Genomic DNA, 140481 nt, shown 5'->3' with positions numbered 1-140481 from the left:
CGGTGGCTTATGCCTGTAATCCCAGCACTTTGGGAGGCCGAGGTGGGCAGATCATGAGGTCAGGAGTTTGAGACCAGCCTGACCAACATGGTGAAACCCCATCTCTACTAAAAACACAAAAATTAGCCAGGCTTGGTGGCATGTACCTGTAATCCCAGCTACTTGGGAGGCTGAGACAGGAGAATTGCTTGAACCCGGGAGGCGGAGGTTGCAGTGAGCCGAGATCACACCACTGCACTCCAGCCTGGGTGACAGAGCGAGACTCCGTCTCAAAAAAAAGAGGCCAGGCATGGTGGCTCACGCCTGTAATCCCAGCACTTTGGGAGGCCAAGGTGGGTGGATCACGAGGTCAGGAGATCGAGACCATCCTGGCTAACACGGTGAAACCCCGTCTCTAATAAAAATACAAAAAATTCGCCTGTGTGGTGGGGCACACCTGTAGTCCCAACTACTCAGGAGGCTGAAGCAGGAGAATCTCTTGAACCCAGGAGGCAGAGGCTGCAGTGAGCCAGATCGCACCACTGCACTCCAGCCTGGGCGACAGAGCGAGACTTTGTCTCGTCTCAAAAGAAAAAAAAGATATTTACCAAGTTGAATGATCATCTCCACTATCTAATTCCAGAACATTTTTCATCACCCCAGAAAGAAACTCCATAGCCCTTAGTCACTCTCCACCCTCCTCCCCTCCTAGCCCTGTTAACTATTAACTACTTTCTCTATCAATGGGTTTGTCTATTCTGGGTATCTCATACAATGGAATTATACGATATGTGGCATTTCATACCAGCCTTATTTTCTTTAGCATGTTTTTAAAGTTTATCCAGTTTGCAGCATATATCAGTATTTCATTGCTTTTTATGGCTGAATAATATTTCATTGTTTAGACATTCATCAGGTGATGGACATTTACATTGTTTCTACTTGTTGGCTGTTCTGAATAATGCTCCCATGAACATCTGTGTACAAGTTTTTGTGTGGACATATGTTTCTAATTCTCTTGGGTATATGTTTAGGAGTGGAATTGCTGGGTCATGTGGTAACTCTGTTTAGTTTCTACAGAATTGCTAAACTGTTTTCCATAGCAGCTGTACCATTTTACAATCTGACCAGCAATATGAGGGTTCCAGTTTCTCCACATCCTTTTTACCACTTGTCTGTCTGTCTTTTTTTTTTTTTTTTTTTTTTTTTTTTTTTTTTTGGAGACAGAGTCTCACTCTGCCACCAGGTTGCGGTGGCACTATCTCGGCTCACTGCAACCTCCACCTCCCAGATTCAAGCAATTCTGTCTCAGCCTCCCAAGTAGCTGGGATTATAGGTGCCCACCACCACACCCAGCTGATTTTTGTATTTTTAGTAGAGACAAGATTTCACTATGTTGGTCAGGCTGATCTCGAACTCCTGACCTCAGGTGATCCTCCTGCCTCGGGCTCCCAGAATGCTGGGATTACAGGCATGAGCCACTGCGCCCAGCCTGTCTTTCTTTATTCATAGTGGATATGAAGTGGTATCTCATCATGGGCTTCTTTTGGTTTTATTTTGTTTTTAGAAACAGGGTCTTGCTCTGTCGCCCAGGCTACGATGCAGTGGCGCAATCATAGCTGACAGTAGCCTCACCTTCCTGGGTTCAAGTTGTCCTCCCACCTCAGCATCCTGAATAGCTGAGACTACAGGCAAATGCCACCCTAGAGACAGGGTCTCATTTATGTTGCCCAGGCTGGTCCCGAACTCCTGGGCTCAAGTGATCCTCCTGCCTTGGCTTCCCAAAGTGCTGGGATTTTTGTGCTACCTCCTGGGACTCACTGTGGTTTTGATTTGCATTTCCCTAATGACTAATGATGTTAATCTTTTCTTAGGTTTATTGGCCATTTGTCTGTCTTCTTTGGAGAAGTGTCAATTTAAATCCTTTGTCTTTCTTTTTTTTTCCCCCCAGACGGAGTTTCGCTCTTATTGCCCAGACTGGAGTGCAGTGGCGTGATCGTGGCTCACTGCAACCTCCACCTCTCGGATTCAAGCAGTTCTCAGCCTCAGGCTCCTGAGTAGCTGGGATTACAGGCGCCTGCCAACATGCCCGGCTAACTTTTTGTATTTTTAGTAGAGATGGGGTTTCACCATCTTGGCCAAGCTGGTCTTGAACTCCTGACCTTGTGATCCGCCCACCTCAGCCTCCCAAACCAACAACATTTTATGTAAAGAAATATAGGATACTTGTAGTAGCTGTTTAAAGGAAAGAATTTATCTCCTGGTAACTTAACAAAATTAGATTTTTGCCCCTTGTTTTTGGAGTAAAAATGCATTGGCCAGGCATGGTGGTTCATGCCTGTAATCCCAGCCGTTTGGAAGGCCGAGGTGGGTGGATCACCTGAGGTTGGGAGTTTGAGACCAGCCTGACCAACATGGAGAAACCCCATCTCTACTAAAAATACAAAATTAGCTGGGTGTGGTGGCGCATGCTTGTAATCCCAGCTACTTGGGAGGCGGAGGTTGCGGTGAGCTGAGATCGCGCCATTGCACTCCAGCCTAGGCAACAAGAGCGAAACTCTGTCTCAAAAAACAAAACAAAACAAAAAAGTGCATTGCAATGCTTGTATTTTTTTTTCCCAAAATAGCATTTTGATAAATAACATTGAATCCTTGAATTTAGGGATATGTTGAAAATATGTCAGTGTAAAATTGTGTTGCAAATATTCAAGTCAAATTTAAGCAACCTTTCAACAATAAGCAAAGAGGGATGTGATTTGTTGGTGTTTAATCATTTTCCTTTTGACCTAATTTCCTTAGAGAAATATTTTGTACTTGTGCTCTCAGGCCAGATTTTCCTGTCACACTGCCTGAACTAGATCATCGGCTTCTCTGCCCTTTAATCCTTGCCCTGTTTACCATCAGTAACAATTGTAAACTAGTGCCTCATCATTATAAAGGCAGTAACTATCTTTCCCATTGATGGGAAGTGGTGATTATTTACTTAGGCTTGTGTTAGTCACAGATGCTTCAAATAGCTTGATCTTTTTCTTTAAGCATTTATACGTGATCAGCAAATAGGAAACATGGATGAAACCGCTTATTCCTTAAAATTTGCTAATAGAATTTATCCGAAATGTTTTTTTTTTTTTGAGACTGAGTCTCGCTCTATTGCCCAGGCTGAAGTGCAGTGGTGTGATCCCAGCTCACTACAACCTCTGCTTTCCAGGTTCAAGCAATTCTCGTGCCGCAGCCTCCCCAGTTGCTAGGATTACAGGCACAAGACAACACGCCCGGATAATTTGTATATTTTTAGTAATGACAGGGTTTCACTATGTTGGCTAGGCTGGTCTTGAACTCCTGACCTTAAGTGATCCACCTGCCTCAGCCTCCCAGAGTGCTAGGATTACAGGCGTTAGCCACCTTGGCCGGCCCAGAATGTGTTTTTAACTAGTCTTGTGTTTAAGAACAGAAACATGGCCGGGCGCAGTGGCTCATGCCTGTAATCCCAGCACTTTGGGAGGCTGAGGTGGGTGTTTCATGAGGTCAGAAGATCGAGACCATCCTGGCCAACATGGTGAAACCCCATCTCTACTAAAAGTACAAAAATGAGCTGGGTGTGGTGGCATGCACCTGTAGTCCCAGCTACTCCAGAGGCTGAGGCAGGAGAATTGCTTGGACCCAGGAGGCGGAGGTTGCAGTGAGCCCAGATCGTGCCACTGCACTCCAGTCTGGGTGACAGAATGAGACTCTGTCTCAAAAAAAAAAAAAGAAGAACAGAAACACAAGAATTGATTGAATTGATAATGAAGTGGTTTTGTTTGTTTTTGAGACAGAGTTCTGTTGCCTAGGCTGGAGTATAGTGATGTGGTCTCGGCTCACTGCAACCTCCGCCTCCCAGGTAACCATCAAGGGATTCTCCTGCCTCAGCCTCTCAGGTAGCTGGGATTACAGGCACCCGCCACCACACCTGGCTAATTTTTGTATTTTTAGTAAAGACAGGGTTTCGCCATGTTGGCCAGGGTGGTCTCGAACTCCTGACCTCAGGTGATCCACCCGCCTCGGCCTCCCAAAGTGCTGGGATTACAGGCCTGAGCCACCACGCCCAGCCTAAAGTTGTTTTTTTAATATGGAATTGTCTACTTTTTTCATTTAGATTAGTTTGTAAAGACGTAGGTGTGCTTGTTAGTGCAGTGTTCCCTATAATCTGTGGATAGATATTTATATTTAAAATTTTCCCAAAGGAAAAAAAATTCCATGAAATTTTTTTTTTCTCTGCAGTTCTCTCTTTCTAGTTGGGTTACACAAAAATGTATTACTTAGACATACTAGCTTTGTATTTGCCACCTGTACCTATAAGAGATTCTCTACCAAATTGCTTTCTGAGGGTCCCCGGTTACCATTAGTAGGGTTAGGCTGAGTTAAGCATGTATGTCCAAACCCAGCTACTTGGGAGGTGGGAGGATCCCTTGAGAACAGAAATTTGAGGCTAGCCTGGACAACATAGCAAGACACCAGCTCTTAAAAAAAAAGTCGCTGGGTGCGGTGGCTCATGCCTGTAACCCCAGCACTTTGGGAGGCTGAGGCAGGCGGATCACCTGAGGTCAGGAATTTGAGACCAGCCTGACCAACATGGTCAAACCCCATCTCTACTAAAAAATACAAAATTAGCCGGGCGTGGTGACACATGCCTGTAATCCCAGCTACTTCGGAGGCTGAGGCAAGAGAATTGCTTGAACCCTGGAGGCGAGGCGAAGGTTGCAGTAAGCCGAGATTGCACCATTGCACACTAGTCTGGGCAACAAGAGCGAAACTCTGTCTCAAAAAAAAAAAAAGTAAATATATCCATATATCTACATCTTATAACCATGTGTTGTTTTATGTTTATTTGTTTTGTTTATAATAAGAGGGCATGATGGGCACCACCTCGGCTCACTGCAACCTCTGCCTCCCAGGTTCAAGCAGTTCTCCTGCCTCAGCCTGCTGAGTAGCTGGGTTTACAGGTAGTTACCATGCCCGGCTAGTTTTTGTATTTTTAGTAGAGACAGGGTTTCACCATGTTGGCCAGGCTGGTCTTGAACTCCTAAGCTCAAGTGATCCACCCGTCTTGGCCTTCCAAAGTGCTGGGTTTACAGGTGTGAGCCACTGTGCCCCGCCAACATCCTATAACCATGTTTTGAAAAGAAAGAGTAGGCTGGCCTCAGTGGGTCACGCCTGTAATCCCAAGCACTTTGGGAGGCCAAGGTGGGAGGGTTACTCGAGTCCAGGAGTTTGAGACCCGCCTGGGCAACATCATGAGACCCTGTCTCTACAGAAGATTTTTAAAAGTAGGCAGGCATCGGCCGGGCGCAGTGGCTCATGCCTGTAATCCCAGCACTTTGGGAGGCCGAGGCGGGCAGATCACGAGGTCAGGAGATCGAGAGGCGCCTGTAGTCCCAGCTACTCGGGAGGCTAAGGCAGGAGAATGGCGTGAACCTGGGAGGTGGAGCTTGCAGTGAGGCGAGATTGTACCACTGCACTCCAGCCTGGGCGACAGAGCAAGACTCCATCTCAAAAAAAAAAAAAAAAAAAGTAGGCAGGCGTGGTGGCGTGTGCCTGTAGTCCTGGATACTCAGGGAGGCTGAGGTGGGAGGATTGCTTGAGCTTAGGAGGTCAAGACTGCAGTGAGTAGTGATCACACCACTGCACTTCAGCCTGGGCAACAGAGCGATACCCTGTCTCAAAAAAAAAAAAAGAGAAAAGAAAAATAAATCACCTTTAACATAGGATATACTGTAGCTGATCCATTGGAATTGAGAAATCCTTATAAATGTATTCATCCACTGTGTATCCGCAAAGTTTTTTTTTTTATTATACTTTAAGTTCTAGGGTACACATGTACAACGTGCAGGTTTGTTACATAGGTATACATGTGCCATGTTGGTGTGCTGCACCCGTTAACTCATCATTTACATTAGGTATATCTCCTAATGCTATCCCTCCCCCCTCCCCCCACCCCGTGACAGGCCCCGGTGTGTGATGTTCCCCACCCTGTGTCCAAGTGTTCTCATTGTTCAGTTCCCATCTATGAGTGAGAACATGCGGTGTTTGGTTTTCTGTCCTTGCGATAGTTTGCTCAGAATGATGGTTTCTAGCTTCATCCATGTCCCTACAAAGGACATGAACTCATCACTGTGTATCCACAAATTTTTTTTTTTTTTTTTTTTTTTTTTTTTTTGAGACAGAGTCTCACTTTGTCGCCCAGGCTGGAGTGCAGTGGTGCAATCTCATCTCACTGCAAGCTCCACCTCCCGGGTTCATACCATTCTCCTGCCTCAGCCTCCCGAGCAGCTGGGACTACAGGCGCCCACCACCACACCCAGCTAATTTTTCTATTTTTAGTAGAGACAGGGTTTTACCGTGTTAGCCAGGTCTCGATCTCCTGACCTCGTGATCCGTCCCCCTCGGCCTCCCAAAGTGCTGGGATTACAGGCGTGAGCCACCGTGCCTGGCCAAAAATTTTTAAAAGAAAAAAGAGACTCTTTTTATCCTCACTTTAAACTACCTTTGTATTGCTTTCAAAGTCTGCATGATTATCTTTAAATCCAATCAGTATGACTGAGAAAGCAGCATTTTGTTAGTTTCTTAGTGGTTTTTTGATCAGAGAAATAGGAACTAGTGGAGTAAAGATAAAATAAGAAAGATATGAAATAATTATATATATTTTTTTTCTGAGATGGAGTCTTGCTCTATCTCCCAGGCTGGAGTGCAATGGCGCAATCTCAGCTCACTACAACCTCCACCTCCTGGGTTCAAGCGATTCTCCTGCCTCAGCCTCCCGAGTAGCTGGGATTACAGGTGTCTGCCACCACGCCCAGCTAATTTTTGTATTTTTTTTTTTTAGTAGAGACGGGGTTTCATCATGTTGGCCAGGCTAGTTTCTAACTCCTGACCTCAGGTGATCCACCTGCCTCAGTCTCCCAAAGTGCTGGGATTACAGGCATGAGCCAACACGCCCGAAAAATGCTCATGGGTTTAAGAGAATGTAAAGAATATACATTTTTTACATTTTTAGGAATTAAAATAGATTTATCTCTTTCAACTTTTGTATATGTTTGACATTTTTTATAATATTGGAAAAATATATGAATCTTGTATTTTACTTTTTTAGTTTGTTCATTCAAGTATTTCAATAAAATAGATGATTACTCCATATTCTCAAAGAGGTTTTAAATCTTTTTTAGTGGGCCGGGTGCGGTGGCTCACGCCTGTAAATCCCAGCACTTTGGGAGGCGGAGACGGGTAGATAACAAGGTGAAGAGATCAAGACCATCCTGCCCCATATAGTGAAATCCTGTCTCTTCTAAAAATACAAAAATTAGCTGGGCATGGTGGTGCACCCCTGTAATCCTAGCTACTCAGGAGGCTGAGGCAGGAGAATTGCTTGAACCCAGGAGGCAGAGGTTGCAGTGAGCCGAGATCACACCACTGCACTCCAGCCTGGCAACAGAGCGAGACTCCGTCTCCCAAAGAAAAAAAAAATCTTTTTTAGTGAATGGAAAGTTGGAAAAATTTCACCCAATCTTTTCTTTTAAAGAAGTATATCACAAAATGAAAGGACCTAATAGAAATGAGCAAAAGGTAGTTGACTGATCTATCTTTGTAGTATACTTGGTATATAAATTAGGCTGTTTGTGTGGCAAGTAGATTGAACAGCAAGTCTACTTTTTGTCAGGTGCGTAGCTTTCATTTACAGTGGAGTCTTTAAGGTTAAACACTATTGGTATTTTTTATTTCCCTCTACTTATGTCTGTTTTCTTTTACAGCATCCACCCGTTTTGTCAAGTGTGAAAAGTGTCATCATTTTTTTGTTGTGCTATCTGAAGCAGACTCAAAGAAAAGCATAATTAAAGAACCTGAATCAGCAGCAGAAGCTGTAAAATTGGCATTCCAACAGAAACCACCACCTCCCCCTAAGAAGGTATAAGTCTTAAGCTCAGTCTTACAAGTATTTTATCTTGAAAACATTCCATTGCTTCCCTCTCCCAAGTTTACACTGAATCCTAATACTAGTATATAAACAAGTATTATAGGTTCATAATATGGACCATATGTGGCTAAATTGTTATTGCCTTTTGGAATTTAAATATGGGGTCTGTTGCTTTTTCCCATGTTATGATTACTGTATTCAGTAGCAGTGAAATATAGCTAGATAATTATTAAAATGTTAACTTGTTAATACCAAGTTAATCTGAAATAATATCTACAATAGAGCAAGCAACTTTTGATTTATTTTTGTTCATATGGACCCTTAAATAACACCAGCCTAGGCTGGTCCACTTGACTAGCCTTAAAAAAAAAAAGCCTGCAATTATCTCCCTTAAATTGGTCTATTTTATGGTAAAACAGCCTTCAGTCTAATAATGTAAGTGAGTAGTTTTTTCATAGCCAGTGTGCCGGGCTGCTCCGTATAGCACTGTGGCTTTGGTAGTGTGGACTCTTTAGAAGTCTCAGGCAGAGTATGATTTGGTCCTGTGAGATGTAACAGAATGTACCGCCAGCTCCATTGGGTATTTGGTGTGTGCTTTTTGAGAACTGGGAACCCTTGTACCCTGGCTATGTGCCTTCTGTTCTGGCTGTGTCTCAGATGTTTGCACACTTAGATTATTTCTCACTGCCTCAGTGTATCTTTCTTCTACTGTGTTTAGATATCAGTGCATTTGTCTCTACTTCCAAATGTGCTGTGACAGATTTAATGTCATTGGTATAATTTGTAAGGAATAAAGATGTTTAAAACTATAATAAAATGTATATGGTCAACAACTAAACAATTTGTCATTAAAAATGGAAAATATATTGGGCTTTATATTCTATACGAATTTGTGTAGACTTTAGACATGTGAGTTAAAATTCCAGGCAGTTTGGCCGGGTGCGGTGGTTCACGCCTGTAATCCCAGCACTTTGGGAGGCCGAGGCGGGCGGATCATGAGGTCAGGAGATCGAGACCATCCTGGCTAACATGGTGAAACCCCATCTCTACTAAAAAAATACAAAAAATTAGCCTGGCGTGGTGGCGGGTGCCTTTAGTCCCGGCTACTCGGGAGGCTGAGGCAGGAGAATGGCGTGAACCTGGGAGGTGGAGCTTGCAGTGAGCCAAGATCACGCCACTGCACTCCAGCCTGGGTGAAAGAGCGAGACTCTGTCTCAAAAAAAAAAAAAAAATCCAGGCAGTTTAACTATTTTCAGGAGTTTTTGAAGTATTTATTTTTTAATCAGGGTTTCACTCTGTTGCCCAGGCTGGAGTGCAGTGGCACACTCATGGTTCACTGCAGCCTTAACCTCCCTGGGCTCAAGTGATCCTCCCACTTCAGCCTCCACAGTAGCTGGGACTGCAGGTGTCTACCACTATGCCCAGCTAATTTCTGTAGAGACAGGGTTTTGCCATGTTGTCCAGGCTGGTCTGCACCTCCTGGGCTCAAGTGATCCATCCGCCTCAGCCTCCCAAAGTGCAGGGATTACAGCCGTGAGCCACCATGCCCGGCAGGAGTTGGTGAATATTAATTCACCAACCATTTCATTTCTATTCACTAAAAACTTAAAAAATTTACCCCAGGTTCCAAGCTGTTGGCAATAACCAACTGTAGAATAGAGCTTTAGCTACTATTAAGAATAAAGTTTTTAGGGCTGAGCTTGGTGGCTCATGCCTGTAATCCCAGCACTTTGGGAAGCCCAGGCAGGAAGATTGCTTGAGCCCCAGGAGTTCAAGACCAGCCTTGGCGACACAGTGAGACCCTGTATCAAAAAAAGAAAAAAATATATTTTTAGAAAATAAAAAAAAATAAGAATACAGTTTTTAGAGTCTCAGATAAATGAGTAGCTTTAAAGTTAATGTCTGAGAAAAAATTAAATGTATTAAAACACATAGATACTGATAGTATAATGGCTTTTGATTATGTAATGCCTGTTTCTGAAAAAAGTAGTTTTATAATGTTATCTTTGTGAAGAATATTATTCATTTGATTGACAGGTATGGATTTATTTTAATGATTTACATTAATGTTGATACTTTTAGACCATGGTGGCATGTGTATGTATTCTAAGTTACTTTAAATTTAATTTGTTATCAAAAAATAAAGATTGATAGCATTGTTTATAGAATAGAAATTAGCACAACACTAGTAGAGTACAGTGATACTTTGTTAAGCTAGAGAACAAATGAATTGTGTTTTCATTTAGTGTTCAGGGCCTCTGAATCATTGCTATATAATGTATTGTCATTTTGTTTTTAATGAGAGTCTTTGTTCAGATTTAAAACTGTAACCAAATATGCTTAGTATATAACTTTTTAATGTGTGTGCTCTTATAATAGCTCATATTAAATTATTCATACCTAATCATTTTTCAGATTTATAACTACCTCGACAAGTATGTTGTTGGCCAGTCATTTGCTAAGAAGGTGCTTTCAGTTGCTGTGTACAATCATTATAAGAGAATATATAATAATATCCCAGCTAATCTGAGACAGCAAGCAGAGGTTGAGAAGCAGACATCATTAACACCAAGAGGTAGCGTTTTTGATAATTGACCTAAATAGAGATTGCTATGCTTAAAAGTAATCTTTATTTGTAACTCCTCACTTTCTTCTTAAAATGTTTTTTATATAGTGTGGCATTTTTCAAAGTGCAGGTTATTCCCCATTAGTGTGTTATGAAATCATTTGCCAACAGCATTTTTAAAAAATTTGATAGATATGAATAGAAAATAACAGAATACATTAACTTACAGTTAAGGTAAATATTATTTCTTAGGCCTGGCATGGTGGCTTATGCCGGTAATCCCAGCACGTTTGGAGGTCGAGGCGGGGGGATCACTTGAGGTCAGGAGTTCGAGACCTGCCTGGCCAGCATGGGAAACTCCGTCTCTACTAAAAATACAAAAATTAGCCAGGTGGGGTGGCACATGGCTGTAGTCCCGGCTACTTGGGAGGCTGAGGCAGGAGAATCGCTTGAACCTGGGAGGCAGAGGTTGCAGTGAGCCGATATCATGTCACCACACTCCAGCCTGGGCAGCAAGACTCCATCTCCAAAAAAAAAAAACAAAACAAAACCAACTTAATGTTTTCAGTTATATGTGCATGGGTTCTGAGTCACAAAGAAAAATATACTACTTATTGAGGGTCTTAGTAAAAAATGTTTGAAAGCCACTGGGGTAGAGATTGAGACATCATTTTTGAATTATAGATTTCACCACAACTAGTTCCCCATGAATGGATCTTGGCAATGCTCTGTACGACTCAGTTCTCTTGGGTTCAGGATACAGAATTTCATTTGCCTGTGTCAGAGATATGTGGAGATAATAACTTAATATATCCAGCACTCGGCTTTCTTTGGGCCCTAGTTACAGAGTGTGAGGGCAAATTTGTAAGTGATTCAAAGTACAATTTCTATTAAGGATAGATTCTAATATACCAGTATACTGTATAATCTCAATTTACTATGGACAATAATGTATATTATATTAATAGAATGATTTATTAAAAACAATTATGAATAGAGTAAATATGAATATTTAATTTTTTGTTTTGTTGGCCAGACAGCCCCAATTTCTGATTTAGGCCTATATTCCATCATTTTAGATTCTTTTAGTTATCACTGTACAGTGTGAAGGAGTTCTGCTAAGTACTTAAATTTATAAGTCTACATTATCTTTGATTGCCTTTAGTAGCAACTAAATGTATAATTTATTTCAATGAAGACACTTGTTCACTTGCTGAACTTACATCACATAACTGCAAAATAGGTATGTGATGGTATCAGTTATTTTTAGAAAGTATTAACGGATGACTTGGAACCTTTTTCTTTTTTTCAAGACAAGGTCTCTCTCTGTCACCCAGGCTGGATTGCGACTCACTGCAGCCTCAACTTCCCAGGCTCCAGTGATCCTCCCACCTCAGTCTCCCAAGCAATCCATCTGCCTCAGCCTCCCAAAGTGCTGGGATTAATGGGCGTGAACTCTTGCGCCTGGCCTGAAATCTTCATTTTTATAAGGTCCAAATAGCACTGATAGTTATGGAGCAAAATTTTTTTGTTTTCTTCGGTAATAAATAAATATTTAAGCTATTGTAAGTGCTGGAGGAGCAAATGGTTATAATATTTATAGCATGAGGGGCTTAAACTCTTATTAAAGACTTATGTTATTATACCCTTACAATAGATATCAATTATATATTTGACAAATGTGAATATTAGCAACTGGACAGCCGTCTTTATGCATGGTTTTGTTTTAATATAGAAAAGATATAGCATATATGAAAAGCTGAAAAATGTTAGTGAACAAATCCTTTAAATATATTTGAAAGAGGACAGGAGGTGGGATACTCATTGTTTGTTCCCCCAAGGTAAACAAATATGTAATATTTTCATCCTCTTTCTTAGAGTTAGAAATAAGAAGACGGGAGGATGAGTACAGATTTACAAGTAAGTGACTTCAGGTCCTCCTCTGTAATCATTCTTCCTTTTGACATTTATTTCAGTGAAGTGTTTCAGCAGTAACAGTGATAGACATGTATGTATTTGCTTGTGTATTACCAAGAAAGATACGTATTATCTAAATGTGTTTATCCTACATGGTATATATAACTTTGGAATAGTTTTTCATAGCTAATTTGTGTCGTTTCCATATGTTGGGTTATTTTTTATTTTTTCTATCAAACTACAATTAGAGTTGGCCTGCTTCTTGTGGGTCACAGGAATTTGGGGGAGGCAGATTATTTTCTAGCTACTCTTTGCCAGAAAGCACACTGTTTTTTGTTTTTTTTTTTGTATTTATGAAACTTACAGTCTTACAAATTATGAGTAAGTCTTAATTCACTGTTTCCAGCCCCAGATTGCCCCTACAAGCATCAGATGGTCCGATGGAGGGTGTGGAAGGACTTGATAGACCAAGGAGAGTGGCCTTTCTGTTGTGTTCCACCTGTTCCTTTGGAGGTGGATATAGTTAGTTGCTGCATTGAGGGTGGAGGTTCCAGGGGTGTCATAGAAAGATTCACATGGCCTTTTGTTTTAGTAATTGAAATAAAGAAAATTAGCTAAGTTTGATGTTTTTACATTTGCCTTTGAACCAAGTAGTATTATATATCCACTATTTGAAGTGTACTATATATAGGATGAGCCATGAGAATATAACTTGTGTACCAACTTGGGCATGACATTTATCACATGTAATAAAATTACATTATCCCCAGTTATTTTTAAATTTATAGAAATACTGATTATACCATGCGTGGTAAAATTAAGAAATACAGTAAGTGCAATAGAATTAGATTGTATATAAGAATGTAAGATCTAAATAATAACCTTTAGGTATATATGTAATTTATTTCATAATGAAAAAAATATATTCAGATATGCAGTCAATACCATACTCATAAATTGTGTTGACAGCTAGTTAAACTATACTAAATTAGTAAAGAAAGTCTGTAGTGCATATTTTGAAAGACATGTCATGTAATATATGTAGTGATTTAATGTTATTTAAATGTTAACAAGTAACAGTATTTAAGAACTTATGTAAAAGATTGACTTAGAAACAAATATTTCAAAAGCTTAAATTTATTGTCATGTGCAGTTTTGTTGTGTTTTACATGGGATTTTAAGTTCTAAAGTTAGGTTGTTAACTAACACTGGCTGGGGGTGTTAGACCCTAACACTGGTCTAGGGTTTTAGACCAAAATCATGTACAATAAGATTAATTCTTGTAAGTCCCTTTGGAAGTCAAATTTTAGAGACCAACATACAGCTTTTAGGAGGACTGACACAATTGGCTTTTTTTCTCCATCTTTGGAATATAATGTTGTTTTTTAAGTTGAGCACCAGATGAAATACTTTGTTTGCGTTTAAGGGCTGTGTTGTGTGAATAATTAAACACTAGGGAAATGGTAATAATAATACCAGATTCTTCTGTAACACTTATAAAACTATCTGCCAGGTATTGTTCTAAGTGTTTTGCATATATTCATTTAATCTCCCCTAAACCCATGAGACAGAAATTATTATTTTTATCTCCATTTTAGAAGTAAGAAAACTGAAACACAGAAATTTTAAGTAATTTGTCCGTGGCCACACAGCTGGTGAGCTCTGTGCAGCTAACTACTACACTAGCCTGCTTGCTCATGGTCCTCATTTTAGAGAGCTGTGCTTACACAGTGAGAGATGCACAAACAGGGACTAACTGAAAGAATCGGAGAGTTGTCTCAAGTTTGTTCTAAGGCATATACTCATAAAATGGGATGATAGATATCATCTGTATCATTTAAATTATTTCTTTTTTAAACTTAAATCATTAAATAAGTTAAATACATAGATTATGTGGTTCCACTGTAATTAATATGCCCCTTGCAATTTTGTTCATTTATTCATCTAAATCGTGTGTGTGTGTGTGTGTGTGTGTGTGAGAGAGAGAGAGAATGAGTGAATGACAAGCACCTGCTGGCCTTGCTGATCTGAAGCTACATCTAAATCATTTTTTCCCTTTGGGCAGAGCTAAACTTAACCCAAGCCCCTTCCTATGTTATCACAATCCCTAACCAGATTTTGCTGAAATTTTAAAAAGTACTTTGCTAGTGACAATTTAACTAACCTCATACAGCAGACTGAGTTTTCGTGGCTGATGTGGATTATAATGAGGCACAACATTGTGAATTATTCACTAATTATTAACCCTCAAAGGTAGCACAATTTAATCCAGATGTTTATGGAATGCTTATTGTTTTTGATGAATAGAATAACCCTTTACCTTAAGTATGAAGATAGTTTGAAAGTGACAGCCAGATGGAATAGGACCATGATAATAGATATGTCTGCTGAACTATTATTCTATCAGTTTAATTAAAATAATCATTGGAAAGTCTGATTTTCTGAATCAATTTCTTAGAAAATAAAATTTAGGCCAGGCGCGGTGTCTCATGCCTGTAATCCCAGTACTTGGGGAGGCTGAGGCGGGTGGATCACCTGAAGTCAGCAGTTCAAGACCAGCCTGGGCAACATGGCAAAACCCTGTCTCTACTAATAATACAAAAATTAGCCAGGTGTGGTGGCGTGTGCATGTAATCCCAACTACTCGGGAGGCTGAGGCAGGAGAATCACTTGAACCCAGGAGGCGGAGGTTGTTTTATTTTATTTTAATTTTATTTTTTTGAGACAGAGTCTTACTCTGTTGCCCAGGCTGGAGTGCAGTGGCGTGATCTTGGCTCACTGCAACCCCCGCCTCCCGGGTTCAAGCAATTCTCCTGCCTCGGCCTCCCAAGTAGCTGGGACTATAGGCGCGTGCCACCACATCTGGCTAATTTTTTATTTTTAGTAGAGATGGGGTTTCACCGTGTTGGCCAGGCTGTTCTCAAACTCCTGACCTCAGGTGATCCACCGGCCTTGGCCTCCCAAAGTGCTGGGATTATAGGCGTGAGCCACCATGCCTAGCCTAAAGATTTATTTTTGTAGGAATCTGGCTGATAAACTGATAACCTCACTAGCAATGTCAGTCCCATCTAGTCATTAGCAATGTCAGTCACATCTAGTTAAGTGTTATGTCTCTAATAAAGGAACTAGAAAGATCCAGTACAGGTCCAATAAAATTAGAGATTTAGATAGGGCCAGAGATAGTAAGGTGTATCATATTTGGTTTCTCTAGTAGATTTTATTGATTAGGAAACAGGAACATAAAGTTTATATGACTTGCCCTAGATCATGTAGCTTCTACTTAGAGACAAAGGAAGGTCCAGAGCTAAAGCTTTCTAACTCCTGGCTCTGCTCTTCTGTTGTATTGCCTTCCCTTGGGTAAAGGAGTATTCTTACATATTTATATAAATAAGGACAGTGAAAAAAATCAATTTCCTTTGCTTGAGGTTCTTTATATAATCATTGTGTGCTATATGTTTGTCACTAGATAATTTGAGATTTTTCTCCTTTGTAGGTAAGACAGAATGTCAAAATACTTAAATTTTTCTATGTCGATATTTAGTTTTAGATAAAAGTTTTTATGGGACATTTTCTTCAAGTAAATTCAAATGAAGCTCAAGTAATTCCTTTGGCATTTTTTTCAGAATTGCTTCAGATTGCTGGAATTAACCCACATGGTAATGCTTTAGGAGCATCAATGCAGCAACAGGTAAATCAACAAATACCTCAGGAAAAACGAGGAGGTGAAGTATTGGATTCTTCTCATGATGACATAAAACTTGAAAAAAGTAATATTTTGCTGCTTGGACCAACTGGGTCAGGTAAATAACTTGCTGAGAAAATTTACTACTCATTTTAAAAATCAGAATATAAATGATTCTATAACCTGTATCTTGCGATTGAAGTATTACGGCTCTTGAGAAGAAAATCTAAGGCCAGTCATCTAGATACACTATCAGTATTCCTGCATAGAATACAAACTGAATTTGAGGCATTGGTGTTGCCCTTCAGGCCAATCCCTAACATCTTCACAGGAATAATAAAATAAAAAACAGCTATATCTAAATAATAATAGATCGGATGTAGTGGCTCACACCTGTAATCCCAGCATTTTGGGAGACAAAGGTGGGAGGATCACTTGAGGCCAAGAGTTTGAGACCAGCCTAGGCAACAGAGCAAGACTCTATCTCTATAAAAAATAAAGTATTAGTTGGGCGTGGTAGCACGTGCCTATAGTCCTGAGGCTGAGGCAGGAGGATCACTTAAGCCCAGGAGATTGAGGCTGGAGTGAGCCATGATCACAGGCTGCACTCCAGCCTGGGTGACAGAGCAAGAACCTGTCTCTAAAAAAAATAATAGCAGAGGAAGGATGTAGCAATTGACAACTTTTTATTATATACTACTAAAATTTATTTTGCATTTTTATTGAAAAATTGTGTGCCAATATATTTTCAGTAAACTTTTAGTGACTGTTTCTATTTGTAGGTAAAACTCTGCTGGCACAAACCCTAGCTAAATGCCTTGATGTCCCTTTTGCTATCTGTGACTGTACAACTTTGACTCAGGCTGGATATGTAGGCGAAGATATTGAATCTGTGATTGCAAAACTACTCCAAGATGCCAATTATAATGTGGAAAAAGCACAACAAGGTATGTTTTCAGCATAGTCTGTCCCCAGATTTAGAATATTGGGGCATCAGTCTAATATTAAGAGACAATATAATTCTTGTTTTGAGTCAAGGACTAAAATTCTGTAATTATATAAAAGTACCTTTGTTACATAATTTCTAGCATACTGATTAAGGGCCACATAGTTTGCTTTGCCTTATTGTCACTAAGCTGGCTGGTAGGATTCAAAACAAGCCAAATTACTGTCCTATTAGATCCTTAATACCATCATTGCTTTTCTTGTTTTAACTCCCCTCAAGACTTCTAATGCTTAGATTAAGACAGGACAGGGCAGGGGCAAGGGAGGAGGGTACCAGATGACTCTAGAAACAGTTTAGCCTGTTGACCTACAGGATGTCATGGATGCTGCGTTGCTCCTTCATTTATCATCTGTTCTTGTTCACGTGAAGAGCATGACAGCTTCCTGTTCAAATTTCTTTTAAGACAAGAATGTAGGCGGGAAAGAGTAAGCTAAAGTTTTGTTAATACTAGCACTGCAGATACCTCCTGCTTCCATACTATAAAGAATTCATATACATTAGTGGGGCAAATCACTGTTGTCAAGGAGATTTTGTTACCATACGTAAATGTTACTCCGTAGAGCAGATTACAAAGCAGTTGTACAAAATGATGGATGGAAGAAATAAAAGTGCATTTTTATAATGTCAAGCTATTGGATATGTTAAGTATGAAAGATCAAATAACTTTGTTCTCTAGCTACCTAAGTATTTTAAAGCTGAGGCTATCTTGTGTATATCTTTTTCGTATTATAAATAGAATCCTCCTTAAATTATAGGAATTGTCTTTCTGGATGAAGTAGATAAGATTGGCAGTGTGCCAGGCATTCATCAATTACGGGATGTAGGTGGAGAAGGCGTTCAGCAAGTAAGCAGTTGAATATTTTGTTCAAGCCCACTAAAAGGAAGGGAATACATCAACCTCCCAAATATTGTACGTTTGGTTTCACATTCAATTAGATTCTGTTTTATTTCTTCCGCCCCCAAACTCCACATATCATTTTGAAGTAGTTTAGATCCTAAAAGAAAGTTGTTGACAATTTGAAATAACAAATTACCTTGTTAGGAAATTTAAAATATTTTGAAGAACAGAAAAAATGAAATTTAATCTTTTTTTTTTATTCCTCAAAGGCCCAGTTAAACATTTCTAGAAGACTTTTGAAGAAAGTTATGATTCTAACTAGACATGAATGAACTATGTACATGCTTCTTATTCCTTCCACTTATTTAGAAGATAGGTATAAAATAATGTTTAATTCCTTGCAGAGCCATAATTGAAGTCACAATGATCTATTGGCCAACTTGACCTTTTAATGATAACTAATTATGACATAAACTATTAAAGGGTGAGGAAAATTGTTTCACTTTTTGACAGAGACATAGGTATAATCACACGTGCTGGAAATTTTTTTTTATAAAAGCATCTCCAAATATAGGTAGTCTCAAAGTTTAATACTGTAAGTGGAATAGAATTTTAATTTATGTGAAAGACATATCTTCAACTATTTTCTAATTTTGAATGTTCCCACCGTGCTTGAACACCATTTTATACAGTCATAATTCTGTGTTTATGTCAGAATTATGTCTTTACTATCAAAAACAACCTCTCAGGTTGACTGTTTTCCTGAATTACAATGCATCAAGTTCTGTAACCATTTCAAATAAATGTATTAATTATTAATGTGATAAATGCATTAGATTTTCTTGTTAGTTATAGGAATGTAGGAGTTTCATTAGGTATTTGCATTGACCATAATCACATATTGTTTTCCCCATTTAATCCTATTGTCTAAATATAATAAATAATGTGCTTATATGGTGATGCTATAAATCATTTGTTCTTTATTTAGGGCTTATTAAAACTACTAGAAGGCACAATAGTCAATGTTCCAGAAAAGAATTCCCGAAAGCTCCGTGGAGAAACAGTTCAAGTTGATACAACAAACATCCTGTTTGTGGCATCTGGTGCTTTCAATGGTTTAGACAGAATCATCAGCAGGAGGAAAAATGAAAAGGTAAGTTTTTCTGAGGGGTTACTAGAAGGATAGAGAGCATTTAAAGGATGTACACTCAGTTTCCATTCTCATATCTGCGGGCTACCAGTCATAGTTTTAATTATAAGAGTTGGGTTTTCTTAGAGCATATCAGAAATATACAGGGAAGGGTGTGGTGACTCAATGCCTGTAATCCCAGTTCTTTGGGAGGCCAAGGCGGGCAGATTGCCTGAGCTCAGGAGTTCAAGACCAGCCTGGCCAACATGAAACCCTGTCTCTACTAAAAATACAAAAAATTAGCCAGGAGTAGTGGTGGGTGCCTGTAATCCCAGCTACTCGGGAGGCTGAGGCAGGAGAATCCCTTGAACCCAGGAGGCGGAGGTTGCAGTGAGCCAAGATCGCGCCACTGCACTCCAGCCTGGGTGATAGAGTGAGACTCTGTCTCAAAAAATAAAAAAACAAAGAAATATACAGTAAGTCCTCACTTAACGTCATCCCATAGATTCTTGGAAACTGCAACTTTAAGCGAAATGACATGTAACAAACTAATTTTCCTCATCAATTTCATAAGGAAATTATGTTGAATAAAATGACATTATTGGAGGACATGTTGTATGTTGTTTCGTTTAAAGTTGCAGTTTCCAAGAACCCATCAACAATGTTAAGTGAGGACTTGGCGTATTTCTATTTTTTTTTAAACTTCAGAGTAGGCTGGGCGCGGTGGCTCACGCTTGTAATCCTAGCACTTTGTGAGGTCGAGGTGGGCAGATCATGAGATCTGGAGATCCAGACCATCTTGGCTAATATGGTGAAACTCTGTCTCCACTAATTAGCCGGGCATGGTGGCAGGCGCCTGTAATCCCAGCTACTCGGGAGGCTGAGGCAGGGGAGTCCGTTGAACCCAGGAGGTGGAGGTTGCAGTGAGCCGAGATTGTGCCACTGAGCCACTGCACTCCAGCCTGGGCAACAGAGCAAGACTCTGTTTTTTAAAAAAAAAAAAAAAAAAAAAGCCAACTTCAGAGTAGTAAATTGAAAGATTTCTAAATATCATCCATATATGGGCTTTTATTTTATTTTATTTTTTTGGAGATGGAGTCTCGCTCTGTCACCAGGTTGGAGTGCAGTGGCACGATCTGGGCTTACTGCAACCTCCGTCTCCTGGGTTCAAGCGATTCTTGTGCCTCCGCTTCATGAGTAGCTGGGATTACAGGCATGCGCCACCACACCCAGCTAATTTTTGTATTTTCAGTAGAGACGAGGTTTCACCATGTTGGCCAGGATGGTCTTGATCTCCTGACCTCGTGATCCGCCCACCTCGGCCTCTCAAAATTCTGGGATTACAGGCATGAGCCACCGCGCCCAGCCTGTATGGGCATTTTAAAAGTGTAACTTGATGAGTTCAACTTAATATTTTATCTAGGGAGTTCATTATTGGAGGTAGTTGCTGCATCAGTACAATTTCTATTCATTCCCCCTGCGCAATTCACTGGTGCCCAATAAAGTTTATCTCCATTGCCCTTGCTCATAGAGTCTGCCATAGATCACTGCTGACATTCACCAATGGAGGGGAGCATTTTGGCAGATACGGGAAGGGTTGTGATACCACCTAGTTTTATAAGTGTTTCTTCTTATAACCCCTGCTTTTAATTGGGACTGGGACTTGTTTCTTCATATCCTTATAGTACATGCCCAGTACTTATTTTTTGATTGAGTACAACAAAAAGCATAGTGTCAGGAAGCCCAGAAAACACCTGTATTTTCCATGGTTTTGTAGTTTGCATAATAGCCACGAGTGATCACTTTTATATTATATAACATTCTATTTGAAATCTTTATGTCATAGATCAGCTGTGTGCTATATTGCTTGCTGTAAGTCTTCTTGGTCTTGAATGTACTAGTTTAAGTAATAGTTTAGTAGTAGTAAAAAATAATAATCATAATCATAATGCTGCTAATGGTGTGGTTGTCCATGGTAGTTCCTTTGCCTAACCCAGGTGAGGAAACACTTTTAAAAATACTAACCGTGCCACGTAATTATTGTTATTCCTCAGTACCAGGCTTTATTCAGCATGGATATGGTTAGATTTTTATTTTTCTGCTAATTTATGCAAAATTTCAATAGCAGCCAAAACATAACTTAATATGAAAATTTGTTTTTTGTGTCATTGAAATACTGCATAAATTAGCCTAACAAATTAGAAAGAAGAAATTATTTCTTTGGGGGTGTGTGTGTGAGAGAGAGAACCTTGTATTTGAAACTCTGTAACTAAAAGCAAAGACCATGTTCTGATATTTATTTATAATTAATACTTCATGTTTCCAAAAAGGATTTGAAGCTAGAAACATGTAGGACAGAAGATTTGAAAGTAATGTCAGAAAAGGAATCAGAAGTACACAGAAGGAAGGTTTCAGTTATTATTCTGATTTATTGAGAATTAGGTCACTCCATTTAGCTGTGAACTTTATTAATGAAAATTAGGGAAGCAATCATGGGCTCTAGTTCTTATTACCTTGACTGAAGCAAGCTCTATATGCCTTCCATATGCTCTAGTTCTTATTACCTGGCCCCACCTCCTAATAATACAGGGTTAGGATGTCAACATACAAATTTGGGGACACTTAAATATTCAGTCCATTGCAGACAGATTTTTTGAGACAGAGTCTTGATTTGTCACCCAGGCCGGAGTGCAGTGGCATGATCTCAGCTCCCTGCATCCTCCGCGACTCTGAGGTTCAAGCAGTCCTCCTGCCTCGGCCTCCCAAGCAGCTGGGATTATAGATGCACACCACCACGCCCAGCTACTTTTTGTATTTTTAGTAGAGACAGGGTTTCACCATGTTGGCCAGGCTGATCTCAAACTCCTGACCTCAACTGATTCACCCGCCTCAGCCTCCCAAAGTGCTGAGATTACAGGCATGAGCCACCAGGTCCAGCCTGCAAACAGATTTTTAGCTTAGGCTATGTTTGCACATTATCATGTACTTCTCTTGTTCTTTTGACAAAAGCTATACGACATGTCAAAATTAAACTTTTTGAGAATTGCCTGGAGTACAGTTCATTTATGTTGACTGAAGCAAGATCCATATGCCTTTATACACCCAACCTTGTTCAGCAAAGTTAGCGTGTTTGTTTTTTTATGTTTTTGAGGACTGTAGCTTTGCAAGAGTTAGCATTCTTGTTTGATGTCATTCTTACATGTTTTTTATAAAATCTAAATTATTCTAATTGTGTGCAGACCAAAATCATGATTTTAGAAGAATCATGATTTAGCAGTGACTTAAGACACTAACAGATAATTTTCTCGTTAGGCTGCTTGTAGCTCCATATTTATAGTTTTTATACCTTTTGGAAACCACACTCATCTAGAAGTTTTGAATAAACCCTGCAACCTTAGTATCTGAGTTCCAAGGGACTCCCTTTGTAGTTCTTACCTACTTTTATTAGAATTCATTCTTTGTGGTTGGTTATTACATAGTGGTTAGGTTCTCAATTCTGAAGGCAGACAGACCTGAGTTCAAATTCTGGCTTTGCCACTTACAGCAATAAGATTTTGGTCAAGATATTAAACTCTCTAAGCCTGTTTTTTTCCTTTGTAAAATGTAAATGATAATAAAACCTTCTTCATAGAGTTGTTACAAAGATCATATGAAATATGTATGAAAAGTACTTAATACACTATCATTTGATTCTACTAATTATAAATATGCATCATTTCTTTGGCAGTATCTTGGATTTGGAACACCATCTAATCTGGGAAAAGGCAGAAGGGCTGCAGCTGCTGCAGACCTTGCTAATCGAAGTGGGGAATCAAATACTCACCAAGACATTGAAGAAAAAGATCGGTTATTGCGTCATGTGGAAGCCAGAGATCTGATTGAGTTTGGCATGATTCCTGAGTTTGTGGGACGGTTGCCTGTGGTGGTTCCATTGCATAGCCTAGATGAGAAAACACTTGTACAAATATTAACTGAGCCACGAAATGCTGTTATTCCTCAGTACCAGGCCTTATTCAGCATGGATAAGGTTAGATTTTTATTTTTTGTACTTAGTTATTTTTTATTTTCTTGCTATTGAAATTCTACATAAATTAACCTAACAACAAAAACAAATTCTGCTCATCTAGAATACCAGCGTATTCCTTACTAAATATGGATCTAGGAATTAAGGAAGGCATATTGTATTATGTTAGAATTTAGGAGTTGTCTTTATTTTTTCTGAATTAAAACCATCATTATAGCCTAAAGCCCAAGAAAAATAATGCCATTAGCTTACCTCAACACCTCCAAGCCAGACATACAGGATTGTCCTTTCAGTCTTGGTATTCTAAATGCTTTTGTTGTGACATACTGTGTATATTTTTATATTATTTTGCCAAAATAGAGTTTTATTAATCCCACATATACTTCTCTGTAGCCAAACACCTAGCCCACATACCCAATTGGATAACAAATGGTTTGGGTTTTGTGAACTTTGTGTCTCTAAATATCAGTCTCTTCTTCTCCGTTGCCACTGCCTCAAGTCAAGCCCCTTTGATATTCACCTTGACCCATGCATTTAGTTCTTAATTGGTCTGCCTGTCTCATGTCTGTCTGTGACTATCACCAAAATATCATTATCTTCCTCTTTACTTCTGGAATGGATCATTGAGAACAGTGCCCAACAAATAGATATTAAGTTCTTAAATATTTATTGAATGATTAAAGATAAGGCTAATGTTTTTACTCCCTTGCTTAAAATCCTCCGGTGGTTCCCTAGTCTTATTTAGATGTCTCCCCCTTTGCTGCTCCCTTAGCTCCATGTACATACACTGGACTATAAATGCTAGTTTGCTAATCTGTCATCTGTCATCACACAATAGACTGTAAGTTGCTTGGCAAAGATGATGTCTATTCATCATTAAATCCCTAGTATGTAACACACAGAGGTTTAGTAAATGTTGAAAAAAATCCTAGGGAGTCCGTGTTAATCTAGAAAACATCTTCAAGCTTCAGAACAAACTTGCAATTCATAATACTGATACTGTCATGGATTGATAGAAACAAGTGCTTCTTGAACGCAGGGTTCCAAAACACCATGAGAAATTGTGCCCTCAATGGTACATTTTCTGGAGGTACAAATTAACAATAAAAGTTATAATTTATTTTTAATGTATTTGTAGTGTGAACTGAATGTTACTGAGGATGCTTTGAAAGCTATAGCCAGATTGGCACTAGAACGAAAAACAGGTGCACGAGGCCTTCGGTCCATAATGGTGAGTTGGCATTATTCTATAAAAACAATTATTTCTTGGTCTGAGTTTTGAGTATATTAAGCTTCCCTGTTTTTCTTTTGGAAAATATGTATATATATTTTGAGACAGAGTCTCAAATAAAGGAGTGCAGTGGTGTGATCTTGGCTCACTGCAATCTCCACTTCCCAGGCTGAGGCTCAAGCGGTCTTCCCACCTTAGCCTCCCAAGTAGCTGGAACTATAGGCAAGAACCACCTCACCTGGCCAATTTTTGTATTTTTAGTGGAGATGGGGTTTCACCATGTTGGCCAGTCTGGTCTCAAACTCCTAACCTCAGGTGATCTGCCTGCCTCAGCCTCCCAAAGTGCTGGGATTACAGGCGTGAGCCACCACGCCTGGCCTGAATTTTTTTTTTTTTTAGTCACAGTAGATTATATTTTGCTTTTTCTCAAAAAGGAACTTCAAGGTGTTTGCAACAAAGGACATAGACATAATATGATTAATGACACAGAAAATTGGGATCGGGCCTGGTAACTCACACCTATAAATCCCAACACTTTGGAAGGCCAAGGCAGGAGGATTGCTTGAGCCCAGGAGTTTGAGACCAGCCTGGGCAACATACACCCTCATCTCTCAAAACAAACAAACAAAAAAAAGAGGCCGGGCATGGTGGCTCATGCCCATAATCCTAGCACTTTGGGAGGCTGAGGCAGGCGGATTGCCTGAGCTCAGGAGTTCAAGACCAGCCTGGACAACATGGCGAAACCCCATCTCTACTAAAAATACAAAAAATTGGCCAGATTTGGTGGCTTACGCCTGTAATCACAGCTATAATCCCAAATATATATATATGTTTATATATATAATCCCATATATATGTTTATATATATATATATATATATTTGTTTTGTTTGTTTCTTTTTCCTTGAGTGAATGGATTCCAATTTGTGATTTATAGAATAAAAGCACTTGTATGTAATCTGTTTTCAATGTGATTCATTACTTTTTATTTCTTTAGGAAAAGCTGTTACTAGAACCAATGTTTGAAGTCCCTAATTCTGATATCGTATGTGTGGAGGTTGACAAAGAAGTAGTAGAAGGAAAAAAGGAACCAGGATACATCCGGTAAAGTGTATTTTCAAGCCAGAACAGATACAAAATTTAAGATGAGCTCCTCATTGCTATGTTTATTGGTTTGTCATTTTAAAATTACATAAAAATTATTATATTTCTAAGGGAAGCAATAATCTCAAGTTTTCTGTAGAAAAATCTAATTTGGGTATTATAAAATAATAGTATTTTGTGAGTCTTTGAAAGTTGATCATCAGGCCGGGTGTGGTGGCTCACACCTGTAATCCCAGCACTTCAGGAGGCCGAGGTGGGCGGATCACGAGGTCAAGAGATAGAGACCATCCTGGCCAACATGGTGAAACTCTGTCTCTACTAAAAATACAAAAATTAGCTGGGCGTGGTGGTGTGTGTCTGTAGTCCCAGCTACTCGGGAGGCTGAGGCAGGAGAATCACTTGAACCTAGGAGGCGGAGGTTGCAATGAGCCAAGATCGCACCACTGCACTCCAGCCTGGGCGACAAAGTGAGACTCAGTCTCAAAAAATATATAAAAAAAGGCAATGGGCTGGATTTGGCTAGCAAGCTACAGTTTCCTAACCCCTGATTTATTCAATAAATGTTTACTATGCAATGCTTGACATTAATGTTACTTACACAAAAGCTAGGTTTCTGTTTAACTCAATCATAAGGTATGTTATGTTTTATGTTTGCTTGTGTTCCAAGATAACTTTAGAGGCAGTTGATGTGTTTTGAACAACCTTAGTTATCCAGAGAGATATAATCTTTTATTTTTATTGTTTAATGACATTGACGTATGGCTTTTAAAGGAATTGTGGTGACCTGAATTATCATTTTTACTAGTTCGAGACAAGACGGATGTGATCAGAAATAGCTTCTTTACCATATACATATGCTAAGTTCCAGCATTTGAGTTGAAATAACAGATGATACTTTCTTCGAGAAGAGGATTTTTTAAGCCTTCACAATTGAAGCCATATTGTCCCTTTTTTTTTTTTTTTTTTTTCAGTAATAAATTTGTCAGGGAAAATGCTGGGAAGTTTATTTGCAACTCTTGGTTGCATAGTCTGTTTCCCATATTACTAAGCAATCTTTTTTTTTTTTTTTTTTGAGACTCAGTCTTGCTCTGTCGCCCAGGCTGGAGTGCAGTGGTATGATTTCGGCTTACTGCAACCTCCACCTCCTGGGTTCAAGCGATTCCCTTGCCTCAGCCTCCTGAGTAGCTGGGACTACAGGTGTGTGCCACCACACCTGGCTAATTTTTGTATTTTTAGTAGAGATGGGGTTTCAACATGTTGGCCAGGCAGGTCTCGAACTCCTGACCTCAAGTGATCAGCCCTCCTCGGCCTTCCAAAGTGCTGGGATTACAGATGTGAGCCACTGTGTCCGGCCTAAGCCGTCTTAATATTAAAAGTGCTCCTAATATTTTCTATTCTCGTGGCTTTCTTAGCTAGGAGAGGTTACTTTGCTGTTTTGATTTTAAAGATCATGTTTACCTCCATTTTTTATTTTAAAAAAACAAACATGGCTTTTCATTGTAGGGCTCCAACAAAAGAATCCTCTGAAGAGGAGTATGACTCTGGAGTTGAAGAAGAAGGATGGCCCCGCCAAGCAGATGCTGCAAACAGCTAAACTGTCATATTGCTGTCTTGTATATACAGCTTTTCCTTCTTTTGTTTAGGATCATAATTGTCTCTACAGTCTGATATTAAAGGCATTGGATCTATCTTGGATATCATACATGGTCAGAGAAGCCTTTAGGAGAAGAATCAGATCATGTATATAATTGTAACATCACATTGATTTTACGGAGGATGTTATATGGACTTTAATGACACAATGTTTAGAGATAAAATGTACATTATTTTGGTTCAGTTTTTTAAAAAAATGCTTTAACAAAATTCTTAGGAATTCTTTTAAGCAATGCAGGTATTGCGATAACTGTAGATTTTACAATAATGTTACTCTACAAATGGGAAAATAAATTCTTTAAAATTGAATATTGAGATACCATTCTTTAGTGTTACCTTTTTTACCCACATGTGTTTCTGAAAATATTGGAATTTTATTCATCTTAAAAATTGGACCAGGTAGGCCGGGCGTGGTGGCTCACGCCTGTAATCCCAGCACTTTGGGAGGCCGAGGCGGGTGGATCACGAGGTCAGGAGTTCAAGACCAGCCTGGCCAAGATGGTGAAACCCCATCTCTACTAAAAATATGAAAAATTAGCTGGGTGCCGTGGCAGGCGCCTGTAATCCCAGCTACTTGGGAGGCTGAGGCAGGAGAATCGCTTGAACTCGGAGGGCAGAGGTTACAGTGAGCTGAGATCGTGCCACTGCACTCCAGCCTGGGCGACAAAGTGAGACTCCGTCTCAGGGCGAAAACAAAAAATTGGACCAGGTAGTTTTGAAGTAGTTAAACATTTCATTGAAAAATACCCTGAAGAACTATATTTTGATAATTGGTTTAGCTGTATTCCTAGTCTTATCTGCTAATGCATGACACTAACTTCCCAATTGGTTCTGTAAAAAAGGCCATTTTCTTACCAAGTTGTCTGATTTATTTACCATCTTTTTTTTTTTTTTTTTAATTGAGCGGAGTCTCATGCTGTCCCAAGCTGAAGTGCAGTGGTGCGATCTTGGCTCACTGCAACCTCCGCCTCCCAGGTTCAAGCAATTTTCCTGCCTCAGCCTTCCGAGTAGCTGGGATTATAGGCACGCACCACCACACCTGGCTAATTTTTGTATTTTTAGTAGAGACAGGGTTTCACCCTGTTGGTCAGGCTAGTCTGTAACTCCTGACCTTGTGATCTGCTGGCCTCAGCCTCCCAAAGTGCTGGGATTGCAGGCGTAAGCCACCACACCCGGCCTTATTTACCATCTTTAATCCATTTTAGTACTATGGGTGAGTACATGGAATTGAAGTCTGGCTTAAATCTTCAGAAAGTTATATATCTATTTTATTTTATTTTTTTGAGACAGAGTCTCGCTGTGTCACCCAGGCTGGAGTGCAGTGGCACAATCTTGGCTCACTGCAACCTCTGAGTCCCAGGTTCAAGCGATACTCATGCCTCAGCCTCCGGAGTAGCTGGGACTACAGGCGTGCACCACCACACCTGGCTAATTTTTTGTATTTTTAGTAGAGACGGGGTTTCGCCATGTTGCCCAGGCTGGTCTCTCCTGAGCTCAGGCAATCGGCCACCTTGGCCTCTGAAAGTGCTAGAATTACAGGCATGAGCCACCGCATCCAGCCAGAAAGATACATATCTAATTCTAGAAATAGCATGCAGTATCAGTCATAGTAACAGCCATGTGCTGACCTAAATAAAATTTCTTGATATTGTGTATTTAACCTGAAGTATTGAGGTAGTTTTTTTGTTTTGTTTTTTGGTGCTGAACATTTCGGTCTAATTCTTTGGCTTCTTAGAACATTAAAAAAAATATATGTTTTGCTATCAGCCAAAGTAAATGTGTTCACACTAACATATAAGTTACTAACCTTCATTATACAGCAAAGCTAAAAAGTGGTGGGATATTTGGGGTCTTAATGAAAATTGTATCATTTAATTCCATAAATATTAAAATATTTGGGTACCTTTTAAGCTTTTTTTCTTCTATAATGGTGGTACAAGTTCTATATTCATTCAGTTTAATCTCATTTGAAATTGTTTAAATCAGAGTACATGTAAATATTTGTGGTTTTTTTTTTTTTTTTTTTTGGTTTATAGACTCGAGCTTTCCTTTTACACAGTTTTTTTTAGGGAAAAACTGAAGCTATTAGGAAATTCTAAATCTTGTTGATGAAGAGCTGGGCTTTCTATGATATAATTAATAAAAGGGATGTATGGTATTTATGGCTGGGTAGGACCAGAAATGCACTTTGTATTACAGAGTGTTAAGGCTGGTTGCTATAGTATGGAACAGAAACACCTCTCCTTGGTCTCCCTAGTAATGGTTCAAGTTCTTCCCAGGAAGTCTTACATATTATAACTTTGTTCATTATCTTTCCCTTATAGCATCATTTTCCTTTTTGTAGAGTGGAAATCAGACTAGCTGCTAAACATATTAAGGGTAATCCTCCAGAAATGGACTGGTGAGGCATTTTAGTCACAACAACTTACATTTGGCTTTGGAAGTTGTTAACAAAGCATAGTCGATGTTTTTAAATCAAACATAATTTGTATCTTGGAACTTACATTTTGACATTTGAATAAAACAAAAAGACTAAATGAAAGCCAACGTGGTGGTGTGTCCATACAGCAATGGTGCAGGAGCACTCTGCATTGACAACAACAAGCACAGCCAAACAGTGCCATTTTTAAAAGGGCACAGATGTCATATGAGCTGCTTCATTCTAGGGATTGGTTAATCCTTGGCACTTCCATATCAGATAAATTCTAGCTGTAGATTCCACAGACAATGTCTGTTAAACATTTATCAAAAATCCTTACTTAAATGTCCCGCTTGACACTAGGGACACAGACCAAGTTTTTCAGGAATCTTACTAGTCATGTAGGGGAAACAAATACAAACTAAAGTGTATTTTAATAGTGGAAGTGAGATAGGTACCAGGTGTGGTGACATAGAAAGTGATGGCCTAGATAAGTCTGGAAGAACAAGTAGAAATTTGCCAGAAAAGAATAATGAGAACTAAATCAAAATCTCAGAAGTGTAAAACAACAACTAGGAAGCTGTAGGAGGTAAGAAATAAGCAACAACTGTAACTTCTTGTTAATACTCTGAAATGACCATTTAATATTCTCCTCTCCATCTAGCTAAGGACCTTGCTTCACATTTCATTGAAAAACCATTGATGGAATTCATCATCCCACCATCTATAAATCTATCTACTCCATCACTCAACCTTTCTCTCTAGTTACAACTGAAGTATCCCTCCTACAAAACTCAGTCACTCCACACATGCTCTGGGTCTCATCATCCCCTCTCATTTCTCAAGGCCTTTAATTCTTTTGATCATGTCTCTACTATAGTATCTGTGTCCTTCCTTCTGAATTATTCCCAGTGGCATCCAAACACTGCTTAGTATTTCCTGTCCTATAGCAAATCTCCCAAGCTTATTTACGTATCTTTCCAACTACACCATAAGTTCCACAAAGATGGTGACCCAGCCTGTTTTGTTAACTATAACCAGCACCTACCATAGTGCTACATACATCTGGTACCCCATACATTTTTAAAGAAATAATGGAATGGCCAGGCATGGTGGCTCATGCCTGTAATCCCAGCACTTTGGGAGGACGAGGTGGGTGGATCACCTGAGGTCAGGAGTTTGAGACCAGCCTGGCCAAACGTGATGAAACCCCATCTCTACTAAAAGTACAAAAATTAGCCGGGCGTGGTGGGGGGCACCTGTAATCCTAGCTACTCAGGAGGCTGAGGACAGAGGATCACTTGAGTCTGGGAGGTGGAGGTTGCAGTGAGTTGAGATCACGCCACTGCACTCCAGCCTGGGTGACAAGAGCAAGACTCTGTTTCAAAAAAACAAAAAAGAATGGAATGTCTTGTATGCCAGGTTAAATTGTAAGTTTTTACAGAAGGTAGTGAGGGGTTATTGAAAGTTTTAGCAGGGGAGTTGAACATGATCAGATGTCCGTTTTAAATTGTTGGGGGCAGGCTCAGGAAAATGAATGGAAGGAAACATGACTGGAGGCCTACTTAAAAACATTTCTTCAGCACTTGCCCTTCTATCTCCTAGTTCAACAATTTCCTCCACTTTTTCAGGTTAGTTCTCATCAGCATACAAACAAAACAACTTCCTTGAACCCACATCCTCTCCACCTGTTGCCCAGCTGCTTCTCTTCTGCAGCACAACTAAAAGTTGGTCTTGCATTTTTCCAATTCCCTTCCGGGATTTGACTCTTCTTTTTAAGAGATGGGAGCGGGGAGGGTGCGGTCTCACTCGCCCAGGCTGGAGTGCAGTTGGCACTATCATGGATCACAACATCCTTGAACTCCTGGGCTCAAGCCATCCTCCCACATTGGCCTCCCAAAGTGTTGGGATTACAGGCATGAGCCACCGTACCTGGCTCCAGGCTTTGACTCATAAATGAGAAGCTGTCAGAAGGTTTTGCACAAAGAAGTGATACTTGGTTACAGTGTGAGAGAACAAGAAGAGGACAAGGAAAAGATAATGGCTTGGGCTAAAGTAGTGGAAGTGGAAGAAGTGAATGGGTAGGTATTTTTGCAAAACTGATTAAAAGTGTTATCCTGTGTTCAGTGGGGAAACTCGTTATTATAAAAATGTCTATTATCCTTAAATTTATAAATTTAATAGTCCAATAAAATGCCAATATTTTATGATATATATATATATATTTGAGACGGAGTCTTGCTCTGTTGCCCAGGCTGGAGTGCAGTGGCACGATCTCAGCTCACTGCAAGCTCCACCTCCCAGGTTCACGCCATTCTCCTGCCTCAGCCTCCTGAGTAGCTGGGACTACAGACGCCCGCCACCACGCCCGTATAATTTTTTTTTTTTTTTTTTTTTTTTTGTATTTTTAGTAGAGACTGGGTTTCACCGTGTTAGCCAGGATGGTCTCAATCTCCTGACCTTGTGATCCACCCGCCTCAGCCTCCCAAAGTGTTGGGATTACAGGCGTGAGCCACCATGCCCGGCAAGTAATATATACTTTTTATAAATTACAAATAATAAAATTATAAATTATTTTATAAATAATATATATAAGACGCCAAAATTTTACATTGAAGTCAGGCAAGCTGATTCTCAAGTTCATATGGAAGAATGGTGAACAAGCAAAGTGAAAAAGTACACTTACATAGTGCTTAATGTAACAACTCCGAGGTGGATACTACAATCAAGTCTTCTCATAAAGAAACTGAAGCCCAGAGGGGTTAAGTAGCTTCCCCAAGCTCACACAAAGTAACAGAGCCAGGATTTAACCCCAGGTAGACCGGTTCCAGAATCCTACATGTAACAAGAAAGAGGAGGGACTGCCTCTACTACCTTTTTTTTTAAATTTAATTTATTTTATTTAATTTATACCGGGATACATATGCAGAACGTGGAGGTTACATAGGTATACATGTGCCATGGTGGTTTGCTGCACCCATCATCTAGGTTTTAAGCCCTGCATGCATTAGGTATTTGTCCTAATGCTATCCCTCTCGTTGCCTCCTCTACTAGCTATATTTAAAATACAAAGCTTTATAACTAGGTGTGGTGACTCACGCCTGTAATCCCAGCAATTTGGGAGGCCGAGGCAGGAGGACTGCTTGAGCCCAAGAGTTTGAGACCAGCCTGGGCAACATGGTGAGATCCTGTCTCTACAAAAAATTTAAAAAATTAGCCGGGCATGGTGGCATGCACCTGTAGTCCCAGCTACTTGGGAGGCTGAGGTGGGAGGACCCCTTGAGCCCAGAAGGCCACAGTGAGCTGGATCATACCACTGCACTCCAGCTTGGGCAACAGGGCTGGACCCTGTCTCAAAATGTGTGTGTGTTTTTGTTTTTGTTGTTGTTGTTGTTGTTGTTTGAGACGGAATTTAGCTCTTGTTGCCCAGGCTGGAGTGCAATGACCCGATCTCAGCTCACTGCAACCTCCGCCTCCCGGGTTCAAGTGATTCTCCTGCCTCAGCCTTCCGAGTAGCTGGGATTACAGGCGTGGGCACACCCAGCTAATTTTGTTTAGTAGAGACGGGGTTTCTCCATATTGGTCAGACTGGTTTCGAACTCCTGACCTCAGGTGATCCACCCGCCTCAGCCTCCCAAAGGGCTGGGATTACAGGCATGAGCCATCGCGTCCGGCCGTGTGTGTGTATTTTTAGAGCTTTAAAAATTTAAGTTTGTACCAGTGCATGAATGGACAAATAGAAAAGAATGGGCCAGGTGCAGTGGCTCATGCCTGTAACCCCAGCACTTTGGGAGGCTGAGGCAGGTGGATTGATTGAGCCCACGAGTTCCAGTTCAGCCTGGGCAACATGGCAAAACACCATCTCTATAGAAAATAAAAATTAGCCAGGTGTGGTGGCTCACTCACACCTGTATTCCCAGCTACACGGAAAGCTGAGGTGACAGAATCACCTGAGCGCAGGGAGGTCGTGATCGTGACACTGCACTCCAGCCTGGGTGACAGAGTGAGACCCTATATATTCTCCTGAGGCAGGAGAATTGCTTGAACCCGGGAGGTGAAGGTTGCAGTGAGCCTAGATCACAGCACTGCACTCCAGCCTGGGCGATAAGCCAAGACTCTGTCTTAAAAAAAAAATTTTTTTTTAAGATAAAAATTAAAGCCTTTGGCTGGGCACGGTGGCTCACGCCTGTAATCCCAGCACTTTGGGAGGCCAAGGCGGGTGGATCACAAGGTCAGGAGATCGAGACCATCCTGGCCAGCATAGTGAAACCCCATCTCTACTAAAAATACAAAAAAAATTAGCCGGGCGTGGCGGCGCGGAGGCAGAAGAATGGCTGGAACCCGGGAGGCGGAGGTTGCAGTGAGCCGAGATTGCACCATTACACTCCAGCCTGGGCAACAGAGCGAGACTCCGTCTCAACAAAACACAAACAAACAAAAAGCCTTTAAATATTATGTAGAGCCAGGCGTGGCGGCTCACGCCTGTAATCCCAGCACTTTGGGAGGCCTAGGTGGGCGCATCACTTGAGGTCGGGAATTCCAGACCAGCCTGACCAACATGGAGAAACCCCGTCTCTACTAAAAATACAAAATTAGCCAGGCATGGTGGTGCATGCCTGTAATCCCAGCTACTCAGGAGGCTGAGGCAGGAGAATCGCTTGAACCCAGGAGGCAGAGGCTGTGGTAAGCCGAGATTGTGCCATTGCATTCCAGCCTGGGCAACAAGAGTGAAACTCTGTCTCAAAAAAATAAATAAGTAAGTAAATAAATAAATATTATGTAGAATCACAGTAAGTTTCTGAGAAGTTTGATCGGTCCCTTGGGGAGTGGGGCCAGGCTCTCTGGTTCTTCTTGGTATGACCCAAGAGGTCATCCTCCTTGAAGATAAGGAAACAACTCACCTTGCCATCTTCAGCTCCTTGTCATAGAAAGTGCTTAATAAATGACGAAAATATGAAATGGGGCATGTCCATCATCTAATTACTTTGCTCAGAGTAACAGTGCTCAGAAAAGTGAAGATCTAAGTGTGATGTTGCAGCAATTAGACATCCGTAAGAAAAAAGAGCCTAACTGAAGATGGATCGTAAGCCAGGCATGGTGTCAAATGCCTGTAGTCCTGCCTACTTCAGAGGCTGAGGCAAGAAGGTCCCTTGAGCCCAGGAATTCAAGTCCAGCCTGGGCAACATAGTGAGACCTGGCCTCTTATTTAAAAAAAAAAAAAAAAAAAAAAAAAAAAAAAAAAAAAAAGGATGACAGACTTCAATGTAAACCTACAAATGGCCTCGTGCGGTGGCATGTGCCTGTAATCCTAGCACATTGGGAGGCCGAGGCAGGTGGATCACTTGAGGCCAGGAGTTCGAGACCTGCCTGACCAACATGGGGAAACCCCGTCTCTACTAAAAAATACAAAAATTAGCCAGGTGTGATGGTGCATGCCTGTAATCCCAGTTACTCTACTCGGGAGGTTGAGGCCTGAGAATCTCTTGAGTCAGGGAGGCAGAGGCTGCAGTAAGCCAAGATGGCGCCTGGGCGACAGAGCCAGACCCAGTCTTAAAAAGTCCGGGCATGGTGGTTCATGCCTGTAATCCCAGCACTTTGGGAGGCCGAGGCAGGCGGATCACCTGAGGTCGGGAGCTCGAGACCAGCCTGACCAATATGATGAAACCCCATCTCTACTAAAAATACAAAAATTAGCCGGGCATGGTGGCATGTGCCTGTAATCCCAGCTACTCGGGAGGCTGAGACAGGAGAATCGCTTGAACCCGGGAGGCAGAGGTTGCAGTGAGCAGAGATCGCTCCATTGCACTCCAGCCTGGACAACAAGAGCGAAACTGTCTCAAAACAAAAGTGGCCGGGCGCGGTGGCTCATACGTGTAATCCCAGCACTTTGGGAGGCCGAGGTGGGTGGGTCATTTGAGGTCAGGAGTTGCAGACCAGCCTGGCCAACATGGTGAAACCCCACCTCTACTAAAAATACAAAAATTAGAGGCCAGGTGTGGTGGCTCACACCTAATCCCAGCACTTTGGGAGGCCAAGGCGGGCGGATCACCTGTGGTCAGGAGTTCGAGACCAGCCTGACCGATATGGTGAAACCCCGTCTCTACTAAAAATACAAAAATTAGCCGGGTGTGGTGGAGGGCGCCTGTAGTCCCAGCTACTCAGGAGGCTGAGACAGGAGAATTGCTTGAACCCAGGAGGCAGAGGTTGCAGTGAGCCAAGATTGTGCCACTGCACTCCAGCCTGGGAGACAGAGCAAGACTCTGTCTCAAAAAAAAAAAAAAAAAAAATTAGGCAGGCGTGGTGGCAGGTGCCTGCAGTCCCAGCTACTCAGGAGGCTGAGGCAGGAGAATCGCTTGAACCTGGGAGGTGAAGGTTGCAGTGAGTCAAGATCGCACCACTGCACTCCAGCCTGGGAGACACAGCAAGACTGTCTCAAAAAAGAAAAAAAAAGTAAACCTACAAAACTTAGAAAAAAACACAGGAGAAAATCTTCAGGATCTAAGGATAAGCATCGAGTTCTTGGACTTGACACCAAAAGCACAATCCAGAAAGGGAAAACTGATAAATTGGACTTCATCAAAATTAAGAACTTTTGCTATGCCAAAAGAAAAACCCTGGCCAGGTGCAGTAGCTCATGCCTGTATTCCTGGCCTTTGGGAGGGAAAGGTGGGAGAATAGCTTGAGGCCAGGAGTTTGAGATCAGCCTGGGCAAGACCCCCATCTCTACCAAAATTTTTAAAAATTAGCAGGGTATGGTGGTGTCTGCCTGCAGTCCTACCTACCCTAGAAGCTAAGGCGGGGGCCGGGCGCAGTGGCTCACACCTGTAATCCCAGCATTTTGTGAGGCCAAGGCAGGGGGATCACCTGAGGTCAGTAGTTGGAGACCAGCCTGATCAACACGGTAAAACCCCATCTCTACTAAAAATACAAAATTAGCCTGGCATGGTGGCGCATGCCTGTAATCCCAGCTACTCAGGAGGCTGAGACAGGAGAATCGCTTGAACCCAGGAGGCAGAGTTTGCAGTGAGCCAAGATCACACCACTGTACTCCAACCTGGGTGACAAAGCAAGGCTCCGTCTCCAAAAATAAAATAAAATAAAATAATAAAAATTATAAAAGTAGAGGATAGATTCATGGCTAAGGAGAAGATGGGTTAAGGAAGAGAACTGAATGTGGCTATAAAAGGGCAAATAAGGAATACTGGTAGTGATGGACATGTTTTGTATCAATGTCAATATCCTGACTTTGATAATGTAATAGGACTGCCAGGTTTGTATGCCAGCTACACAGCAATAGACATCTGACATACACTGACAACTGGGTTTGTACTGGAGAGTTTAATTTTTTTCCTTTTTTAAAAATTAAAAATAATTTGCAACACACAACTTTGCTCATGTAGTGAAGAGTTTAATAATCTCAAGATGCCAAACAAGGAAGCAGGAGGAATTCTCAAGCTTGAAATCTGTTTCCTCATAGGGTTCTGGGCAAGGATTTTTAAGGGGATTGTGGAGGGTGAGGGACTAGAAAATTTGGGGTCATCGATTGGTTGGGTAAAGTGGATGATATGGTTTTGCTCTGTCTCCATCCAAATCTCATCTTGAATTATAATAGACCCCATATGTCAAGAGAGGAACCTGGTAAGAGGTGATTGGATCATGGGGGCAGTTTCCTGCATGCTGTTCTGATAGTGAATTCTCACGAGATTTGATGGTTTAAAAGTGTTTGGCAGTTCCCCTCCTTGCCCACCCTCTCTCCTGCCACCTTGTGAAGAAGGTGCTTGCTTCTCTTTTGCCTTCTGCCATGATTATAAGTTTCCTGAGGCCTCCCCAGTCATGCAGAACTGTGAGTCAATTAAACCTCTTTATAAGTTACCCAGTCTCCAGTAGTTCTTTATAGCAGTGTGAAAATGAACTAATAGGCCAGGGGCAGTGGTTCGTGCCTGTAATCCCAGCACTTTGGGAGGCCGAGGTGGGTGATCACCTGAGGTCAGGAGTTTGCAACCAGCCTGGCCAACATGGTGAAACCCCATCTTTACTAAAAATACAAAAATTAGTCACACATGGTTGGCGGGCACATGTAATCCCAGCTACTTGGGAGGCTGAGGCAGGAGAATTGCTTGAACCTGGGAGGCAGAGGTTGCAGTGAGCCAAGACTACACCATTGCACTCCAGCCTGGGCAACGAGAGTGAAATTCCATCTCAAAAAAAAAAAAAAAAGAAAAAAGAAAATGAACTAATACAGGGGTTAAAATCAGGATGTGGAAATTATTCTTTCATTAGTCAGCTTTTTGCTGGGTCCTTCGGACTAGCTGGCATGGTAATTTTGTTGGTATATAGAATCTAAAGGAGATGCTTAATGGAAAAATGTATCTAACAATGTCTTAGATTTTATCTATAGAACAGGAAAAGAAAAAAGACTTTTGTGACAAGAGCTAGTTATCCTTGGGTAGTAAGAGTAGTGACCAACTACAAGGAACTGGGACAGAAGGCAAGCCGACTTAATGATTGTTGTTGATTGTGCTATAAGCCTACTTAGATTTTATTTTGCCTCCTATTGATTTTATAAACCATTGCAGGTGAGCAGTGACTATCTGAGGCCAGTATCAGTGTGGGCAGTAAGAAGAATTTACCAAGACAGTTGTAGGTAAAGAAAGGCAGATTTATGAAAGAAAGTATGAAAATACATTGCAAGAGTGCAAGGGGCTGGTTAGCAAGAGAGGAGCTAACTGTGAGGAGACAAAGGCTTGCTGGGGATTTTATAGAATGGTGCTTGTGCTGTGTGCTGAAGAGGGCTTTGTGCAGTACTGATTACTGCAACCAAGGTTGCAGTTAGCTAACTTGCATTTTTCTATAAGCCAAGGGTCTGGTGATAGCTGGGCACGGGAAGATTGTGAGATATGAGTGCAGGAGGGCTATGTGTCCTGAACCATGAAGAAAGGCAGACTTGTAGCTTATCTGCCTTTCCTTTTTGCTCTCCCTCAGTCCTGCCAGCCCCACTCCTTTTCCCTAAACTCCACATAAAGTTTTTTTAGGGATGGTTTTATGACAGGAAAATATCTTGGGCCCCTAAGATCACTAAGGAAAACTCCGGCTGGAAACTGCTTAGGGCAAACCTGCCTCCATTCTATTCAAAGTCAATTATCTGCTCACTGAGATAGATGCACATCTGATTTGCCTCCTTTGGAAAGGCTAATCAGAAATTCAACAGAATGTAACCATTTGTGTATCACCTGTGACCTGGAAGCGCCCTCCCCGCTTCAAGTCTTCCTGCCTTTGCTTCAAGTTGTCCCACCTTTCCAGACTGAACCAATGTACTTACAAATACTAACTGATGTCTCATGTCTCCCTAAATGTATAAAACCAAGCTGTGCCCTGACCGCCTTGGACACGTCATCAGGACTTCCTGAGGCTGTGTCACAGGTGCGTCCTCAACCTTTTTTTTTTTTTTTCCCTCCCTGAGAGGAGTCTTGCTCTGTTGCCCAGGCTGGCGTGCAGTGGTGTGATCTTGGCTCACTACAACATCCACCTCCCGGGTTCAAGCAATTTTCCTGCCTCAGCCTCCTGAGTAGCTGGGATTGCAGGTGTATGCAACCACAGCTGGCTAATTTTTGTATTTTTTTTTTTTTTTTTTAGTAGAGATGAGGTTTCACCATGTTGGCCAGGGTGGTCTCAAACTCCTGACCTCATGATCCACCTGCTTCAGCCTCCCAAAGTGCTGGGATTACAGCCACCACACCTGGCCAGCAAAATAAACTTTCTAAATTAACTGAGCCCTGTCTCAAATTTGGGGGGTTTACAGTTTCAATATTGTTACTGGAAAGGGGTCCCAATCCAGATCCCAAGAGAGGGTGATATGATTTGGCTCTGTGTCCCCACCCAAATCTCATCTTGAATTGTACTCCTGTAATTCCCATGTGTTGTGGGAGGGACCCAATGGGAAATAACTGAATCATGGGGGTGGTTGCCCCCATACTGTTCTCATGGTAGTGAATAAGCCTTATGAGATATGATAGTTTTATAAAGAGGAGTTTCCCTCCACAAGCTCTCTTTCTGCCTGCTGCCATCCATGTAAGATGTGACTTGCTCCTCCTTGCCTTCCGCCATGATTGTGAGGCCTCCTCAGCCATGTGGAACTGTAAGTCCATTAAACCACTTTCTTTTGTAAATTGCCCAGTCTTGAATATGTCTTTATCAGCAGCGTGGAAACAGACTAATACAGTAAATTGGTACCCGTAGAGTGGGGTACTGTTTAAAAGATACCCAAAAATGTGGAAGCAACTTTGAAACTGGGTAACAGGCAGAGGTTAACAGTTTAGAGGGCTCAGAAGACAGGAAAATGTGGGAAAGTTTGGAACTCCCTAGAGACTTGTTGAACGGCTTTGACCAAAATGCTGATAATGATATGGACAATGAAATCCAGGCTGAGGTGGTCTCAGATGGAGATGAGAAACTCATTAGGAACTGGTGCAAGGGGGACTCTTGTTATGTTTTAGCAAAGAGACTGGCAGCATTTTGCTTCTGCCTTAGAGATTTGTGGAACTTTGAACTTAGGAGAGATGACTTAGGGTATCTGGCAGAAGAAATTTTTAAGCAGCAAAGCATTCAATAAGTGACTTGGGTGCTGTTAAAGGCATCAAGTTTTAAAAGGGAAATAGAAGATAAAAGTTCAAAAAATGTGCAGCCTGACAATGCAATAGAAAAGAAAATCCCATTTTCGGAGGAGAAATTCAAGCCAGCTGCAGAAATTTGCATAAGTAACGAGGAGTTGAATGTTAATCTCCAAGACAATAGGGAAAATGTCTCCAGGGCATGTCAGAGATCTTTGCGGCAGCCCCTCCCAACACAGGCCCAGAGGCCTAGGAGGAAAAAATGGTTTCATGAGCCAGGCCCAGGGTCCCGCTGCTGTGTGCAGTCTAGGGACTTGGTGCCCTGTGTCCCAGCCACTCCAGTCGTGACTAAAAGGGGCCAAGGCACAGCTTGGGCTGTGGCTTCAGAGGGTGCAAGCCCCAAGCCTTCTCAGCTTCCACATGGTGTTGAGCCTGCGGGTGCGCAAAAGTCAAGAATTGAGGTCTGGGGCTGGGTGCACTGGCTCACGCCTGTAATCCCAGCATTCCAAATGATTGTGAGGTCTCCCTAGCCATGTGGAACTGTAAATCCATTAAACCTTTTTCCTGTATAAATTACCCAGTCTCAGATATGTCTTTATTAGCAGCATGAAAACAGACTAATACAGAGGGTCCTTGGATCTTGTGCAAGAAAGATTTCAGGGCAAGTCCACAGTGCAAAGCAAAAGCAAGTTTATTAAGAAAGTAAAGTGGTGAAAGAATATCTACTCCATAGACAGTAGGGCGTTCCTGAAAGTAAGAGGAGGAACGTGTCCACCCTAGGTAGAATGCTTGCTTATATATAGGATAAAAAAAGATCATGGGGAGATGTGCTCTGCCACAAGGGTTTGTGATAAAGGATTAATTTTTTAAATTACTATATTTTACAAAAATCAACATTATTATCTTTAAAGCAAAATTAGGAATGCTTCTATTCTCAAAATATCGGGATCTCAGGACACTCCTAAGTACGGGTCTGTTTAGTAAATGTTATTAGTCTGTTCCCTTAACCATAAACATCTAGAGGCTAGGAATACCTAACTTCCTGGGAATGCAGCCAAGCAAGTCCCAGCTTCACTTTTCCTAGCCCTCACTCAAGATGGAGTCACTCTGGTTCAAATGCCTCTGACAATACTGTACTACAGTTTTACAAGATGTTACCCTTAGGGGAAACTGGGTAAAGGGTACACAGAATCTCCCTGTATTACTACTTCTCATATTCCATATGAATCTACAATTGTCTCAAAATTGTTTAATTTTAAAAATCTAATCAGGTGGCACAGGCTTCTCTTTACCTCTTGTTTAAAACCAATAGTTTCCCACCGGTCACAGTGGCTCACACCTGTAATCCCAGCACTTTGGGAGGCTGAGGCAGGCAGATCACCTGAGATCAGGAGTTCGAGACCAACCTCAACAGGGAGAAACCACGTCTCTATTAAAAATACAAAATTAGTCGGGCATGGTGGTGTGTGCCTGTAATCCCAGCTACTCAGGAGTCTGAGGCAGGAGAATTGCTTGAACCTGGGAGGTGGCGGTTGTGGTTAGCCGAGATTGCACCATTGCACTCCAGCCTGGGCAACAAGAGTGAGACTTGGTCTCAAAACAACAACAACAACAACAACAAAATAGTTTCCCATTGTTCATAAGATATGAGACCCCAGACATTAGGACTTCACTTCACCAGGATCACCAGACTCCTCTCAGAGCTCCATCCATAACAGGCATTCTTTTTTTTTTTTTGGAGACAAGGTCTCACTCTGTCTCCCAGACTGGAGTTCAGTGGTGTGATCTCGGCTCACTGCAACCTCCACGTCCTGGGTTAAAGCAATTCTCCTGCCTCAGCCTCCCCAGTAGCTGGGATTACGGGCACGCACCACCACACCTGGCTAATTTTTGTGTTTTAGTAGAGACAGGAATTCACCATATTGCCCAGGCTGGCCTTGAACTCCTGAGCTCAGGCAATCCACCCGCCTCGGCCTCCCAAAGTGCTGGGATTACAGGCCAAAATAGGCATTCTATCAGGCTTCCCACTAGACATAGTCCTGTAACCTAAGGCAGGTCCAGTTCCCTGCAGCTTGCAAATTCAAATAACAAGTAAGAGAATGGTAAAAAGAAAGTGACTGCCATGGGCACGGTGGCTCACGCCTGTAATCCCAACATGATCCGAGGCAGGCGGATCATGAGGTCAGGAGATCGAGACCATCCTGGCTAACATGGTGAAACCCCATCTCTACTAAAAATACAAAAAAATTAGCCAGGCATGGTGGTGGGCACCTGTAATCCCAGCTACTCGGGAGGCTGAGGCAGAAGAATGGCATGAACCCAGGAGGCAGAGCTTACAATGAGCCAAGATCACGCCACTGCACTCCAGCCTGGGCGACACAGGGAGACTCTGTCTCAAAAAAAAAAAAAAAAGAAAGAAAGTGGCCAGGTGTGGTGGTTCACACCTGTAACCCCAGCACTTTGGGAGGCCAAGGTGGATGGATCACCTGATGTAAGGAGTTTACGACCAGCCTAGCCAGCATTGTGAAACCCCCTCTCTACTAAAAACACAAAAATTAGCCAGGCGTGGCAGCAGGGGCCTGTAATCCCAGCAACTGACTAGGGACGCTGAGGCACCAAGAATAACTTGAACCTGGAATGCAGCGGTTGCAGTGAGTGGAGAGCACGTCACTGCACTCCAGCCTGGGTGACAGAGGGACTCTGTCTCAAAAAAAGTGGGGGGGCGCGGGACTTGGTTGACCTGGATGGCATGCAAGGGGTGGGGAGGGACCCAGGAGGTGCTGGGTCTATGGGACTTGCTCCTATGTATCCATCAGTGATCTGGTTGGCGCCATGGAGGCTGGGGCGAAGGCGGAGGGGGGGTGGGGGGTAGGGGGGAGCTAGGTTGTAAATTGACAGTTGTCCCCAGGCAATCCCCTGGTATGGGAAAGTTCCAGAGGTCCCTGGTTTAAGCTTCGGTCCTTGGAACTAATAAGTGAACACATAATTAGATAAGCTTACAGTGTAGAGAGTGTCTGGTGGAGAGAAGGTAAAGGTTAATTGGATTTTTTTTTTTTTGACAGGTGTCATTCTGTCGCCCAGGGTGGAGTGCAGTGGCGTTATCGTGGCTCATTGCAGTCTTTACCTCCCAGGGCTCAGGTGATCCTCCCACCTCAGCCTCCCCAATGGCTGGGACTACAGGCCGATCTCGCCTGCCTCGGCCTCCCAAAGTGCTGGGATTACAGACGTGAGCCACAGCGCCCACCCTATAATTGCATTCCTAAAGAGCTAAATAGGAGGTGGGGTGAAAGGAGAAAAGTAAAAATAATTCATTTTTCTAAGAAAATGGGTAGTTGGTCACACTCCTATTTACTAGGGCCTTTGCACATGTTCTCATCTGCACTGTGCTTCCCTCTCTTTTTCTATTTAACTATTTATCTTCCAGATCTCAGCTGCAGCCGCAGTTTCTTAGGATAACATTCTCCAACTTCTCGAAGATACTCACCATGATTAATTGATTAGTGTGTTATACTAGGCAGGTAGTTCCACGAAGAGAAGCTCTGTATCTCTCAGTCTCACTGTATGCGGAGTGGGTAGCTCTGCACCTAGGATGCTCAATAAGAACGGTATTTATGAACTGAACGACAGAAGGTTGAACGACTGTCCACTTATGCACTGAGCCTTCCGGAGGGACGAGTCTACAGGGGTCGCGCGTCGTAACGACGTCACTTCCGTCGGAAGGTTCTCATGAGGAGCCACTCAGATTCCTGTCACTTCTCAAAGCATCTCCGTCGTGAACATGGCCCTGCCACCATTCTTCGGCCAGGGTCGCCCAGGCCCACCGCCCCCGCAGCCGCCGCCTCCTGCTCCTTTCGGCTGTCCGCCACCGCCGCTGCCCTCCCCGGCTTTCCCGCCGCCTCTCCCCCAGCGGCCCGGCCCTTTTCCGGGGGCCTCCGCCCCCTTCCTTCAGCCTCCGCTGGCTCTGCAGCCCCGAGCCTCCGCGGAGGCCTCCCGCGGCGGAGGCGGCGCTGGCGCCTTCTACCCGGTGCCACCACCGCCGCTGCCTCCTCCGCCGCCCCAGTGTCGGCCCTTCCCGGGGACCGACGCCGGCGAGCGGCCGCGGCCACCGCCTCCCGGCCCGGGGCCGCCCTGGAGCCCGCGGTGGCCTGAGGCGCCGCCGCCGCCGGCCGACGTGCTCGGGGATGCGGCCCTCCAACGCCTGCGCGACCGGCAGTGGCTGGAGGCGGTGTTCGGGACCCCGCGGCGGGCAGGCTGTCCGGTGCCTCAGCGCACGCATGCCGGGCCCAGCCTTGGCGAAGTGCGCGCGCGATTGCTCCGGGCTCTACGCCTGGTGCGGCGGCTGCGCGGCCTGAGCCAGGCCCTGCGCGAGGCCGAAGCCGACGGCGCGGCCTGGGTCCTGCTGTACTCCCAGACCGCGCCGCTGCGCGCGGAACTGGCCGAGCGGCTACAGCCGTTGACCCAGGCTGCCTATGTGGGCGAGGCGCGGAGGAGGCTGGAGAGGGTCCGGCGCCGCCGGCTGCGGCTTCGCGAGAGGGCCCGGGAACGCGAGGCCGAGCGGGAGGCAGAGGCCGCGCGGGCAGTGGAACGCGAGCAGGAGATTGACCGCTGGAGGGTGAAGTGTGTGCAGGAGGTGGAGGAGAAGAAGCGGGTGAGAGCAGCGGCCGCGCATGGGGGTAGGAGTGGTGGTGGTTGGAACCTGGAGCAGCAGGAGGCTTTAAACTTCCATTTCCCAGGGCTAAGCCTCTGTTTTACGCGCAAAATGAAGCGATAGCTAACCTTCCCAGCTCATACCACCATGTTAATTTTGTGTTAATGATGTGTGGTACACAAAAGTTCCAGGTGCACTGTAAAATCCTGTAAACAAAGTATAGGATTACACGGTGGCACTGCACGAATGACAGGTCTCCCCTATCCTGCTCCAACATTGTCCACTTACTCTCAAAACCAGTAAGTGTCTAGTTCCTTGTGTCTTGTACTGCCCTAGGTGGTTTTAAGAATACAAAATACAGGCCGGGCGCGGTGGCCCACGCCTGTAATCCCAGCACTTTGGGAGGCGGAGGCGGGTGGATCACGAGGTCAGGAGTTCAAGACCAGCCTGGCCAAGATGGTGAAACCCCGTCTCTACTAAAAATACAAAAATTAGCCATGCGTGGTGGCGGGCGCCTGTAATCCCAGCTACTCTGGAGGCGGAGGTTGCAGTGAGCCGAGATCGCACCACTGCACTCCAGCCTGGGCGACAGAGCAAGACTCCGTCTCAAAAAAAAAAAAAATAGAGAACTTGGGGACCCTACCTCAAGGAATATATATACTCTAATTAGCTGATGGGGCAATAGTGATTTCCCTAGGATTCTTTTGTTTACAAGTTTTAAACCATGTATCCCCAGGTTCAGCAATGGTGTTTCGGAGCATTTACTATATATATATATACACACATATATGTATGTGTATATATATGTATGTATGTGTATGTATATGTATATATGTATGTGTGTATATATATGTATGTATCTGTGTATATATAGAGAGAGGTGTGCTAAGGTCATTACATATACCAGATTTTGAATCTTTATAACAGCCTTGAGAAGTAGGAAGTATTATGCTAATTTTACAGGTTAGGAAGTCGCATAGAGAGGTTAACTTGCCAACAGTCACACAACGAGTTTGTGGCAGTTTCCCATATTTGATCCCAAGTTGTCCAATTCCAAAGCGTATTGATCTCAGACTCTTTAAGCAGGGCCAGGGTAAAACTGGAAATTGTTCAGATGGTTTTCTAAGGCATTTTCTTTCTTTCTTTTTTTGAGATGGAGTTTCGCTCTTGTTGCCCAGGCTGGAGTGCAATGGCATGATCTTGGTTCACCACAACCTCCACCTCCCGGGTTCAAGCGATTTTCCTGCCTCAGCCTCCCGAGTAGCAGGGATTACAGGCATGCACCACTACACCCCAGCTAATTTTGTATTTTTAGTAGAGACAGGGTTTCTCCATGTTGGTCAAACTGGTCTCGAACTCCTGACCTCAGGTGATCCACCCGCCTCAGCCTGCCAAAGTGCTGGGATTACAGGCGTGAGCCACTGCACCTGGCCGTCTAAGGCATTTTCATTACCTTTGATTGCCTCTGGGGTTCCCTTTCCTCCTCCTCATTATTTCTATTATTATTACATTGTAATACATAATGAAATAATTATACAACTCACCATAATGTGGAAACAGTGGGAGCCCTGAGCTTGTTTTCCTGCAACTAGACAGTCCCATCTGGGGGTGATAGGAGACAGTGACAAATCATCAGGCTTTAGATTCTCATAAGGAGCCCACAACCTAGATCCCTTCCATGCGCAGTTCACTTCTTTGTGCTCCTATGAGAATGTAATGCTGCTGTTGCTGATCTGACAGGAGGCGGAGCTCAGGTGGTAATGCAAGCAATGGGGGAGTGGCTGTAAATGGAGATGAAGCTTCACTTGCTCGCCTGCCTCATCTTTTGCTGTGTGATCTGGTTCCTAACAGGCCATGGACTGGTTACCATCCGTGGCCTGGGGTTTGTTGACCCCTGGCTTAGAGATCTGTGGGAGATCATGTCAGTATAGCGTGGTGTGTGTTAGGAATTCAACTATAGGTGCTGTAAAAGCCCAAAGAAGGAACATCTAATTTACTGAGGGAATGCTTCCCAAATGATACAATGACACGTAAGCTGAGTCTTTTTTTTTTTTTCTGAGACAGAGTCTCGCACTGTTGCCCGGACTGAAGTGCAGTGGTGCCGTCTTGGCTCGCTGCAACCTCTGCCTCCCAGGTTCAAGCGATTCTCCTGCCTTAGCCTCCAGAGTAGCTGGGATTACAGGTGCACACCACCACTCCTGGCTATAAGCTGAGTCTTAAAGGAAAAGTCAACCAGGTGAAGGTAATAGGTGCAGTTCCAGGGAAACAGAGTAATCCAGATGGAGAAGTGAAACAGCTTGGTGTTGGCTGTAGCTGTAGTGGTGGAATTACAGGCACTTATTTGACAGATGGGGGAGAGCACTTTAGGCAAGAGGATTCTCTCCACCACCCATGGTGAATTTTTTATTTTATTTATTTTATTGTTTTAAGGAGACAGGGTTGGGGTTGGGCGCCGTGGTCATGCCTGTAATCCCAACACTTTGGGAGGCCAAGGCGGGCGGATCACCTGAGGTCAGGAGTTCGGGACCAGCCTGGCCAACGTGGTGAAACCCTGTCCCTACTAAAAATACAAAAAATTAGCTGGGCATGGTGGCGGGAGCCTGTAAACCCAGCTAATTGGGAGGCTGAAGCAGGGAATCGCTTGAACCCAGGAGGCGGAGGTTGCAGTGAGCCGAGATCGCGCCATTGCCCTCCAGCCTGGACAACAGCGAGACTCCATCACAAAAAAAAAAAAAAAAAAAAAAAAAAAGAGGGTTGGGGGCGGGCGCGAAGTGGCTCACTCCTGTAATCCCAGCATTTTGGGAGGCTGAGGCAGGCAGATTACTTGAGCCCAGGAGTTCAAGACCAGCCTGGGCAACATGGAGAAACCTCGTCTCTACAAAAAACACAACAATTAACTGGGCATGGTGATGCTGTGATCACACCACTACACTCCAGCCTGGGCAACAGAATGAGACCCTGTCTCAAAAAAAAAAAAAAAAGACAAAGTTTCACTGTGTTGCCCAGGCTGGAGTGCAGCGGGTTTGTCGTAGCCTGTAGGTTTGAACTCCTGGTCTCAAAGTGATCCTCTCGCCTTAGCCTCCTGAATAGGAATAGCTAGGGACACATGCCATTATGCCCAGCTTCCATGGTGAGGATATTGGTGACAGAGTCTTATGAGGAGTGGCTTGAGGAACTGGGGTTATTTAGTCTATATGTGAACTAAGTCAAGAGTAGGACAGCAATCTTTGGTATTTGAAAGGCTGTCATGTGGAAGAGATCCTTGGGACTTTAGAGCAGTGGAACACAAACATAGGTTGTCACTAAGAGACCTTTGTAGAGGTCTCAGCCTTTCCAGCCACATTCCTTATCCTTCCTGGGAATCTGAATCTTCAGGTCTAGGGAATCTGCATTTTTAACAAGTCTCAGCTTAACAAGGTAAGTTGGACACCTGATCTCTGCACTACACTTTGAGAAACACTGAGGAAGAAACAAAACCAGTGCTATGTGGAAGATACAGAGAGGAGAGGTTCTCCTTTAAGATGAAGGTTGTACCATCAGTGGAGGGGGATAACCTCTTAGCTAGAGGGGAGTTGTGCAAGGCCTAGGAAATTGGGATGGAGATTCAATAGAGTCTCTCTTAACCTGGAGACTGTCTGATCCTTTAAAATCTAACCACTGGGCAGCTATTCTCTGCTGTAAGTTTGTTCCTAATACGAGGTCTCATGGGCTTTGTTTCTCTTCCAGGAGCAGGAACTCAAAGCAGCCGCTGATGGCGTACTATCTGAAGTGAGGAAAAAACAAGCAGATACCAAAAGAATGGTGGACATTCTACGGGCTTTGGAGAAATTGAGGAAACTGAGGAAAGAGGCTGCAGCGAGGAAAGGTAACTGTGGCTTTGCATTTCTTTCCTTGTTCCCTTCCCCTTCTTTACTCTAGCTCCTCCCACCCCAAATATTATTGAGGGAAAAATACTTGAAACTTCATGATGATTTTCACCTTGTAGGGTAACTGGGCTTGTCAGCAAGTAGGTCAGAACTTCTGAAGCAGGAAGCCTCAGAAGATGTTTAGCTTGTGGTAGCCCAGATTGAAAAGAGAGGCAAGTGTGGGAACCCACTGCACTGTCTTCCCCTTGACTTGTCATTCCTACCCTGGGCATTTCTGGCCACACTCTTCTGAGTGGGCTTGTCATGGCTAGTCACCTTTGCCTTGTGCCAGAGTGAAAGCTTTTCACCCTTACTTGTTGCTCCAGAAAGTGTTGAAAACTTGGCATGCTTCTTCAGATACATTTCAAACCTGAATTATTTCTATTTGAAGAGGTATGAATGGTTGGACAGGGCAGGGATTGCAGACTGTGTGGATTTCCCCACCTTCCCTTCATGTCACTGGTCTCTTCTTGCCTCTGGAGGAAGCACCAGACACTATAGCCAGGCAGTTCAAGCTTCTCCACAGAAGTTTGTTTCAACCATGCTGGCTTTCTAGAAGTTACCCAATTGTGCTTTCCATTTGCCTGTCTGGATCTTAGCTGTTGCCATTCTGTTCATCTGGAGGGCCCTCAGTCCCATCTTTGCCATTTTAAGATCTCACTATTCAAAACCAAATACACATGCAGCATCCTTCATCCTTCCCTGATCTGGGCTGAGGTAACCTCCTGTTGCTTCTCACTTGCACCTGCTTTGGACCACATGCTGATTTATTTAGTAGATTGTAGGCCTTTGGTATTCACCAGAGATATTTGAGAGTGTACAGATTAGCAAATGCCACTCTAACAAATGATTTCCCATGTGTTGTTTAAAATGTAAATGAAAACTGGGATTCTTTTAGACCCTTAAGAAAGTTGTGTTGGAATATGACCATTTTGTATTCACCCAGGCTCGTTTGCTAGCTAAGTGATTGGCTTTTGCATACTAGCCTTCAGAGCGGCTAATTCACATCCAGACCTCAGAAACAGATGTCTCCATTGTGGTACTCTCAGGGCATTTGTAAATCAGAGGGAAGTTAGCATCTGCTTTGTCTACCCATCTCTTTTTCACTAGAAGGCAAAACCTGAGAGCTATTTAATATTCCCACACCTCACATCCTCTATGAGGTGAGTGCTCAGTAAACTTCTGCCAAGTGAATTTACCAGCATTTCCCAATATTAATCTTCCTCACTTTGGTCCAAAAGGAGGAGGAAATTTTAGGAAAATCATGATCTATAGAAATAAACAGACTTTGTGGCATTAAGTGACTTGAATGTAAAATGATTTGGTAAGTAGCAGCTGGTTGCATGCATATTTAAAATGAGCAGCTAACTTCTCTCTTCAAGATGTGTGCACCTCCAACTAAGTGCTGAATGATGAGGCTGGATGTTTAAGCAGGACCACGTTGCAAATTGTCTTATGGGCTATGCTAGAGTTCTCACTTATACTTAAAGCTTTGGGGAACCGCTGAAAGTTTTTAAGTGAAATGATGGCAAAGATCAGTGCCAGTAGAGCAGAGAAAGTTCTGGAGCATCCAGGAGAGAGAGAGAAGGGCAGAGAGATGGGTAAGGCTATTGAGCACGGGTAGTATGGAAGCATAAGCTGAGTGACGTCAGTGTGTAGGAGAATTGAGAGGTAATGAGTAATTCAAGTGATAGTGAATAATTGAGTAATTCAGAATTATTAGTGAATAATTCTCAAGTCAAAGAATTGAGAGATAATGAATAAAGGTATACGTGTATATACCCATGTACATATAAATAAATAATTTAGGGAACTCAGAGTACAGGAACTAAAGGGAAAAAACAATGAAATGTCTTCCAGATTCTAGCCTCATCTACTGAATAAGTGAAGATAGCTTTTTTTTTCTTTTTTTTTTTTTAAAGACAGGGTCTTGCACTGTCGCCCAAGCCGAAGTGCAGTGGTGCAATCATAATTCACTGCAGCCTTATACTCCCAGGCAGGAACGATCCTCCCACCTCAGCCTCCTGAGTAGTAGAGACTACAGGTGCACACCACCACACCTGGCTAATTTTTAAATTTTTTTTAGAGATAGAGTTTCGCCATGTTGCCCAAGCTGGTCTCGAACTCCTGGGCTCAAGCGATTCTCCCATCTTGGCCTCCCAAAGTTCTAGGATTAAGGGTGTGAGCCACTGTGCCTGGCCGATACCATTCTAATTAAGAAGGAAAACAAGGGAGGAGGAACAGGTTTAGGGTTGACAAGTTCAGTTGGGGACCTGTTGAGTTTGAGGTGTGTGTGGTACATCCTGGATAAGAGTTCATTAGCATGTAGCCATGAGTCAGAATGACCTTAAGGAGATTGTACAGCATGAGATGAGGGCCAAAAAGACAAAATCATAGGGAATGTCAAAATCAAGGTAGAAGATGAAGAGAGCAAAAAAGAGACCAAGAGAGGTCAGAGAGATGGGAGGAAAAGATAGACTCCCTGCTTCCTTCTGGAAAGTGGCAAGTGCTTAGAGAGAGATTGTGTAGTCTTGGTGATATGGTTTGGCTGTGTCCCCACCCAAATCTCATCTTGAATTGTAGCTCCCATAATTCCCACATGTTGTCGGAGGGACTTGGTGGGAGGTAATTGAATCATGGGGACAGGTCTTTCACATGCTGTTCTTGTGATCATAAGTCTCATGAGATCTGATGGATTTATAAAGGAGAATTTCCTTGCACACGCCCTCTTTACCTGTCACCATGTAAGATACAACTTTGCTCCTCCTTCACCTTCCGCCATGATTGTGAAGCCTCCCCAGCCATGTGGAACTGTGAGTCAATTAAACCTCTTTTATAAATTACCCAGTTTCAGGTATATCTTTATTGGCAGCGTGAGAATAGATTAATACACTTGGACAGGTTACTTAAGCTTCTCTGAACCTTTGTTTCCTCATCTGCAAAAAGGGAGTAATGATAGTACCTACCCATGGGGTGTCGTGAGGATTAAATTAATAAATATGTGTAAAGTACTTAAAACAGTCCTGGCACATAGTAAATGCTATATACATGTTTCATATTATTATTCTTTTTATTATCAAGAAATAAGGAACATCCATGGGAATTAGTATCCAACCGGTCATTAGTGACCTATGCTAGGGGCATTTCAGTGGAGTGGTGGGGGTAGAAGCCAGACTACAGTTGGTTAGAGAATGAATATGATACAAGAAAAGCAAACAGATAATTCAACTTACTAAAAGATTGCCTGTGAAGAAAAGGAAAGAGCAACATCAGTATCTGGCAAGGTGTGTGGTAGTGATGATGGTGAGGGGTGTTGTGTGTCTTTGGGTCATGGGGAAAACTTAAGCATGGTTAAAATTGCTGAGAGGAGTGAGTAGAAGGGGAAGGGTCAAAGAGAAGCAGGAAGAATAGTTGATGGCTCAAGGTCCCATGGAAGGTAGGATGATTCAGATCCCAGGTGGAGGGATTAACTTAAGTGAAGAAGGACCCATCTTACACAAGCATGAAAATGAAGGAGATGAAGATGGGTAGTGATGCACATGAGTGTGTAAATGGGGACAGATATTTGAGGGATTTCCTGTCTGCTGGCCTGTTTTCTCTGGGAAACAGGGTAAATGGTTTGCTGAGCGCCAGTAGACAAGTGGGGCTTTAGGAGAGCAGTGAAGGTTTGATTTAACTGCTGTGAAGAATGGGTGAGAGCCAACAGAGACTTGTGGAAGATGGTTGCAGGGGGTGCTATGGGTCCAGCTGACATATATTGGCAATGGATCACACAATCAAATGACCTCTTCCAGTAGTACTGTAGCTGGCAGGTGAGCACAGAGCATGGGGCTGTTGGGGTTTTGCTTTGTGGGGTGACCATTAGTTTTGTGGCGAAGGAGTAGCAGAAGGATAGAATCTGATACATCAGGTCCGGAGGTTTTGATGAAGCTGCCAAATGGGTCTCTGGGGAGAAGGAAGTAAAAGTACTATAAGGGAGGAAGTTGTAGTTGGATAAGAGAATAATCAAGTTTAAGATTTAAGAGGCAGAAAGTTTTTTCTGATAATGCCAAGGTCCACAGACTGAACAGGACTGCAGGCATGTGGCTAAAGGTGAATAGAGGCAAAGGCATTGGTGTCTAGGAGCTGCAGGACTAGGTGGACAGTGAGTGGTAGAAGTGGAGGGAACCTAGATGGTGCCAGGAGGAAGACTGTGTGAGAAGTGCTGTTTCTTTTTCTTTTTCTTTCTTTCTTTTTTTTTTTTTGAGACGGAGTTTCACTCTTGTTGCCCCTGTTGGAGTGCAGTGGTGCAATCTCGGCTCACTGCAACCTCCGCCTCCCAGGTTCAAGCGATTCTTCTGCCTCAGCCTCCAGAGTAGCTGAGATTACAGGCATGCACCACCACACCCAGCTAATTTTTGTATTTTTTTTAGTAGAGATGGGGTTTCACCACGTTGGTCAGGCTGGTCTCAAACTCCTGACCTCAGGTAATCTACCCGCCTCAGCCTCCCAAAGTGTTGGGATTACAGGTGTGAGCCACCACTCCCGGCCCAGGAGTGCCATTTCTGAGGGAATATGTTACATTGACCAGGGAGTGATCAGTGAGGGGCCGAGAGAGATGTGGGTTGGTGGCCCAGGCTCAGCAGCCTACATCTCTTCATGGGGTCTTTAGGCTAACATAGAATGATGGAGTATCTGTGTATTTCGCCATACACAGATTTTAGTAGTTGCAACAGAGACTGTATGGCTTACAAAATCTAAAATATTTACCTGTAAAGGTAAAGAAATGAAACAAAACCGTTAGATTATTATAAAACAGAGTGACAGCTTAAATTTGTCAGTGTATAAGAATTTTGTGTATACTTGAAAAACACTGGCCTGGCAACTTAGTAGAAGATAAATTTGAGTTGTAGTGTTTCTGTAGTTGAGAATGAGTGAATAGAAACCTGTAGAAGCAAAGCAGTTAGGAGAAAATCATCTAGAGAAATGTTAGCCTTGAGAGTGAGTTCCACAACCACTTAGCTGTAGTGGTTGAAGGAGGAAAGAATCCTACCTCCAAATTACAACTTTACAAGAAACAGAACTACTAACCTTGAGAAACCATTATTTATGCCATTTATCAGCCCAAACTGAAAATTTAGTGCTCAAAGCTGGCACTATTGTATAACACAAGTTGCAGCATAAATTGTTAAAACCCTGTTGAAGGGCCGGGCATGGTGGCTCATGCCTGTAATCCCAGCACTTTGGGAGGCCGAGGTGGGAGGATCATGAGGTCAGGAGATCAAGATTATCCTGGCCAACGTGGTGAAACCCTGTCTCTACTAAAAATACAGAAATTAGCTGGGAATGGTGGCACATGCCTGTAATCCCAGCTACTCGGGAGGCTGAGGCAGGAGAATTGCTTGAACCCAGGAATCAGAGGTTACAGTGAGGTGAGATTGCACCACTGTACTGCAGCCTGGTGACAGAGCGAGACTCTGTCTCAAAACAAAACAAACAAAAAAACCTTGTTGAAAATCATTCATTCATTGAAGAAGTATCTGTTAATTACCTTCTCTGTGTCAAGTGTTTGGTAACTGAGCAAATATATAGCTTTTTTAGGAAGCAGTTTAGAACACATTTTGTTAGTCTTGAAAGTATTCACAAACATTTCCATTTTTGAGAATTTTTCTTTCTTTTTTTTTTTTTGAGACGGAGTTTCACTCTTGTTGCCCAGGCTGGAGTGCCGTGGTGCGATCTCGGCTCACTGCAAGCCCCGCTTTCTGGTTTCAAGCGATTCTCCTGCCTCAGCCTCCTGAGTAGCTGGGATTACAGGCACCTGCCACCACGCCCGGCTACTTTTTGTATTTTTAGTAGAGACAGGGTTTCACCATGTTGGCCAGGCTGGTCTCAAACTCCTGACCTCGTGATCCACCCGTCTCAGCCTCCCAAAGTGTTGGAATTACAGGAGCCACCCTGCCCGGCCAAGAATTTTTCTGATAGAAATCCCTAGGAAGGAAAAAAGTAACATGCCCAAGAATATTCATTGTATCACAATATAATAACAGGACATTTGGAATAGCTTAGGTGTCCAGGAGTAGGGAACTTGATAAGTATATTCTAGTGCATTGATTTGATGAAATAGGATACAGCCATTAAATAATTATGAAGATTGGAGAAGAACGTACAGAATCAACAGGGAGAAGTGGAAATTACATACATGTAACGTTGAACTATATGAAGTTGCTAATACATGGACAAAAAGACCTGAAGAGAATGTGAGAAAGTATAAAATGGTTGATTATGGTAATGGGATTAGGATTTTTTTTTTCTTTCTTGTATCTGGTATTCTTTTTTTTTTAATTAATTTTTTTGAAGATAAGAGTCTTGCTCTGTCACCCAGGCCAGAGTGCAGTGGCATGATCTTGGCTCACTGCAGCCTCCACCTCCTGGGTTCGAGCGATTCTCCTGGCTTAGCCTCCTGAGTAGTTGGAACTACAGGCGCACGCCACCATGCTCGGCTAATTTTTTGTATTTTTAGTGGATATGGGGTTTCACCATGTTGGCCAGGCTGGTCTTGAACTCCTGAGCTCAGGCAATCTGCCTGCCTCAGTCTCCCAAAGTGCTAGGTTTACAGGTGTGAGCCACCACGCTTGGCCCTGTATCTGGTATTGCTAAAATGCTTGGGTAACATATTTTCCTTTAAAATCTTCAAGGACTGACAGGATAGATCACATCCACATCACTCTACATTGATTCACCTGGAAGCTTTTGTATTGCAGGGCCATTATGGTAGTGAGTGCACAATTGCAGTCCACTCAGATATTCATTAAGTTAAAATCTTTTTTTCTTATGAAACTTTATGAAACATTTCACACATGCACAAAAATAGAATACATAAATACTCATCATCAACTATGATACCATTGTCACACCAAAAAAATTAGCAGTAATTCTTTGATATCACCTAATAACCTGACTATTTTCTCCACTGTGGCTTTAGATATGTTGGCTATACTGTTAGCTGACCTCATAGTTAAATCAGGATAATAACCATCCCAGTTTTACTGGGACATGGGGCTTTCAGTGCTACATGCGGGCAAACCAAAACAGTTGGTCAGCCTACTGTCAGCAGCAGACTGCAAGGTCAGTGTGGTTGTTTTAAGTGTATCTTCCTCACCATCCAAGTGTGCACTCCCAAAATTCACACTCAGTCAGAGGAAGAATTGTTTATTAATTAGATCTGGGAGTTGATGCTAAGGGAATTTCACAAACAATGAAGTTAAGACAAGTTCCTCCCTTTAGTGAGCTCACTGTTTCAAGTGGAGGATCAAGACCATTAGAAATAAACAAAGTCGAAGCCAGGTGTGGTGGCTCACGCCTGTAATCCCAGCACTTTGGGAGGCCAAGGCGGGTGGATCACCTGAGGTCAGGAGTTCGAGACCAGCCTGACCAACATGGAGAAACATCTACTAAAAATACAAAAATTAGCTGTGTGTGTTGGTGCATGCCTGTAATCCCAGCTACTCAGGAGGCTGAGTCAGGAGAATCGCTTGAACCCGGGATGCGTGGAGTTTGCAGTGAGCCAAGATCGCACCATTGCCCTCCAGCCTGGGCAACAAGAATGAAACTCCATCTCAAAAAAAAAAAAAAAAAAGAAAGAAAGAAAGTCAGAGGTTAAGTGGTGTGATCCAGAGGGAGGAGTTGAGAAAGTCAGGGTAGGGTCAGAGTAATTGAATACTCAGAAACATCAAATTGAGCCTTAAAAGATTGGGTAAAATTTCTAAATTTTAACCGATACATACTATAGCTAGGACTTTTAAACTTCCTCATTATAACACAAATTTTGGGATAAGAAAACGTGTGTAAAAGGCCATTTGGGCTGGATGCAGTGGCTCACTTTGGGAAGCCAAGCTGGTAGGATTGCTTGAGGCCATGAGTTAGAGATTAGCCTGGGCAACATAGCAAGACCTCATACAAAAAAGTTTTGGTCTTTTTTTTTGGAGACGGAGTCTCACTCTGTTGCCCAGGCTGGAGTGCAGTGGTGTGATCTCCACTCACTGCAAGCTCCACCTCCCAGGTTCACGCCATTCTCCTGTCTCAGCCTCCCGAGTAGCTGGGACTACAGGCACCCGCCACCATGCCTGGCTAATTTTTTGTATTTTTAGTAGAGACGGGGTTTCACTGTGTTAGCCAGGATGGTCTCAATCTCCTGACATCGTGAGACCTCATACAAAAAATTTACAAATTAGTAGGTAGGGCCAGGCACAGTGGCTCATGCCTGTAATCCCAGCACTTAGGGAGGCCAAGGCAGGGGGATTGCTTGACCAGGAGTTTAAGACCAGCTTGAGAAACACAGGGATACCCTGTCTCTACAAAAATAAAAAAAAAATTGGCTAGATGTGGTGGCACGTGCCTGTGGTCCCAGCTACTTGGGAGGCTGAGGTGGGAGGATCTCGGGCCCAGGAGGTCGAGGCTGCAGTGAGTCGTGATCATGCTGCCGCACTCCAGCCTGCACAACAGAGTGAGACCCTATCTGAAAATAAAAAATAAAAAATAAAAAAAAGCCAGGCATGGTGGTGCACACTTGTACTTGTAGCTACTTGGGAAGCCAAGGTGGGAGGATGGGTTGAGCCCAGGAGTTTGAAGTTGCAGTGAGCTGTGATCACACCACTGTACTCCAGCCTGGGTGATAGAGTGAGGCCTTCTCTCAAAAAAAAAATAAATAAAATGCCATTTTGTCCTGTCTGCCCAGGGGTCTGTCCTCCAGCCTCAGCAGATGAGACTTTTACGCATCATCTTCAGCGACTAAGAAAACTCATTAAAAAGCGCTCTGAACTGTATGAAGCTGAAGAGAGAGCCCTCAGAGTTATGCTGGAAGGAGAACAAGAGGAAGAGAGGAAAAGAGAATTAGAAAAGAAACAAAGAAAAGAAAAAGAGAAAATTTTACTTCAGAAACGTGAAATTGAGTCCAAGTTGTTTGGGGATCCAGGTATGTTGCTCTATAACCAGTGGAGAAAATGAAAATACTAGATTGACAGCTCTTCTCATCACGGGTGATCTCAAGCTAAGAGGTGGTAGGCAACAAATGACACTTTCCAGATGCAATTTTGTGTCATAGAACTCATGGATACAGATAGAACACATTTTCTCATTCTGTCGTAATCATAGGCTCAGTCACCTTGCCTTGAGAAATACACTGTGGATATCAAGCATGATAACGTGGTATTGTGCTTTTCTCTTTCAGATGAGTTCCCACTTGCTCACCTCTTGGAGCCTTTCCGACAGTATTATCTCCAAGCCGAGCACTCCCTGCCAGCGCTCATCCAGATCAGGTCAGAGGGGCTGGCTTTCTATGTTGTCTTTCTCTTAGGTAGCAGGAAGCACTTGAAGAAGTGCTTACATTGTTTAGGTCTATTACTGTCTTTTTTTTTTTAAGTTCCGTAAGGAACTTAAAAAAAACTATGGGTTTATAATGTTTCCATGTTTCAAGGATGCTGCATACATCTTGTTTAGTCCTCATTAGTCCTTGAGAAGTTGATGTCCCTATTTTTATAGGTGAAGAAACAAACTCAGGTTGTGACTTGCCCTGTGTTAGTAGGCACATATGCAAATACAGAATCTGTAAATAATGAGGATTGACTTTATTTGTTATTTGGTTATCCATAAGGTTTAAGTTCTTCAGAGTTTTTCCTCTTTTTATATGTACATTTAAGAAATATAGTCATTTTCTTGATTCCTAGAAATCAAGTTCTGTAATAGATTAGTATATCAGTCATTTGAAAGCTAAGTCTTAGAATATGTAGTTGCTGAACATCTTATTTGGAATAAAACAGAAATAAATAGTTGTTCTATAATGTTCTTATTAAGGCATGATTGGGATCAGTACCTGGTGCCATCCGATCATCCCAAAGGCAACTTCGTTCCCCAAGGATGGGTCCTTCCCCCGCTCCCCAGCAACGACATCTGGGCAACTGCTGTTAAGCTGCATTAGTAAAGATGCTCCAGGAGTGTGGTCCAGCCAGCGCTCTTTCCAGCTGTAAATATTAGCGATGGTGCCATCTTTTGCTGTAGACTAAACTGCAACTTCTAAATTCCATGTGGCATTCCCCTACCCTGAAGTTATGCTTTCCTTCTGTGCTCTGTGCTGGCCAGAGGTGCCTCTTGAATCAGATTAATGTGGTTTTTCAGGAAAGGACTTAAGTGAACTGAGGTTTTTACCACAGGCAGTGAATGACCTTGGTTCACCAAATTTGCCTCTGTTTTGAGGGGCTTGGTCCAGAGTGACTTGTTAATTTACTCTAACTTCCTTGTGTGTTGATGGGTAAGTACACTCAAACACTGAATACAGGTGTGTGATGGGTAGATTTCACAGCCCTTCTACTAATAGTGAGTGTGAAGGCAAGCTTGATGCAAAACCTCCTGACCTTTCCTACCTGAAGAGCCCTTTGACTTCTAGGAAGAAAGGTCAAAAACATTATCTTCAGTTGTGTTAATCCCAGTTTTAGTGCAGCTTAGGAGGCTGCTAGTTAGGAAGATGGCAGTGGCTGTAGGCTGGGTTGCCAGAAAAGATGGTGGCCTAGTCTTATTATTCAGATGGAGAACTTAGAAAACCTGAAGAGTACCCAAATTGGATTGTGTTTTAATGGACAATGGCTGTATTTTTTCCATGTTAGAAGGATCCTAATGAAAGCACCTGTTATTTTTAAGTTTCTAAGGGTCTAGTTGTTCAGAATCCCCAAGGATATTTCCCTAACCTCACTCAGTCACATTGTAGGAGCCAGTGTAGCTATGGAATTATCTTAGGAACTCAAGCTTCTAAAACTATCCATGTAGTCAAATCTAGGGGAAAAAGCAAATAAAAATAGTAAAATTTGGCCGGGCACAGTGGCTCACGACTGTAATCCCAGCACTTTGGGAGGCCAAGGCGGGCAGATCACGAGGTCAGGAGATCAAGGCCATCCTGGCTAACACGGTGAAACCCTGTCTCTACTAAAAATACAAAAAAAATTAGCTGGGCGTAGGTGGTGCACACCTGTAGTCCCAGCTACTGGGGAGGCTGAGGCAGGAGAATGGTGTAAAACCCAGGAGGCAGAGCTTGCAGTGAGCCGAGATCGCGCCACGGCACTCCAGCCTGGGAGACAGAGCAAGACTCCGTCTCAAAAAAAAAAAAAAGTAAAATTTATTTTTTATATTCATTAATAAATGCTGTTGTGCTTGGAGATGATCACTCATATAACATGTCATTTTTTTGTTCTGTTTTGGTTTGGTTTTTGCCAATTATTTTGTTATATTTCCAAAAAACTAAATAAAAATCATTTTTATTTTTTAGTTTGTGCCTTTGCTGCCAATTTGTTGCCTTCCAAATCACTTAACACACACTTTCACATTGATGAAACATATTTTCATTCAAAAATTCAAATTTATTAAGCAGGCATTTGTTACAGGAATTTGAATCTTAAATGCTAAACTTTATCTGCAAAATCCAAGTCTGGATTGGTAAGGATACCATCAATTTTGGAAATAATGTTATGTACTGTAGTTGGAAGCTTTTGGGTGCAAGATACTAATGGCTTTGTCCCTTTTCTGTTGTTTAATTTGCATTAATTTATACATTATATAGAGTCAACAGATAGGGAATGAGGGCCACATGTCTCCAAAATGTATGTCTACGCTTATAAATCTTAAAATCTGATATGATTACCTTCATAGAGTTCCACAATCCTGTGTGCCTTTTTGTTGGATATCTCCACCATTTGCTCTCTGATGAGATGCAGGAAGAGTAGAAATAAGGTGAATTGTACGATGTGTGTTTGGTGTCTGGACAGCCTTGCCACTAAGATATCTGCTGTGAGGGCAGGGAATGTGCTGCAGGGACTCAGGAAAACTCAGACAGCAGAACCCAAGAAGGTGGCATTTAGCCACAGATGGAGAAAAAAAAAATCCCTTTTTCCTTTGGCCCTTGCAAGGTTTTAATAAAGTGATCAGGCTGGGTGTGGTGGCTCACGCCTGTAATCCCAGCACTTTGGGAGACCAAGGTAGATGGATCACTTGAGGTCAGGAGTTCGAGACCTGCCTGGCCAACATGGTGAAACCCCATCTATACTAAAAATACAAAAATTAGCCAGGCATGGTGGCAGGCGCCTGTAATCCCAGCTACTTGGGAGGCTGAGGCAGGAGAATCACTTGAAGCCAGGAGGCGGAGGTTGCAGTGAGCTGAGATCACACCATTGCACTCCAGCCTGGGCAATAGAGCGAGACTCTGTCTCAAAACAAAGAAAATTAAAAAACAAAACAAAACATGAGCATTACTCTTGTTCGGTTTTTATTTGTAAGATTTTCCTGGTTTATTACCTGTGTGTAGCGGTGGTGGCAGTAGCCACTGGTTCTTTCAGGTTTAGAGAGACTCATGGTAGTATCTTTAATGAATTGTACTTTCAAGAATATGAGCAGTGTTATTGTAATGTTATCCCACAGTCTTTTTTTTCTTTTTTTAACTTGGGGAAAATTTCAAATACATTCAAAAGTAAAGAGAATAGTACAATGATTTTTTTCCATGTACCCATCATCCAGCTTCAAATCATTATCAGCTTATGGCCAATCTTGTTTCATCTATACATCCTCCACTCACCCTGGATTATTTTGAAGCAAATCTCAGGCATCAAATTACTTCATCTGTAAATATTTCATTATGTAGCTTTAAGTGATTAAAAAAAAAATCTAACTACAGGGCCATTATCACATCTAAATAAAGGAGTAACAACTCCTGAATATCACAAATATCCAATCATTGTTCAAATTGCCCTCTCATAAATGTTTTACGTTTTGTTCAAATTAGGATCTGAATAGACTCCATACACTGTTGTTTGCATCCTTGTGATGCCATGTCCCTCTGTTCTCGTATGTCCTATAATTTAGTAGTTAAACAGAGCTGTACTGTCCAATATAGTAGCCACATTCAGCTGTTGAGCACTTGAAATGTGATCTGAGTTGAGATGTGCAATTACATATGTGGGTCATGTTTCAGTTGGATAGTGCTGATCTAGAGGCTTGATCACATTCAGATTGGAATTTTCTGGCAGGAATACTTCACAGACATAATGTGTACTTCCAGTCAGGAGGCACTGATGTCTTGGCTTTTTTTGTGATGTTAGCGGCCACTGATAAGACCCAGATTCATTCATTGATGGGGAGGGGACTCAAAAATAGTGATAGTTTAATTCTGTCATTCTTCAATTATTAACTGGAATACTTTTAAAAAGAAAAACTGTACAAAAGCATTTGTTTTTAATAAATTCGGTAAATACAGAGAAGATTAGAAAGCTATGAGAGAAAGAGATTAGTTCTTAAATACTAAGGGTATTTAGCCCAAGTGGCTGAGTTTATGATGTCAAAGAATTTGCTGCTACAAACCAACCAACTTAATCACTCTATAAAACCATTCATGCTCCTATGCCCATGTGACATTTGTAACAAGAAGCTTAGGCTTATGCCATCTGTTGTAGCTATTCATTTATACACGCTTTGTCTGCAGGGAAGTTCTCCTGGTAATTACAAGGTAAGTACAAAGTATATCTTATTCCATTTAAATAAGTATAATATGCAATATATGAAAGGAATGTGAACATTCTGAAATAGTAGTGATTTATGGAATAGTGATTAAATGAGACATTATCAACTAAATTTGTTTTTTGCCACCTGTTTGTCCCAGATTTTTTGTAATGCTTAGAACCTATAAGCTATTTCCATATGATGAGCTCTTTACCTTTTTGTGAATCCACATAGTAGTTCCTGGCTTCCTGTATCTGGCCACACATGAAGAGTATGTTTCCATTGCAGAGTTCATTTGCCTTTTGGAGTAAATTTGGTTTTTCATAGCCTCCAAAGCAAAGATTAAGGTCTCTGAGGCAAGTGGTGTTAGAGTGCATAACTGTGTAGAACAGTGGACACTTTCCTCAGCTTTGTTAATTCATGCTGGCCACAGTCTGGATACCAGAATTTGAATTATGTTCTATGGGAAATGATTTTTTATTTACCATTTTCCAGGTACTGTGGTTAGGTGCTAGGGATGTAAGAAGGGGTGAACAGACAGGATTCCTGACCTGGAGTTTAGAGTGAAGAAGCTTAATGATTATAACAGAGTCATTAGAGACAATTGTGATAAGTGCTACAAGGAAAAGTACTTACAGCCAATTTATATATTTCATTCCAAATGTTTAAGTGCCTATTAAAGCTAAGCAAAATGCCAAATACTCCCTAACCTCATACAGAATACAGGCAATGAGGAAGGTAGATATTAACCCAATAATCATAAAAAATATGCTGAGTGCTTTGAAAGAAAGACATGGTTCTGAGATTATGAATTAGGATTTTTCTTCAAAAGCGTTCTGTGACACATTTAGTTGAAATAATAGGAAATATGTATCATATAGTAAGGGTAAGAATCATTATTCAGTTTACATATGTGTATGCTAGGAAATAAAAGTATACTATGGGTCATAGTTAAAAAAAAAAAAAAAAGGCTGGGCGCGGTGGCTCATGCCTGTAATCCCAGCACTTTGCGAGCCCAAGGCAGGTGGATCACAAGGTCAGGAGTTCAAGACCAGCCTGGCCAAGATGGTGAAACCCTATCTCTATTAAAAATACAAAAATTAGCAGGCGTGGTGGCAGGTGCTTGTAATCCCAGCTACTCGGGAGGCTGAGGCAGGAGAATCTATTGAACCTGGGAGGCAGAGATTGCAGTGAGCTGAGATCGAGCCACTGCACTCTAGCCTGGGCAACAGAGCAAGACTTCATCTCAAAAAAGTAAAAAATAAAAAACTTCGTAAAGGCTACTGTGCTAGGTAGACCTGACCAAGTTTGAGAGTCAGGGCAAGCTTTTTTGAGGAAGTGATGTTTCAGCTGAGCTCTGAAAAATGAACAGCTTTTTCTTTTCTTTTTTTTTTATTCTTGAGACAGACTCTCGCTTTGTCGCCCAGGCTGGAGTGCAGTGGCGTGATCTTGGTTCACTGCAACCTTCGCCTCCCAGGTTCAAGCAGTTCTCTCGTCTCAGTCTCCTGAGTAGCTGGGAGTACAGGCGTGTGCCACTACACCAGGCTAATTTTTGTATTTTTAGTAAAGAGGGGGTTTTGCCATGTTGGCCAGGCAGGTCTCGAACTCCTGACCTCAAGTGATTTGCCCACCTTGGCCTCCCAAAGTGCTGGGATTACAGGTGTGAGCCACTGTGCCCGGCATTTGAGCAGCTTTTAATTAATTGTGGGGAAGCAACAGGGAAGAACTTAGCCAGTATCCAGAACAGGATATGCAAAGCTTCTGTGGGGACTGAGAGACCATGGCAGTTGAAGGCTAGCATGACTGGAGTAAGATGGGAGGAGAGGAAACGGGCCAGACACTGCAAGCCTTCAGAAGTTTAATTTTTATTTTGAAAACAGCCAGGAACCATTGAAGAGTTTTAAGTAGGAGAGTGCCTTAGTTTTGTTTCGTTTTGTTTTCTAAAGAAGGGGTCTTGCTATGTTACCCAGGCTGGTCTTTAACTCCCGGGCTCCAGCAATCCTCCCACCTCTGCCTCCCAAATTGTTGGGATTACAGGCATGAGCCACCGTGCCCAGCCAGGAGTGGCTTAGTTTTGGTTTTGAAATGGTCATTCTTGCCTCAGTGTGTGGAACAGAATTATAATAATAAAGCATGTGAGGATACATGGAGATGAGTGGTCCAGGTGAGAGATAATGGGGGCTTGGATTCCCATGGAAGCAGTGGAGGTAGCCTGAAATGGCTGGATTCCAGAGATTTAGGAGATAAAAATTCACAGGAAATTTGAGATGGTGGTGGTAAAGGAGAGGAAAGTATCAGAGATGAGTACTCGTGCACCTGGATCAATGTTACCATTCCTTGAGACAAGGAACCCTGGGGGCGAGGAGCAGTTTGGGGAAGGGAAAAATCAGTCCACTTTGATACGTTGAGTTTGAGAAGTCTTGAGACACTGTGTAGGCAGTTGTGTTTATGAGTTTGATCTCAGAAGAGAACTGGAGAATTTAATTTGTGAATCATTGGCAGGTAATTGAAGCTCTGGGCAAGAATAAAGTCATTTAGAGAGTATAGTGAAGACCTTTGGAAACAATACTAATGTCATTGCCTGGGCCCCACTTAAATCAATCAGTGCCACCTTCACCCATCCCACTCCCCATCCCCATGCCCAGATCCAAGCACATGGGCACCACCTCATGGGCTAGTGTTTGAGAGGTCCTGGCTTACAGTTTGTCCAAGCATGCACAGCCTGGCTTTCCTAACATTCCCACATCCCTACTCCATTCCACCACCTCAGGCCTCTTCCACACTTTGCCCATTACCTGCTGAATGGAGTCAGCACTCAGCCTGAAGTTCATAGTTCTCCCCAGCTCTACCCCAGTCTACCCTTTCAATTTTACTTTGTACTGCTTCCCAGCACAGACCATCTGCTTAAGTCCAGCAACTTGTCACTTCTCTCCACCCTGCAGATTCCTCTGCTCTCTTGCTCACAGGCTGTTCTTTCACCTTCCAGGGTCAAGGTCAAGTCCCATCTACTTCCTGAAGCTTCTCCAATGCCCATAAGGACTAGACCACTCCCCTTCCTTTGGAGAATATTATTACATAATGATCTGTACCTCTCATGTTGTACCTAGTGAGGTGACCCTCGTTTTAGAATATTTTCTAACTAGGCAATATCGATATCTTTACTGTAGCCCTTGCCATTCTTAAGAGATACAGGGCCGGGCATGGTGGCAGGCGCCTGTAGTCCCAGCTACTCAGGAGGCTGAGGCAGGAGAATCGCTTGAACCCGGGGGATGGAGCTTGCAGTGAGCCCAGATCACGCCACTGCACTCCAACCTGGGTGACAGAGCAAGACTCTGCCTAAAAAAGAAAAAAAAAGAGATATAGGCTGGGCATGGTGGCTCACACCTGCAATCTCAGCACTTTGGGAAGTCAAGTCGGGTGGATCACCTGAGGTCAGGAGTTCGAGACCAGCCTGACCAGTATGGCGAAACCCCACCTCTACTACAGATACAAAAATTAGCCAGGCGTGGTGGTGGGTGCCTGTAATCCCAGCTACTCAGGAGGCTGAGACAGGAGAATCGCTTGAACCTGGGAGGCAGACGTTGCCGTGAGCCTAGAAGATTGCACTACTGCACTCCAGCCTGGGAGACAGAGCGAGAGTCCATCTCAAAAAAGAAAAAAAAAGATATGTTCCCCAAATCCTCAGTATCCTAGAAGCAAGTGTAGGACTGAGTAGAAAATACCTATTAGGATGCAGATGCTGGGCGGAAGATGGAGAGAAGGGTGCCCTATACCTGCTAAGTGGACAGATAGTCTCAATAGAACTGTGTCCCTTCCCTGGAGATAGCTCAAAATTCAGATGATACCTGAAAATGTGAATAATAAATCTGAGAATGCCAAAACTTGCTGACCTTTCCTGTGTCTCCTATAACACCCTTGTACCTCAAAGGTCCCCTGTAAGAACTGGCTGATGGGGCAGATAATTTACTGGTTACAGTGGGACCTTCCTGATTCTGTATGGAAGGTAGCACAGAGAGCTACCTCCTGCTGTGCAGGGAGACCAGCTCTAGGCATGGAGTGGAGAAACCTTTTGAGTCTTATATACAGCAAGACACTAACAAGAGTTGACAAATGGGGCAGGAGATGAGGGAATTAAGGGATTTGCCTACCTGCCTTCATCTGACCTCTCTGCACTCAGATTATCCACCCTACCTCTCCACATGATGCTCTCATGGGAAGGGGATGACTGTAGTGACCCCTAGCAGGGCAGGGATGACAGATTGTGTTGAGCCAGAGGCACTTCCTGCTGCAGACTCCCTGATAATCCCTGATTGTTTGCAAAAAGGCAGACTGCAGTCAAGGAGTCTAGATTCAAGTGTATTATTATAGGCAGTCGTGAGCTTAAATTCTGTGTGAATGAGTTTGTTCTTTTTCTTTTCTTTTTTTTTCTTTTTTTTTTTTTTTTTTGAGACAGAGTCTCACTCTGTCGCCCAGGCTGGAGTGCAGTGGTGCCATCTCGGCTCACCTCAACCTCCGCCTCCTGGGTTCAAGCAATTCTCCTGCCTCAGCCTCCCACGTACCTGGGACTACAGGCACGTGCCACCATGCCCAGCTATGTTTTTTTTTGTATTTTTAGTTGAGACGGGGTTTCACCATGTTGGCCAGGCTGGTCTTGAACTCCTGACCTCAGGTGATCCACCCGCCTCGGCCTCCCAAAGTGCTGGGATTAGAGGTATTAGCCACCACGCCCGGCCAAGTTTTTTTTGTTTGTTTTGTTTTGTTTTTTGGAGACAGAGTCTCACTCTGTCACCAGGCTGGAGTGCAGTGGCACGATTTCAGCTCACTGCAATTTCCGCCTCCCTGGTTCAAGCGATTCTCCTGCCTCAGCTTCCTGAGTAGCTGGGACTACAGGCACGCACCACCACGCCCAGCTAATTTTTGTGTTTTTAGTAGAGACGGGGTTTCACCGTGTTGGCCAGGATGGTCTCAATCTCTTGACCTTGTGATCTGCCCGCCTCAGCCTCCCAAAGTGCTGGGATTACAGGCGTGAGCCACCGCGCCCGGCCGATTTTGTTCTTTTTTAAAGGCAACAGACTCAATGTAGTTTAAAATACATCAAAAATTAAATTCCTGGCTGTTGTATTGCTAAACGAAGGACAGATACTAGTCTTGATCTAACCCAAAAAGCCAAGAAGTGATGTGTGAATGAGTTCTTAATTCTTGGCTTTTAGGTTTAGTAGATACTGTTGACTAAGTGACTTTCTGACCAACAGTGAATGAGAGTTATAGATGTTCCACATCCTCATCATCGCTTGATATTGTGAAGCTTTTTAATTTTAACCTTAAATTAATGGTTGTATGTTTGTGTAGTGATATCTCATTGTTTTATTTTGCATTCCCCTGATGACTAATGAAGTTAAACAACTTATCATATTGGCTATTTGGATATCCTCTTTTGTAAAGTGCATATTAAAAATCTCTTGCCCATTTCTTATTGTTTATAGAAGTTCTTTGTATATACTGGATATGAGTGCTTTGTCATATAGATTTGTTGCAAATATCTTCTCCCACTCTGTGATTTGTTTTTGTTTTTGTTTTAACTCTCTTCATGGTATATTCTGATGAATGGAAGTTTTTTTGTTTTTTGTTTTTTTTGAGACAGATTCTCGCTCTGTCACCCAGGCTGGAGTGCAGTGGCGTGATCTCGGCTCACTGCAAGCTCCACCTCCTGGGTTCATGCCATTCTCCTGCCTCAGCCTCCTGAGTAGCTGGGACTACAGGCGCCCACCACTATGCCCAGCTAATTTTTTGTATTTTTAGTAGAGACGGGGTTTCACAATGTTAGCCAGGATGGTCTCGATCTCCTGACCTTGTGATCCGCCCGCCTCGGCCTCCAAAGTGCTGGGATTACAGGTGTGAGCCACCACGCCCGGCCAAATGGAAGTTCTTAACTTTTTTTTCTTTCTTTTTTTTTTTTTTTGAGACAGAGTCTCGCTCTGTCACCTAGGCTGGAGTACAGTGGTGTGATCTTGGCTCACTGCAACCTCTGTCTCCCAGGTTCAAGCGATTCTCCTGCCTCAGCCTCCCTAGTAGCTGAGATTACAGACGTGTGCCACCACGCCTGGCTAATTTTTGTATGTTTAGTAGAAACAGGGTTTCACCATGTTGGCCAGGATGGTCTCGATCTCCCAACCTCAAGCGATCTGCCTGCCTTAGCCTCCCAAAGTGCTGGGATTACAGGTGTGAGCCACTGCACCTGGCGGAAGTTCTTAACTTTAATGTAATCCAGTTTATCAGAATTTTCCTTCATGGTTAGTCTCTTTTGGAGTTGTTGTTGTTGTGTTTTTTTAAATTTAATTTAATTAATTAATTTATTTATTTGAGACAGTGTCTCATTTTGTTGCCCAGGCTGGAGTGCAACCTGGGCTCACAGCTCACTCATCTTACTGCAGCCTCATCCTCCCAGGCTTAAGCAATCCTCCTACTTCAGCCTCCCGAGTAGCTGGGGCTACAGGTGTATGCCACCATACCTGGCTAGTTTTGTATTTTTTGTAGAGATAGGGGTCTTGCTTTGTTGCCCATGCTCATCTCAATCTCCTGGCCTCAACTGATCCTCCTGCCTGGGCCTCTCAAAGTGCTGGGATTATAGGCATGAGCCAACGTGCCTGGCCCGTTAGCCCTTTTGTAACTTAAGAAATGTTTTGACTATTGCAAGGCCATGAATATAGTCTTTCATTTTTATCTTTGAGTTTTATTATTTTACCTTTTACATTTAAATCTACAGTCCACCTGGAATTGATTTTTAGGTATGACATGAGGTAGAGGTCAATATTGTTTTTGTTTTTTTTTTCCCCAGATGGATATCAAATTAATCCAGAACAATTTATTTAAAAGACTTTCCCTTTCCAGCTGTTCTACAGAGCCAATTTTGTCATAAGTCAAAGATTCATGTGTGGATATGTTTCTGGACTTTCTTTTTTGTCCTGTTGGTCTCTTTGTAAGTCTTTAAGTCACTCTCTTCATTCTCATAACTTGAAGGTCTTGCTATCTGATAGTGAAAGTCTTCCACTGTGTTGCTTCTCCAAGAGTCTCTTGGCTTTTCCTGGTCCTTTGCATTTCATTTAATTTTAGAATTAGCTTGCCAATTTCTACCAAAAAAAAAAGTGATGGAATTTTGATACATGGGATGAATAAATTAATTGGAGGAGAACTGCTATCTTTACAAGATTCAGTTTTACAATCCTTGAACGTGGTATGTTCCTCCATTTAACCAAATGTTTTATAGTTTTCCGTGTAGCGGTCTCATACATCTTGTGTTAGATTTAGTCCTAGAGAACTATACTAATATAAATGATAACTTTTTAAATTTTCCTTTTTTTTTTTTTTTTTTTTTTTTGAGACAGCATTTCCTTCTTGTTGCCCAGGCTGGAGTGCAATTGTGTGATCTTGGCTCACTGCAACCTCTGCCTCCCGGATTCAAGCGATTCTCCTGCCTCAGTCTCCCAAGTAGCTGGGATTACAGGCACCCACCACCATGCCCAGCTAATTTTTGTATTTTTAGTAGAGACGGGGTTTCACCATGTTGGCCAGACTGGTCTCCAACTCCTGACCTCAAGATAATCCTCCCACCTCGACTTCCCCAAGTGCTGGGATTTGGGATTACAGGTGTGAGCCACTGCACCTGGCCTAAAATGTTCCATTTCTAATAAAATTTTTAGAAGAGTCCATTTACATGATTTACTATTTATATAGAGAGATGTAATTCCTTTTTTTTTCCTTTTTCTTTTTTCTTTTTTTTTTTTTGAGACAGCATCTTGCTCCGTTGTCAGGCTGGAGTGCAGCAGCATGATCTCGGCCACTGTGTGATGTGTTAGAGATACTCTTTATTAGTTAAGAAAATTCCCTTCTCTTCCTAAGTTGCTGAAAGGGTATGGGTATTGATTTTGTCATGTTTTTTTCTGCATCTATGAAGCTATATAATTATATAATTTTTCATCTTTATTGATATTTATCTTTATTCCCATTTATTGATTTGGGGATGTTAAGTCAATCTGTCTTTCCTGAAATAAACTTAACTTGACAGTGTTATTCTACCCATAATTATTTTTAAGATTCTTTTTGCATCTGTGTTCATGTGAGATTGGTTTCTAATTTTCTTATCAAGTTTGGTATCAAGGTTATGCTAAAAATCAGCTGGGTGCAGTGGCTCACGCCTGTAATCCCAGCATTTTGGGAGGCTGAGGTGGCCAGATCACCTAAGGCCGGGAGTTTGAGACCAGCCTGGCCAACGTGGTGAAACCCCGTCTCTACTAAAAATACAAAAATTAGCTGGGTGTGGTGGCACAAGCCTGTAATTCCAGCTACTTGGGAGGCTGAGGTAGGAGAATCACTTGAACCCAGGAGCTGGAGGTTGCAGTGAGGCAAGATCAGGCTACTGCACTCCAGCCTGGGTGACAGAGCGAGACTTCGTCCCAGAAAAAGAAAAAAAAAAAAGGTTATGCTAAAATCAAAATGAGTTAGAAAGTATTTCTTATTTTCTTCTTCCCTGGAAGAGTTTATGTAAATTAATGCTGTTTGTTTCTTAAACATTTGGGTGACAATTATTTTGATGAAATGCATTAGAACTAGTTTTGTGGACCATGTTTTGGAAAACAATGGTCTAGAGCATGACTGAAATATGAAATAGTGAATTCCTGTCCGTGTGAATGCTCTTGTTTTTATTCATTTCCTTCCTTTATGCAGCACTGGCCCCCTCACCTTTTCCTTTCCAGCTGTTTGGGGCTCAGCTAAGTGACCACACAGGAGAGCAGTGAGGCCATTTGAGGCCTGAGCCTGGTCCTCAGGACTCGACTCTCTCACCCTGCCCTCAAGCAGCCTGCCCCAGCCCTGCCAGCCATCTCCACACTCCTGACAGAATGAATGCCCTCGATGGTGTTCCCTTCAAGTTGCCCAAGGGCTTTGTGATAGGCACAGAGCCTCTCCCTGGGCCAGAACTCAGCGTCCCGGCCTGCGGGGAGGTTCTGCTGGGTTCTATGGTAAGTGTGTCTCTGTGTTTCTGTCTTCTGGGTCTGTGGGTCTGGGGCTGAGTCCGCGGGGCCTTGTTCCTTGAATTTAAAGGACAGCTAGCCCTGGCCAACATGGTGAAACCCCGTATCTACTAACAATACAAAAAATTAGCTGGGTGTGGTGACGCGTGCCTGTAATCCCAGCTACTCGGAAGGTGGAGGCATGAGAATCGTTTGAATCCAGGAGGTGGAGGTTGCAGTGAACCGAGATTGTGCCACTGCATTTCAGCCTGGCGACAGAGTGAGACTTCGTCTCAAAAACAAATTCAGCACTCTTTTTGGGCCACCGACCTTCTATCCAGCCCCACTGCTTGACCTGGGCACAACTACCAACTCCACCATTGTAACGTCAGAATGGTACACACTATTTCTGTAAAGTGACATCTTTCAGATACTTAATGGCTTTTCGTATATGCATACCCTTGATGGCCTGGACAGTTTCACGAGTGTTCTTAAAGTGAACACGAAAATTTGAACCTCTTGATTTGCATGATTTTATGGGGTTCTCCAGGTCAAATGAATGGTGAACCATTTTCACAGATTACCTCAGGCCACTTAGGGAAAGAGCTGTTTTTGTTTTTTTCAGACAGAGTCTCACTCTGTCACCCAGACTAGATGGAGTGCAGTGGTACAATGTCAGCTCATTGCAACCTCCTCTTCTAGGGCTCAAGCGATCCTCCCACCTCAGCCTCCCAAGTAGCTAGGACTATAGGCACATGCCACTATGCTTGGCTAATTTTTTATATTTCTTTGTAGAGATGAGATTTCACACCATGTTGCCCGGGCTGGTCTTGAACTCCTGGGCTCTAGTGATCCTCCCACCTTGGCCACCCTAAGTGCTGCAATTACAAGCATGAGCCACTGTGCTCGACCTGCTTTTGTTTTTTGAGACGGGGCCTCACTCTGTCGCCCAGGCTGGAGTGCAGCGGCATGAACATGGCTCACTGCAGCCTCAACCTCCTGGGCTCAAGGAACCCTCCCACCTCAGCATCCCAAGTAGCTCAGACTGCAGAAAAGTGCCACCATGACTAATTTTCTTTTTTCTTTTTTTTTTTATTTGAGACAGAGTCTCGCTCTGTCACCAGGCTGGAGTGCAGTGCCGCAATCTCGGCTCACTGCAACCTCTGACTCCTCGGTTCAAGTGATTCTCGTGCCATAGTCTCCCGAGTAGCTGGGATTACAGGCATGCACCACCAAACCCAGCTAATTTTTTGTATTTTTAGTAGAGATGGGGTTTCACTATGTTGGCCAGGATGGTCTTGATTTCCTGACCTCGTGATCCACCCGCCTCAGCCTCCCAAAATGCTGGGATTACAGGTGTGAGCCACCGCACCTGGCCATTTTCAAAATTTTTTGTAGAGACAGTCTCACTATGTTGCCCAGGTGGACTTGAATTCCTGGGCTCAAGCAATCCTCCGGCCTCGGCCTCCCAGTGCTGGCATTACAGATGAGCCACTGTGCCCAGCCTAACACTATTTATTGACCAGAACTTTATCGTTCTCCTATTGCTTGAGATGCCACCCATATTAGTTACTAAATCCCTATAATATATTAAGGCCTATTTCTGGATTTTCTATTATGTACCTTTAATCTGTCTGTGCCAGTACCATAGTTTTAATTATTGAACTTTTATATTTTAATAGATGGTAGGGCCAGTTCTCCTTATTTATGTTTTTGTCTCCAGAGTTTCTGGCTTTTCTTTTTCTTTTTCTTTTCTTTTCTTTTCTTTTCTTCTCTTCTCTTCTCTTTCTCTCTCTCTCTCTGTCTCTCTCTCTCTCTCTCTCTTTTCTTTTCTTTTTTCCCTTCCCCTTCCCCTTCCCTTCCTTTCGACAGAGTCTCGCTTTGTCGCCCAGGCTGGAGTGTGCAGTGGTGCAATCTTGGCACATTGCAACCTCCACCTCCCAGGTTCAAGCGATTCTCCTGCCTCAGCCTTCCAAGTAGCTGGGATTACAGTCATGTGCCACCATGCCCAGTTAATTTTTATAGTTTCAGTAGAGGTAGGGTTTCGCCATGTTGGCCAGGCTGGTCTTGAACTGACCTCAGGTGATCCACCTGCCTCAGCCTCCCAAAGTGCTGGGATCACAGGCATGAGCCACCGAGCCCAGCCCTTATTTGTTTTTATATGAAGTTTAGAATCATCTTGCATAGTTCCAAAATCAAGTGTTGGCATTTTATTGGGTCTTGGTATTTTTTTAATCCCTCTGAGTGCTGCTGGCTATTTCTTAGCTTCTTTCTCTCCAAGTATGCCTCATTAGTTCTGAAGTCTTTTTGCCTTCTCTGTCCTTCACAACCCATCTATTTTGTTCCAATCTCTTTCTCTAACCATTTATTCTGCACATACTTACAAATGTCCACTCTGGGCCAGGCCTGCCCTGGGCCCTGAAGATACAGAGAGGAACTCAGGGAGTCACACTGGAGCAGCTAACTTATGCTCCTCTCCCCAAGGTAGGGTCATGGGTGAGAGGGAGCAGTGCCTGTGATCTAAGTGTCTGAGTGTCTGTGCCTGTCTTTCTGCCTCACTCCCCCACCCCTAGCCTCTTTCTTCCTTAACTGGCCACGGTAGAACAAATTGCCTTTAAAACTTTTACATATTTTTGATGGAGTCTTATGTTTGCTGTTCTTAATTTTAAAGGTAGGGAACAGGAATATGTCATTTTTGCCTCATTTTATAAACTCTAGAGTTAGATTATTTATGTGGACTCCAGATTGCTTTTTTAGGTGGTCTGATACGAAGTGGAGAAAGCACTACAATCAGGTCCACCGACAGGAAAACCAGCTCAGCCACTCACTGCCAATCTAACTTCTAGCAGACTCAATGTTCTGAGCTCCATTTTCATAATATGGAAATAGGAATGACACTAGACCATACTAAGTAGAGTTCCACAAAGATTAGTGGTTATGACATTTCCAGGACCCCAAAGTAACCTTGGTGGCAGCAAAGGGGCTGGGGACAGGAATCACTCCATAGGGAGGTTTGTCTGCCTGGGCGGGCCTCCAAGGCAGACTACTCATTGGCAAACTGCTGGGCGCAGGTGAAAGCTTCTTTGCTAAGAATAAGCTTTATTGGAGAAAATTTTTAAGTAGTTTTTGCTCAACTACATACTGAATGGCAAAGGGATTTAGATGTTGGGTTTCATTACATTCCATTTGACTGACGAATTCATCACTTTGTCATTTATGCCAGTTTGCCATTAAACTGTTATTGGTATCCATCGACCACAGTGTTAGCTAAAACCCAGGGTAGAGTGGGCTGTGATGGAAGCCCGGGGCTCAGAATCTGACGCTGTCCAGGCTTAGAGAGTCTCTGGCTGAACAGGGTCCCCCAGGCCAGGGGTTAGTGTTGTGCCCCCGGGGTCCTGGTTTGCCCTGGGCTTTACGTCGCCTTCTTTCCGCAGCACGACTTCAGCCTGGAGAGGACGGCACTCTTCTGGGTGGAGGCCGCCGGCCAGGGACCCAGCCCGTACCAGTGCGGTGACCCGGGGACAGCGTCAGCCCCTCCAGCCTGGCTCTTGCTAGTCAGCACCGAACATGGGCTGGCGCCTGCGCCCACCACAATCAGAGACCCGGAGGCCGGACACCAGGAGAGGCCGGAGGAGGAGGGTGAGGACGAGGCAGAAGCCTCCTCTGGCAGCGAGGAAGAGCCGGCCCCCAGCAGCCTCCAACCGGGCTCCCCGGCGAGCCCCGGCCCCGGCCGTCGCCTGTGCTCGCTGGACGTGCTACGCGGCATGCGGTTGGAGCTGGCAGGGGCGCGGCGGCGGCTCTCCGAGGGGAAGCTGGTCTCCCGGCCCCGCGCCCTCCTGCATGGCCTCCGCGGCCACCGCGCGCTGAGCCTGTGCCCGAGCCCTGCGCAGTCCCCCAGATCTGCATCACCCCCGGGGCCCGCGCCCCAGCACCCCGCCGCCCCCGCGTCGCCCCCGCGGCCCTCCACGGCAGGCGCCATCCCCCCGCTGCGGAGCCACAAGCCCACGGTAGCGGTAAGGATTCTGCCCGCCCCTCCAAGGCCGCCAATCAGCAGCCCAGGCCCCATAATCTGGGTGTCCAGCCCGGCCCGCAGCCTCGGTCCCCTACTCCACGCGCTTCTGCATCCTCCCTTGACCTGCTCCCACCTGGGCCTGTACCGTGTTGTCCTCCTGCGGCCCTTTGACTAGAGTAGAGTAATCCCTGCTCAGAAGCCCCCATTCCCCGCGTTTCCCACTGTGCCTGCCTTGCTTTTTTTTAGGGAGCAGGTCACAGTGGTTTTAATTATCCAGGACCTGTCTCTTCTAAACGAGGTTGAGCTCTTTTAGGGCAGGGACTGGATCGCACTGATTTTTGTTTCCAGAGCACCCAGCTGCCGACTTGACCCATAGGGGGCGCTCAGTGGATGTCTGTTGAATTGATGAACGCAACGCAAATCTAGGGCTTCCCACTGGGTGAGGTTTGCTATAAGCTGGGGGAGCTGGAGGCTCAATCAAGGAATATTCAATGCACAGTTACTTCCTGCCAGACACTGGGTTTGGGAGTGTCAAAACCACAGGACATGAAGAGTTGGCCAAGAGGGTTGTGGGACCAGGCCCTGAACTGTACAGCGGGATCAGGTGTTGAGGGAGCGTCAGGGCTGCAATAGGCTGAGAAGGCTTCAGGACGGAGGAAGTGAACCCTGAAGAGCAGGGAGAAGTGACCCTACAGTGAAACCACAGAAGCTTAAGCCTCAGGCTCCTCCCTTTGTCTCTTCCAAGGCCTTGTGCCCAATTTTGTATTCATAATTGTGTGTTCTTTTTCTGTGAGGTGCCTTCCAAATTATATAAGTATCAGACTCCACAAAACATGGGGTGGGTCAGGATTGGCAGCAGAAGGTGGCAGCGGGGCACAGCTTTCTGCCCCCCAGCAGCCCCACAGTCAGGCCAGGAGATGCTGCAGAATAAGGCCAAGGTAGAATTCAATCTGCAAGACAGAGACCTGAGGTCTGGTTTCTAACATGCACCGGCTTGTGACCTTAGGCAAGTCACTGAACCACCCCTTCTCTACCTGCACAGTGAGCCAACAACCCTTCACACGGTTGTTTAGAGCATACATAGTAGAGAAGAGGCTCTGTAAGCGTGATGTGCCATGCCCACATCCAAGACCAGATGTTGATGCCAGGATGGCTCTTCCCTGGCCAAGATGAATTTAACTCTCATAACAACCCTGTGGGGGTGGGACAGTATTCTGTAGATGATGGAAATGAGGCACAGAGTGGCAAAGAATCTTTTTCAAGGACACAAGAGTAGACTCAGCTCCTAAACTTTGATGTTCTCCACCCTGGAGGTAATAAAGGGTAGACCCTAGGGTGAGGTCGTGGCAGGGAGAGCCCTGAGAAGATGCGTATGGGTGGGGATTCATGTGTGTTACATATACACTCCACCCCAAGAGCCAGGCGGCAGCTGTGTTTTCCTTGGGAGGAGGGGACAGGATGAAACGTTCAGGGCTGGCAGAGAGGTACTTCCTCATGGGAGAAGGTTCGGGGCGATGCCGGCCAAACCAATGGAAATGCCTTCAAGTCACCCTCCTTAATCCAGGGTATGTTTCAACTGGTGTGCCCAGTTCCTCCCCTGCTCCATGCCCTGCCAAACCCCAGCCCAACCAAATTCAAGAAGGAGGGCCTGGTTGGGAAGACCTACCCCTGCTCATCTGTCACCAAGGTGTGGGGCATAAAACCTAAGTAGGGTTGAGGTACCAAGCGTGTGTTGCTTAATCAGGTCATTAACGTTTCTGAACCTTGATTTCAATGTCTGTAAAATGGGATATTAGAATGGACCTCATATTTCTTTCACTAGTCACTTTCCTGACATTGTTTTTTTTTTTTTTTTTTTTTTTTTTGAGACAGAGTTTGGCTGTTACTGCCCAGGCTGGAGTGCAATGGTGCGATCTCTGCTCACTGCAACCTCTGCCTCCCGGGTTCAAGCGATTCTCCTGCCTCAGCCTCCCAAATAGCTGGGATTACAGGCATGTGCCACCATGTCCGGCTAATTTTGTATTTTTTAATAGAGGCAGGGTTTCACCATGTTGGTTGGGCTGGTCTCGAACTCCTTACCTCAGGTGATCCACCTGCCTTGGCCTCCCAAAGTGTTGGGATTACAGCCATGAGCCACTGCGCCCAGTCCCTCACATTGTCTTAGTTAAGTCTCCTGATAGTCCCGTGAAGTAGCTTAGGGATTGCCCTCATTTTTCATATGAGTATACTGAGTAAGCATTAGAGAGCTGGGGTCTGCAGGACTCTAAGCCCTCCATAATATTAGCCCCTACACTCTGTACAGAAGGTGGTACATAAAGGCATTTTTAAAAATGTCCAGCCCAACTGAGTGTCACTTTCTGTGGTAACTGACATGTCCAGTCTGTCTGTATTTCAGTCTCTCAGCCCGTACACCTGTCTGCCACCTCTTGGGGGGGCACCCCAACCTCTCAACCCCCACAAGTCACACCCTGATACTGCGGCTGACCTGCTGTCCGCCCTGAGCCAGGAGGAGCAAGACCTCATTGGGCCAGTGGTCGCCCTGGGATATCCCCTGCGAAGGGCCATCATAGCTCTGCAGAAGACAGGGAGGCAGAGCCTGAGTCAGGTGAGTTGGGGGACCCAGAGCTGATGAGCTGTGATGCTGGAGCCAGGTGAGTGGCCACATGATTTTCACCTTTTGAGCTGTGACATAGGCCCAACAACAGCATCAGCCAACCCCACAGCTCTGGAGCATCTATGGCCCCTCAGGGTTGTCCTAAGTGGGGCTGAGATGGTCAGGCCTTTATACCCCTGCCTCAATCAGTCATTGCATGTGGGAAGGGGGTGACCTGAGGTAAGTGGATCTCTGCAGTTAAGGTAATCCCTGAAGGGGCAGACAACTGAAGAGTGTCTCCCAGCTCTCCCAGCATCTGGGGCAGTAAGTCCTGCAGTGAAAGGGTGTGTGGATGGAACATCACAGAGTCTACCACACGCAGGTTCTACTCACCCACATTCTATTCTTCTAATAGAGTTCACTCTATTGGAAGTATGGCGGAGACTCATGATGACACTCCAAGGACAGCACTCTGAGCCACGCTACTATTTGGAAGCAGGTCTTGACCCCTGATACAAGCCAAGAATGTAAGAGCACCTACAGAGGAGTGAGGGCCCCCAAAGTGCCTAAAAAGAGGTGCTAGTGGCAAGATACCTGGGAGAAGAAGTGGTATGAGTGTTATAGGGGTGTTTCTGTCATCTCTTTCTGTGTAACAAACTACCCCGAAACTTAGTGGCATGAGACAACCATTTATTTGCTTATGATTCTCTGGATTGGCAGTTTTAAGGTGGACTCAGCTAGGGGGTTCTTCTGCTCATCTCACCTGCAGTCTCATGTGGCTACAGTTTGGTGACTTACTTGGGGCTGAATGATCTAAGATGGCCTCATTCACTGTACAGTGGGTGGTGATACTTGTCAGCTGGGCCACATATCTCCAGCAAGCCACCCTACTTGGTTCCAAGAGTAAGGCCTCTTGAGGCCTCTTGAGGCCTTGGCTGAAATTGTACATAGTCACTTCCACCTCATTCTATTGGTCAAAGCATGTTGTTGACCCCTCCAGGCTTACACAGGGGAAAAACAGATTCCACCTCTTGGTGGGAGAGGGTGCAAAAAATTTTATGATCATTCTCAGTCTACCATAAGAAGGTTCCAGTGATCAAGAAAGGCTTCATGGAGATACCAAGCATTGAGCGGGACTTCAAGGATGGATAAGATCTGATGCTGAAGGAAGGAGAAGGGGTGATATTCCAGGAGGGAAGGACAGTGTGACTAAAGGAGTGGAGGTGGGAAGGAAGTGTTTGGGAGGCCCTGATCTGACCAGTCTTGTTGAGGAGAGGGTGCATGAGGCAGGCTGGTAGGAGATGAGAAAAAGAGAATTGGGGGTAGATTTAGGGGTCTTGAAGGCTGGCCTGAGAATTTGATAAATGACCCAATAGGCAAAAGGAGGCACGGAAGGATTGTAAGTAGGGTCAGGAGGTAACATTGAATGCCATTGCTTACACCCCATGTCCCCACCTGAAAGTAACATCCTTCGTTGTGTGGTTTTCTAAACATCGGGACTCTTCATGGTTTGATGGCTGGTCCCAGGGTAGTTGGTACTTTTCATTTTTCTCCTGTTCCTGCCCCACCACCATCAGAAGGCTTGGACACCTCCATCATCACTGATGAGTACTGAATGTTGGGTCCCTGCGGTCCAGAGCTGCCTGCTTCTGCCAGAGGGAATGGCAGAAGGGAAGTGACTTTCAAACAGGAGCCGGGGTGGGGCTGGGCAAATGCACCTGGTCCCCTTGCCCACCCACTCCTGCTTCTACTCTACTCTGGGTTCATCAGTTCATGCCCTGTCCTGGAGAAGAATTTCCAACATAGTGACCCCCATGTGGCTAAAATGGCAGGGAGGGGTGCTAACATTTATTGAACATTTTCTTGCATGAATCTCTCTCTCTGAGGGTATTCAGTTAGGTCTCAATTCTGCAAGGTTGCTATTACATTATGACCACTTTGCAGATGAGGAAACTGAGGCCAGGGAAGTTCATACAGCCAGTCAATGGCAGCACTGGGGTTGAGGCCAGCTGGTCTGACTCTGCATCTTGGTTGCACGATGTCTTTTATCTCATTTTCTGTGTGAGAACCTCCCAGGACAGCACCACAGGCTGATCTGAGATTTAAGAGCAGATCTAAAGTCACGCCTACCTTCGGATAATACTGAAAAGCCAGAGTCCTGGCCAAAAAGCTGGTCAGGAGGGCTGTGAGGGGCCAGGTGCACAGTGGGGCTCTGACATGCCTCCCCAGTGCCTTCAGGCCCTGTGGTAAGGCTGAGGTCTCAGGCCATCACTCTGGGGGTCTGAAGATGAGTCAGAGCCAGCCTGGGGCCCTGGCCTCCCAGTGGGTGAGCTGGAAGGATTTCACTGCATTGGGAACATTGTGTTTCCAGATATAGACTGGCCACCTGCCTGGCCCCCTGGATCTCTGGGTGGCCTTCCCTGGTGGGCAGTCAGGAGCCAGGCCCCACGGGGTGGGTCTGAGGGGCCTTTGGATGACTTCATCTATCCTCCCCCACCAAGTTAGTATTTCTGTCTGTTCTGTGAAGTCCTGGTAACTGAACAAGCCCTTTGGGTTCAGATTCCTTCTCCCACTGAAAGCCGCATATTGCAGTAAATCCTTTTTGGCCAAGATAAATGACAGATGGCCCAGGAGGAAGGGCATCAGGTGATAGAGACAGAACAGCTAGAAGAGTCAGGGAGAGAAGAAGATACAAAAGAAATTGTGCAGCACTCCTTTCCTTCCACAAGGCTTGATGTGCCCACACTGCCTCCCTGCAGGACAGGCATGGGTGCCATGTGTGAGGGTCCACAGGCCAGGCCCCCTCTTTTAGCCTCAGTTTCCCAGTTCACAGGGTGGAGGAGGAATACGTGTTTGGAACCAGTGACTTCCGGGGGCCCCCTCCGGTGGCCTTAAGGTGACATCCTCACCCACCTGGGGGCCTGAGGCAAGCCTGATAGCTTCTACAGTCCTGCAGGCCCAAAAGCTAACCAAGCAGCAGAACCTTTGCAAATGCAGACTCTCAGGGCTTATCCTGCAGGGCCCCAGTCAGTGGATCTGGGGTGGACCCAGGGGCCTTTAATTTTAGAAAATTTGCAGATGGGTCTGATATTCACTGTGGCATAGTATAGATCAAGGTCAGCTGTCCCCATTCACTGATTCTTAGTCTTGGGTGCACATTAGAATCACCTGGAGGGCTATAGGGAAAAAATTCCAATGCTCAGGCTACACCCCAGACCAATTATATCGTAACCTCTGAAGGTGAGGCCCAGACAGCAGTAATGTTTAAAGTTCCTCAGGTGGTTGCAATAAGCACTGAGACTGAGAACCATTGCTATGGACGAGCCAAAAGGTGGAGGCAGCGTCCACCATCCATCCTTGCCCGCCCTCCTTCTGAAGGTGAAGCTTTCACCTTTGGAAACCCTGTCATCCACCAAGACAGCTCAAAGCCCGTCCTCTAGCAGCTGATCCCTCTGATGGACAAGGCATTAAATGACAGGTTACATAATCGGGGACCTAGTCCTGGGACCCTGGACAAGGCATCTGCCTTGCCTGAACCTCAGTTTCCTCAACTGTGGAAGGAGGGCATGGGTGCCTGGTTTTCAAAACGTGCTCAGAGCAGGTCTAGCTGTACTGGGCAGTACCTCGGCCAGGAGCACTGGACTCCGGGCCCCCATGCCCCTGGCCCTGGTTCTCCCAGAGCAGCTCTAATCTTAGCCTGTTATTGCTGAAGCCTCCTTGTGCTAAGACAAACACTTCAGGAGCCAAAAACAATTTGACAACTGTTAGTCTAGATGATGTGCACTTTCATCCCAGCTCTGAAGGTCTACGGAAACCCCACTCTCCCTTCTCCACATATACTCATAATTCCTGTAGTCTGGAGCCTTCATTTGGCACCTACACCCCATAAATCCTGCTTTGATTTGCCTGGCACTGATGTGGTCCTGTATCTGGTTTATCTCCCCCACTAAGCTGTGAGTTCCTTGAAGGCAGGTCTTCATTCATTTTATAAACACAGCACACATTTATTGAGCTCCTTCTGCCACCATGCTGGATGATGGGGACACTGTGGTGAATGAGACTGACACAGCCCCTCCCTCATGGAGCAAAAACTTCGTGGATGAGAAAGATTGAGTGAAGCAATTACAAAGTTATATGTGCTGTAACAGGGAAGCATAGGGTGCTATGGGGGCACAAGGGACGGGACCCAGGAAGATAGAGGGGGCAGGAAGCTTCCCAGGGACAGGGAAGGAGGCCAGCCTTGGCTGAGGGAGCTGCATCTGCAGAGACCTGGAGGGTGAGGGAGGGGCCAAGGCCATAGACAGGGAGCAGGACTTTGAGCCCTGCCTGGTAAGGAGCCAGCATTTTATCCTGGGCCCCTGATGACGTAACCGTGGGGTGACCTGAACAGTTTTTCCTGCCTGTGGAATCCTCCTCTTTGCCTACCCCACACCCCTTCTCCAGCACTGGTGCAGGAGTTGCATAGTAGTGGCTCAGGAGTCCTGGATGAGAGAGATGCATCTGGGGGTACAGTAGGGGTGCACAGGTGTGGACGGATGAGGAGGCACCTTCACACGAATGGGTGCTCCCAGACAGGGGTGGGTGGTGCATGAATGTTGAATTGGGTTGGGTGGTAGGTGGGATGTCTGTGTTTGAAGCCTGTCCTGCTCCCCACCTAGGTTCTATGAACACCCTAGCCCACCCTGACAGCCCTTTTCCTGGAGTCCAGCCCCCAGCTTGGCATAGTTGGTGAAGACCCATTGTCTGCCTATCGCCAGGCACTCAGAGAAAGCCTCTATCCCCCTTCTGTGGGTTCACGGGCTCTCTGGGGCCACACTGCAGGTGGTGGCTTGCCCTGTTGCCTGGCCCTCAGCTCAGGCCCTTGGAGTGCCTCTCTGCCCTGTCTGCTGCCCTGGCTGCTCCTCTTACCCTCCCTCCCTCTCTGCCCGCTTCCGGCCCAGTTTCTCAGCTACCTCAGTGCCTGTGACCGCCTGTTACGTCAGGGATATGAGGAAGGCCTAGTGGACGAGGCCATGGAGATGTTCCAGTTCTCCGAGAGCCAGGTCAGCAGGGCTTCCTGCCAGGGCCCCAGGGGATGGAAGGGATGGGGGTGTACCCAGGAGCCCGGTGTGCAGGGCCACATCAGTCCTCAGAGCCAGTCTGTGGGTCCAGCCTGTGGGTCTGTCGGGAGATTGCCTGACTCCTCAGCTCTGAGGAGGAGATGGCCCAGGGAGCTACAGCAGGGACAAAGGTGAGAGGCACAGAGGGAGATCAGGAAGAGGTGGGATGGGGACAGGAGGCAGAGAGCAGCAGGGGTTTTGCTTTATTAGACTTAATCAACACAGCCTCTGTGACTGAATGGCCACTCTTTGTCGGACACTCAGATAGGAGCCATGGGCAGCACAAAGATGCATGACCTTTCTACTTGGGGAGCGTGCCGCCTACCCCAAGTGCATGCAGCTGTAGGCCCAATAGTCACATCTTGTTTTCTGAGACTGAGTCTCACTCTATTGCCCAGGCTGGAGTGCAATGGCACGATCTTGGCTCACTGCAACCTCTGCCCCCGATGTTCAAGCAATTCTCCCGCCTCGGTCTCCCAAGTAGCTGGGATTACAGGCGCCTGCCACCACACCCTGCTAATTTTTTTTGTATTTTCAGTAGAGACGGAGTTTCACCATGTTGACCAGGCTGGTCTCGAATGCCTGATCTCAAGTGATCCGCCCGCCTCGGCCTCCCAAAGTGCTGGGATTACAGGCGTGAGCCACCACACCCGGCCCCAGTAGTTACTTCTAAGTGCCCCATGGCAGAGCAGCTCTTCACAGAGGCTGAAGGGGACGGAGGGTTGGGTGAGGCCTCGAGAAGGAGAGAGTGAGCAGAGGTGGGGAAGTTTCAAGCCCTGGGGTCAGAGGGGAAAGAAAGTGCAGGCTGCGCTGTGATACCTCCACAGTGTTCAGGGCACGGGCAGGGACCTTGGGCTGTTTGTGCTCCAGGTGCCGGTGTACGGTCCGCCCCCCTCCTGCCCCAGCAGAAAGTTGACAGTGAGTGGGAGGAGTGGGAGGAGAGTCAGGACAGAGCCCATGGCCAGGCTGGGGGCTTCTTTCCTTGGCAGAGGAAGGGAGGTCGGAACCTACATCACCCTACAGGTACAGAAAAGTGGCAGGTGCGGCCCAGGATCAGGCTCACGTGGCCTGGGGGTAGCCACAGCTTTTTGGGACTAGGTGCAGTAGGCACTGGAGCTGGGGCTCCCCATGGCTGAGGCCAGGCCCAGCAGACCCCCCAGCACCCTCCCTGTCTCCTCTTCCTCAGGCAGGGGAGTTCCTGCGCCTCTGGGAGCAGTTCAGTGACATGGGCTTCCAGCAGGACCGGATCAAGGAGGTGCTGCTGGTCCATGGCAACCGCCGAGAGCAAGCCCTGGAGGAGCTGGTGGCCTGTGCCCAGTGAACACGGAGGCACTCCACGATGCCTGGGCATCTAGGCTCAGTGCCAGACCTGGCGACCCATCCTAACTGTATTATTAAAACCAAGTAAGAGTAACAAAGTGATGCATACTTATTGTAAAAACACAAATAATACCAAGGGTGACAGTTAACAGCAGCAGAATCTGCTGAAAGAGTTGAAATAGTTGCCTCTGCAGAGGGGCAGATGGGAGAGCCGGACGGGGAGCTATGTTCTTCATGCATGCCTGTGAAACCACCTGATTTGACTCTTTACACTGTGTGCATTAGTAACCTTGATTTTAAGAAAATTAAAACAAATAAATAATGGGCAGTTCTTCTGAGTCCTGCAGGCACCTGGTCTTGGTGTGGAAAGAACATCAAACTGTAGGTCAGAAGACCTCATTTCTGATTTTAGGTCTGCTGATGTCTGGGTCAAGGCCTTGTTGGGCCTCAGTTTCCCTAGGAAACGTAGAGAGATTTGACCAGGTCAAAAGCTTCCAGCCCTGGCGGCTATCCATAAGAATCCTCAGGGTGTTTATTCAAGAGTCCCAGGCCCCACCCTCGTATATTCTGATTCAGAAAGCCCAGCTTGGCAGCCCCCAGGAATCTGTTTTGTTTTATGTAAGAAGATCTCTGGGGATTCTTTACTACATAACAGGCCTATGGCCAGTGTGTGTGACTTTCAGCCAGTCTGGGGCCCCTTCTGCTCTGACTATCTGTGATCGTATGACAGTCTTTCCTCATTTGCGGGGTGGGGAGGTTGCGACCAGAGTTGTCTCCAGTCACCCAAGGCCTATCGTTCAGAAGTCCCCAAGGATTGAGGGGACCAGTTGCTGGAGCAGCCCATAACTCAAGCAAGCAGAGGCCAGGGGCCAAGACTCTAGTGCCTCTGCTCTCCCCAGCCAGCCCTGCGCAGACCTGCAACAATTACCGCAGAATCAAAACATCTCAGCCCCCTCCACCCTGCAAACAGGGCTGGACCTGGAAATGAGGCCAGTAAAAAAAAACGAACAACTTCCACGTTTCTCAGGGCTTCAACCCCAGATACCTCATCTGAATGTGTAATGGGGACTTCTGCAGGCCTACACACAACAAGCTTGGAACTAGAACCGGGTCTCCGGAGGCCCAATAGCCCCTCGGTGCTTTCTACTAAGTCTCAATGCCTGCCAACTTGAAATCACAATAAAAATATTCTTTGGCCTTAAAACTTGCTTTGAATAACTTGCAGGCAGCACAAAACTATTAGAGAAAATGGGCAAGATGTTGTAAAGTTGGACATATGTCTGTCTGTTGCCAAAAGTAAAACTACACTTGAAAGAGACAGTAAAATTAAAGTTCAATTTCTAAGATGCAATGTTAGGTCCAAAGCTATTTATGTTCTGATTAAGGTAACCTGGCCTTGGTCCACCACTTTACTAAGTCCCCTTGATTAGAGGCGACCAGTTGACAGGCCCATCCATAATTCCTATCTTTCTCCCACATGCCTCAAATCTGCCCATCCCTAGCAAACTGTTGCTTGATTAAAAATGTGACATCTGGCCAGGTGTGGTGACTCACCCATGTAATCCCAGCACTTTGGGAGGCCGAGGCAGGCGGATCATTTGAGACCAGGAGTTTGAGACCAGCCTGGCCAACATGGCAAAACCCCGTCTCTACTAAAAATACAAAAATTGGCCAGGTGTGGTGGTGCATGCCTGTAATCCCAGCTACTCGGGAGGCTGAGATGGGAGGAGAGCTTACACCTGGGAGGTGAAGGTTGCAGTGAGCCAAGATCGTCCCACTGCACTCCAGCCTAGGCAACAGAGCAAGACCCTGTCTAGAAAAAAAAAAAAATTTGGGTGGCTGAGGCAGGTCAATCACCTGAGGTCAGGAGTTCGAGACCAGCCTGGCCAACATGGTGAAATCCCGTCTCTACTAAAAATACAAAAAAAAAAAATTAGCCTGGCGTGGTGGTGGGTGCCTGTAGTCCCAGCTACTCAGGAGACTAAGGCAGGAGAATTGCTTGAACCTGGGAGGCAGAGGTTGCAGTGAGCTGAGATCACACCATTGCATTCCATCCTGGGCGGCAGAGCGAGACTCTGTCTAAAAACAAACGAAAAAAACATTTAGCCAGGTGTGGTGGTGCATGCATATAGTCCCAGCTACTTGGAAGACTGAAGTGGGAGGATCATCCAAGCCTGGGAGATTGAGGCTGCAGTGAGTCAAGATTATGCTACCACACTCCAGCCTGGGCAACAGTTTGAGACCCTGCCTCAAAAAGAATAAAAATGGCCTTGCATGGTGGCTCATGCCTGTAATCCCAGCACTTTGAGAGGCCGAGGCAGGTGGAACATGAAGTCAAGAGTTCAAGACCATCCTGGCCAACATGGTGAAACCCCGTCTCTACTAAAAATACAAAAATCAGCTGGGCTTGGTGGCACACGCCTGTAGTCCCAGCTACTCGGGAGGCTGAGGCAGGAGAATCGCTTGAACCCGGGAGGCGGAGGTTGCAGTGAGCCAAGATTGAGCCATTGCACACCAGCCTGGCGACAGAACAAGACTCCGTCTCAAAAAAAAAAAAAAAAAAATCAGACATTAGAGACAGGAAGGTTGCTTGAGTTTGAGGATATAGTGAGCTACCACAGTGCCACTGCACTCCATAGTGAGAGTCTGTCTCCAAAAAAAAAAAAGAGAGACATCAGTGGGCAAATTGTTCATTTAAAATATTTTTTAGGAGGTACAATAGTGTGGTAGTTAGGGGCACGAACTCTGAAGTCAGATGTGGGCTGAAACTACAGCCTTAGCACTAACCAGCTGTGTGACCTTCACATAGCCTCTCTGTGCCTCAGTGTCTTATCCATAAAATACAGATACTGAAACTTTCCAATTGTGATGATTGAGCAGGATAGTGTGCAGGAAGATTGTGCCATGGTATCCAGTAGCCACTTATTTATACATATTTATACCCTGCCTCATTCCATCATCATTACCTTTACTACGATCATCCTCCTCATCACTTTTATGGTTAACAAACCTCCAGCATTTATCATCAAACTCAGAAACCCTGGGAGAACCACTCGCTGCCTCTCAGGTCAGCAGGGTTAACGAAGGTATCTGGCTGGAGCAGAGGATTCTGGGAGTGCCACCTGGGAGAAGGACAATCTTTACAGTTAATACTAAGGATCAGGTGGCTGCCTTGGTGCGTCCTTGAAACAGCAGCAGTTGACACACTCAAGCATGGTCTGGACAAGAGGACCCTCAGAGAGGAGGTCAGGAGGATGGCAGGGTCCAGGTTCCAGGAGCAAGCCAAGGCCTGGCCCATGTAAGGAGAATGAAGCGAGTTCTGCCCTGGTTCTTGCTCTCCCTCCTGTCCCCTTATGCTTTGTCTCCTCTTCTGGGTCCCCACCATGTTCCCGCAGAGGCCCAGTGGAGCAGGCTGAAGGCAGCCTTTTGACTCTGACAGGAGGGATGTCTCCTAACCCATTCGGGCTGAGATCTCAAGGCCTTTAGGTGTTCCCTTCCTGGGGAAATGTGCACAGTGCCCTCTATCTGGTTGACTTTCTGCCTCCTTCTTAGAAGGACCCTCGTGATTCCACTGGGCCCACCCAGATAATCCAGAACAATCTCCCACCTCAAGATCCTTAATCATGGCCGGGTGCGGTGGCTCACACCTGTAATCCCAGCACTTTGGGAGGCCGAGGCAGGTGGATCACTTGAGGTCAGGAGTTCGAGACCAGCCTGGCCAACATGGTGAAACCCTGTCTCTACTAAAAATACAAAGATTAGCTGGGCATCGTGGCGCGTGCCTGTAATCCCAGCTACTTGGGAGGCTGAGGCAGGAGAATTGTGGAGGTTGCAGTGAGCTGAGATTGTAGCACTGCACTCCAACCTGGGTGACAGAGTGAGACTTCACCTCAAAAAAAAAAAAAAATCCTTAATCACACCTACAAAGTCCAGGTAACAGATTCACAGGTTCTAGGAATTAGGACGTGGATGTCTTTGGGGGGCCATTATTCAGCCTACCACAGAGAGGCACTGCTTAACCCAAAATAATATATGTGTAATGGTGGCATTTCAGACAATTGTATCAGGGGGTTTCCTTGTGTCTTGTATTTGTATTATACAAGGCTGGGCCCCCAGGCAGGCTCCAGCACACACAGCTGCCGCCGATCCTCTCTCACCTCTGCTCTCTTGCTTCATCTCAAGTCAACCTTCCGCAGCTGATGACATTCTTCTGGCATGGGAGCAGCGCCAGCTGAGGGGCTGCCAGCACCTCCTATCAGCCCTGACCCTTCCACTCTGGGGGGAGGGAACACACTCTCAGGTCACTATTGGCCTCCAAGGATCAACTGAGGTAAGGAGCCGCTTCCCTCTTCTGGGACCCTCCTGCCCTCTCAGCCCTTTCCTTCCACTCGCCATCCCCCATGCTGCCCAGGCTGCCTAGGCTGCCTCTAGCTGCTCTGTCCTCCTGTCTTATCTGGAGATTAAAGAATTCCTTTGTTGACCTCTGCAGGGAACACTCTTTGCCTTTTAAGAGAGAACTTATGGGACAAGGCAATGCTTATTTAAGGATAATGGCTCATAAATGATGGGGTTTTAGGTACAGTGCAAGCTGTCAAAGGGAAGGCGTGACCTTCTCAGCTCTCTTCAAATGACCATCCATTCTGTGTCTATGCAGGACTCACCCCAAGAGGAACGTGGGGCTTTAGGAAGCTCAGGGAAGGATCTTTCCAAATGAGGATTTGGGGAGGCTTCCAGAGTCCTTCCCTCAGTATGGGACCTCCTGGGGCGCTCCTCTGCTCACCCTCAGATCCCAAGGGCCAGGTATTTAATCCTAGTGATGCTGGGGTCAGAAAAGTGCAGAGACAATCAGGACTCTCCCAGAAACACACATATTCTGTCACACACACACACTTTGACCTTGGGGGGAGTGAAACTCTTCCACCCTATCAGGAGGAAGTTGATGGTATGTGTGTCTTCACAATGGGGATAAAGGTGATCCTGGGCAGGGCAAAAACTGACTGCCCAGCCCTACCCACCTCCTCAGCCCCACGTTGGGCCGTCTGAGGAGAGAAGACGCTGCCCTGAGTTCCAGGTGCTATAGCCCAGGTGATGAGCCAAAACTTCTACCAGAGAACCCTTCATTTCCTAATTCTGTCACCCCACAAACCTTTACTGCACATCATGCCAGCTGGTGCTAGGCCTGCTGGGCCCAGAAGTGGGGGAAGGTGGGATGAAGGATGGGAAATGGCCCCTGCCCTGGAGGGAGGGGGTTCCCAGGGTGAGGCTGCCAGGTGGGTTTGCGTGGCAGCTGGCTGAGAGCAGGTCAGTGCCTGTGCTGGCAGTGACACAGTGAAGGCGGAGGGACGGGCAGGCTTTGGCCCACAAGGGCCTCTGGCTCTTGCACGCAGCCAAGTCCCTCTGTGGAGTCAGGTCCTGGCCAGGCACCCTGCTGGCTCCACACTCAGCCCAGTGGTGGGGCACCCACCACTACCCCAGCCTCCTACTCTCCTGGTGGGTGGCCCTCCCTCCTGCCCATTCTCCTCCTGAACCTGTCCTTATAAGGCCACCCGCTCAGGAGACGTGCGTTCTGTGTCCTCTGGGCAGCTGCCCACACAACGTCATCTGCTGTTTTACTGCTCGAGATTTTTAACTTATGATTTTATTTTTTTGTCGTTAAGAAAATGTTTCCAGGTTGAGCAGAGACATTAACTAGGTGCCAGATGAGGGCAGAAGGATGAATGCCAGGGTGCTTGGGAGCCAGGGACCCAGGACTGACAGCCCCAGGGCGTGACTTAGCCACATATCCCAAATACTCCAGCAGCTGAACGAGTCTAAGAACTCCAGCAGGCCCTGTGCGGGCCATTTCCCCTTAAGTGACACCCACTGAAGTTGGGGGAGGTGACCCTCCCCCAGCTGTGGGCCATCTTCTTGTGTCATTAGAGTGCCCTGTGGTCCTCTGTCTAGGGGGTGAGCGCATAGTGCCCACACAAGGCCAGTCCAACACCGGGCTGGAGCACTGGAATCTTGAGTATACACATTCTGGGGCAGCCTCAGTGGGACTGTGAGCAGCTCCCGATGCTGTGGACTGTCCATTTCCAGCCAGGTGTGCTGGCCTTCCCAGGGAGCACTGAGCTACCCAAAGTCCTTCCAGTAAGATCCTGTTCTCCTGAACTTAGCCAAAGGTTTCCCTGGCTGACAACCAAAGCACCCTGCTGAGTGCAAGAGAACATAAGTAAAGGCAGTGGCAGTCAAGTGGGGCAGAGAGTGTGTGCTGTCTCCCTGCGAACTTACAGGAAGTTATGTTAAGCTGGATGAGGGAACCCTGGGCTGAGGCTGCCACCAGGAGGGACGCTATCTCCATCAGGGAGCTCACCTTGTGGTCCTAACTGCTGCAGGAGCTGGCTGCCTCCTTCGCTCTACTGTGAGGCCCTGGGGGCAGGGGCTGAACCTGGCTTGTCTCTCTGCCCCTGCGCCTGGCACAGCTTCTGGTTAGAGGATGTGCACAGAGTGTTTGCTGAAAGAAGAATAAGAAAAAGAGTGGGGGGAGAGGGAGGCCCAGGAGAGTCACCCTAGGAGTGGCCCATGCTGAAAGGGAGCTGCCTTCCAAAGGGTTGTCACCGAACTCCAGCTGAAAGACCCGCCAGAAGGGATTCAAGGAAGCTCTAGTACTTGGGATGACTACTAGTGAGGTGATTTCCGAGAAACAAGGCAGCCACCCCCGTTCCTCAGCGCCCAGACTTCAGAGCCTGGAAGGACTGCAGGGCTGGGGCTGAAGAAGGGATCCCTGTCGTTGCTGGGAGGGTCCTGGTGTTGATCTGCACAGGCCCCCTGGTGCCCATGGAAGGGAGTGAGGTTCCAGCTGGTTCACACCCCCTGTGCTGTGCTCCTTTGGAAACCACATGGCACCTTTTGTATGGCAGCAAGGCAAGCAGAGACGAGTGTGCGTTGCTGTCCTTGAGCAGGCCAGCAGCAGTGGCCACACTCGGCAGTGGAGCAGATTGAACTCTGAGGAGAGCAGTGGGTGCTGCTGGGCAAGGAAGCCATCACCCCGTGCCTGTGATGAGGAGCTTTGTTTTGTCATATCAACCCCAGGCCTGGTGGGGGCAGGTGGCCCATGAGACCGCCTAGAGGCAGTCCAGAGCTGTTTTGGGGGTTCAAGGTAGGAGACTGAACCTAAGAGAAGCGTCTTTAGCTCCCCAGGAGTGCAGGGACCTCAGTTACAGAGCTGGGGCCCATGGGTCACAGGGATGCCACTTTCTTAGCATCTGGATCTTCAGTCAGACCCAGGGCTGGGGAGGCTGCCTGCACAGGTGAGAGGACTCACACACTTGCCTGTCCACCAAAGCACTGTCCTCCCTCCACCAGAGGGGGCACCAGGCTTTGTCCCTAGGGTCATATTCTGCAGACAATGCCCTAATCAGGAGGAATGATGAGAGATCCTTTCAAGGCCAAAACTCTTTGGGGCTCCCAACTACACCAAGCAGTCATTAATTGCCTTCTCCATCTGAAGTCAGACTGACTGCTATCGCCAAGATACTCCACTGCCCATGCCTGAGGGCAGGGAGGTTTCTGGTTCACTGACACTGACAGCCAGGCTCTGCTCTACGCCCTGTCTATGCTCTCTCTCATTTACTCTCCCAACAGCCCTTTCAGTTTAGGTTCTGCTGTCCTGACAGATGCCCACCTGAGGCTCAGAGAGGTTAAGCAACTGCTCAAGATCACACAGTCAGAAAGTATTAGAACTGGATTAGAATCCAGGAAGTCTGAGCCGCAGCTGGAGCCTCCCTGCCACTACACTGGCTCCCTTCACAGTGAGCCGGCACACACGTTCCCCCACCTGACCCCACAGCAAATGTATGCACCAGACACATCTCAACCACAGATACAAACTGGGGCTCAGAAAGGTGATGCAACCAGCCCCATGTCACCCAGCAAACAGGTGGCAGGGCTGGGCCTGAAGCAAGGATCCCCAGGGCTCCCTCTATGTACCTTGCAGGACCCCTTGGATAAATCTGGTAATGGTCCGGTCCAGCCAGGGTGGTGGAGGCCGGGGCTGCAGGCCTGCCTGGCCCCTCACTTGGGAGGGGGTGACAGAAGCTGTGCACTCTGGAGCTCATGCCATCTGGTTCTGTTTCCATTCCCAGCCACTCCTCGGAGAGCTTCTAAAGGTCAATCTTTTCCCCCTCAAATTCAAGTGCCTCGGGAGGCAAGGCCCTGGCTTCCGGTCACGGAGGCGCCACCTCTGCCTGTAAGACATTCCTCTGGTTCCCATAACTGTGTGATCAGGCAGAGGCACTGAGATGGGCATTTTCCAGTACACTGTGCCCCAGCCAAGCCACTTGGTAACACAGCCCAGAGAGCTGAGGGTCAGAGGGGACAGGGCACATGTCCAGCAGGGTCTTGACAGGAAAGAGATGGCACACTCAAATCAGGTCACTAGAGGAGGGTTGAGGAAAGAGGCTGTTCACAAAGGGTGGAGGGCCCCTAAGGGATAGCACAAGGCTAGTGAGCTTGGGGCTTCACCACTCCTGCGTCTGGGCAGGAGGGAAGGGGGCAGCCACCTCAGCCTGGAGACAGACGGCTGTAAGGAAAGGACCAGCTGACAGTGGTGGGGACTTGAGTCAGTGGAGGAAAAAGGTCAGTGCAAGATCACCCCACAGGGAGGGAGCCAGGAACTAAGTTCCCTGACTCCATACGCCTCCCCACTTCCCACCTTTTGCTGCTGCTCTGTACTGGGAGCCAGTCAAGGGAGTCCAGTGATATCACCCAGACAGGACCACCTCTCGGGGTGCGGAGCAGGAGAAAGGAGCTGATCTGGAGGGACAAGCTGATCTGCAGGGACAAGGAGCCGTCAGCCCAGGGCTGGATGAGGGGCTTGCTATCTGAATACAAAAAGCAGCTCTGTCGGTCACACTTACTGCCTCAAAAACTTACTGTGGTTCCCCACTTCCTATAGAATAAAGCCCAAGTTCTCCAGCCTGGCATTCAAGGCTCTTCACACTCAGACTCCAGCCTATTTCTCTGGCCCCACTACAGGCACTTCACATAATCTGCACAGAGACTCTATAACAGTCTCTCATCATCATCTCCATTTGCCCAACATCACACAGCTGGCAAGTGGAGCTGGAATATGGACCCAGGTCCCCTGGATGCCATCCTGCTGTGTCATGAGCGATAAGCACAGACTGCTGGAACACAGTCCATTCACCAAAACTGTGCCTTCCAAACAGTAAGGGTGTCAATAATGGGTGGAGGGGAAAGTGTGAAGAGGAACCAGGGCAAGGAACTTGGAAGGTGAGGATTGCGTATGCTGGTCTAGAAGCTCTTATTTCACTGTCAGGACAACCCTCCTGGAATTATCATCTCCGGTTAGAGTTGAGACACCTTCATTCATTTCAGCAACTTTAAGGAATTTACCCATGGTCAAACAGAAGTCCCTGTCAGAGCCAGCATTTGACTGCAAAATCAGCTGGCAGGCAGGCAGCACTGTCCCTCTGCAGAGTGGCACCTACAAAGTCCTCAGTCCCTCGTTTCCACCGCAACCCAGTGCTAGCTCCCTCTCTGAGCACCTGAAATTACCTTTGCTAATCAGGACTTTGCAGTTAGGCGTATTTTTGTAAGACTCCTGTTAGAATGAAAATATGTTACCTGGAAAGAGAAGCATGTTGGGCGAATGGTTTCTGACCTCCTATAGAGTTGGCAAAATTGTGTGTGTGTACGCATAAGTGTGTGATCTGAAGGGCCCAGGTGCCCAAATACCATTAGAGACTAACTCCTTTGTCTCCATCTGCTGAATCTGCGTGCTGAATGGGGTGTGTGTGTAGAGGAACTTTCCTAGAAAAAATAAGGATGGAAGCCTGGAATCAGGGAGGGCAGCCTGATGATGGGTCACCATGGGGAAGCTCTTTCATGAGTGCCCTGGAAGGCAGCAGAGGAAATAACATGTTAGGATGGGAGGAGGATTCCAGAGAAGCAGGCTTTAGGTTGGGTGGTCCACTTGCATTGCTTTGTCTCCAGGAAAGTTGCTTTCCCCTAACCCGCGACCTGGCTTTCCTTCCCTGTGAAGAGAGGGGTGGAACTAGAGGCTTATACCCTGCTCCAAGACCCTGCAGCCCAACAAAAGGCCCATTTTCCCTTTGTTAGTTACTCGAATGCCAGAGAGAAGGGCTCCCTCTTTTCATGCTTCCCCAGTCCAGCTGGGGCAGAATCATGAGGGCTGCAGAGGATGCTGCTGGGACAAGACCTCCTCTGGGGGGGTCCTGTATCCCATGCCCATTACTGGCCTGCTGGGGCCAGCCTGTCTTCTGACAGCTGTGTCTCCCACCAGCACAGTTAATTTGCTGCCGTTCCTGGGATGTGACAGCAACTTGAAGCAAAGCAATTAGGGTGAAAAAGAGGCCCAGCTCCTTGAGGCCAAAGGAAAATAAACAGAGCAGCCCTGTGTGTATTCCGCCGCCAAGAGGAGCCATTCTTCAAGGGATGATTAGCATTTCTAATCCCAGCTTCCTCCCTTCCCTTGAAAGAAAAGTGACCGGTGAGCGGCTGCTCTTCTCAGATCCCACTCTTCCCAAGGTGGACTGCAAACTTGACAGCTCGTCACCTCCACAGAAAAGTCTTCCCTGGCCACCTGCCACAGCCCTGCCAGAAATGATACTCCTGTCCTCTGAAATCTGAGAGCCTTTCTCTGTACCTTTCCTATGGAGTTTCCTTGATTGACTGATCAATTCATTAATGCATTCTTTCAACAAACATCCGTTGAGTGTCATTCATTCATTCAACAAATATTTCTTAAGTCCCTACTAAATAAATCATCTCTTAAGCTGCCTACTACGTTCTAGTCATTTTTCTGGGTCCTGATGAGAGAGCAGTGAACAAAACAGAAAAAACCCTCTGCCTTCGTGGAGCTCAAATTTTAGTAGGAGAAAACCAACAGCAAACAAGTGAAAAGATAGCATGGAAGATGATGCTAAAAGCTATGCAGAAAAATAAAACAGGAAAAGGGAGGAGAACATGTAGAGAAGGGGGAGGTAGATTTTAAGTAGGGAGGTTAGGAGAGCCTGTAGGATCGAAGTGACATCTGAGCCAAGACCTGCAGGAAGCGGGGTGGGGCTGAGGCAGTGCGCAGGCAGAGGGACACCAGCCACACACCCTGAGCCCGGAGTGTGCCTGGTGCGTCTGAAGAGCAATGAGGCCAGAGAGGAGTGGGAGGAGATGAAGTCAGGGAGGAAACAGGGTGGGAGAGTCTGAAAGGACTTTGCCTTTCAGAGGGGGCGCACCAGGCTCTGACTGGCATTTTGTTGAACTAGGATGGCTCTGGCTGCCCTGTGAACACACTGAAGGGAAGCCAGCAAGGAAGCGGGTCCTGGGTGGACAGGGGTGGGGCAGCTTCTCTGCCTCTGCCAGGCGGGCTATATAAACCACATAGGATGATTTCAGGGAGAGGAAGCCTTGGGGTGCAGGACATCTGGAGTCAGGGGCAAGGAGAATGTTTGTGGAAGACTGGAGAGAACTCCAGAGAGTCGGGCTGCAGGGCTGCCACCAGGTTCAGGAAAATGATCCCTGCAGCTTTAAGCTGTGTGAGTGTAGGCCTCTCAGAAAGGACAGACTTCTCAGAGTAAACCTCTGGGCTGGGACAGAGAGATTTCAAATCCAGCCCTCTGAGCTCAGTAACTCCTAAGTGTTTCTGTAATTTGCCCAGCTGCACCTGGTTTGTGCCCCCGACACCTTCATGCAATAGTCAAGCCGAGATGCCGGGGAATGAGAGGCTGAGAATCCCAAGTCCTGAGTTCAAGTCCCTGCTCTTCCACTTAACTGCCTGTGTGACTCTGGGTGAGCCAGCCATTCTGGCTTTCTGCTGGTTTCCTCACAGGCACCCCAGGCACAGTCACCATCCCTGCTGAGGGTGGTGGGCAGTGGTGACACATGCTGACTGTGGGTGGAGCAAAGCCTTAACTGTGAGAACCCTTAGACAGAGAAGGTGGGCTGGGTTACAAAGCTTCCCCACACTTCCTGAGAGGAGGGAGTATCAGTGAACGTGCAAATATCCCCCAGGGCCTAAATTAGTCATTACCTGGGCTGAACGGGGCTACTGGTCTCCCAGGTCTATCCTAAGGGAAGAGAACTAGTTAACTTTCCTATGGAAGAGGGAAGAGAAAGGGCTGAGTCCAAGGGAACAAACGAACCCCCAAAAGAGGTGGGGATACATAGAGAAAGGCAAAACGGAGGGAGTGTTAAGGAGACCATTGGAAACACCCTGTCCATCTCAGGATGTCGGCCACGCAGGCATGTAGCACAGAAGACAAGCCTGTGGCCCTGGGTTCACAGCCAGGTTCTGCCACTACCTAACGAGCCTCTTCTAATCACATGACCTTTGAGCTTTTGTCCCTCCATTAAGCTGCGGGAGTAGGGGTGTTGCCAAACTATCTACCACTTAAAATTCTCAAAAGCTCAAGTAAGTCAACTGTGGGAAAGCTCTCTGTGAACAGTGTGTTATTATTACGCACAAAAGGCATCTCAGAAAGGGCTGCCCTGGATGAAGGGAGGAACAACCAAATGCCAGGAGCCAGCAGGCTGGGGCTAAGCAGCCCCAAGTGCAGACAATGCTATGGGATAAGAGAGACTAGGAGCTGATGGATCATCATGTGGCAAGTCTCAGGTGTTCAGCACTGGTCAGGAGGAAGGAGGAAAATGCTCTGTACTGTTATGAAAGTTATCCGTAACTTGGAAGTAAGGCAAAAGAAGGATTATTTCCTTTCAATGTCACTTTGGGACACTTTGAACAGAGAAGAGTTATTTAATTTTCAAGGGGAATGTACCTTTGCCTTACAATTTACTATAGATTAGAGCCCAGACTTTGTGAAGTTACATGCTAACTTGTAGGCATATGCACAAATATGTACATGCATGTATGTAAAGATGCAAAGGATTTTTGTTCAGTAGAGAACCAAAAAAATTATGCTTTTGTCCTGTAAGGCATATGCCAGTTTTGTCTCTAACTTAGCAAACTTATTTTAGTATGTCTCTTCCAACTAAATATACAAATCTGTCTCTCAAATGCTCTTTTCAATCAGCTTTGCCATTCTTTTTGGTTCTCTTACAGGTGAGTTAAATAAATCTTTGATGTGTGATATGAATTACACTTTGAGGCCAGGTACAGTGGCTCATGCCTGTAATCCCAGAACTTTCGGAAGCCAAGCAGGAGGATTGCTTGAGCCCAGGAGTTCAAGGCCAACCTGGGCAACACAGTGAGACTCCACCTCTACAAAGAATTGTATAAAAATTGGCCGGGCGCGGTGGCTCACACCTGTAATCCCAGCACTTTGGGAGGCCGAGGTGGGCGGATCACCTGAGGTCAGGAGTTCAAGACCACCCTGACCCACATGGAGAAACCCCATCTCTACTAAAAATACAAAATTAGCCAGGCTTGGTGGCGCATGCCTATAATCCCAGCTACTTGGGAAGGCTGAGGCAGGAGAATCGCTTGAACCTGGGAGGTGGAGGTTGGGGTGAGCTGAGATCACACCATTGCACCCCAGCCTGGGCAACTAGAGCAAAACTCTGTCTCAAAAAAAAAATTATAAAAATTAGCTAGGTGTGGTGGTGTGCACCTGTAGTCCCAGCTACTGGGGAGGCTAAGGTAGGAGGATCACCTGAGCCCAGGAGGTTAAGGCTGCAGTAAGCCATGATTTTACCACTGTACTCCAGACTGACAAAGCAAGACCCTGTGTCAAAAAAAAAAAGAAAAAAAATGAATGAATGAATTACACTTTGATAGAACTACAAGTGAGGAACTCTTGTTGCTATGCTGTGTGGCTTTGGGCCAGTGGGTCAGTTTCTGCCACAAGAAGAGGGTACCCAACTCCCAGGCCCAAGGTAGGTCGGGAGGGGGAAGACAGATGTGAAAGTACCTTGCACATCATTCACAAGATGCAAAAGTCAGGGTTTATTGTTGATACTTATCAGACTAGGCTACTCCAGGGCTGGAAGGTCCCAGGCTTCTGAGGGCAGCATTCTCCAGGGTTGGGACATAGGCCAGGAGAAGAGGCAGCTAGGTGCAGCCCTGGCGCGAGCCTCCATGCCCCGGAGGTGTCATGCTGACACTGCATTCTCCACTTCTGACGAGGCCAAGATTCCCCATGGGCCTCAGGTCCTGGGGGATGGAGACCAATGAGAACCACCCAGAGAAGTCTTCCCAAGGCCATGGAGAGGCTGGAAAGGGCTGGGACAGGCATCTGCCCAGAAGCCAGAGCTGGGGATTTTGATGAAGGAACGAGAGTCCTCATCCAACAACAGAGGTCAGCACTAGGTTCCTAACTAGTGGCCTCTGTAGCCTGGGTTCTTTCAAGGCATCATCATTTTAATCTGGGACAGGGAAGTCCCCCAGCTCACTTGACAGGATCTCTGCCCTTACAATCCACACACGTGGTTGTGCACACACAATGATGTTACAGCCAGGGGTCCAATGAGCAATGCAGGCAGCCCAGGTCAGGAAAACGAAGAGCTGGGTGAGCCAATGCTGCACAGAGGATGGTAGGGCACTGACAGGGAGAGAGGAGGAGACTAGGCATTCCAGCCCAGGGAATTGCAAAGGGCAGAATAGGACAGGAAGAGAACAAACCTGTAGAATGTGGAAGAGGGGCTACAACTGAGGAAGATGAGGCAGGATTTGGCTCATACCTCGACTGACCTGAAGTCATGTGGGTTAACAGTCCACTGCCCCGTGGTGATGGCAAAAACAGGGTGGGCAAGGGCTTACACCTTGGTGCTCCCCTAAGGGTCCCAAAAAGGAACGTGAAGAATCCTCTCGCCCCCACAGGTCTCACTCCAGGCTCAGCTCAGTCATTATCTGCTGCAAGTTGGCCCAGTCTCATCCCCTCTCTAGATGCCCCAACTACTGCTGCTCTGCTGGTATGGCTGGACTTGCAGAGACCCTCCCCATCTGCTCCAGCCTTCCCCAACCCTGCTTCTCTTCTGAGCTCTCAGCCTCCATGGTCTAAGCCTCCCCTTTCAGCAGCTAATGGTATCCTGCTCATCTCCTCCATAGAGTTTGCACACTCTCTTCTTTTCTGGAGTTATATATTTTTCCTCTTCCTATTTTCCCTTTGCCCTGATTTCTTCAGCACTTTATTTTATTATATTGTATGCGGTTTAAAATTTTTTTGCATGTTGCCTTCAACTCTGTGGATCAAGTTGTGTGTAAACCTTTTTGTTGTCCTGTAACTGTTAAGATTTTTTTCTGGGTTATCCTTTAAGCTTCCTGGATCCCTGTGTGGCAACTACAGCTCTCATTACGCATAACACTGTATTGGGCATACAGTAGGTGCCTAATTATTGCCTACTACTTGCAGTTTGATTAACATCATTTAAGTCACTCCCAGCGATGCTCAATCACTAGCCCATTACATATAAACCCGGATTATTCAAATCCCAACTCCCCCTACCCTGTTCACTGACATTGTGACCCACCAGCTCTCAGCAGAGCCCAAGTAATTTGAGGGCATCATCACTGCTCCCTGAGCTTCTTGAACATGTCCACACCACCAGAAGGCACCAGACCTGGGTGTCTCAGTAGAAAGAGGGAAGTTGCCAGCTACTTCTAAGGCCGGCCTCACACACTCAGCCATAGCTCAGGGAGGAGTCGCGGCGTCTCCTCTCTCCTAAAGCCAGCCCAGAGGTCACAGTTCTGCCGTTGTCGAAGCCACAGGCCCAGGAGCGCCAGGAGGCAGCCTTAGGAGAAAGGTCTGCAAGGAGCCGGGCCGCGGGAAGCCGGCTTTCTCCCTGAGCAGCCGCCAGGTGCCGCCCTCGATGGCGTAGAGCAGCGTGAACATGCGGTTGACCGTATAGACGGTGTCGCCGCGCACCACGGCCGTGAAGAGCGCTCCCTTGCTGTTGACGAACTGGCCGGGCAGCGCCGTCCACTGGCCCGTGGCCAGGTTGAGACAGTCGATGGCGCAGTGCAGGAAGTCGTCGGAAGGTCCGTTGCGCACCACATAGAGGCTGTCGCGGTGGGCCACCATGCAGTGGCCATAGCTCTGCGGACGCCGCAGCTCGGCCACTGGCAGCCACGCGTCGGTCCGCACTGCGTACTCCACCACGGCGGTGGTGTCGGCCGGCCGCCACAGGCACACGAAGAGACGGCCACAAGCCTGGGCGCAGGGCACGCCGGCGGCCGGCTGCGGCAGGTCGGCCACGAAACTCCAGCAGCCCGCGGCTGGGTCGTAGCGCTCCACGGAGCTGATGGGCGTCCTCTGGAACTCGCCGCCGATGGCGTAGAGGCGGCCGTCGAAGCCGGCCAGCGCTGTGTCATAGCGCGGCTGGTGCGGGCTGGGGAACTCGTGCCACGTGCCGCCGTCGGGGTCGTAGCAGAAGCCCAGCTCTACCACCTCCTTGCTGGCGCCGCGCACGCCCCCCACGATGTAAAGCTTGTTGCCCAGCGTGGCCACCCCGGCCAGCAACGTGCTGGCCTCCAGGGGCAGCGCAGCCAGCGTGCGCCACGCGTCCTCTTCCTCGTCCAGGTAACACAGCGTGCGCGAGGCGTCCTCCAGGAAGCCGGGCGCGGGCGTGTGCGTGCTCACGGCCGCGTAGCTGCTGGGCCGCAGGGCCGCCACGTAGGCGCGGGCCTCAGGCAGCGCCAGTTCGGCCGCCAGCTCGCGCTCGCCGTCGCAGATGAAGAGCGCGGCACTGTGGAACACGTCGCGCAGGCCGAAGGCGGCGGCCGCGTCGCACAGCAATGCGCAGTTGTCCGACCTGAGGTTGTGCTCCAGAAAGCGAGCCAGCGCCGGCGCCTGCAGGAAGGCGGCGCACTCCACGGCCTGCAGCAGCTCGTCCTCCGCCGCCAGCGCCGGCCGGTCGCCGCGCAGCACCTGCAGCGTGGCGCGGAAGCCTCCCGCGCTCAGAACGCCCAGGCGCACCTCTGCCGCGCGGGTCTCCCGCATGCCGGAGCGGAAGAGGCCGCGGAAGAAGCCACAGTGCTCCACCAGCAGGGCGCGGTCAGCTTGGAAGAGCTGGCCGCCCACCCACACCTGCACCAGGGTCTGCGGACCCCGTGCCATGGTGAGCTGGCCGGGCGGTGGCTGCCGCTGGGGCCTTGGGTTAGCCAGCCACCAACTCTGGGGCTCCCCTGGAGCAAAAAACTTCCCTGGGGGCTATAAATATCTCTCCCTGGCTAAAGATAGTATGGCTCATGTGATGTGGTGGCCCACAGGCTGTATGGCTGCAGGCCCGGAGGGCATCTGGAGACCTGTGTGATCACTCATATCCTTAGAAGAAATGGTAATAATGGGTCCAGAATTGGTGGGTTCTTGGTCTGACTTCAAGAATGAAGCCGCGGACCCTCGAGGTGAGTGTTACAGCTCTTAAGGTAGCGTGTCTGGAGTCTGTCCTTTCTGATGTTCAGATGTGTTTGGAGTTTCTTCCTTCTGGTGGGTTCATGGTCTCACTGGCTCAGGAGTGAAGCTGCAGACCTTCGCTGTGAGTGTTACAGCTCTTAAGGCAGTGTGTCTGGAGTTGTTCGTTCCTCCCAGTGGGCTTGTGGTCTCGCTGGCCTCAGGAGTGAAGCTGCAGACTTTCACGGTGAGTGTTACAGCTCATAAAAGCAGTGTGGACCCAAAAGAGTGAGCAGCAGCAAGATTTATTGCAAAGAGGAAAAGAATAAAGCGTCCACAGTGTGGAAGGGGACATGAGCGGGTTGCCACTGCTGGCTCGGGTAGCCTGCGTTTATTCTCTTATCTGGCCCCACTCACATCCTGCTGATTGGTAGAGCCAAGTGGCCTGTTTTGACAGGGCGCTGATTGGTGGGTTTACAATCCCTGAGCTAGATACAAAAGTTCTCCACGTCCCCATCAGATTAGTTAGATACAGAGTTTCCACATACAGGTTCTCCAAGGCCCCACCAGAGCAGCTAGATACAGAGTGTCAATTGGTGCACTCACAAACCTTGAGCTAAACACAGGGTGCTGATTGGTGTGTTTACAAACCTTGAGCTAGATACAGAGTGCCGATTGGTGTATTTACAATCCCTGAGCTAGACATAAAGGTTTTCCAAGGCCCCACCAGAGCAGCTAGATACAGAGTGTTGATTGGTGCACTCACAAACCCTGAGCTAGACACAGGGTGCTGAGTGGTGTGTTTACAAACCTTGAGCTAGATACAGAGTGCCAATTGGTGTATTTACAATCCCTGAGCTAGACATAAAGGTTCTCCAGGGCCCTACCAGAGCAGCTAGATACAGAGTGTCAATTGGTGCACTCACAAACCCTGAGCTAGACACAGGGTGCTGATTAGTGTGTTTACAAACCTTGAGCTAGATACAGAGTGCCGATTGGTGTATTTACAATCCCTGAGCTAGACATAAAGACTCTCCACGTCCCCACCAGACTCAGGAGCCCAGCTGGCTTCACCTAGTGGATCCCGCACCAGGGCTGCAGATGGAGTTGCCTGCCAGTCCTGCACCATGCGCTCGCATTCCTCAGCCCTTGGGTGGTCGATGGGACTGGGCACCGTGGAGCAGGGGGTGGTGCTCGTCGGGGAGGCTCGGGCCGCACAGGAGCCCATGGAGTGGATGGGAGGCTCAGGCATGGCGGGCTGCAGGTCCTGAGCCCTGCCCTGCGGGAAGGCAGCTAAGGCCTGGCGAGAAATCAAGCACAGCGCCGGTGGGCTGGCATTGCTGGGGGACCCAGTACACCCTCCGCAGCCACTGGCCCAGGTGCAAAGTCCCTCATTGCCCGGGGCCAGCAGGGCTGGCTGACTGCTCCGAGTGCGGGGCCCGCCAAGCCCACGCCCACCTGGAACTCCAGCTAGCCCGCAAGCGCCACACGCAGCCCCGGTTCCCGCTCGCGCCTGTCCCTCCACACCTCCCTGCAAGCTGAGGGAGTGGGCTCCAGCCTTGGCCAGCCCAGAAAGGGGCTCCCACAGTGCAGTGGTGGGCTGAAGAGCTCCTCAAGTGCCGCCAAAGTGGGAGCCCAGGCAGAGGAGGTGCCGAGAGCAAGCGAGGGCTCTGAGGACTGCCAGCATGCTGTCACCTCTCAATAATAGTGACCATATACCGTGCACCTGCAGCATGCGGGCGCACTGAGGGCTGCTAGGGAGATACCCATTTCACCTGCATCTTTCCAGCTGTGTGCCCTCGTGCGAATGTCCTGTTCCTCATGTTCCAAATGGGACCAGTAGGCCAGGAACGGTGGCTCATTCCTGTAATCCCAGCTCTTTTGGGGGCCGAGAATGGTTGATCACCTGAGGTCAGGAGTTTGAGACCAGCCTGGCCGACATGGGGAAACCCCGTCTCTATTAAAAATACAAAAAAATTAGCCGGGCGTGGTGGCACGTGCCTGTAATACCAGCTACTTTATGAGGCTGAGGCACGAGAATAGCTTGAACTCGGGAGGCTGAAGTTGCAGTGAGCCGAGCTCGTGCCATTGCACTCCAGCCTAGGCAACAGAGTGAGGCTCTGTCTCAAAAAAAAAAAAAATTAATTAAAAAATAAAATGGGGCCAATAATAACACCTATTTCACAGTCATGGGACAGTATCCGAAATATCCCGGTTGAGGCTGAAAGAGTTTAGGTAACTTGTCCAGGGTCATTCAGCTAGGAAGAAGCTGGGGCAGAATGAATACCCACCTCACCCCTTCAGCTGAGAGGAGCGGGACAGGCAGGTTGGAGAACAAGGCAGAAATGGAGCAAGTACATTGGGCCAGGCTAGGGTACAGGACCAGGGTTTTAATTTGGCTTGGGCTTCTGACTCTGACTCTGAGCCAGTCCAATCTCTTTTTGAGTCTCAATTTTCTTCCTGAAAAATGGGAAAGGTAGCAACCCTGCTTTGCAGATGAGCATCCCATAAAGCCCCTGACTTGGGATGGGGATGGGAATTCCACACTTGCTGCGAGGCTCCAGATCCTGGGAAAAGGAATTGGGGCTGCCTAGGGGATCATATGCCTGTGGATGGGAAGAAGGGCTTCCTGAAATAATAATAGCTAACACTTTAATTGCATTATGTGTCAGGCACTGTTGTAAGCACTTTATACTAAGTCCTTACAACAATCCCAGGAGTAGATACTATTATTTCTCCCCCCATGGATATTATCCATTTATTGCTTATAGCAACACTATGAATGAGAAATTATTAATGGCCTTATTTCATATATGAAGAGACTGAAGCACCAAGAGGTTTAGTCACATAGCCAGAGAGTGGCAGACCTAGGCCTGGAATGCAGCCAGCCTGATTCTAAAGCAGGGGTCCCCAACCCTGGGGCCATGGACCTTAGGAACCAGGCCGCGCAGCCAGAGGTGAGCAGTGAGCAAGCAAAGCTTCATCTATATTTACAGCCGCTCCCCATCCTCATTACTGCCTGAGTGCTGCCTTCTGTCAGATCAGTGGCAGCAGCATTTGATTCTCATTGGAGGGCGAACCCTATTGTGAACTGCATGTGGGAGGTATCTAGGTTGCCTGCTCCTTATGACAATCTAATGCCTGATGATCTGTCACTGTCTCCCATCACCTCCAGATGGGACTGTTTAGTTGCAGGAGAACAAGCTCAGGACACCCATGGATTCTACATTATGGCAAGTTGTGTAAGTATTTCATTATATGTTATAATAATAATAGAAATAAAATGCACAATAAATGTAATACGCTTGAATAATTCCGAAACCATCTCCCCTCTGCTGTCTGTGGAAAAACTGTCTTTTACAAAACCAATCCCTGGTGCCAAAAAGGTTGGGGACTGCTAGAGGGCATGCCCATACCACTGTGTTTTTTGTTGTCGGTTTTTGTTTGTTTGTTTGGTTCGTTGGTTTGGGGTTTTTTTGTTTGTTTGTTTGTTTTTTTGAGACGGAGTCTCACTCTGTCACCCAGAGTGACAGAGTAACCCATACCTGGTTAATTTTTGTATTTTCAGTAGAGACGGGGTTTCACCTTGTTGGCCAGGCTGGTCTTGAACTCTTGACCTCAAGTGATCCACTCACCTCGGCCTCCCAAAGTGCTGGGCCATACCACTGTGCTCCGATGCCTCTCTGTGCTACAAATGCTGGGCAGTCACCTTGTGTCAGGAGGGCATAGCTGAAAGGCACCTCAGGCTCATATGGTTCAATCCTCTCACAGTGGAGGGAAGTGCTCAGGGTCTTGTAGCTTGAAGCAGACAGCCTCAGGCCTCCTGCTGCCCACTCCATGGCACTTTTCCCACTACACAGAACTTTTCTAGGTGACCAGCTAAAACTATGGGTCCAAAAGTGGAGCTTGGGATGGAATGGAGCTTAATAATTATCTCCTCTTGCCACCTATTCTAAGGTGAGGAAACTGAGGCCCAGACGTGTAAAATGGTATCTGCCATTCAGATGTTTAGCTCCCCATCCTTACCTGCAGGCCTTCTTAGGGAGAATGAGTGGCTCACAATGACCAAGTAGAAGGTGGGAAGAGGCAGGGGAACTTCTCTCCCCCTTAGGATACATATGCATAGATCCTCACGTATGAATCTGCAGAGCCAACACAAATGTGCCTCCCCTGCTAGGGAACTCCCATCCAGTTCACTCCATCAAAGCAGTGATGGGATGTGGGGACCACTTGTGTGAGCCTGGGAAGCCAGAGGCCTGGAGGAGGCAGCCAGAAATATCTCTGACTCTGCCCCAGGGACCAGACAGGAAGAGGAGGAGGAGATGGGGGGATGGGTGGGCAGAAGTCCCCACGAATACTATCCCAGGCCCTCTGCCAGTTTCTTTCTTTCCCCAAGGCCAGATATTGGCTGAATGGTCTGGGATGTCCAGGCAGCAGGCATGACAGTCCCAATCTTGGGGACCAGTGGGCTCTCAGTGCTGGGTCTTGACTGTGTCCTTGCTGGTGGCCTTAGTGGTAGGGAAAGAGTGTCTGACTATTCCCATTTCACAGACGAGGAAACAAAGGCTTAGAAATGATTTGGGCTTTTCCTTGGTTATGAATGGGGATATGAGGCTCAATCGAACCCTGCCCACTGACCCTAGCTGCCACTCCTCACCTGCACTAGCCTTGTCTCAGGGCAGGGAAACAGTTGCCTTCTGCTGGGGGCAGGGCTGGAGAAGGGCTGACTCCCAGGGGGCCAGGGCTGCTGCATAGTCCCGGGACTACAGTTCCCTCCCAAATGGCCTGTTCCAGACACCTAGTAACTGGCAGACACAACCAGATGGAACCATTGCCAGGCCCTCTCCTGAGAGCAGGAGGAGGAGGGAGTGCAAACCCCTCCTGGCTGAAGTTTGCTCTTGGCTTGATTTTTTCCAAGTCCAGCCCTGCCTTGAGTGGGCTGGGGCTCGGGCACCCACCCAGTTTCCACCTCCAGCAGCCAGACAGTGGGGAGAGGGTCATCCAAGGTGGGGGGTCATGTTTTCCTGAGGCTGGGCTGAGGATCAGCCCTTTGGTCCCGCCCCCAAGGCCCCAGTGGGGTGTTGCCTGCAGCTGGGGAGAGTTTCCTCCTCCTGGACACTGAGTGTCCCTCTGGGATTTGGAGAGGACAAGGAACTATCCTGGCTGTGGGCAGCCCACAGAGTTCCCAGGCCCTGCTCGACCCCACACCAACCTCCCTCTCTACTCTGCATCCCCCACACTGTGTGAGGTTGGGGATGGGGGCAAAGAAAGGAGAAAGGAGCCTGCCTCAGACTCTGAGCCTTTCTAGAGCACAGACCCAGTGTTGTTTATCCCTGTATTCACAACGATGGGCATACAGTAGGCGTCTGTTAAGTAGACTCTCTGGGGCGCTAACCTGTGGGAGTCTCCAGTCTGATAGAGAAGATATAACCCTTGCCCCTGGGAGACACCCCCACTCTCTGAAGTCTGATGGGAACGCCCTGGCCCTTGCCACTTATGCACATAGATGTTTCTGCACATAGGGTAGTGAGTGGCTTGTACTGCCTGGACCTAGAGGAGGAAGAGCACTGGACTGGGAGTCAGGACTCCTGCCTGGGCTTTGATGCTGGTGCCACCACTGACTTACAAAAGCTACCCAAACTCTTCAGGCTACAGTGCTTCATCTGTAAAGTGGAATTTGAATCTGCCTTCTAAGGTTCTGTTCCCCTTTGACATGTGAATTTATCATTCGACAACCACAGAAGTGGTTGTCATGTTGTGCCTCCAGAAGAGGCAACCACATCGCGAAAGGGTACCAAAAGCTTAGCTTTATATGAAAGGGCTCCTGGGGGTTGGGTGGCAAGGGTAGGTCCTGCCGTCAGGAAAACCTCACAGGCCCTACGTGTCTAGACCTATATTTGCTCCAGTCGTTCACTCCAGAGGTATCTATTGAGCACCTGCTGCATGCCCACTGCTGGGCCTGGTGCCACATCCTCTAGATTTTGAGTGCCTGGGGGCCTCCTATGAGACCCTTGATGAGGGTTGGGGGTAGAGGGTAAGGAGAGTTGGGTTACCTGCCCTAGCAGAATAACCTCTCTCTTGATCTGAAGTGTACAAACTTCGGGTCACTAAACGGTTATGACTTCTTTGTAGGTGGATGAGAAATGTGTGCTATTTATATCCAGAGGAGTAGACAGAACTAACCTCCACTTCCTTGGGCCATGGGCCAAGCTCTGGATAGGACACATGTTATCTAATATACTTATTGATATTGTCCCTGTTTTGTTTTATTTTGAGACAAGGTCTCACTCTGTCACCCAGGCAGGAGTGCAGTGGCACAAATACAGCTTATTGCAGCCTCCATCTCCTGGGCTGAAGCTATCTTCCCACCTTGGCCTCCCATGTAGCTGGGACTATAGTTGCATGCCAACATACCCAGCTAATTTTTTTATATGCGTCTGTAGAGACAGGGTTTCACCATGTTGCCCAGGTTTGTCCCTATTTTAAAGATGAGGAACAGAGGCCCAGAAGGGCAAAGTAGTTTATTCCAGGGTCTGACAGTAGCAGCCCCTGGGTGAGGAAACTGGGGATGGAGAAAAGGATAGGTCACAGCCATGAGGTGGGCACTGTTTTCCTCCCAAGCCTCAGAGAAGGGGCAGACTTTGAGCAATGAGCTGTCACAGTTGAGGGCCCCAGTAACCAGGTGGCCACCAGCTCAAATAATCTCTGAACTGGAAGAGAATTAAGGGTCATCTTACTGCAACATTCGAGTCATGAAGGCGTCTCTTCTCTAACACTTCCTTGACGTGGTCACTCCCTTGGTTGCTGCCAGTGTCAGGGGAGAGGGGTTGAGTTCCACCAAAGACAGTCCCTTCTAACTATGGACAGTCAGATGGTTACAGAGTTCACCCTCAGACTGAGCTAGAATCTTGCAGCTCCCATCTCCTGGTTGGTCAAGTTTTAAAGATGAGGAAACAGACCAGATAGAGGTCAAGTAACATCCCAGCATCACACAAGCTGAGAAGTAGCAGAGCTTAAGTTTACATGCAGCTGGGCCCGTGCAGGCCCACAGTTAGCCCTGTCTCCAGCAGTTGTCCATTGAGATTGGTTCTATCCCCAAAGGCCCCATCTGGAACCAGTCTGTCTTCACAGAATGGGGCCAGCCCAGGGATGTGACTGGAACTTGGCTCCCACTTTCTCAACTCCTACAACTCAAAGGAAAACCCTTGGCCATTAGCTGTGTGACTAATTCTGGCCTGAGAGTGTATTCTAAACAAATTCCACCCGCTACCTTAATAACACAGCTGGTTTACCATGATCTCCCCAAAACACAACTAGGATGAGTCAATATTCATGTCCTGGCCAGGAAAATAATTGTTCTTCATTGAAGAGTCGTTATTACCATCCAGCTCTGACCCTGGGCCCTGCCTGCACACCTGGTTTTCCATGGTTCCTCTGTGGGTGGGTGGGTAGATGAGTTAACCATCTGGGGGAAGGGGAAGGAGAAGGGCTGCCGTGAGAGGTCTCTGAGGCTCCCATGCCTTTCCCTGCTCTAACCTGGAGTGTACTCCAGAAGAGATGCCTCACAGGGTTCTAGAATGTACGCAGGCCTGGAGCCCAGGGCTGATTCTGTCACTCTCTATTTTGCCTCATTTTCCCCTTCCTTCAGTATTTATATATAGGGACACCTAAGCCCAAAGAAGCAAGGTGACTTGCCCAAGATTACTCTAGGGCAGGAGCTAGCACTAGATCCTAAGTGTCCACGTTCGTGGTGTGGGCCCTTTGCCCTGTCTTTGGTATGACCAGATTTACCCTGAGTCCCAAGGGGAATGACCAGGTGACCCCTGCCAGGCTCACCACCAATCCCAGAATTGCTGTAGGCAAGAGGCAGTGCCAGGTTTTAGAACAAACACCCCATTTACACAACAGGCCACAAACACATGCAACTCATTAGCTCCCATTAGGGAGAGACAGTAATTCAGAATGGATTAGGTTTCTTGAAGCTGAACCCATATTGGCCCTGAAATCTTAGTAAGGGGTTCTCTCCGCCCCACCCCCTCTCCCAGAAGCCTGGGTTCCGAATGGGTTCTGCAGTGAGGCCTCTAGAGTCTCCACAGCAAAGGGCAGAATAATGTGATTGGGGATATAGAGTGCCAAGGCTGAGCTAAAGAAAGGGCAAGGCTTGGAATTGAACCCAGGAAGCTTCCTGGAGGAGGAGGCGGGGCTGGCTTGGTAGAACAAAGGGAGGGGTGGATTTTCTTGCTGGTGAAAAGAGATTGAGTGGGAGGTTCAGGGAAGAGTGCAAACATCCTTCCCCTCTCTCCCCCTAGCCCTGGGGCTCCTTCTCTGCTCCTTCCCGGCCGGGTTTGGGGGCGCTCGGGAGGGTGACGGCAGGGTCCTCGAGGCCCAGCCCGGCGGTGGGGGCGCGGCCGGCAGGAGCTCCCTCCCTGCTCCAGGAGCCGGCTGAGCGCGCCCCGCGGGGGGCTCCGCAGCCCTTACAAGGAATTTGGTGGCGCTTGGGGTGGCCCCGCCCGCCAGGCTCCACCGGCCCCTCCTCCCCGCGGGGTGGCAGCCCGCTGGACGCGGGGCCGAGGGCGCGGACGCCGACGGGTCCGGGGCCGCGCGCTCCAGGGAAGCCTGCATCCCGCTCCCCTGGGCCCCGACGGGCGGGCGCACTGCGCGGGGCCCACCGGCCGCAGACCTGCGTGGCCGTCCAGGGCGTCGCCATGTCCTCGGTGTTTGGAAAACCCCGCGCGGGCAGCGGGCCTCAGAGCGCGCCCCTCGAGGTCAATCTGGCCATCCTGGGGCGCCGCGGGGCTGGCAAGTCTGGTGAGTGGCGCCGGGGAGCCTGAGCCGCCAAGTGCGGAGCTGGGCGTGGGTGGGGGGACAGTGGGCTGTGCTCTTGGGGGCAGGTTCTTCCACTGGCTTGGGGAGCTTCCTTCATCCAGGAAGGTCGCACAAGACACCGTGATTTTTTTTGCCTCAGTTTCCCTGTTGCCGGGCTTTCTCTTCTCTCGGCTTTGTGCTCAGCTCCACCATCTCTGTCTTCTGTTCCCTGCCTGCCTCTTCCCTTTGTGTCTTCCCACTGTCTCTGTCCTCCGTATCAGTGACCCCTGCTGTCTCTCCCCTCTCTCTTGTGTGTCTCGGAGTCCTTTACTGGTCGATCTCCCCTGCCACCAACCTTCCAACCCCTACCCCTATGACCTACCCTGGGGCCAGCAGTCAGTCGTGGCGACTGGCTTCAAAGGGACCTGTTGGGCACTGATCCCCCTACCCAAGGCGCCTCTTTGAGCTTAGTCGCAGCCTTGCTACTCCCTGATTAGGCTTGGGGGAAGACTTCCCGTCCAACCCCTCCCCCTCCACACCCCCTCCCCGTAGAAGGGAGCTGGTGAAGTCACTAGCTGTTGAGATTTCTCAGGGAAGGTCCACTCCCCCACTCCCACCCCCATTCCCTGGGATTCTGGGACAAGTTGTGCATTCTTATCAAATGTGTTTGTTTCAAGCCAGACCCCTCTCAACTTTCTGGAAACACATTGGGTTATGGTTCCAGGTGCATGGGATTGTCCTTGATGAGCCAAGATCTTGGGCTTCCATTGAGATAATTTGTGTCAACACTGAACTATGCCACTCCTGGCTGGCTGAAGGAGGGAGGGCAGAAGGGGTCCTCCACTGGCTGTTTTTCCAGTTTTAGCCGTTAGTGATGGCCAACCCAAGCTCAGCTGGCTGTGGGTTTCCTCCCCAGAGTGTTCTGTAAGACTCACTGGGGGCCTACTCTCTGATTTTGAAGCCAGCCCCACCCCCAGAGAGGGGACTCTGAATCTGGTTTTCCTACAGAAGGGATTACCCTCTTCCTTTGAAAGATTTGCCCTTTGAAAATCAGATTGTTATCCGTAGCTCTGTAACTGGTACCGTTTAGCCAGTGACTACATAAAAGAAAGAATTAAAATTTTAAAATATGTATTCCCTGGGTATTAGTTTGCAAACTGACACTGTTAGGAATCCTAGGAAAGAATGTTAAGGATTTTATTCACAATGTTAAGACAGTGTCTCTGTCACTCAGGCTGGAGTACAATGGCGCGATCATGACTCACTATAGCCTCAAACTCCTGAGCTCAAGTGATCTTCCCTCTCAGCCTCCTGAGTAGCTAGGACTACAGGCATACCACCATGCCTGGTTAATTTTTCAATTTTTTTAGAGTTAACAGTCTCACTGCATTGCCCAGGCTGGTCTCAATCCCAAAGCACTGGAATTACAGGCATCACATTACTTTTCTTTCTTTCTTTTTTCTTTTTCTTTCTTTCTTTCTTTCTTTGTTTCTTTCTCTTTTCTTCCTTCCTTTTTCTCTTTCTCTTTTCCCTCCCTCCCTCCTTCCCTTCATCCCTCTCTTCTTCTTTCTTTTTTTTCTTTCTTCTTTCTCTCTCTTTCTTCTTTCTTTCTTTCTTTTCTTCTCTCTCTACTCTTCTCTTCTCTACTCTTCTCTTCTCTTCTCTTCTCTTTTCTTTTCTTTCTTTCCAAACAAGCAGTAGTGAACATTACTTTGTGAGGGTCCAGTATAGTAGTTGGCTGGTCCTTGCTTTATATGGCTACACTCTGAACCAAAGAGAGCTTAATTCTTGAGTTTTACATTCTGCTGAGATACCCGTGATGAGTGTAGAGGCCCCAGAGAAAGCCAAGACTTGCGATGTGGGAGACCAGGACCAGAGTGTGTTTCTTCGGGACACAGACCTCACCTGGACCTTACCTGGAAAGCCCAGGCACTTGGGGATTTATACCCTTCCCAAAGATCAACCACTGCAATCAACTCTGCTCTTCCTGTGTTTTTGGCTTGTAGCTAAAGCCTGGAGTAAATAGCCCCACACTTCAGAATCTCTGTGACTTGTCCGGGGTGGGCGACACCTCCCTTCAGTTGAGGTTTCACCAGGCTGACTCTAGGGTAATGGTTGCATGGGTCCTGACCCCTGAGTTCATACCTTCCAAACACCCCTTATGCTCGCCACTCATTGCTTTCCTTGCCATTAAAAAAAATTCCCACGGTGCAATTAGAGGCACTTGGCTCCCCGTAGTTCTGGTTTCCTTCTGAGCCTTTCAAACCAATTCCTCAGTTCCCTAGCTTCATTCTCTGGGAGAGCTGAGCTTGGTGTCAGCCGGGGATCACAGAGGTTAGATAAGGCCTCCCTTAAACGAGGGGCCAGCAGCTAGACATGGCCGCGGAGATGGAGCCAACCTCTTTCTGCTTCTTGCAGCCCTGACCGTGAAGTTTCTGACCAAGAGGTTTATCAGTGAATATGACCCCAACTTGGGTAAGAAACTACTCCCCGTACCTTCTGCTGCCTGTGCCCCACCTGGAGTGCTCTCCTGGGACCTACCCCGTGGGTGGGCACTGACCAGGACTGCATGTCTGGGGACAGAAGGGAGAAGCCGCCAGGATGACCCAGCCCATGGGGGAAAATGTTTTAAGTGTCAGAAATACCCCTTCCACAGCCCACGCCAGACAACTGGGGGGTTGGCCTAATTCACAGAACTAAGAGAGGCTGATTTACCCTAAAATATGAGGTGTGAAAAAACTTTAAAAAATAAAAATAAACATAGCAAGACATCCACATCCAAACAGGTATTATTCTTGGGCTGGGTGCGGTGGCTAATGCCTGTAATCTCAGCACTTTGGGAGGCTGAGGTGGGTGGATCACCTGAGGTCAGGAGTTAATGACCAGCCTGGCCAACATGGTGAAACTCCGTCTCTACTAAAAATACAAAAATTAGCTGGGCATAGTGGTGTGTGCCTGTAATCCCAGCTTCTAGGGAGGCTGAGGCAGGAGAACTGCTTGAACCTGGGAGGCGGAGATTGCAGTGAGCCAAGGTCGTGCCACTGCACTCCAGCCTGGGCGACAGAGGGAAACTCTGTCTAAAAAAAAACAAACTCAAAAACAAATAGGTATTATTCTTCAAGATGGTCACTCAGTGTTCTCTCCCAGAAAAGCTGGGCAGGACATTGGAGAAATTCTCTAGTGGTGCTGGCTTCTGAACCAGTTTTTTAACCGTATGAGAAAACAACTGTTGTTTTCATCTCTGCATCATGGTATATTGGAAAAAGGAACGTTTCGGTGTCAGTCAGAGCTGGGTTTGAATCCTACCTGGCTCTGCTCCTTATTGGCAACCTTGAGCCAGTCAGCTAACCTCTCTGAGCTACTGTTTCCTCATCTGTAAAATGGGCATTAAAAAATAGTTAGAGAATTGCTGTGAGGATTAAAGAAATAGCACATGTAAAAGATCCAGCCTAGTACTTGACCCACAGTAGGCACTCAATGCATTTTTGCTTTTCCTTCCTCCTCAAATGGATTCCCATACACAATAGCTTAGATTCCCTTCTAAAACAAATCAAAGCAGGATTTTATTAGTATAAATGTTGCTTAAAGCTCACATGTATAACATTTGTCTATTGTAAACTGTTCACTGAGAGCCATAAGGTGTCTGGATGATCTTAGCCTTTAGAAAATGGGTGTTGCAGTCTTGGATTATTTTCCCCATTCATAAAAATCAATTAAAGCATTCATGGGACCCCTGAGAGCCCTCCAGAGAAGCCCAAGGCTTTGTGACACAGTGGAAAGCCCTGCGCTCCCTGCAGCAGGCCCCTGATCCAGTGCTCCTGCCGCACCTGGAGGGGAGAGCTCCTTACCCTAGTGGTGCCCAGCCCCTTAGTTCAGGCTGGAGTCCAGCACCAGTGTTGCAGCAGGCAGAGACATCAGGGCTATTTAGTCCCCTTGTTTAAAAAAGCTTTTCCTTAGGTAGCAGAATCCCTTCTTCCAGATTTTAAACAGAATCCCAGGGTGTCAAACAGAGAGAGCAAAGGGGTTCCCATGGGTAAGTCAGGGATGCAGGGCAGGTGACATGGTGACAGTCCCTAAGAGATTTGTTCCTCGAAGCTCTGCTTGACCCCCGGTGCCTTGGCACAGCCCTTCAGTGCTACAGTGGAGGAAACAGGCCCAAGGAGCTGAAGACTCTGGGCCAAGGTCACCCAGAGGAGGCCCTTTGATTAGCAGAGGTCAGCTCCAGAGAGAGGAGGACACAGGATGCAATGGTGCACTGGCCGGCGAGGTGTTGGAAGAGGCCAGAGCATGGAATAGAGATGGGGTGGAGAAACTGAGGACAGAGGTGAGGTGGGAGGACAGGAAGGAAAGGCACACAAGCAGACACAGTGTCTGGGAAAGGACAAGGGGAATTCCCAAGGGCAGGGACTCAAAAGACATATTCGGCCTAATTCAAATATTGCATGGGTCATGCTTATACCAAAAATTATTCCTTTTTTTTTTGAGATTCAGATTTAACTGGGCATCTTGTATTTTTCCTGGCATCTCACCTCCAGTCTGTCTTCCTCCCTGCCTTCCAATCGATACTGTCACAGGGTCCCACCGGATGAGCCTATTAGGGTGGTGGTTTGAGCCTCCTGATTGAATAATTTTGGAGTTCTGACCTGGTAGTGGAATGCGTGGGCAGACTGTCTGGGAAGTGGGCAGCCCCACAATGGTCAGTCCCCTTGGTCTGTGGTCTCTCACACTACACTGACAGCCCACGAGTCAGAGAGCCAACCAGACATTCTCCCCTCAGACTCTCTGGGAGGCCAGTGCCACTCCTCGAAGGTTCTGCTAGGAGGGGCCTAAACATTCCGGCCACTGTCCCATTGTTGGTTCCAGCAGCAGCAGAGACAGATGAGAACCTTTCCTTCTGTGGATAAAGGTCTCCACATTCCATTGGGGAGCTAGCCATCAGCAATGCTGGTAAAACAACTCTCTAAGCCCTTCCTAGGTCTTCTGAGAGCCTGAGCTCATTTGGTGAGCCTTGAGGGTGGAGATTCATTCCCATTTCCAGCAGGTAGCACAGTACTAGCCTCAGTGTAGATGAGGGTTTAACTGGGGTGGGGGTGGTAAATTTTGGTTTTAGGATTACCCTTTAAAGAAGAGCTCCTATCACGATCCTCATTTTATAGGTGGAGAAATGGAGGAAGAGAGGGCTCAGTGATTTGCCTTAAGATTATGGAGACCCTCAGGCACAAAGGAAGACGAGGCATGGCTCCAGTTGCTCTCCGCTAGGAGCAGCCTCATGTCATAGAGGGCCTGGAGTCAGAGGTCTGTGTGGCATGGGGCCCTCTGAGCTGCGGTTTCCCCATCTGGAAGATGGGACCAATAGCCTGTGCTCTGGCTGTGTAAGAGTTGCATCGTTTTCTGGGGTGTGGCTGTTAGAGCTGGTAGTAGCTGAGAGATTCAGTGTCTGTGGAAGGGCTTTGCCTGTGCTGAGACCCGCAGGAGTGGGCAGGCGTCTCCAGGAGAATATTCTCCTCTCCCAGAAGGGCTGAGGGTGCCTCATCTGGCTCAGCCAGGGAAGAATGTCAGCTTCTCACTCCTCTTGCTCTCCTCCTCCTCCAGCGAGGACATAGGCACCATTTCTTTTTTTTTTTTTTTTTTGGTCACCCAGGCTGGAGTGCAGTGGCGCAATCTCGGCTCACTGCAAGCTCCACCTCCCAGGTTCACACCATTCTCCTGCCTCAGCCTCCCGAGTAGCTGGGACTACAGGTGCCTGCCACCCAAGTAGCTGGGACTACAGGTGCCTGCCACCATGCCCGGCTAATTTTTTTGTATTTTTAGTAGAGACAGGGTTTCACCGTGTTCAGCAGGATGGTCTAGAACTCCTGACCTTGTGATCCGCCCGCCTTGGCCTCCCAAAGTGCTGGGATTACAGGTGTGAGCCACCACGCCCGGCCCAACATAGGCACCATTTCTGAGGCAGCACCCTGTATACACTCTGACGTGAGCTTCTGTGGTGCCATTTAAAAATTATTACTGTAAATGAGAGGAAAACATCGGCAAATTCAAAACTTTGGGAAATGACTCTTCTCTCTACCCAAAAGTCCACAGGATATTAATTACAACCAGGTGTTAGGAAACCCATATATTTAAGGACACCAGAGTACTCTGAGGCAGGGACTTGGTGATAGGAAGTCTGGACATTACTGTGACTGGGAAAGGAGCCCCTCACTCCTGCCCCAGCCCCTGAGGCCTGTCACTTCTTCTATAAAGGGAGGCTGGACAGTATGAGCTCCAAGGCTTCTTCCAGCTCATGCAGGCATGTTCCACATCCCCACCAGACTGGGCGATTCTGGTCTTCCCTTGTACTCTGCCCAGACAGAGCTGGAGGGTGGGCTGATTCACTGAGCAGTCACGGGGTGAGGGGGTCCCATTGTGAACACAGCCCAGCCTGGAAGCCCTGAGTTCAAGTTCCTTCTGCTGATTAGGTGCTGTGTGGCCTTGGGTGAGATCCCTTCTCTGGGCCTCACCTTGCCATCTCTCTACAATGGAGCTAACAGCAACCTTGAAAGGCTGTCATGCTGTGGGCAGGAGACCAAGGTTGGGCTAGCGCCTTTCACTGGGCTGGGCAGGACACTGCGCCCATTGAGGGGAACTCCTAAAAGGGGTGCATCTGACATCTTTGACTGGAAAATAAAGACAGATCTGAAAGAGATGTAAGCATCTAGGGGCAGCTCTTCTTGGACCAAATATAGTTAAACATTTGGAACATAGTTTCCATTAGATTTTTTTTGTCTTTGCATAAGAGCAGCTATTTATCCAAGTCCCCAAAGCAGGCTGGGGACAAGAAGCTGTCTGTGATTCATGCTGGATGCTAGTGGACCTGGAGTGTGTCCAGGCCAGCTTGGCTGCCAGTGGCCCTCAGAAAGAAGTGTTTGACTATAAATTCAGCCAGGGTTGGGGGCGTGCCCTCTCACAGTGGATGCTGCCAGGAAGGCAGAGACCACCCCAGTTCTGCCAAAAGGTGACTTCTTTAGGGTCACTAGGGGCAGGGGACACCTAGGGAAACGTGATAACCAAGTGCACTCACACATGTGGGCCAATGACACAGGCACAGATTGGGGGTGCAGAGAATGACTGCCAACATGGCCGCAAGCTCCTCTGCATGCCTGGCCACTTGTTGCTTTCTCAGATTTGAGATCATGAGAACCATACATATAAAAAAAGTAACAACTCAAGAAATTCAAATAAGGTCACTAGTTTGGTTCATAGTATGGTATCAATGTAAATTTCTTTTTGATCATTGGGCTATGGTTATGTAAGGTGATGACACTGGGGGAAGCTGGGTGAAGAGTAGACAGGAACTCTACTATTTTACAACTTCTATGTCAGTCTAAAGTTATTTCAAAAGTTAAAAAAAAAATCACCTGGGAATGTGATCCTGCCCTATTAACTTTGGAACACATCGTTCCCACTGCCCTCACCAGGCATGTATGGTGAGCCAGGCCCCATGCCTGGGGGGCCCATCCAGTTCTTACAGAGCCCTGGGAGATGGGACCGTTAAATGAGCTAATGTCAAGCACTTAGCACAGCGCCTGGGACAAAGGAAAGGCTTGGAAACTGTTAGCAATGTTATCACAGTGTTCCCATTTTAAAATGAGGAAACAGCCTCAGAGAGCTGAAGTGATTTGGCCAAGTCACAAAGCTAAAAAGCAGCTGACATTGGGTTTAATACCACATTCTCCAACTGAAAACTTCTGACTACACTAGACTCCCCTGCTGTCATGTTGACAAGGATTATTTGTAAAACCTTCTCGGAACTTCTAAAAGGGGTCTGACTGCCATTCCTTCCATTGTATTGTGTACTTCTCTCTTCCTTTGTCTCTTCTCCCACTGGGGACAGGAGGTTGGTTGAGGGGGAAGAGAGTGGGAAAGCCTGGGGTTCTGGGATAGAGGGGCTAGCAGTGTTGCTCCTGAGCCAGCCTGTGCTGCTAACAGGGTCTAGGGGCCACACACTCGACTCTATCCTGCTGGTTTTGTGTGTGGATCCAGAACACAGACCCACCCCCGAGGTGTGGTCTGTGAGTGACCACTGATGCTGAGCCCTGTAGGTGGAGCAGCATCTCCTTGGTGGGAGGTTCTGCCTGTAGCCTCCATGTGGGTGAGAACCAAGGACTTTCCAGTGGTCCCAGCCCCAGAGCAGCTGCTAAGGTCCCCCCAGGCCACACAGGGGTCTAGCACAGAGGGAAGCTCAAACTTACACCCAAGGCACTGTGTCTGACCTGGCTAACCATCTGTGTTGTAGAGGACACCTACAGCTCCGAGGAGACTGTGGACCACCAGCCTGTCCACCTGAGGGTCATGGACACTGCAGACCTGGTAACATTACCTCCATTACCTATGCACTGCTGTGAGTCAGTATAACCTCCTGAGAAGTCCTGGCCCAGAGTGCGGGACCTCAGATAGGCATTTAGATGCCTTTTAAGCTCAACTTTGCTGTGTAACCCTGAATGAGGCACTTGACCTCTCTGGGTCTGAATCCTTCCTTTGCCAAATGAGAAGGATGGGACAGGGCCTGGAGAGACATGATGGTTGCTGGCATCCGCTCTGAGATCCTGTGCTGTGGGGCTCTGTGCCTGTGCACACGAGGAGACAGGTGCACACCTGTTTACACAGATGCTCCTGGTGAGAGCCCCTCAGCCCAGGTCTCTCCCACACACAAGTCTCCCCCCATGTCCTCACCACCCCCTGCCAAGGCTGGATGCCAGTTACTCTCAGAAGCCAAAGGGGCAGCATGAACTCAACCCAAAACCAGCGGTGCCCAGGGACAGCCAGGTCTCTGTAGGGACCATGCCAGAGTCTTTGGCTCTGGGCCCAAGGGGCCAAGGTCTCCAAGTCTCTGGCTGGGTGGTGGGAGGGAGGTTCATGAGACAATGTCTCCTTTCACACCAAGCCAAATCCACACTCAAGTGCCCCTTTGAAAGGGCTCTGCTGAGAAACAATATACAAAGACCGGGGAGTGGGGAGGTGGGATTGGGCGGCTCAGGTGAAGGCGTTTACCCCAACCTCCTCTGCCCCCCGGCGGGGCTTCTCTCCTTCACCCCAGGACACCCCCAGGAACTGCGAGCGCTACCTGAACTGGGCCCATGCCTTCCTGGTGGTGTACAGCGTCGACAGCCGCCAGAGCTTTGATAGCAGCAGCAGCTACCTGGAGCTGCTTGCCTTGCACGCGAAGGAGACACAGCGCAGCATCCCTGCCCTGCTGCTGGGCAACAAGCTGGACATGGCTCAGTACAGGTGAGCACAGCCTGCTTGGCCCTTATCTCCAGAGCTCGCTTTCTTCACTTGTAAGGGCAGGTGGCATCTTCAGGGATTAGTGGGCTGCTAAGAACAGTCATCCCCTTGAATTGTGGTAGAAGGGATTATATGTTTGTTTGTGTGTGTGTTTGTTTTCTGAGACAGAGTCTCACTGTGTCACCCAGGCTGGAGTGCAATGGCACCATCTCTGCTCACTGCAACCTCCACCTCCTGGGTTCAAGTGATTCTCCTGCCTCAGCCTCCCCAGTAGCTGGGATTACAGGTTCCTGCCACCACGCCCGGCTAATTTTTGTGTTTTTAGTAGAGATGGGGTTTCGCCTTTTTGGCCAGGCTAGTCTTGAACTCCTGAACTCATGATCCACCTGCCTCGGCCTCCCAAAGTGTGGGATTACAGGCGTGAGCCACCGTGCCCGGCCAAAGGGATTATGTTGTAAGGATATGGTAGATGTTGGTCTTCCAGGCAGCCAAGGACTTGAAGGGAAACGCTTCTGGGTCACACAGCAACTGCACCCTGAAAATCAGAAGAGTGGCCACTCCTTCCGCGCTCTTGGGTCTCTGTGGATTCTCTTGGATTCACCCTTCTTGCATGAGTCTATCTGACCTTCCGATCTCACTCCCAGCAGCTGACTGGTCTAGTGCCCAATTCCAGTTCTAAGGAGAGAGGCTCTGATGGGCTCCTTGGTCAGATGTCTGCTCTGGTCCAACCGGCTCTCACCTCACCCAGACCCAGCCTCCCACTCTCACTCCCACAGTTGGCTGGGCTGAGGGCAGGTTCTCTTAGAAAGGGTTGGACTCGAATCGGAGGTCAGAGACTGGGCCAGAGGATGCATTACTGAAGAATACTGCAGCCATATTTTGCTTGGCTGGCATAGTGTCTTAAAAGACCTAGAATTGGAATGCTTTGAGGTGGGGCACGCTCTCTCCAGCCGACCCCAGGCCTCACCACTCCCCGTGGTTTACCTCCACCCTTTCCACACATTCAAGTTGCCTGCCTGGCCCTGAAGCATTTGACGCTGTGATGCCTCAACTTGATGAGTAATGCCACTGGATTTCTCCAGCACTGACCTTTGTCCTCTGTGGCCAGTCTACCTGCAAGGGATAGCCCCTTCCACCAGCCACTCATCCCTCCCTGTTCACGGTTGGTCAGTCCTGCTTCCTTAGGCCCCAAGGGCACATTGACTGGTGTTAGCAAGGAGGGGACCCTTTGTTTAGAACGGGTCAGATGGGCGGTGGGAAAAAGAGAGGTGTGGGACCGTGAAAGGGGACTATGGTGAGAGGCCTTCAAAGGTGGCCAAGCCCTCAGACCTAGGCAAATTGTGTCTCAGAGAACGAGGGAAGTCATGTGACCTGAAAGCTGCTGCAGGTAGTCTTTGAGGAATCGCAGACCCTCTTAGGGGTCAGAAGACTGGATTGTGAGTAGGCCAGTTTTCAGTACAGGGAAAAAAGCTACAGATCACTCTTTTGACCCCAATCTTTGCCAAAGGGATTGTCTAAAATGGTTTGGGAGCAAATAACAAAGAATACATGCTCAAATGAAGCTGATCCCACCCGTTCCCTAAAAACAACTCAGGACAATGTATTCCTATTTCATTCTTCGATCAAGTCCCAAGTTTAGTAGATTAGGATTCTGGGAGGCACAGGAAGTCTAACTTTTAGCTGAGCATTGGCCATTGTCTCCCACAACTGTCTCACTGTTAAAAGGGTAAAATGTGGGTTAGGTTGATGCTTCCCAAGCCACTGATAAAATTTTCCCTAGGATGCAACAAAATAAGAAAAAGGACAATGTTCTGTGCCTCTGTCACCCACTCACACACATGCACGCACACATGGGGTTTGTGTTTGTGAAAATTCATTATTCAAGCCCCCACAATGACAAAGTTGCAGATTCAAGCTCATCATAAAAGCAAATAATATGAGCCGAGATCGCGCCACTGCACTCCAGCCTGGGCGACAGAGCGAGACTCCGTCTCAAAAAAAAAAAAAAAAAAAAAAAAAAAAAGCAAATAATAGCAAGTGTTCTTTCCAAAAGGGTTCCTCAGGAAGCGGTGAGCTTACTGGCACCAGGGCACCCAGCCCTGGGTGGGGAATAGATCCGATGCCTCTGACTCTTTTTTGTCCCAGTTACTCACTCTCTCTGAGACCGCGCCCCCCACCATGGAGTGGCACTCTGGGAAGCTAGCCCACTCTCAGCCCCTGCTCCTGCCAGGTCAGCCTTGGGCTCAGAAACTTTTCCCACCATGGCCCACTCGAGTGCCTCCTCTCATCTAGTGGCTGTGCCATTATCCTCGGGAATGGGCAGTGGGACAGCTCAGCAGTAGGTCAGGAAGATCCAGCCAGTGGAGTCTTGGCCCCAAGACCTCAGGGACCCCCCCATCTCTTCCCTCTTGTAGACATCCGACCTATGCAAGGCCAGTCTTCTTTTTCTTCCCACCTCGATTCCCGTGGCTTTCAGGTCAGAAGCCTCCAGGACCTTCCCAAGTTCCGGATATTCTATCCTCCCTTCACGGGAGGTGGTGTAGGACCAAGGCAGAATAGGTGTTGCCCCCTCTCTCCTTTTGCCCTCCTCACCATGAAATGTTGTCCCCCCTGCCCTCTCCTGCCTCTGCCCTGGTTTTATTATTTGCTTTTATGATGAGCTTGAATCTGCAACTTTGTCATTGTGAGGGCTTGAATAATGAATTTTCACAAACACAAACCCCAGGAGCCCTGAGAACTCTGCCAACCACAGGCTTCTGGAGTCACCTCTGTGGTCTAACCCTTCAGTCCAAACGACTGCTTCTCTCTAGAGCTGATCCCACAAGCCAGAGCTGTGGGTGGCCTGTTTCCTGCCCCAGGGACCCACGATGGGGTAGAGAAGAGATGGGGCTGGGAATGGCCTGCTTCCTCCAGCCACAGGCAGGGTCTAGCACAGGGGATTTGGAGTAGCTTCTTACCCTTATCCTCATCCCAAAATTCTGGCTTGGGTGACATCAGCTACCATTTATTGAGCACTGACTCTGTGCCAGGTACTGTGCTAAGCACTTGAAACAAATTGTCTTTCGTAATCCTAACAACCCTAAGAGGCAGAGGGCAGTAACCCACTGTACTGATAAGAACGCTGAGACTCAGAGAGGTGAAGATGACCCCAGGCCACCCAGCTAGTCCATGGGGCGCTGGGTGTAGGAGCTGGTCTGCCTGACTTGGCACAGCCTGCTCCTAACTCCCTGCCTCACACTGCTTCCTCACCAGGCAAGTCACCAAGGCAGAGGGTGTGGCTTTGGCAGGCAGGTTTGGGTGCCTGTTTTTCGAGGTCTCTGCCTGTCTGGACTTTGAGCACGTGCAGCATGTCTTCCATGAGGCAGTGCGAGAGGCACGGCGGGAGCTGGAGAAGAGCCCCCTGACCCGGCCCCTCTTCATCTCCGAGGAGAGGGCCCTGCCCCACCAGGCCCCGCTCACCGCCCGGCATGGGCTGGCCAGCTGCACCTTCAACACGCTCTCCACCGTCAGCCTGAAGGAGATGCCCACTGTGGCCCAGGCCAAGCTGGTCACTGTGAAGTCATCCCGGGCCCAGAGCAAGCGCAAGGCGCCTACCCTGACCCTCCTGAAGGGCTTCAAGATCTTCTGAGGGCCCCTCCCCAGGAAGCCTAGGCTCGGTGGCTGGACAGGACTGCAGCGGGACAGGGGCTGGCTTCTCACCACCGGCCTTTCCGTCTGATGGACAGCAGACCCCGCCTCCAGCACCAAGCAGTGTCCCTACACTCAATTCACTGTGTGAGCTGGAGTGGCAGGCAGGGATGCTGCTTCTGTTCCCTCCAGGCCTTGGTCTTCACGGTAACCACCGCGTCTGTGGCCGTAGGGGGAAACAGCCACTGTGACAACCCAGAGACCTGGGGTCAGCCTTAAGTAGGAAGAAATTGCAGTGTCTATCCTGCTGCCATCAGCCCTTCCTGCTCCAGCTACAGTTGGGCCAGCTGTGGCCTTAGTGCATGGTCTGGGTGGATAGCTCTTGTCAATGTCAGGCCCGAGAACAGCCTGCGGAATGACAGCCTGGGGTCCTTGTGCCACCTGGTGGACGGGAAAGGCAGGGGGGCTGCAGTTTCAGAGGCCAGAGCCTGGCCCTCCTGTCATCTGCTGACTTCACAGAAGGCCCAGGCTACAAACCCCACAGTTTATCCAAGGAAAATCTAGTTAAAATAATCCAATGGACAGAAGCCCCAGGAAGGGGTATTTCCAACACTTGGCGTCTCAATGAGGGTAAAAGGGAGGGACTGTAGGTTGTCCAATGTAAGGAGCCCCAGAGTTCTTTCACCAGCAGACAGATTCCCCATGTGTTTTCCCACTGTTAAGGACTCTGTCCAAAGAACCTCAGCATCAGCTCCCTCAAGCTTAATGATCCAGGCTGCAGAAGAAAGTTGTCACTCCAGTGAGTTACCCAGGGCTCCAGGGAGCCCACAGCAGCATCAGACCCATCCAGGGGCTACAGGGCCTGCCCCCCTGCAGGTAGAAACACAGTATACCCGTTTGTCACCTGGTTTGGCAGGACCCAGGACCCTCAGCAATGAGTCTGAGTGTTCAAAGCCCACTTTAGAACCTAAAGCATTTTGGGTTAATAAAGCAAAATTTTGCATATGTTATTTGGTGGTGTCACCGCAGCTTATACCAAGACACCATGGCTCAGACTTGGGATCAGGACACACCTTTGAGATCCCACTGTTAGCAAGAAAAGGCTGTCCAAGGCAGGCAGTGTGGTAGTTGTCTGATTTTGTTTACCACACGCCAGGTCCCAGGGAAGTCTTGCACAGACTCTTAGCAGACAAGCAGGGAAAGGAGAGGGTCCTGGTGGGTGGAAGGATTGGGAAGGGGATTCTGGGCCTGGAAGCCTGCTCCTTCCCCTCTCAGCAGTCTCAGGACTACTGTTGGATTGCAAACAGCATCTCTGACCCAGTCTTCGGACTCATTCTGTAAATGGAGGAGCTGAGGTCAGAGGGGGGCTGTGAACTACTCAAGACCACATGCTTGGAGTCCTAGCCAGGCTTCCCGACCCACAGGCCAGCTACGGATTTTGCACTTTTGCTCCAGGCCACTTGTGTGTGTATGTGTGTGTGTACCACTGCCATCTGAACAAACTATGCAATACCACCTGCTCACTTCCAGGAGCATTTTAATAAAAGATTTTTTTTAATAACAGAATTTTAGTTTGCTTGCAGTTCATTCATTGTATCTGCTAAGAAAGAAAAAAAGAAAGAAAGAAAGAGAAAAAAGCGGCTTCTTGGGAGAGACTCTAAAACCTGAGAGGTTTCAGGCCACTGAGCTGAGCCCACATCATGTGCCTGGCTTAGGATGGGGCTTCTCTGAACCCTCACTAGCTCTCAGTTTCTGGTACATCCGGAAGGAAAACTGACAGCACATCTCTCTCTTTTAACTCAAGTTCCACCTGGGCCAAGTTTGGCTTTTCTGAGAGCAAAGTTTCTCTTAGGTTTTTTAGGCTGTTGTGATCCTTGGCCTCTTCCAAATGCAGGACTTCTGGAGTTTCTTTTTCTGGTGGCTGCATCTTTTCTTTTCTAGGGGGACAGGGAACAGTGTTAATGAGGGGGGCTGAGTGGTTGGGGCAGGACTGGGTCCCCCAAATGGCTTAAAGAGTCTAAGGGGAAAATCCTATATGCAGTTTGGGAGCTACTAGAGGAGAAGCGGCAATGGTTGGATATTCCTCCAACAGAGAAATGGCTTACCCTTGCGTGTGTGTCATCTCAAGGAATCCTTACTGTCACCTGTGATCTCAAGTATCATTGCCATCCCCGCACCTTCCAAGTGAGGAAATGTGCTTCAAGGAGGCCAGGTGCAGTGGCTCACACCTGTAATCCCAGCACTTTGGGAGGCTGAGGCGGGTGGATCACTTGAGGCCAGGTGTTTGAGACCAGTCTGGCCAACATGGCAAAACCCCATCTCTACTAAAAATACAAAAATTAGCTGGGTGTGGTTGTGCCTGTAATTGCAGCTATTTGGGAGGCTGAAGCAGGAGAATCACTTGAACCTGGGAGGCAGAGGTTGCAGTGAGCCGAGATTGCGCCACTGCACTCCATCCTGGGCAAGAGAGAGACTGTCTCAAAAAAAAAAAAAAAGCCAAGGATGCACATAGCTAGTGTGTGCACTTAAGCCTCCTGACTCTTGAATCCTGTGTTCTTTTCACCTAACCACACTGTCTCTGACCTTGGACTGTCATCCTACTTAGCATAGGTCCTTGTCACCACACACCTCATCCCTCACACTACTGCAGGAAATTTCTAACTAATCTCTCTGCCTCTAGGTGTTTCCTCCTCCAAACCAGCCTAGGCACAACACCAGTCATGTTTCTAAAACCCCATCATGTACACATCACTCCCCTCCCCCAACCACCTTCATTGGCTCCCACTGCCCACTTCCTTAATAACTCCCATGTGCCTGTCCTCTCTCCAGGTTGGTTTTATTCAAGGTACCCCTAGACTTCCTGGCCATAGTGGAGGGACCCAGCGGTGGTAAGCTGTCTGCCTAGAGATTCTGGCTGGGTCGTAGCGGGAACAGGTCTGCTGTACCCATGGACAGCCACTCATCTCTGAGTTGACTTTGCTGAGGTGCATGTGTGCTGATAGGGTGAGAGGGGCAAGCTCACCTTCTGAATGGCTACACTCCTCCAGGTCATGCCTGCTTCCTGTCAGGGGCCAGGGGGTGGTAATCAGGGACTGTTGCTGTTTTTTGTTTGTTTGTTTGTTTTTAACAGCTTTGGATTCTCGAAGGACACTGAAGGCTGAATTTTGCTGTCCCAAAGGGTGGACAGCAATGATCCCTAAGTGACCCCTCTCTAGATTTCCCTCTGGGAAGGCAGGGCCTCTACCCCACAGAGACCACCCCATCCCCCCAGGACCAGCTCCTCACCTGCTTGCCTGGATGCTTCTTCCCAGGAGGACCATGCTTATAATGACCACCACAGCTGCCAGGGCAAGGATGGAATGATTCCAGGGAGATGCTGGGGAAGGACACACAGGACAGAGCCCTGAGGAATGGCCAGGCACCTCTCAAGCCCGCTAACAGCTGGGGCCTGGGCTCAGACCCAGCTTACAGCATCAACTGTCTTTTGCGTGGAGACCCTAATCAAAGATGGGCCCCTTGCCCTGGGGCACTCCCAGTCTAACAGGTGGGAGGGTGGAAGACACAGTCTCTACTCTGGAGAAGCCCTAATCTAATGGAGGAGACAGTACTGCAGTTAAATAATAGTGGGGCAACAGGGGTGAAGGGCAGAGGCCTATGGAGGGCAAGAGACAGGTGGGCCAAGATAAACTTTACAATCTTCAGTTTTGCCAGGGGCTGGACCTGCGGAGCACAAGGAAAAGAAAGAAGGCTGGGCTCGGTGGCTCACGCCTATAATCCCAGCACTTTGGGAAGCCGAGTCAGGTGGATCACCTGAGGTCGGGAGTTCAAGACCAGCCTGGCCAACATGGTGAAACACTGTCTCTACTAAAAATACAAAAATTAGCTGGGTGTGGTGGCATACACTGTAATCCCAGCTACTCAGGAGGCTGAGGCATGAGAATCACTTGAATCCAGGAGGCAGAGCTTGCAGTGAGCCAAGATTGCACCATTGCACTCCAGCCTGGGCAACAGAGTGACCCTGCCTCAAAAAAAAGGCAAAAAAAAAAAAAAAAAAAGAAGAAGAAGAAAGAAAAAAAAGAAAAGGAAAGGAAAGAAAGAAGGCAGGGAGAAGGGTGGAAGGAATGGCAACTGCCCACAGATAATACATGAAGTGACTAAACTGAATGTGGCTACTCAAGATTTGTCCATGCTGCACCCAAATGAAGCAGGGTCCAGCCTCAGAGCTCTTGCATTTGCTGTCCTCCCTCCAGGAATGTTCCTCCCCCAAATAATTTGCATAGCTAATTATTTCCTTAGTTTCCTGCAAGTCACCTTCCTGATGATAAAAATATCACCTTTTTAGTGAGGCCTTCCTTGACCACATTACTGCCCTTGCTGCATACTTCCTATTCTCTTTCTCTGTTTAATTTTTCTTTTTATTACTCATCACCAACGCACTATGCGTTTTAGTTGTTTATTTTTAATCCCCACTAGAATGTACATTCCATGAAGGCAGAGATTTTTGTGTTTTATTCATTATTGTCGCCCCAGTGCTGAGAACAGTGTCTGGTACAGAATAGGAGCTTAATAAATGTTGTGATGATTGGAGGGCTGCATAAATAAGCGACCACACCCTGAGAAAAGGAAGGGGCGGTCCAGCCAGACCCCTCTGGGTACTGAGACACCCCGACTGATTCCCTGTCTTGGAGGAAATGTACCGCCTGACCTGGAGGGGACGACAGTGTCAGGGCCTTCAGCCAAACTCTGCTCTGTATTGAGGGGCACACCCCCACCCCTGCCGTCAATCTCTCACCACTTACCATCTTCCACCCGAAAAAACCAAAGCATCTCTTCCAGCAGCTCCTGGGGCACCACAGTACCGGCTGGGTCTCCGGGAGCCCCCTCACTGTGCTCCATGCCCCTGCTCCTGGTAGCGTGTGCAACGAGGTCCTTAGACCCCTTAGCCCCAGCAGCCCTCCTGGCCTCCTCGGTTCTGGCCCCTGGGCAGAGAAGCCGTGAAGACCCCTGGAAACAAAGCAGACAGCATGACTGGATATCCCACCCGAGTTTGATCTCCCTCTGTGCCCAAATCCAGATCTCCTCTGGCCCAAAGTTATGGGACAAAAACGACCCGAACGAACCCAGGAGCACGTGGAGCCTGGAGGGGCAGAGACTGGAAGTGGGAGTGACTCAAATATTTATTAAAAGCCATCGCATGTGTGGAGGAGCACTGTTCTGGGAGTGAGGAGGACCGAGCCACTGGCGAGTTCTGGGACCCTTGCCAAGGACATCTCGGGTCTTCGCCTGTTCGGCGTCCGCACCTGGCTTCTACGAGCCCATAGCGCGCCCACGCGTTGCCATAGCAACTTGTCCCTTGGGTGTCATGCGGTAGCCAATCACAGGCCTGTGTTTCCCCACGTGTCAAAGGCTGGGCCTATCACGCCTCTCTCCTGGGGATTGGCACGCCTACGACACAGAGAGGAGAAAAGGGAAAAGTGCCGGAGGGAAAAGCAGCTGCCGGCTCCTGATGCTGAGAGGGCACCCCCTGCCGCGACCCCGAGAGCTTTTCTTTTCTTTTCTTTTTTTTTTTTTGGACAAGTTAGCAGAATTGGTTTCTGTTATTTGCAAGGGAAGAACCTGAATCCATGCTCTCTGGATAAATCCCTTACTTCGTGTAGGCCTATTTCCATCCCAACTATTAATAATAAACTGAACCTCAGTCAATCTCAAAACAGTCAGACATTTTGACGTCTTCTTGTACTAACTGCATTATTACTACTTAATATAAAATTTTCTAGCATCCATACTTTACAAAACAAAAAGAAATAGGTAAAATTAATTTTGACAACATATATTATTCAGGCCAATATTAAAATTGTTAAGTTATTTCGCTTTTTTTTTTTTTTTTTTGAGACGGAGTCTCACTCTGTCACCCAGGCTGGAGTGCAGTGGCACGATCTCTGCTCACTGCAACCTCTGCCTCCCAGGTTCAAGCGATTCTCCTGTCTCAGCCTCCTAAGTAGCTGGAATTACAGGCGCATGTCACTACCGCCCCACTAATTTTTGTATTTTTAGTAGAGATGGGGTTTCACCATGTTGGCCAGGCTGGTCTCGAACTCTTGACCTCAGGTGATCCACCCGCCTTGGCCTCCCAAAGTACTGGGATTACAGGAGTGAGCCACCGCGCCCGACCCAATAACACATTTTTTTAAAAGGACACACATTAAACACATTAAGCTGTGTCTTGGGGAGGAGGAGGAAGGGAGTAGGAATGGAGATAAACATAACTAAAATAAAACAAGAGAAGTGTTTTGAACAGATCAATTATAAAACATGCCATAGGGCACCAAGAAAAAAAGTGTACAGGGAGGATCGAAGCATTCTCAGGTCCCCTCACACTCTGTCACTGCCTTAGGTGCTCAACAATCTCAGCCCCAAATAGCCTTTGGACACTTAGCCAGGGGCATTCAAAAACAGCTAGATGGCAAACAGCCAGACAGAAAATCGGACTATCAACAAAAGGACTAGCTTTACATCAGAGTTTCCTCTAGCACTAAATGCTCTGAGAAAACTAAAAAGGCATATCTACAAATTGCAAGGGAAAATATTTTGACACAAATACAATACTGACTTAAGCTTTTCATATGTGAATGATCATTCATATGCCAAGGTGGAGATGGAAGTCAGGGAGAAAAAAAGACCTTTCTTAGACTTTTTTTTTTTCTTTTTTTTTCTTTTGAGACGGAGTCTTGCTCTGTCGCCCAGGCTGGAGTGCAGTGACGTGATCTCAGCTCACTGCAACCTATGCCTCCTGGGTTCAAGCGGTTCTCGTTTGTGCCTCTGCCTCCCAAGTAGTGGGACTACAGGGCATGCCACCACGCCAGGCTAATTTTTGTATTTTTAGTAATGATGGGGTTTCCTCATGTTTCCCAGGCTGGTCTTGAACTCATGACATCAGGTAATCCACTCGCCTCGGCCTCCCAAAATGCTAGGAATACAGGCCTGAGCCACCGTGCCTGGCCCTTTCTTAGACTTTCAAGGACTCACATGCACACTGCCTACTTACTCATTTGAGGGAGATTCTATCTATCTATCTATCTATCTATCTATCTATCTATCTATCTATCATCTATCGATCTATCTGTCTATCTATCTATCTGCCTACCTACCCATCTAAAATCATGGAAAGACAAAGTTACAAGAATGGCCAACAGATGTGATCTTGTGTTCTAGCTCCAACTGACTGTCCAGAGCACTGTCCAAGAAGGATTGTGACATTCCATCCAGTCTCAGATATAAGAGTGCCTGGATTGATTAGTAACATCAGCCACAGGCCCCTGTGCCATATGCAAACCCCTGAACTCACAAAGAAAAGTGTTGAAGTTGAGAAACCAAACACAGTCTTCTTCTAGGGTGTGGGATGAGATTTAGACACATGGGATATTCATGTTGACCACTTCTGTATTGTGTGGTTTCTTATGCGTATACAATGCTTTCATGAGAACAATACATGTAATTCAATTTTTAATGTGTGTATATATTTCTATGTATATTTTCTCTATTTGTATGTTTTTTGTTTTTTGTTTTTTTTTTTTTTTTGAGGTGGAGTTTTGTTTTTGCGGCCCAGGCTGGAGTGCAATGGTGTGATCTCGGCTCACTGCAACCACGGCCTCCCAGGTTCAAGAAATTCTCTTGCCTCAGCCTCCTGAGTAGCTGGGACTACAGGCATGTGCCACCACACCCGGCTAATTTTTGTATTTTTAGTAGAGATGGGCCACCACACCCGGCTAATTTTTGTATTTTTAGTAGAGATGGGATTTCACCATGTTTGCCAGGTTGGTGATCCGCCCACCTCAGCCTCCCAAAGTGCTGGGATTACAGGTGTGAGCCACTGCACCCAGCCTTTGTATGCATTTTTAAATGTGGGTATTATTGTACTTATACCTTTTGAGACAACAATTCCAATTTTTGATATTTAATTAATGGAACTAATCAGATCAGTGTACAAAGACGCAGGTAAGCTATTGTCCACAGTGGAGTGGTGTTTTTTTGTTTTTTGTTTTTTGAGACAGAGTCTGGCTCTGTCGCCCAGGCTGGAGTGCAATGGCACCATCTTGGCTCACTGCAACCTCCATCTCCCGGGCACAGGCGATCCTCTCACCGCAGCCTCCTGAGCAGCTGGTACAACAGGCATGTGCCACCACGCCCGGCTAATTTTTGTATTTTTTGTAGCGATGGGGTTTCATCATCTTGCCCAGGCCAGCCTTGAACTTCTGAGTTCAAGCAACCTGCCCACCTTGTCCTCCCAAAATGCTGGGATTACAGGCATGAGCCACCACACCTGGCCAAAATATGTTTAAAATATGTTTAATATTGTTACAATAAACACATACCAACCAACAAAAAACCAAAATGACAAATTGGATACAAATCCAGAACCGAGAGTCAGCCCTCCTCAGCTATGTTAGATGCCACAGAAACAAGCGACATATTTCTTTCTTTTTTTTGAGACAGAGTTTCACTCTTTTTGCCCAGGCTGGAGTGCAATGGCATGATCTCAGCTCACTGCAACCTCCACCTCCCAGGTTCAAGTGATTCTCCTGCCTCAGCCTCCCAAGTAGCTGTGATTATAGGCATCCACCACCATGCCCAGCTAATTTTGTATTTATTTATTTAGAGACAGAGTTTCACTCTTGTTGCCCAGGCTGGAGTGTAGTGGCACCATCTCAGCTCACTGCAACCTCCGCCTCCCGAGTTCAAGTGGTTCTCCTGCCTCAGCTTCCTGAGTAGCTGGGATTATAGGTGCCCGCCACCACACCCAGCTAATTTTTGTATTATTAGTAGAGACAGGGTTTCACCACATTGGCCAGGCTGGTCTCGAACTCCTGACCTGAGGTGATCCATCTGCCTCGGCCTCCCAAAGTGCTGGGATTACAGGCATGAGCCACCGCACCCGGCCAATTTTGTATTTTTAGTAGAGATGGGGTTTCACCACGTTAGCCGGGGTGGTCTCGAACTCCTGACCTCAGGTGATCGGCCTGCCTCGGCCTCCAAAAGTGCTGGAATTACAGGCGTGAGCCACTGCGCCCGGCCAAAGACATATTTCTATCAAAGCACGTATCCAGTTTGCTTCTAAAGTGAGCATCATATTGTCATTTGCATGATTAAATTAAACTTTATGCCTTATTTGCATTTTATTAGTTTTGCCTTTAATGTTCTTTTCTTGTTCCAGGATCCCATTTAGGATGTCATACTGCATTTAGTTGTCTTGTCTCCTTAAGCCCCTCTGGGAGATCTCTGCATTTTAAACAGGGCTTAACCATCTGCCATTGGACTGTGACTTCTGCCAAAGACCTGGGCCACCCATCCCCAAGGCAAGATGAGGACACTCACCCCGGATCCTGAGTTCCTGACGACTGCCTTGATCTGCTGTTGGGAGCAGCACCGATTTCTGTATCTTCCTTTTCCTCCTCTTTATGGGAGAACAGGATAGTCTTTGCACTTGAGCTCTCCCAGGCAGTAACAGCTGTCACTTAGGGGACAGTGCCTGGAGAGCCTGCGGCAGCTGGACCCATCTGGTAGCTCTGGCCTTAGCACACGCCCAGGCCTGGAGCCTTCTGTATCACTCCGGGGTGACTGACCTCTTGAATGAGTGCACTCAGAGTGCAAACAGGCTCCACCTGACTTTCACAATCCGAAAGCACCAGTAGCCCAGTGCTTTCTTTGTTATGTGTTGGCCTCAAGTAAAGAGAAAACATCCGGATCCTCTGGACAGGCAGGAGAATGGACTGCAGAGGACCTGCGGTCTGTGGGTTCCATCACTGCAGGGGGATATGTAGTGTGCCCACTCCAGGTCTCTATTGCCCAATATCATCAATATTTAACCACGGAGCAGGGAGCCAGGCTGGCCTTTTACAGCCTGTGCTTTCTCATAGTGAAGGTCATGGCATGATGTGAATTCCTCACAAGGAGCTGTAAAATATGACCTTTGGAGGTGGGGGTTGGGAAAGGCTGTGTGAGCACCAGTGACCCAGACAGTAGGAAGCAGGCCAAGGCAAGCAACTTGATGGGGAAGCAGGAATGAGGTGCTCCTCCCACCTGACCAGCACCATTCGACTCTGATAGTCTATGGACTTTTCCACCAACTGGCTCCGTGCATCTTAGGCAATCATTGTTGGTTTAGTAAGGAGTGGGCTTATGTGAAATAAGCCCAATCTTTTTTTTTTTTTTTTTTTTTTTGAGATGGAGTCTCGCTGTGTCACCCAGGCTGGAGAGCAGTGGCACAATCTTGGCTCACTGCCACCTCCGCCTCCCCGGTTCAAGCAATTCTCCTGCCTCAGCCTCCTGAGTAGCTGGGACTACAAGTATGTGCCATCATGCCCGGCTAATTTTTTGTATTTTTAGTAGAGATGGTGTTTCACCGTGTTAGCCAGGATAGTCTTGATCTCCTGACCTCGTGATCTGCCCGCCTCAGACTCCCAAAGTGCTGGGATTACAGGCATGAGCCACCACACCCAGCCGCCCACTCTTATTTCTTACTTCACAAATGAAACAGAGGCTGAGTGAGGTCACATGTCAAGCCCAAACTCCTCTATGAGTTAAACATCAGTCAATAGTGTGTACTGTGTGTGCATGGAGCAGAGGAAAGAAGACCCAACAGGGAACCTAGGGGCTGCCTGGAACTCCAGCTTCTCCTCATTTTGTAATGCATTCATTTATTCATTGAATAAATGTTACTTGAGCATCTACTGTGTAGATACATGGTAAATAAGACAGGTGAGGGCCCTGCTCCCTTGGAGCTCAAACTCCAGGGGAGATAGCCAACAAAAAAGTAAGCAAAAGCATAATTAAAAGATAATTAGAGCAGTGATCATTTCTGTGAATATCTTAAACAACATAAGATAGAAAGGGATGAGGTGGGGGAGCCATGATTACTATATTACTACACTAAAAACTGAATGATGAGGGGTTAACCATGCAAAGACCTGAAAAAGCAGGTACAAAGGCCGGGCGTGGTGGCTCATGCCTGTAATCCCAGCACTTTGGGAGGCCAAGGCAGGTGTATCACCTGAGGTCAGGAGTTCGAGACCAGCCTGACCAACAAGGTGAAACTCCGTCTCTACTAAAAATAAAAAAATTAGCCAGGTGTGGTGGCAGGTGCCTGTAGTCCCAGCTACTCAGGAGGCTGAGACAGGAGAACTGCTTGAACCCGGGAGGCAGAGGTTGCAGTGAGCTGAGATCGCACCACTGCACTCCAGCCTGGGCAACAGAGCAAGACTTCATCTCAAAAAAAAAAAAAAAAAAAGAAAAAAAAGAAAGCAAGCAGGTACAAAGACACTGAAGAAATAATGAGCTTAATGTGTCTGGGACAAAAAGGTGGCCAATATAGCTGAATCATAGTGATGAGGGGGAAGTGGCATGGAATAAAGTTGGAGGATAGACAGGAGTATCCACTCCTCATGGTGGGCCTTGTAAAACAGGGTAAGGAGTTTGTATTTTACCCTAAAAGTGATGAGAAGCCACTGGAGGGTTTAGGCAGGAAAGTGATGTAATCTAATTGACATTTGTCTGAGATCACTTGGCCTGCTGGGTGGAAAATGGATTGTAGGAGAGCAAGAGAGGAACAGGGAGACCATTGGGAGGTTGTTATATTCATCCAGGCGAAACATATTAGTAGTTTGGACCAGGCTGGTGGCAGTGGAGATGATGAGAAGTGGTCAGATTCAGGGTGCATTTTGGAGAGAAAGGTAGTTGATAGATTTCGAGAGAGAAGCTCAACACTAACTCTCTTAAACACAAAAGGAATTTATTGGCTCATAAACTAGGAAGGGCAGGGTGGAGCTGACCTGAGGCATACGGGAACCAGGGATTTGACAACCCGTAGTGCTTTGTTTCTGTGGCTCTTTCCCTGCTTTTCTCTGGGTGCCAGGCTCATTACCCCAGGTTGGCCACCTCCGGGAAGCTTGACCAGATGATAGGAAACCCAGGCTCATGCTCTCATAGCTGCAGAGGAAGTAGTTACTTTTCTTAGCTCTTGTTTAAAAATTCTTGGAAAGGACTCTAATTGTCCAGCCTGAGTCATGTACCTATGTCTTGGATCAATTGTTATGGCTAGGGAGGGGGGTACCACTGATAGCCAACCCAGAGCTCATGCCTGTTGGGTAGCCAGGAGAGACAGGCTGTGAGCTGGACAGCCCATGCCATGTGGGTGCCTGAAGGAACCATTTGACCAGAATCCCCCTTGTCTGCCTCTGAGGAGTGTTGTGGTGCTCTAATGGGATGGTGTCCCCTTAACAAGGAGCCTGCACAATCCCAGGTTTTCCACTCTTCTGCTTCTGTGTCTTTTCTCTCCCTCCTCTTACCCTAGCTCTTTCTACTACGGCCTATCCAATAACTTGTTCCATAGTTGCCATGTGCCAGGCATTATGCCAGTGATAAACAGTCGAAAGGATTGTCCCTGCCCTCATGGAGACTCCAGTCTAGCAGAACAGACAGACGGGTGTTCATCATGTCATCACAACTGTGTGACAAGTGCCATGAAGGAAACATACACATGGAGATGAGAGCACATCACCAAGCCCTCCTTTCCTCACAGCATCACTATCATTCCTGGCCAATCAATCCCACCTTGAAATCTCCTCTCCTGACTTCTCCAGTCTCTTATCTCCCTATCTAGAGGATGATAGACAGTCAGCAGTGTAGTGGAGTGGAAAGGGCTTTTGGCTTTCCTCTGCTATTCTGGTATCTGCCACCTGCTAACCCTTCAAGCCTCAGCTTAAATGTCATCTTCTTAGGGAGGCCTTCCATATCAGTTGAGAATTGTGTTTGGCTCTGGGTAACAAAGACCCAATGTCAGCGGTTTAAACCATAAGAGTTTATTTTCTCATAGAAGAATGTCAGAAGTAGCCAGTTATTAATGTCATAAGACCAAGGAAATCAGGGCTGAGGTTTCTAACACTCCCTCATGGCCCCTAGATGGCTGATGCAGCTCCTGCCATTATATCCAAGTTCCAAGCAGAAAAAAAAAGCAAAAGGGAAAAAGGACAAAAAGGTGTGACCATGCTCTATAGTAAACGAATAACCTATCTGAGAGTAAACTCAGATAATACAGAGAACTAAGGTCAAAGGAGTTGTTCCCAGAAAACAGTAGCAAGGGCAGCCAGGTGGGCTAACCAAAGAACTTACTCTACTGCCAGGGTGGAGGTCTTCACAGGTCATGCCCAGCAGGATTTGATAACTGTCATGGGCCTGTGCTGCTGTGTGGACTGTAGCACAGCCTGCTAATTTCCCCCTAGATTACATTCTTTCTTTCTTCCTTTTAATAAGAGAATCCTCTAAATTTTAGAGGCATATGGCCACCCAACTGGAAACTGCAGTTCCCAGGCCAGGCGTGGTGGTTCATGCCTATAATCCCAGCATTTTGGGAGGCCGAGGTGGTCGGATCACGAGGTCAAGAGTTCAAGACCAGCCTGGCCAACATGGTGATACCCCACCTCTCCTAAAAATACAAATTAGCCAGGCATGGTGGCGTGCACCCGTAATCCCAGCTACTCAGGAGGCTGAGGCAGGAGAATCGCTTGAACCTGGGAGGTGGTGTGAGCTGAGATCACGCCATTGTACTCCAGCCTGGGTGACAGAGCAAGACTCCATCTTAAAATAAATAAATAAATAAATTAATTAAAAAAATTAATGAACCTGCATTTCCCAGATTCCCTGCAGTCATAAGTGGTCCTCTAAGTTTTGGCCGAAAGAGACCTGAGAAGTGATTGCAACTTCAGAATCACTATTTTTTTTTTTAATTTATACAAACTTTTTTTGTTGGAGTATACATACAGGAAAGTACACAAATGGTAAGCTTAGTGAATTTTCATATGTGGACACACTCATGCATGGGAACATATGCCATCCAGATCAACAAATAAAACAATTGCACCACTGCATACTGTACTCGAGCCTAAGCAACAGAGTAAGACCCTGTCTCTAAAAGAAAAAAAGAATGAGAAATAGAACATTTCCAGATCTCAGAAGTCTTCTCTTGTCACTATCCCTTACAAAGGCAACCTGACTTTTAATACCATAGATTAATTTTGTCGGTTTTTATACTTTATATAAATGTAATCAATCAATATGCAATCTTTTGTGTCAGCTTCTTTTGCTCTACATTATACTTGTGAGATTCATCTGCGTTGTGTGTAGTTGTGGTTCATTCATTCTTGTTGTAGTGTAGTATTCTATTGTGTGGCTATGCTGCACTATTTCTACCTGTGGATCATGTTTTTGTGAGAAAATTCAACCCCTCCACTTCCTCATTCCTCTTTCTGGAACACAGATATGATGGTGGAAAGGACATCTCAGGACAGGGGTTGTTAACCTATGGGCCAGATCTTTCTCTTTTTTTGAGATGGAGTCTCACTCTGTTGCCAGGCTGGAGTGCAGTGGGGAGATCTTGGCTCACTGCAACCTCCGCCTCCCGGGTTCAATCCAGTCTCCTTCCTCAGCCTCCCAAGTGGTTGGGACTACAGGCACGTACCACCACGCCCAGCTAATTTTTGTATTTTTAGTAGAGATGGGGTTTTACCATGTTGGTCAGGATGTTCTCGATCTCTTGACCTCATGATCCGCCCACCTTGGCCTCCCAAAATGCTGGGATTACAGGTGTGAGCCACCGCACCTGGCCTATGGGCCAAATCTGACCTGCAGCCTGGTTTTGTAAAAAAAAAAAAATAATAATAATAATAATAATAATAATAATTCTTACTGGGACATGCCATGCTCATTTGTTTACATATTGTACATATTGTCTAGGGTTGCTTTGGCATTACATTAGCAGAATGGAGCAGTTGTGACGATTGGCCCACAAAGCCTAAAATATTTGCCATTTGGTCCTCATTTACCAAACAAAAAAAGTGCCAGCTGGGTGCAGTGACTCATGCCTGTAATCCCAGCACTTTAGTAGGCTGAGGCAGGTGGATCACCTGAGTTCAGGAGTTCGAGACCACCCTGGGCAACATGGTGAAACCCTGTCTCTACTAAAAATACAAAATTAGCCAGGCTGTTGGCGCATGCCTGTAGTCCCAGCTACTCGGGAGGCTGAGGCAGGAGGACCACTTGAACCCGGGAGGTGGAGGTTGCGGTGAGCCGAGATCACACCACTGTACTCCAGCCTGGGCAATAGAATGAGAGCCCATCTCAAAAAAAAAAAAAGACAACCCAGGCAACAAGATAGAAGGAATTTGAGCTCCTGATTAACCTCAGGTAGCTGAGCAGCCTACCTGCCCTGGACCACCTATCAGCTTCTGAAAGTGTTAGGTACAGGAAAAGTTTGGGGATCTCCCTGTTACAGAAACTTACTCTGTACTGTAACTAATACATACATTCTGCATGTTTAAAAACAGTTTATTGGATAAGCAAATAACATGGCAGCAGAACTAACTTCTAGTCCTGTCCATCTTTGCTACTGACCAACTGTGTGATCTTGAGCTAGTCACTGGGACCTCAAGTTTTTATCAAAACGCATTAAGGTTCTACAAGGAGTGAAAAAGCAAAGGATTTTAGAAACTATTATCAGAAGGAGCCAATTGTGTAATGACAAAGTCCAGGCCCTTTAAACATGGGAGATTTCCACCTGGGGTCAACCAGTTGGCTTTTCTGCTAAATAAGGTAAAACACCAGTGTGAAAGAGAACTTTTTCCCTAAATTGTGATGGATGCTAGAGGGTAGGGAATACTGGCTGAGCTGTCCAGAAACCTGACCCCTCAGCTGGATTGCAGAGGACGCTTTAACCTCAGCTCAGGGTTAAGTTCCAGGAGGCAGAGTCTTGCCCTGACCTTCAGGGCCTAAGGCTAAGCATCCTCCTGCGTCTCAGCCTCCTGTCTCCCCATGCTGAAGATGTGACGCCTGCTAGGCTGACAGCTAGTAAAGGTTTCAAAGTGGTGGAAACTGATCTGCATTTCCAGGGCAGGCTGTTCTGCTCCTTGGGGTGGGCCATCTATCATCAGCTGGCGCCAGGAGGGGTGGACAGGCCCTTGGCTAGCTGTTTGTGCTCACCCTCATTTTCACAAGCATCACTTACATGTGGAAGCCAGTTTAACAATTCAGTTTGAACAATAGTTCTTCCAAGTCCCTGATGACAGCACGTTATCTTCTCAGTAAACTTCATGGAAAATAAAATGAAATCTGAAAGTGGTGATGTAAGGAAATGATGACACATGGGAGCAGAGATGTATGTTCAAGAATGTTCACTGCAACATTATTTAAAATAGCAAAAAAAAGAGTGGGCATGGTGGCTTCTGTCTGTAATCCCAGCACTTTTAGAGGCTGAGGCAGGAGGATCACTTGAACCCAGAGTCCGAGACCAACCTGGGCAACAAAGTGAGACCCCATCTCTAAAAAAATATTAGCCAGGCATGATGGCATGCATCTGTGGTCCCAGCTATTTGGGAGGTTAAGACAGGAGGATTGCTTGAGCCCAGGAGGTTGAGGCTGCAATGAGGCATGATCCACCACTGTACTCCAGCCTGGGCGACAGAGTGAGATGCTGTCTCAAAATTTATTCTTGTTGTTGGTCGGGCACAGAGGCTCACGCCTGTAATCCCAGCACTTTGGGAAGCCGAGGTGGGCAGATCACCTGAGGTCAGGAGTTCAAGACCAGCCTGGCCAACATGGTGAAACCCCATCTCTACGAAAATACAAAAGAAATTAGCCGGGCATGATGGTGGGTGCCTATAATCCCAGCTACTCAGGAGGCTGAGGTGGGAGAATCACTTGAACCCGAGAGGCAGAGGTTGCAGTGAGCCAAGATCGTGCCATTGCACTCCAGCCCGGGCAACAGAGTGAGACTCTGTCTCAGAAAAACAACAACAACAAAAAAAAATACAAATTTTTTTTGAAACAAAAATACAAATATCGAGGATCAGAAGAGTGGTTAAATTATGGTACCAACGGAACCACATATTTCTTCTAGGGGCTAATTTTTATGTTAAACCCAGAAGAGGAAAAAAAAACAAATAGTGGAATTAGTGAGGAACATTTTTGCAAAAGATAGGGGAAGTAAGTCCAAAATTATTTCCAGTGAAGCACTGACTTGAGGCCTTCATCTGTAATAGGATGGTTGAGAGGAGTGACAGGTGTTCAAAGGGAAGTCATTTTTATACCAAAGTAAAAGGATGTCCATGATCAAAGGCTTTTTCATCAGACACATGTTTTGTTGGATGCATTTCAAGAATATTTGCAAAGTATAGGAAGTTTGGCAAAAACTGGTGTGAAACAGTAAAACCAAGTACAATATGTACTTTCTCCAAGAAAAGACAT

The 140481-nt window shown here is 46.8% G+C and overlaps 6 protein-coding genes across 13 annotated transcripts in view; 4 read left to right on the top strand and 2 right to left on the bottom strand.

Moving 5' to 3' along the window:
• Window positions 1-27385, top strand: part of CLPX (caseinolytic mitochondrial matrix peptidase chaperone subunit X) — a 38518-nt gene extending 11133 nt beyond the window's left edge. Inside the window, exons 4-14 of one of the 2 annotated variants that reach the window (XM_001174382.8) lie at window positions 7764-7918; window positions 10343-10502; window positions 12372-12413; window positions 16034-16210; window positions 16875-17039; window positions 17854-17942; window positions 18925-19089; window positions 22793-23092; window positions 24228-24320; window positions 25317-25423; window positions 26927-27385. In XM_001174382.8, the coding sequence (XP_001174382.2) occupies window positions 7764-7918; window positions 10343-10502; window positions 12372-12413; window positions 16034-16210; window positions 16875-17039; window positions 17854-17942; window positions 18925-19089; window positions 22793-23092; window positions 24228-24320; window positions 25317-25423; window positions 26927-27017 (1544 nt within the window). In that variant the 3' untranslated portion in view covers window positions 27018-27385. The remainder of the gene's footprint in view (window positions 1-7763; window positions 7919-10342; window positions 10503-12371; window positions 12414-16033; window positions 16211-16874; window positions 17040-17853; window positions 17943-18924; window positions 19090-22792; window positions 23093-24227; window positions 24321-25316; window positions 25424-26926) is intronic. The other variant, XM_009429355.5, reaches the window with a different exon arrangement.
• Window positions 27386-43813: 16428 nt separating this feature from the next.
• Window positions 43814-59944, top strand: PDCD7 (programmed cell death 7). The gene is made up of 5 exons (XM_016928368.4): window positions 43814-44750; window positions 48477-48615; window positions 57369-57605; window positions 57861-57948; window positions 58484-59944. The coding sequence occupies exons 1-5, from the start codon at window positions 43881-43883 to the stop codon at window positions 58605-58607; spliced, it is 1458 nt and encodes a 485-aa protein (XP_016783857.1). The 5' UTR covers window positions 43814-43880; the 3' UTR covers window positions 58608-59944.
• A 2965-nt stretch (window positions 59945-62909) lies between these two features.
• UBAP1L (ubiquitin associated protein 1 like) lies at window positions 62910-84517 on the top strand. Of its 4 annotated transcripts, none has more exons than XR_010151397.1 (5): window positions 62910-71178; window positions 74604-75182; window positions 77577-77786; window positions 78190-82816; window positions 84060-84087. XR_010151397.1 is itself a non-coding variant. In XM_009429352.5 (5 exons), exons 1-5 carry the CDS (start codon window positions 71059-71061, stop codon window positions 84192-84194), a joined length of 1146 nt encoding a protein of 381 aa, XP_009427627.3. In that variant the 5' UTR covers window positions 62910-71058; the 3' UTR covers window positions 84195-84517. The 4 variants fall into 4 exon arrangements, 2 of the variants coding, with proteins under 2 accessions (XP_009427627.3, XP_009427624.3); XR_674587.5 differs by lacking the exon at window positions 84060-84087 and having other exon boundaries at window positions 78190-78301; window positions 82715-82788; XM_009429352.5 differs by having other exon boundaries at window positions 82715-82816; window positions 84060-84517.
• Window positions 84518-98090: 13573 nt separating this feature from the next.
• Window positions 98091-101223, bottom strand: KBTBD13 (kelch repeat and BTB domain containing 13). Its single transcript, XM_016928366.3, has one exon. The coding sequence runs from the start codon at window positions 101221-101223 to the stop codon at window positions 99847-99849; it is 1377 nt and encodes a 458-aa protein (XP_016783855.1). The 3' UTR covers window positions 98091-99846.
• Window positions 101224-101336: 113 nt separating this feature from the next.
• RASL12 (RAS like family 12) lies at window positions 101337-124758 on the top strand. Of its 3 annotated transcripts, XM_009429348.4 has the most exons (6): window positions 101337-101510; window positions 104672-104738; window positions 112720-112776; window positions 118577-118650; window positions 119378-119568; window positions 122818-124758. In XM_009429348.4, the coding sequence occupies exons 1-6, from the start codon at window positions 101490-101492 to the stop codon at window positions 123191-123193; spliced, it is 786 nt and encodes a 261-aa protein (XP_009427623.2). In that variant the 5' UTR covers window positions 101337-101489; the 3' UTR covers window positions 123194-124758. The 3 variants fall into 3 exon arrangements, with proteins under 3 accessions (XP_009427623.2, XP_003314763.1, XP_510479.2); XM_510479.8 differs by lacking the exons at window positions 101337-101510; window positions 104672-104738 and adding an exon at window positions 109545-110304; XM_003314715.6 differs by lacking the exons at window positions 101337-101510; window positions 104672-104738; window positions 112720-112776 and adding an exon at window positions 109541-110304.
• SLC51B (SLC51 subunit beta) lies at window positions 124713-133668 on the bottom strand. 2 transcript variants are annotated; one of them, XM_001174342.6, is made up of 4 exons: window positions 132565-133668; window positions 127992-128196; window positions 126478-126568; window positions 124713-125129 (listed from the first exon to the last, which is right to left on the bottom strand). In XM_001174342.6, exons 2-4 carry the CDS (start codon window positions 128086-128088, stop codon window positions 124931-124933), a joined length of 387 nt encoding a protein of 128 aa, XP_001174342.2. In that variant the 5' UTR covers window positions 128089-128196; window positions 132565-133668; the 3' UTR covers window positions 124713-124930. The 2 variants fall into 2 exon arrangements, with proteins under 2 accessions (XP_001174342.2, XP_016783856.2); XM_016928367.4 differs by lacking the exon at window positions 132565-133668 and adding an exon at window positions 128313-128730.
• Between the last annotated feature and the right edge of the window lie 6813 nt (window positions 133669-140481).

The sequence above is a fragment of the Pan troglodytes genome, chromosome 16, assembly GCF_028858775.2.
Source record: "Pan troglodytes isolate AG18354 chromosome 16, NHGRI_mPanTro3-v2.0_pri, whole genome shotgun sequence".
Classification (NCBI taxonomy): Eukaryota; Metazoa; Chordata; class Mammalia; order Primates; family Hominidae; genus Pan; species Pan troglodytes.
Note: the sequence above shows the minus strand (reverse complement) of the source record. Positions and strands in the feature narration are given on the sequence as shown.

What these genes read in the sequence shown, in the direction of transcription:
- RASL12 (XM_510479.8), top strand. Translation starts at nt 110,202, where the DNA reads ATGTCCTCGGTGTTTGGAAAACCCCGCGCGGGCAGCGGGCCTCAGAGC. An exon ending in TGAATATGACCCCAACTTGG is followed by an intron (nt 112,777 to 118,576) that starts GTAAGAAACTAC and finishes TCTGTGTTGTAG; the next exon opens with AGGACACCTACAGCTCCGAG. An exon ending in TCATGGACACTGCAGACCTG is followed by an intron (nt 118,651 to 119,377) that starts GTAACATTACCT and finishes CCTTCACCCCAG; the next exon opens with GACACCCCCAGGAACTGCGA.
- KBTBD13 (XM_016928366.3), bottom strand. Translation starts at nt 101,223, where the DNA reads ATGGCACGGGGTCCGCAGACCCTGGTGCAGGTGTGGGTGGGCGGCCAG.
- UBAP1L (XM_009429349.5), top strand. Translation starts at nt 71,059, where the DNA reads ATGAATGCCCTCGATGGTGTTCCCTTCAAGTTGCCCAAGGGCTTTGTG. An exon ending in GCCACAAGCCCACGGTAGCG is followed by an intron (nt 75,183 to 77,576) that starts GTAAGGATTCTG and finishes TCTGTATTTCAG; the next exon opens with TCTCTCAGCCCGTACACCTG. An exon ending in GGAGGCAGAGCCTGAGTCAG is followed by an intron (nt 77,787 to 82,714) that starts GTGAGTTGGGGG and finishes CTTCCGGCCCAG; the next exon opens with TTTCTCAGCTACCTCAGTGC.
- PDCD7 (XM_016928368.4), top strand. Translation starts at nt 43,881, where the DNA reads ATGGCCCTGCCACCATTCTTCGGCCAGGGTCGCCCAGGCCCACCGCCC. An exon ending in AGGTGGAGGAGAAGAAGCGG is followed by an intron (nt 44,751 to 48,476) that starts GTGAGAGCAGCG and finishes TTTCTCTTCCAG; the next exon opens with GAGCAGGAACTCAAAGCAGC. An exon ending in AGAGGCTGCAGCGAGGAAAG is followed by an intron (nt 48,616 to 57,368) that starts GTAACTGTGGCT and finishes CTGTCTGCCCAG; the next exon opens with GGGTCTGTCCTCCAGCCTCA.
- SLC51B (XM_001174342.6), bottom strand. Translation starts at nt 128,088, where the DNA reads ATGGAGCACAGTGAGGGGGCTCCCGGAGACCCAGCCGGTACTGTGGTG. An exon ending in GTTTTTTCGGGTGGAAGATG is followed by an intron (nt 126,569 to 127,991) that starts GTAAGTGGTGAG and finishes GTCCTTCCCCAG; the next exon opens with CATCTCCCTGGAATCATTCC. An exon ending in AGAAGCATCCAGGCAAGCAG is followed by an intron (nt 125,130 to 126,477) that starts GTGAGGAGCTGG and finishes CTGTCCCCCTAG; the next exon opens with AAAAGAAAAGATGCAGCCAC.